At 35.8% G+C, this 144,179-nt stretch overlaps 3 protein-coding genes and 1 pseudogene across 3 annotated transcripts; 3 read left to right on the top strand and 1 right to left on the bottom strand.

Moving 5' to 3' along the window:
* The first annotated feature begins 77,131 nt into the window (after positions 1-77,131).
* On the top strand, positions 77,132-80,576 carry LOC131628284 (dnaJ protein ERDJ3B-like). The gene is made up of 9 exons (XM_058899135.1): positions 77,132-77,416; positions 77,503-77,780; positions 77,883-78,031; positions 78,327-78,453; positions 78,819-78,947; positions 79,048-79,107; positions 79,975-80,008; positions 80,207-80,305; positions 80,435-80,576. The coding sequence occupies exons 2-8, from the start codon at positions 77,710-77,712 to the stop codon at positions 80,216-80,218; spliced, it is 582 nt and encodes a 193-aa protein (XP_058755118.1). The 5' UTR covers positions 77,132-77,416; positions 77,503-77,709; the 3' UTR covers positions 80,219-80,305; positions 80,435-80,576.
* Positions 80,577-88,752: 8,176 nt separating this feature from the next.
* LOC131628305 (uncharacterized) lies at positions 88,753-90,968 on the top strand. The gene is made up of 5 exons (XM_058899157.1): positions 88,753-89,258; positions 89,356-89,542; positions 89,639-90,124; positions 90,317-90,541; positions 90,891-90,968. The coding sequence occupies exons 1-5, from the start codon at positions 88,753-88,755 to the stop codon at positions 90,966-90,968; spliced, it is 1,482 nt and encodes a 493-aa protein (XP_058755140.1).
* A 541-nt stretch (positions 90,969-91,509) lies between these two features.
* Positions 91,510-91,923, bottom strand: LOC131628304 (uncharacterized mitochondrial protein AtMg00810-like). Its single transcript, XM_058899156.1, has one exon. It carries the CDS (start codon positions 91,921-91,923, stop codon positions 91,510-91,512), a length of 414 nt encoding a protein of 137 aa, XP_058755139.1.
* A 3,715-nt stretch (positions 91,924-95,638) lies between these two features.
* Positions 95,639-98,304, top strand: LOC131628283 (pentatricopeptide repeat-containing protein At5g67570, chloroplastic-like; annotated as a pseudogene).
* Positions 98,305-144,179: the final 45,875 nt, after the last annotated feature.

The raw sequence follows: 144,179 nt of genomic DNA, 5'->3' as shown, positions 1-144,179 counted from the left end.
GAGAAAAGAAAAGAAAAGAAAAGATATGTAAAAGAAAAGGAAATAGAAAAGCAAAAAAGAAAGAAAAGATATTCTATACAAAAAAAGGAAGCTTTAATTCCAAAAAAGAAGAATGAAAGTGTGTGAAAAGACTTTAGGATCTCTCATAAATGAAACATGCATTCATACTATCATGCATTTCATGGTTCTTTCAGAGACTTATGGGACCATTTCTATCCAGATTTCAAGATCAACAACAGATTTGACTTCTCACTGCCACAACTCCAAGATCAACTATGGAACAACTCCGTGAGGAAATGGATGAGATGAGGGAACAAATGGGTCATCTTATGTTGGAAATGCAAGAATTGGTCCATAATCAGGGTGCACTAAAAGAGGAAAACAGTCAGTTGAAGACTCAAGTGAGTTTGGTCATGGAAGTTCTGAAAAAGGTACTAAGAAAGGAAGGGGATGTTGTTCCTACTGCTGCAACAGAAGTTGTTGATCCCTTCTCTTCAGTAGGATCCTTTCCCACTCATGGAATACCTCAGGAAGTTCCTCCTCAACTCCATGTGCCATTACCTCCATGCCAATCTGTTCTTCAAGGAGGCCAAATATGTGGGAAAAAGCCTAAGATACCTCGGAGAATTCTCAATCCTATCCCGATGCCTTACGCTCAGTTACTTCCCCGTTTGCTGGAGCTTCAGTTGGTTGAGCTACGAGAATTGGCTACGCCTGAGAAGCTTCCCCCCACCTTTGATGCCAATGCCCGATGTGAGTTCCATTCTGGGGCACCTGGTCATGATATTGAGAATTGTAGGGCGCTGAAGCAGCAAATTCAAGATCTCATTGATTCAAAAGTGATTTTGTTCACCCCCGAGGGTATGTTTGTTCGAGGAAATGGGGTTCCAACTGCGGTGGAAGAAAAGGTTGATTCATACTTCTATGTCAGATCTACTTCAAATCAGAAGCATAATGCACCGTCTTGGGTTCCAGGTTTCCCACCTCATCAGTCTCCATTTGTTTCTCAGCCAAATCAAAAGAGGAAGACACCTGAACAGAATGGGTACTGGAATCATTGCCATCAGCAGGGTCCACAAATGCCAAGGAGACCACCAAGAAGGATTGACCCAATTCCTATGACCTATAGTCAGCTGCTTTCTCGTTTGCTCAAGGATTCTTTGGTCCAACTAAGGGAGTTTAAGCCCCCTCCAATACCAATTCCTCAAGGATATGACTTAAATGCATGGTGTGAGTACCATTCTGGGACATCTGGACATTCAACTGAGGATTGTAATATTTTGAAACACAAAGTCCAAGATCTCATTGACTCCAAAGTAATGTCATTCACTCCGAACGGCCTGCGCATAAAACGAAGAGTTCATGCATAAGTGAATGCCCGCATTCCAGAAAGTGTTCAGAAAAAAAAAAGAATAAGCCCAAATGGAGTCAAGGCTCCTCAACATTGGCAATCATCATTTCATTTCCGTATTTTGTTGAAGGCTACTTCCTTGTCTGAGTTGGTTGGTATGATAATAATAAAAGCACCACAAATTCTCGAGCAACTTCGTCATAATCTTTTCCCAAAAAAAAAAAGAGGATCAAGATGTTATGTAGAAGCATCTCTCATTCTCAAGGTTCTTGTGCTCAGTTGTATCCGTTGAGGGTTGGTGTTTCAGTTGGTGTTTTGGTCTTTCCTTACAACAGATGGCTTCTCCAAGTTTGATGACCATGCAAGGTTCTTCCATTTAGGATGGCAATTACTACTCTAACGACTATGCTTGGGGCTCCCGCACGAGGGATAAGCAAGACGTACTCTTATCTTGAGCATTGCGCCATTTGCATTGCTCGAATCCCTAAAAGCATTTCAAATTCCTATGTGACTTCGTCAGAATCTTCTTCCGTGCGGTAATCGGGAGTGTTCTTCATAATGCTTCTCATCCTCAAGGTTCTACTTCATATCTCGGTTGCTTTTTCTCATGATTTCCCTCTCAGTGGCCCTTGCTTGTTAACAGAGAGAAAAATAATGTGAGAAACAAATTGATGTGATTCTATTGCCTTGTGCCCAGTTGCTTCCTCGTTTGTCAGAATTTCAATTGGTTTAAGATTCGTGTTTTGGGTCTTCTTCACCACAAGTAGCTCTCTTGAGTTTGATGACCATACCAGATTCTTTCCATTTATGATGGCGATTACTACTCTAGCAACTATGCTTGGGGCTCCCGCACGAGGGATAAGCAAGACATACTCTTATCTTGAGCATTGCATCCCTCGCATTGCTCGAATCCCTAAAGCAAGGCAAAAGTTTACAACTCATGGGTGACTTTGTTGGAGTTCTCTTTTGAAGTAATCTGAAGTGTTTGGAAGGAACTGCAGAAAGTATTCAAGCTCAACAAGTCCAGACGGAGTCAAGTCTCCTCAACAACGACACCCATTTAGTTCCTTACTGCATTCTCATTGTAATTTTTCATTTGTGTGTTTAAGCATCAATAACATGTAAAAACTTGCTAATTTCTGAATGAAAATCATAATACATTGTCTATGTTTGTCTTGAAGTAATCCATTCGTTATCACTCATAAAATGTTTTGGCATTACGATACCAACTTTACTAATTGCTTGCTTATGCAAAAAGCTGAGGGAGAATGATGAAAGATAAAAATGAAAAATCTCTAATCATGTGTTTTCGAATAAAAACCCTACTGAGGATGTACAGGCATTGTTTCAAATCCCCAAACACCGGAGATATAAGGGAGATAGACCCTCGTTAACCCTTTTGAGCCTTGAAGAAGGAGTTTCTTTTCTAATCATAAAAAACCCTTATTTTAACCTTGGGGCAGGGTAGTGTTCATTTAACTTGATCGAGTGTTCAGAACTCACCAAAAAGGTATGAATCTAAGGATACAACAAGGGTTATCCTCCAAAGGTTGAGGAATGTCAAAACCGCAATGATTATCCTTATTCCATCAAGAGGTCAAAAGAGGACGATGCCTCAATGGTTATCCCTCATCAATCAGAGAATGAGGCAGTCACAATATTTCAAACAAATCGAGAGCAACGCAAGATCACACGACTTGTTCAAAAAGTGAATAAAAAAAAGAAAGCCCGCTAAGTCAAAAACTTGAAATAAGTGACTTAGGCAAAAGTTAGGGCATCCCGCTGGACTCCAAAATAAAATTCAAGAGAATTTGTCCAGGCAAAAGTTAGGGAAAGCAGAAGCGAAAAATAAGGATTACAAAATAAAAATCCTTATCAAAAGAACAAAGTCGTGTGATCAGACACCAAAAATGCAAGATGAAGTGACTGCCATGTCCAAAAAACCTCATTGACTCCTCAACCATTCCAAATTCCTTGTGAGGAATGAACACTCATGTCGAGTTAATTGAACCTAGGAATGGAGAACATCACGAAGGGGGTGGGTACCAAATAATTTTGAGCCTAAAATCCTTTGTTTTCTGAAAACCGTGAACCCGGCCAAGTTACAACCCTTAAAAGTCCTAATTGAAGTAGGGTTTATTTCGAAAGCACACTCCGATGAGATAGCGTTTAACTGACTCCCAATGAAGCGAGACTCATTTCCATGTCGGTATCGTATGCTTGCTTTATCTTCTATATGCAAAAATCGAGGTTGTGTCAACTAGTGATCCAGTCACAAGAGGTCGCAACCTCTTTTCATAAAAAGTTTTAAAACTTCAAGACTAACATAGGCTTTGCATTAGAATCATCGTTCTTAGAATTAACATTCTTTTGCATACAAATATGTGCTTAACATCAAGGAAATTTCAGGATGAGAATCAGTGAGTAACTTGATCATGTCAAAGTACGAGAGACTTGAGAACTCCGAGGAGTAAAAGCTAATCATTCCAAATGTTGACTATCAAGGGGCAGGTTCTCTAAAGAAACCCGTTGGGCTTGAATAGTTGATGCGTTCTTCGATTACTCCGAGGGGAAGAGTTTGAAGACTCCGTTGAGCGTGGTAAAGTTGTTTCCATGTTTGTTTGACTTCAAAACAAAGAAAGCTTGGGGATTCTAGTAAGATGTACTTAATCAGGGGCAATTAAGTCGAGGAATCTCTCAAATTTGACCAATCTGGGGCAGTTACGTCGAGATTCGACAAATCTCTCCAAGGATCCTTTGGGGCAAATTCCTCCATAAGTCACGAAGCTTGGGGCACAATTCTGAGTTTTTGTCGCTCCATGACCATAGGAGTTTATTTCTCCTAGAATCTTGGTCTCTCCCCAAACACGGAGTTAATTTCACCCGAGAGTTTGTTCCATTCCTCAAGCACAGGAGTTTATTTCTCCTAGGAGCTGTTCTACTTCCCTAATCAAGGTTCCTTACTTGGACCTCTCATCCCTGACATGGTAAGTCGAGGGGATCTCCTCAAGTTCAAAATCCTCCAAGCAGTGGCACATGGTGAGAAGTCAAAAATTATTCTTCAAGTCAAAGAAGGTGCATCTTACGAATCAAAGTCCAATGTCTGTTGGCACCTCCACATGGTCCTTAACACTAAGGGGATTCTCCCTGGTGCCTACCTCACTAATGCCTTTATTTGGCATCCTGCATATAGTGTTCACGGCATATAACATTGCATCCTCAAAAGCGTAGCATATCCATCAAAATGGAGCATTACGCCATAAAAATAAAAAATCCAAACATGCATAACAAAGCATAAGCCAGATAATACAAATCCGCACCCAGTCAAGACAATAATACATCCCCACACAAAAGGTTGTCCTTACAAATTCTGATTGATATCTGTTACTACATTTCAAATCTCTTCTAACCACGGTGCCGAGGCGAGGTATCTTCAATCTCTGATGAGTGTCTGACACAATGTCTTCTTTTCTCCTGATGTTGAGTCGATGTTGAGTCATAGATCGTAAAAGATCATATTCTTTCAGTCCTGAAGATCGTACGAGATCCTCTCCTGATGTTGAGTCGATGTTGAGTCATAGATCGTAAAAGATCATATTCTTTCAGTCCTGAAGATCGTACGAGATCCTCTCCTGATGTTGAGTCGATGTTGAGTCATAGATCGTAAAAGATCATATTCTTTCAGTCCTGAAGATCATGCTTAGGTCTTCTCCTGATGTTGAGTCGATGTTGAGTCATAGATCGTAATAGATCTTATTCTTTTCTCCTGATGTTGAGTCGATGTTGAGTCATAGATCGTAAAAGATCATATTCTTTCAGTCCTGAAGATCGTACGAGATCCTCTCCTGATGTTGAGTCGATGTTGAGTCATAGATCGTAAAAGATCATATTCTTTCAGTCCTGAAGATCGTACGAGATCCTCTCCTGATGTTGAGTCGATGTTGAGTCATAGATCGTAAAAGATCATATTCTTTCAGTCCTGAAGATCGTACGAGATCCTCTCCTGATGTCGAGTCGATGTTGAGTCATAGATCGTAAAAGATCATATTCTTTCAGTCCTGAAGATCGTACGAGATCCTCTCCTGATGTCGAGTCGATGTTGAGTCATAGATCGTAATAGATCTTATTCTTTCAGTCCTGAAGATCGTGCTTAGGTCTTCTCTTGGTGTCGAGTCGATGTTGAGTCATAGATCGTAATAGATCTTATTCTTTCAGTCCTGAAGATCATGCTTAGGTCTTCTCCTGATGTTGAGTCGATGTTGAGTCATAGATCGTAATAGATCTTATTCTTTCAGTCCTGAAGATCATGCTTAGGTCTTCTCCTGATGTTGAGTCGATGTTGAGTCATAGATCGTAAGAGATCTTATTCTTTCAGTCCTGAAGATCATGCTTAGGTTTTCTCCTGGTGTCGAGTCGATGTCGAGTCATAGATCGTAAGAGATCTCATTCTTTCAGTCCTGAAGATCATGCTTAGGTCTTCTCCTGGTGTCGAGTCGATGTTGAGTCATAGATCGTAAGAGATCTTATTCTTTCAGTCCTGACGTTGAGTCGTAAATCGCACGAGGTCTTTTTCTTTCGATCATTGTTTCATACAACCATTCTCTTTGAAAACCCCGTGTCGGCACCGCTACCACGTTATAAGCTATCTCCATCCAAATCCATTGTTCACTGTAAATATTGCCACCAAAAAAAAATAAATAAATTTCTCTTTCCCCAGCAGATATCAAAACAAATACAAAAATAAGGATAACACTTACGCCATCTTCTCTTTAGGACAAATTTCTGGTACTCTGATATTTAATCTTCTTCTACCTCGAATGTTCGAAAGGCTAACGCCAATCTCACATTCAGGTTTAAGACGATTAAATAGGGGCAGCTGTCATACCCCAAATTTGTCCTACCCTTATGTATATGGCTTGCCGCTCATGAACATACATCCATTTAGGTCATACCATTGCATGCATCCATATCATTGGTCCTTGATCAGAAGAAGAGATTTGAAGCCTAATATGGGGTGTCATCATCTTGCCCAAGATCCTTTGAAATCAGGGTTTTCACACAGTTCATGGCATTAGTGAGGAGGTACAAATTCAATAGACATTTGGTTGCCCAAGTCATCATTAGGGTTTCTTGACCAAAGTCAACCAGTTGACTTTTTGGTCAACATCTAATCAGGAGTGGATTCCATGAGGGAGAAGCTCTCATGCTGACTATGTGGATGTGTTTGTTCGACTGGATTTGACTGGAAAAGATTTAACCGAGAATTTCATCAATAGTCGGAAAAATCAGAACAATTGACTTTTGGGTCAAAATCAGAAGAATTGTTCAAATATTGACTTGTGGTGGAAAATCGGTCAAGAAAAGTCAATAGAAGAAAATAGAGTCAAGAGAATCTCAAAGTCGCCAAATTGGGAAAGTTTGTTGAAATATAAAATCTCCAAAAGTGGAAGTTTCTACACTTAGAAAAATTCTTGAAAGGTTGAAGATTTGGTTGACTAGCTCACTTCATGTCAATATTGCACGCATCTCAAGGCATTGTTTCAAGAAAGTCTCAACATGAAAGTTTCTCAAATCATGGCCCTCTGCAATTCTCTAGTTGGAAGTTTTCTCATTTGAGGCCTGGTTAGAGAGATAAAAAGATGGAAAGTTGGAAGAAACACACTGATTCTATATTCCATACTTAGAAAATTTTGAGAATTTGAAAATAGTCAAACAGCTGACTTTGAGCCCAGTTTACAAGTGTTTCTAAGCCTCATTTCAAAACAAGATCAACACCAAAAATGTTCATCTCATAGCCCTCTACAATGTTGTAGTTGGGAGTTTTTTCATATGACATATGGATTGAGAGTTATTGAAGGGAGAAGTTGGCAAAATCTCACTGTACACGAGGCAAAAAGCTGGGCAAGTTTTCTGGGCAGCGTGACGCATTTGATCAAACACATGGCGTGCCATTTTCCAATTGAGTCCCAATGAATTCTGAATATTGTTCGAAGGCGTACTTTATGCCTTTCAATTATTTGCCATGCCCTCTACCCATAGAAACAAGAATTGAGCAAATTGGGTGTCTATTGAGCCATTTACGACGCCTTAAAGTCGTGACCTCACTGAGTCACATTTTGGCCAAGGCATGGGCACCAATACAAAGCAAACGCAAGGCATTTTGGCGAACATGTGGCAGGCTGAATTCAAAGCTAGTTTGAGAGAATTATAAGCGTCTTATGAACTCCACACCGATACCAAACTATTCTCCTCCATGTTTTCTCTCAATCGACACCAATATCATGGCATTCGGACGTACGGTTAGAAAATAGCAAAGCTGCAAAGTCATGCATCCAGGCGATTGAAGTTAAGGCATTCCCAGGCACAAGTCAAGCCACACGCGTGCACATCCTCGGCAATGGTGGTATTACATGTTCATGACTATTTTTACTATACTTCAAGTCACTATTCCAAATACTTTTCAACACCAAAGTTCTTCTACTCCATGCCCCCTTCACAATGACCCCAAGTTTGAAGCAAATGGTGTACCATAGCAAGAGATGTATGGACTTGAAGTAAGCATCATGGCAACAAAGTCTTACAACCAAACATGTATCACTCACCAACCTACTTCCATAAAAAACCATGCACACCTCTGTTCACGTGAAAATAAAAGGGAGAGAGAGCCACAATGCAACACTCCACACCATATGTACCATGTACCTTCACTTTCATATATAAACCAAACTCTTCACAACTCACATCCCTCTCATTTTTTCACTTTCATAACCCCCTCTTCAATTCTTCTCTATCATTCCCTCTCTTCTCTTTCTCTTCTCTCATCCTCCAAAGAGTTTGTTACATCTATAACAAACTTCTCAACCACCATAACCAACCTTCATCTTCCTCACTCTTCTTCAACCACCACCACCTTCACTCCTCTTCAACCACCACCACCCTCACTCTCCTTCAACGTCTCCACCATAGCAACAACCTCTCACCACCGTAACAAACTGCCGGAAACCATAAACGCTTTCGTTCTCCTCTAATCATCATCATCACGCATCACTCATCACCTTCTCAAGTCTTAGATTCAGAGTATCATCGCTATCACTCCAAGCCTCAAACTTTGAACATCACCATCATCATCACGTGAGAGAATCAGGACTGGGAGCCTCATCATCATATCTCTTTCTTTTGCAAGAGTTCAAACACGGAAGTTTAAGTGCGGCTTTCAAAGCTTCATACTCGTTCCATATCTCTTCATCACTATCTCCAATACGTGAAGAAGCGGCGTGAAGTCTCCTTCCTTCTTGAATCAAGATTCGGCCAGGTAAACGCTTCTAAATCTTCTCAGCATGTTAATGGTATGCGTAGGGCATGTGTGCTTGCTGCAATTGTTGTTGAACGCGATACGTGTTTAGTCTCTTTTGTTCTTGATCCATAGTTCAGTTCGCATGAGGCCATGGCCTTTCCAATGCCTGATACGCGTGTTTAAATTTGACAAGACGTGGGGATTGGTGTGGTGCGGAAATCTTTACTTTCATGGAAGTTTTTGTGTAAATTGAAGATTATGATCCACTTCGGTTAGGATGTTAGAGGTGTTATCCATGAGAACCAATTGCATTTTCGGAATCAGAGAGAAATTTTGAGGGAGGAGGTGGTCTTGATTTTTGCTGTCGAAGTTTGGCGGTCGCCGGCGCCGCCATGGATGGCGGTCTGGTCCGTCGGAGAAGAAGATGAATGTTGCATCACTGTTCACGTGAGTTCATGGCATGCATGCTTTCACGTTTTGTCTCATTCATGTTATTGAAGTGATAGGTGGCATGGCATGGTTGGTGTGTGGTTCATTTTGTCTTATATGATTTAAGTTCCAAGCTGACCCATTGATACATGTTCACATGAATTTCCATGTCACATTTTGCATGATAAAATCATAGTCTAAATTACACTCACATGCTGACTCTAAGTGAAATAAAATTGAATGTGGAGTGAGTATTGGGCCTCGCGCGCTGGGCTTAGATTTTTCTGAAATTGCACCTACAAGTTGCTAACACACCGTGTATTTTCTAACTGGGCCTGATTACTACTGATCTTGCCACCCCCTGTTTGGGCCCGGTTTGCCTTTTAACATAGAATTTAGTTCACTTAGAAAACTACTAATACACCCCCAGGCTGTCTAACTTCCTTTTTTTAAATTTTGTTTTCTTTTGCCTTTTAACTCATAATTCATTTTGACTCAAATATAAAATACATGAAAAAATTGTTTTAGAGATTTTAGGTTATGTGAATAATTGACTTGATTTTTGTTTTTCCTTAATTGTTTTAGTCCTTTTAATAAAACTTTTTCTTTGCATTTTCTTGTAGAAAACTTGCTAATAGACTTAGGGATTAATTTTTTAGTCTCGTTTTTTGTATAGAATTAATAGATGTATGTGTGCTTGTGAATATTGTTTGTTTGTTATAGTTCTCAATTTTATTTGTCGCATATTGATTTTCTTTTACCTATCCCATGTATAGTTTTTTGTTGTTAATAAATTGTATAGTTTATCATTTTAATTCCCTTGTATAGACAACTTAGACTAGAATTTAGGAATAGTTCCCTCACCATCCCCTTTTTCTTTTCAACTTTTAAAATACTTAATAAATATCGATGAAGATCATACCGTTACTATATTCCATAGTAGGAAGGAAATGATTGGGGTGTAGGCCCCGATGTACGTTCTTTCCTACTTAGCGGAGAAGAAATGATTGAGGTGTGAAGCCTCGATGTATTTCTTAACCGTTGTTTAGAGAAACGATCGTGGTGTAGGCCTCGATGTGCATTCTCTAAATATTCACAAAAAAAAACTCTTTTTGTATCTCCTTTACTTAGCGGAGAAGAAATGATTGAGGTGTGAAACCTCGATGTATTTCTTAACCGTTGTTTAGAGAAACGATTGTGGCGTAGGCCTCGATGTGCGTTCTCTAAATATGCAAAACAAAACTCTTTTGGTATGATCTAAGTCACAAATTAAATCCCCTTAAAAAACACCAACCAAAAACACTTCAAAAAACCTAATAAATGTTCAGACTTAAAACAAAAGTGAGGAAGTGATGCGAGACCTTGTAGTGGGTTCTCGTCATCAGGGAATCACCCTTAAAAGATACAAACCAATCTCTTTTTCTCTTTTCTTAAGGGCAAGTTATCTCCGCTCCATTGCATCCTAGGCGGTCCCTTATGCAAGAGCGTGAGCGTTAACGCCGCCCAACTAAAAAACACAAAAACAAACAGAAAATCTTTAGCCGAGCTACGGTAACTCTGATTCCTGAAAAGGATACGTAGGCAGCGGGGTAGGGCCCGTGCGAGTACAATTCTTTATTTTCCCTACATTTTGCATTCATTCGCATTTAGACATAGACATAGCATACACCCTTTAGATAAAAACAGACATAGGTGGATACCATCGAGTACGATGGGCGTGAGGGGTGCTAGCACCTTCCCCTTGCGTAACCGACTCCCGTACCTTGATTCTCTGGTCGCAAGACCCTGTTCCTTCCTTTGTTAGGTTTTCTGATATTCCTTTCCCTTATGGGATAAATATATTGGTGGCGACTCTGTTCATTTTTTCGCGAGCGTGCGACAGAGATTTTTATTAAATAGAATCCCAACTAGAGATCAATTGGTGAGAAGGGGTGTAATGGAGGAAGGAAGTGAAGCGGTTTGTGCCTTGTGTTCAAAGGAGGAGGAAACCTTATCTCATCTTTTTTTCTTGTGTAATATTACGATCCGAGTTTGGAGAAGGGTGTTTATGTGGCTTGATATATCCGAAGAATTGTCCATCGATGAGTTTGGCGATTTCTTCCATTTCTTCGGGAAGATTCTTTGTTTAAACAAGCGTATGATTGTGGGTACCGTTTGGCTCGCTACGGTTTGGGTGATTTGGTTAAAGCGCAATGCGGTGATCTTTGAGAAGGAAGGCTTTAGCTTTACCGAATGTATGTCGGAAATTGTTTCTCTTTCTTGGAGGTGGTTGTGTGCCTCTCATAGGAGAGTCAATCTTTGTAGCTTTTATTATTGGAACTTTCTACCTCTTCTTTGTTTTGAACGGTAGTTTTCTTTGTTGTATTGGGGCGGAGCATCCCTTTTGCTCCCTTTAATTCCATCACTTATTTAAAAAAAAAAGTAACCAATCTCTTCCTCTTCTACTTTCTCTCCGTGCAATATCATTCAATACATTATTTCTCACCGTTAAACTCTCTCTCTCTCTCTCTTATTTTTAGCTCTTGACTCAGTTAACAGAATTTTCCGATTATTTCTCTATTATTAATTCTCCTATTAAAAGAAAAAAAAATTAATTATATTTAGCTCTTGAGTCAGTTAATAAAATTTACCTACACCCTTCAATACTTTATTAGTATTTGTTGTTCCAATAAAACTAATTATTTCCAATGCCAATTTGTGGAAAAGCCACCTTACTGGTTGAAGGTGTGATACGTACAATGGGATAGTGGAAAAGCCAGCACGAAAGAGGTATTTGGCTCTTTCAAATGTGTTGAGAAATATTCGGTTTTGCATAAGAAATATTCTCCGTGTTATTCTGGCACAGGGCATACTGGTTCAAAACCCTAGCCTAACGGGACATAAAATTGATGCAATATCAATGGTTTCTCTAGACGGCATAATCTTGATTTTCGATGGATTCTTGCTTTTTTCTTTGTTGGATCACTAATCCATTACCAAAATTAGTTGCAATTTATTAAAAACCATCCGATTTGTTGATTTCTGTATTTAGTATTGTCATGTTTTCTGGTGTGTGAGGTTGAATATCTTATTTGCTTATTATGATTATTTTGATCAACAATCATTTAACTTGCATCTTATGATCGTATTGATACCGACCATAAGAATGCTTGCTAATGTAAATACAGGAGGATGGTTATTCAGCTGGCATATTATAATGAGAATAAAAGCTCACAAGGATGGTTATGCATGCATTCAATTGAAGGCTCGGTGAGTTTTATATATATATATATATATATATATATATATATATATATATATATATATATATATATATATATATATATATATATGTGTGTGTTTTTTCTTTAATTTGTTGATCATATGATAACAAGAATAGAAAGTATAAAAAATTATTTCTTTATCAATAATTAAAAGAATCATGAATTATAATATAAATATTTTGGACTTTGTAAAAAATAAACAAGAATAACACTGAACCATAAAGTTTAGAAAAGTTTCGCAGTTGTCGGTAACAGTTTATTTTTGCATATTTTTACTTTATGATCCACGTAGAAGTTCATGTAAAATTATTTAATCTTTAAAAAATTTGTAGAGCTCATTAATGTTATTTTAAATTTAAGTATGATACCTCATTAATTGTTATAATATGATGAAAGTGGAGAAAATGAAATCCACATTTTTAAGAATAAAAAGACTATTAATTTGATTAGTGTTTATAGTTTTAACTGTTTTCTACGTGCGTTGTGGTTGTGTCGATTTTTTTTCTATAAATCCTTTTTGCTATTTAATATAGCCAACATCGGAATTATTATCCACTAGTTGCACCTTTTCAAGTTTTTTTCTGCAATTGTAAAAATGGACTCATTGAAGTTTTTTCCATTTTCGGTTGGGAGAAAACTTGGAAAGCTCCGTATAGATGAATAATGATGGTGACATTTGGTTATATAGAGTAAACCTAAATGATTATAGAAATCGAAATTAACACAACCACACAACATGTAGAAAGTAGTTGCTACTATTACACTAATCAAAATAGTAGTCTTCACTTGTTTTTATTTTCTCTAACTTCATGATAACATAACAAACATTTGAGTATCAAACTTTAACTTAAGAAAATATTAATGTGAGTTTCACAAGTTTTTTAATATAAGTTTCAACTATGTTTGTTTTGGATACTCTGTTAACTCTCACAACAAAAATTCAAAACATTCCCTAAGTCGCCCCTTTGTGTTATTGGTGGTCTTGTGGTTTTGTATCTTAACCCTTAATTTATATTATCTTCCCCCAAATGTAGTGTGCTGTATAAGTCTGTGATTATTTCAATAAATGTTATGGTTGGGAAGAATCCTTCTCGATCTCTTGTTGATTATTCCTAATAAAACTCGGTAGTTCTCAGTTTCTTACATTTTCTTTTATGTTCACGTATGTATAAATAAGGGTTAAATACATTTCACCCGAGTTTCGGTTTTCCCCCTTATTAAAAAAAAATTTAGCCTGTGATTGGAAAAACAACAATTTTCATAACTTGCAAAACCAAGTCTTGAACCCTTGTCATAAGGGTGAATGAAGTGCTACCCTACCATCAAACCATCAATGTTATATGATTAGTGAGCCCAAGGTAATGTATATATTTGGATGTTCAGTTTTCAATTAATTAACTAATGGTAATGTATATATTTATATATTACTTTATTGATTTATTTATTTATTAATATATGTTTATATATGTATTTTAATATACTTTATTTATTAATATAATGTTAATAATATTATTTACGTAATATAATGTTAATAATATTAATATCAGTTATTTATTTATTTATTTATTATTAATATTTATATATTACTTTATTTATTTATTTATTTTATATAATTACGTATTTAAATTTATAAACATATATATAAACGTAATTATAAAGTGTTAATTAAAAAACTAAATAAAATTATGGTTTATTATAAAAAAAACATATATATAAACAATAAATATAAAGTGTTATTAAAAACATTTTTGTTTTTTATAAAAAAACTGTATATATTAGAATCATTATAAAAAAATATATAAAAATGATTTATATTTAATATATAGATAATGCAATAATTAAAAAAACTGAGCAAATTCCTTACAAATATTTAAAAAGTTAATTAAAAAATTAAATAAAATTATTTAAGAAAAACGTTAATTATAAAAATTATTAAAAGAACATTTAAATAAAATTATTAAAAAAAACGTTGATATAAATTAAAAAACTGAAAAAAAACGTTAATTAAAAAAAATTAAATAAAACTATTAAAAAATGTTTATATAAATTACTAAATAATATATTTATATAATTATAAAAAAAACGTTAATTAAAAAAATTTAAATAAAATTATTTAAAAAAAAATGTTTTTATAAAATATTAAAACTGAATAAAAACGTTAATGAAAAACTTTTATCAAAAAAAAGTTAATAAAATAAAAACATTAATACAATAAAAACATTAATAAAATAAAAACGTTAATAAAATAAAAACGTTAATAAAAAACGTGAATATTTACTGAGCAATAAAAAAAGGTGAATAATTTTTTTAATATGTATATTACATAAAACAAACAAAATTATAAATTAATATGTATATATGTTTTATAAAATAATTTATACTCAACGTTATAAATTATACAGTATATATGTTTTAAATAGTTTACATAATTTATGTTTTATATAGAATTTCTTTGCATTTATAAACATCTAAACATGCATAGTTTGGTGGTAATGTTGTAGTATTGTTGCCTTTCAGACCTGGGTTCGAATCTTGAGTGTGATAAAAATTTTAATTGTGTTTTGCTTAATAAAATATTATACAATAAGTCCAGTCAGCCAAACAAGGAAATCAAATGCCGGTTAGCAAGATACGCCCAGTCAGCCAAATACGGGGTGTCTAGACTAAATTTTTTTTTAATAAGGGGGAAAACCGAATCTCGCTAATTTGGCAGGGGGTAAATAGTATTTAACCCTATAAATAATATGTATGATTAATGAGTTTAGGGTATGTTTAGATGGAGGATATGAAAGTTATTTTTTAGGTTAAGGAGGCTGTAAAATGTTCAAATTAAGTTTGAATGAAATAAATATGATCACCGACTTATTCCTCAAAAACTCTTTTGATTATTACGGACAATTGGGTTGGCTTCATCTCTATATACATTCTCACAAAATGTGAAATATGTAAACTTGGACAATCGTGATGGTAAGATACAGAAACAGAATGTTATAATATGTTTCAGTTTTTCAAAAATTCCAGTCCTCTTCTCATTTTGAGTTGTGGACATCCTATGGCTGATACTTGATGATATACTAATATTGTATTCCCATTGAAATTGCAAATAGGTATATGTTGGAACATACAAATCAAATTAAGGTTTCTTTAATGGGGAAAATGATCAATTGAAGAAGATGAAGATTAAGGAATGAATAGAAAATAAGAGAGAGAGAGTAATTGAGGGTGAGATAGTGAATTGGCATTAACCACAACATAGGAGTAGTGAGCTCCTTATATAGTACAAGTTACAAAATGATTGGAATGCAAATAAAGCACCCTAAAACAAACAGAAAAATAGTTGGGCTTCAGTGTAACCGGTTACGGCAAACAGCGTAACCGGTTACGCAAACGCAACATCTACAGTGAATCTGTTTCACGGGTTCGTAACCGGTTACGGTAACAGGCGTAACCAGTTACGCCAACTGAAGTGCTAAAAACAGCAGTTTCAACACACCACCTCACTTCAGTTGGTCCAAGTCCACCATGCTCAGCTTCATTCTCAGCCTCTTGAACATCTCATTGGTCACACCCTTGGTCAATAAGTCAGCTACTTGATCTTCGCTTCGACAATACCCCAATCGTAACTTTCCATCGCTCACTAACTGCCTTAAGTAATGAAACCGCATCTCTATGTGCTTGCTTCTTCCGTGTGCAATCGGATTCTTCGCAAGGTTGATCGCGGAGACATTGTCAACAAGGAGAGTAATAGCCTCACCCTCACTACTATTAAGCTCCTTCAATAGATTCATAAGCCACATGGCTTGGCAAGCACACAACGATGCCGCAATATACTCGGCCTCACAAGATGAGAGTGCTACCACCGGTTCCTTTTTCGAACACCAAGAGATTGGAGTTCTACCTAGCATAAAGATGTATCCAGCTGTTGACTTTCTATCATCCTTATCACCACACCAATTGGAATCGGTGAAACCAAGTAAATCACACTTTCGGCCCGTATCCGATGCCGGAAAGAGAATTCCACAACCAAGAGTCCCTTTAATGTATATAAGGATCCTCTTGACAGCTGCCATATGAGATACCTTTGGTCTCTCCATGAATCTACTCGCAATACCGACACTAAATGCCAAGTCCGGTCGCGTATTTCACAAATACCGCAATGATCCAATCAATCTTCGATATTGAGTTGGATCAACATCTTGCTCATCCTCACTTTTGGATAGCTGTAGCCTTGCCTCACATGGTGTAATGGCAACATTGCAATGTTCAATTTCACACCTCTTCAAGATCTCAAGTGCATACCTCCTTTGGTGCATGAGCAGTCCCGTTTTTGACCTTTGGAACTCTATGCCAAGGAAGTATTTCATGATTCCAAGGTCCGTCATCTCAAACTCACTCATGAGCTCCTTCTTGAACCTTGAGATACTCTCCTCACAGCTGCCGGTAATCAAGAGATCGTCCACATATAAGCAAAGAATTATCACTCCATTCTTAGCATTCGATCTCACATATACACCATGTTCGGACACACACCGCTTGAAGTCAATGTCAACAAGGAAGCCATCTATGCGTTTTTTCCAAGCTCTTGGAGCTTGTTTCAAACCATACAAGGCTTTATGCAACTTGTAGTATCTCATCTCTTGATTCTTTACTTCAAAATCGGGGGGCTGTCCAACATAAACATCCTCATCAAGTGGACCATTCAAAAACGCAGATTTGACGTCCATTTGATAAACGCTCCAATTGTTGTTGTTTGCAATACCAACAACCAATCGGATGGTCTCAAGCCTAGCCACAGGAGCAAACACCTCCTCAAAGTCTATTCCTTCACGTTGCAAAAACCCTTTCGCTACTAATCGAGCCTTATACTTGATTATCTCGCCCTTCAGATTTGCTTTCACTTTATAGACCCAACGGACACCAATTGGCTTCTTACCATGAGGTAGATCAACTAACTCCCAAGTACCATTTTTCTCGATTGATTCCAGTTCCTCTTTCATTGCACAAATCCATTTTGGATCCCTTAGAGCCTCCTCCGTATTCACCGGTTCGGATTTGGCCATAAGCGCAAAATGAACGAAATGACCTTCATTATTAACTTCGTTATCTTGGAATCTCTCGCATTCTTGGAGTCTAGAAGGCAACACCCTTTGCCTTGTTGATCTTCTACGGTGTTCTCCAGTTTGAACATCATCCGGAGGCTGCGGAACTGTTTCGGGACTGACTGGATCATCAAAAAATACAGTAGCTGGAATTATGTTCTGCTCGTAACCGGTTACGCCTGTATGTACTGGCTGGCCATAACCGGTTACGCTGTTCTCTGCATAATTCTGACTCTGTTTTTCCTGTCTGTAACCGGTTACGCCAGTTTGTACTAGCTGGCCGTAACCGGTTATGCTGAGACTGCTGCTGTTATTTTCTTCAAAAATAACATCTCGACTAATTTGAATCTTCCGATTTCTCGCATCGAACAGTTTGTAACCGCCTGTTGAGTGATATCCAACGAATATCATTTCTTCTCCTTTATCGTCCAACTTCTTTCTCAATTGTCCCGGCACATGTTTATAAGCCACCGAACCGAATACACGCAAATGACTTAGATTCGGTTTGAATCCACACCAAGCCTCTTCTGGTGTAAGCTTCTCAAGCTTCTTTGTAGGACAACGATTCAATAAGTATGTGGCTGTAGAGACCGCTTCTCCCCATAGTTCCTTTGGTAGACCTTTACCGCTTAACATGCTTCGAACCATGTTCATAATCGAACGATTTTTCCTCTCGGCAATACCATTTTACTGCGGCGTATAGGGTGGTACAACCTCACGCACTATACCCTCATCATCACAATACTTCCCAAACGCAACCGAGGTATACTCACCTCCACCATCCGTTTTGAGAATTTTCAACTTGCGACCGCATTGCCTCTCCGCCATGGACTTAAACCTCTTGAATACATCAAACACCTCATCCTTTCTCTTGATGACGTAAGTCCACAACTTTCTACTAAAATCGTCAATGAATGTGACAAAATATCGATTGCCACCAAATGTGTCCACTTGCATAGGTCCACAAACATCGGAATACACCACCTCAAGGTGTGCATTGGTTCTATGACCCGCATCCTTGCTAAAACTTCCTTTGTGTTGCTTTCCTTTCACACATTCTTCACACAACTCAGCTGGAACGTTAATGTGTGGCAGCCCGGTAACCATACCTTCTTGTTGCAACGCTTTGAGATTACGAAAATTCAAGTGACCAAGACGATAATGCCATAACCACTCCTCTCTACCTGCAGTTGTAGCTAAGCACCTATGCTCCAATACTTTCAGCTCAACTTTGAAAGTCCTATTGGTAGCCATGGGAGCCTTTAGGATCAACACTCCACTAGCATCAACAACCCGCAAGATCTTATCTTCCAACCGTATATTGTAACCTTTTTCGAGCAATTCACCAATACTCAAAAGATTACAATTAATACCTGGAATATATAGCACATCCTTGATCATAGAATGTCCACCATCCTTTTTCTCGATCAACACATCATCGACACCTTCGGCCATGAGAGTGGAATCGTCCGCAAACATCACTTTGTTTTTCGCCACTTGATTGATTTACACAAACCAATCTCTTCTTCCCGTCATATGCGTTGAACATCCGGAGTCTAAGTACCACTCCTCTTTGCCTTTAGTTCCATCACGAACCGAAATCATCACATTTTGTTCCGAACTCAAAACTGTCGTTTTTTCTGCACTGCTGCAGCTGCTGTCCCGTGACTTGCAGCTGCTGTCCAGCACCTCTGCCATGCCTTCGCACTCATCGGTAATCATCACTAAGAGTGTGGCTTCATCATCAACCTCTTGCCTAGCAACCTTGGCTTCACCCCCTTTAGTTTCAAGCTGTTAAGCACCACACTTTGATTAAAAATGCCCAAGTTTCCTGCATTTCCAGCATTGTATTTTGCTCATGTCTCTTGGTTTTCTACCTCTCGCGTTGCTTCGATCACCATAACCGTTTGAGTTGCTGCTCTCACCCTTTTGTCCCTTCGAATGTTTAGGTTCACCATCGCCTTGCTTCCCTTTCGAAGGCCATTTCCCTTTCGAACCTTTACTCCTTTTATTGAAACGAGCTTGCAAAGCTAATTCCGCCTTTGCCTTATCGCTTCCTCTCTCGTCCATTCTTTGTTCATGTGCTTCTAGGGAACTTTGAAGCTCATCCTTGCTCAGCGATGTAAGGTCCTTCGACTCTTCAATCGCAACCACAATGTTGTCGAATCTTGACATCAACGAACGCAAGATTTTTGACACAACATTTTGTTCTAAGATCGTTTCCCCACACGACTTGATTTGATTCACTGGGCGCGTAATGCGCATCACATAATCGTTGATTGTTTCCTTCTCTTCCATTTGCGTTAACTCGAATTGCCTCTTGTGAGTTTGTAACCTCACAACCTTCGCCTTCGCAGCCCCAGCATATGCTTTCTCAAGAATTAACCAAGCTTGCCTCGCAGACTCGCAATCACCGACCTTTTCGAAGTTATCACCATCGACGCAAGAGTGTATCAAGAAGAGAGCTTTGTAATCTTTCTTCTTCTCTTCCCTGAAAGTGGCTTGATGTGCAGCTGTAGGTTCAGTCCCAAGTGGTGTGACACCATTGTTGACAATATCGAGAACTTCTTGATATCCAAACAAGACTTTCATTTTCTTAAACCACTTGTTGTAATTCTTCGAATCAAGAATCGGTAAATTGGATGGGATTTGATCATTGGTACTCATTGTTGCAGCGGAATCGGATCAGAACCAAGGCTCTTGATGCAAAATGTTGGAACATACAAATCAAATTAAGGTTTCTTTAATGGGGAAAATGATCAATTGAAGAAGATGAAGATTAAGGAATGAATAGAAAATAAGAGAGAGAGAGTAATTGAGGGTGAGATAGTGAATTGGCATTAACCACAACATAGGAGTAGTGAGCTCCTTATATAGTACAAGTTACAAAATGATTGGAATGCAATTAAAGCACCCTAAAACAAACAGAAAAATAGTTGGGCTTCAGTGTAACCGGTTACGGCAAACAGCGTAACCGGTTACGCAAACGCAACATCTACAGTGAATCTGTTTCACGGGTTCGTAACCGGTTACGGTAACAGGCGTAACCGGTTACGCCAACTGAAGTGCTAAAAACAGCAGTTTCAACACACCACCTCACTTCAGTTGGTCCAAGTCCACCATGCTCAGCTTCATTCTCAGCCTCTTGAACATCTCATTGGTCACACCCTTGGTCAATAAGTCAGCTACTTGATCTTCGCTTCGACAATACCCCAATCGTAACTTTCCATCGCTCACTAACTGCCTTAAGTAATGAAACCGCATCTCTATGTGCTTGCTTCTTCCGTGTGCAATCGGATTCTTCGCAAGGTTGATCGCGGAGACATTGTCAACAAGGAGAGTAACAGCCTCACCCTCACTACTATTAAGCTCCTTCAATAGATTCATAAGCCACATGGCTTGGCAAGCACACAACGATGCCGCAATATACTCGGCCTCACAAGATGAGAGTGCTACCACCGGTTCCTTTTTCGAACACCAAGAGATTGGAGTTCTACCTAGCATAAAGATGTATCCAGCTGTTGACTTTCTATCATCCTTATCACCACACCAATTGGAATCGGTGAAACCAAGTAAATCACACTTTCGGCCCGTATCCGATGCCGGAAAGAGAATTCCACAACCAAGAGTCCCTTTAATGTATATAAGGATCCTCTTGACAGCTGCCATATGAGATACCTTTGGTCTCTCCATGAATCTACTCGCAATACCGACACTAAATGCCAAGTCCGGTCGCGTATTTCACAAATACCGCAATGATCCAATCAATCTTCGATATTGAGTTGGATCAACATCTTGCTCATCCTCACTTTTGGATAGTTGTAGCCTTGCCTCACATGGTGTAATGGCAACATTGCAATGTTCCATTTCACACCTCTTCAAGATCTCAAGTGCATACCTCCTTTGGTGCATGAGCAGTCCCGTTTTTGACCTTTGGAACTCTATGCCAAGGAAGTATTTCATGATTCCAAGGTCCGTCATCTCAAACTCACTCATGAGCTCCTTCTTGAACCTTGAGATACTCTCCTCACAGCTGCCGGTAATCAAGAGATCGTCCACATATAAGCAAAGAATTATCACTCCATTCTTAGCATTCGATCTCACATATACACCATGTTCGGACACACACCGCTTGAAGTCAATGTCAACAAGGAAGCCATCTATGCGTTTTTTCCAAGCTCTTGGAGCTTGTTTCAAACCATACAAGGCTTTATGCAACTTGTAGTATCTCATCTCTTGATTCTTTACTTCAAAATCGGGGGGCTGTCCAACATAAACATCCTCATCAAGTGGACCATTCAAAAACGCAGATTTGACGTCCATTTGATAAACGCTCCAATTGTTGTTGTTTGCAATACCAACAACCAATCGGATGGTCTCAAGCCTAGCCACAGGAGCAAACACCTCCTCAAAGTCTATTCCTTCACGTTGCAAAAACCCTTTCGCTACTAATCGAGCCTTATACTTGATTATCTCGCCCTTCAGATTTGCTTTCACTTTATAGACCCAACGGACACCAATTGGCTTCTTACCATGAGGTAGATCAACTAACTCCCAAGTACCATTTTTCTCGATTGATTCCAGTTCCTCTTTCATTGCACAAATCCATTTTGGATCCCTTAGAGCCTCCTCCGTATTCACCGGTTCGGATTTGGCCATAAGCGCAAAATGAACGAAATGACCTTCATTATTAACTTCGTTATCTTGGAATCTCTCGCATTCTTGGAGTCTAGAAGGCAACACCCTTTGCCTTGTTGATCTTCTACGGTGTTCTCCAGTTTGAACATCATCCGGAGGCTGCGGAACTGTTTCGGGACTGACTGGATCATCAAAAAATACAGTAGCTGGAATTCTGTTCTGCTCGTAACCGGTTACGCCTGTATGTACTGGCTGGCCATAACCGGTTACGCTGTTCTCTGCATAATTCTGACTCTGTTTTTCCTGTCTGTAACCGGTTACGCCAGTTTGTACTAGCTGGCCGTAACCGGTTATGCTGAGACTGCTGCTGTTATTTTCTTCAAAAATAACATCTCGACTAATTTGAATCTTCCGATTTCTCGCATCGAACAGTTTGTAACCGCCTGTTGAGTGATATCCAACGAATATCATTTCTTCTCCTTTATCGTCCAACTTCTTTCTCAATTGTCCCGGCACATGTTTATAAGCCACCGAACCGAATACACGCAAATGACTTAGATTCGGTTTGAATCCACACCAAGCCTCTTCTGGTGTAAGCTTCTCAAGCTTCTTTGTAGGACAACGATTCAATAAGTATGTGGCTGTAGAGACCGCTTCTCCCCATAGTTCCTTTGGTAGACCTTTACCGCTTAACATGCTTCGAACCATGTTCATAATCGAACGATTTTTCCTCTCGGCAATACCATTTTACTGCGGCGTATAGGGTGGTACAACCTCACGCACTATACCCTCATCATCACAATACTTCCCAAACGCAACCGAGGTATACTCACCTCCACCATCCGTTTTGAGAATTTTCAACTTGCGACCGCATTGCCTCTCCGCCATGGACTTAAACCTCTTGAATACATCAAACACCTCATCCTTTCTCTTGATGACGTAAGTCCACAACTTTCTACTAAAATCGTCAATGAATGTGACAAAATATCGATTGCCACCAAATGTGTCCACTTGCATAGGTCCACAAACATCGGAATACACCACCTCAAGGTGTGCATTGGTTCTATGACCCGCATCCTTGCTAAAACTTCCTTTGTGTTGCTTTCCTTTCACACATTCTTCACACAACTCAGCTGGAACGTTAATGTGTGGCAGCCCGGTAACCATACCTTCTTGTTGCAACGCTTTGAGATTACGAAAATTCAAGTGACCAAGACGATAATGCCATAACCACTCCTCTCTACCTGCAGTTGTAGCTAAGCACCTATGCTCCAATACTTTCAGCTCAACTTTGAAAGTCCTATTGGTAGCCATGGGAGCCTTTAGGATCAACACTCCACTAGCATCAACAACCCGCAAGATCTTATCTTCCAACCGTATATTGTAACCTTTTTCGAGCAATTCACCAATACTCAAAAGATTACAATTAATACCTGGAATATATAGCACATCCTTGATCATAGAATGTCCACCATCCTTTTTCTCGATCAACACATCATCGACACCTTCGGCCATGAGAGTGGAATCGTCCGCAAACATCACTTTGTTTTTTGCCACTTGATTGATTTACACAAACCAATCTCTTCTTCCCGTCATATGCGTTGAACATCCGGAGTCTAAGTACCACTCCTCTTTGCCTTGAGTTCCATCACGAACCGAAATCATCACATTTTGTTCCGAACTCAAAACTGTCGTTTTTTCTGCACTGCTGCAGCTGCTGTCCCGTGACTTGCAGCTGCTGTCCAGCACCTCTGCCATGCCTTCGCACTCATCGGTAATCATCACTAAGAGTGTGGCTTCATCATCAACCTCTTGCCTAGCAACCTTGGCTTCACCCCCTTTAGTTTCAAGCTGTTAAGCACCACACTTTGATTAAAAATGCCCAAGTTTCCTGCATTTCCAGCATTGTATTTTGCTCATGTCTCTTGGTTTTCTACCTCTCGCGTTGCTTCGATCACCATAACCGTTTGAGTTGCTGCTCTCACCCTTTTGTCCCTTCGAATGTTTAGGTTCACCATCGCCTTGCTTCCCTTTCGAAGGCCATTTCCCTTTCGAACCTTTACTCCTTTCATTGAAACGAGCTTGCAAAGCTAATTCCGCCTTTGCCTTATCGCTTCCTCTCTCGTCCATTCTTTGTTCATGTGCTTCTAGGGAACTTTGAAGCTCATCCTTGCTCAGCGATGTAAGGTCCTTCGACTCTTCAATCGCAACCACAATGTTGTCGAATCTTGACATCAACGAACGCAAGATTTTTGACACAACATTTTGTTCTAAGATCGTTTCCCCACACGACTTGATTTGATTCACTAGGCGCGTAATGCGCATCACATAATCGTTGATTGTTTCCTTCTCTTCCATTTGCGTTAACTCGAATTGCCTCTTGTGAGTTTGTAACCTCACAACCTTCGCCTTCGCAGCCCCAGCATATGCTTTCTCAAGAATTAACCAAGCTTGCCTCGCAGACTCGCAATCACCGACCTTTTCGAAGTTATCACCATCGACGCAAAAGTGTATCAAGAAGAGAGCTTTGTAATCTTTCTTCTTCTCTTCCCTGAAAGTGGCTTGATGTGCAGCTGTAGGTTCAGTCCCAAGTGGTGTGACACCATTGTTGACAATATCGAGAACTTCTTGATATCCAAACAAGACTTTCATTTTCTTAAACCACTTGTTGTAATTCTTCGAATCAAGAATCGGTAAATTGGATGGGATTTGATCATTGGTACTCATTGTTGCAGCGGAATCGGATCAGAACCAAGGCTCTTGATGCAAAATGTTGGAACATACAAATCAAATTAAGGTTTCTTTAATGGGGAAAATGATCAATTGAAGAAGATGAAGATTAAGGAATGAATAGAAAATAAGAGAGAGAGAGAGTAATTGAGGGTGAGATAGTGAATTGGCATTAACCACAACATAGGAGTAGTGAGCTCCTTATATAGTACAAGTTACAAAATGATTGGAATGCAATTAAAGCACCCTAAAACAAACAGAAAAACAGTTGGGCTTTAGTGTAACCGGTTACGGCAAACAGCGTAACCGGTTACGCAAACGCAACATCTACAGTGAATCTGTTTCACGGATTCGTAACCGGTTACGGTAACAGGCGTAACCGGTTACGCCAACTGAAGTGCTAAAAATAGCAGTTTCAACAGTATACACATTTCTAGAACCAAGTGTATTATATTATATATTTATCTAGTTTCTTTTGGAAGAACTTCGAGCTCTAGATGTTTTGCTTCTCCATGTCAATAATTAATAATTTTATTGACGTATCGATTGATTCAACTTTTGCGTATTACCTTCATTTCTATCATAAACATGATGTACCCTTTATCTTTATATTCACGTCGCTTGGCGGATGTTTTTAATGATTATATCATGTAGATTTTCAAGTAACAACTAAGGTTTCCCCCACTAAAGATGCAATGTGACTAGAAAAAGGATTTCAATGTGATTTTTTTTTAATAGGAAATTGAATTCAATTAGAGCAAAAGGGTTGCTCTACCCAAATACAGACCAAAGCGGAAGAACCGATAAACAAAACAACATAGCGGTTTAATGTGCCAAGTATTAAAATTACAAAGCGGAGCACACTTAAGGCTCGATTCCAACCACATCCAAGATCGGAAAACCAACTCCGTCATGCACTCCGAAAAACTAAAACTAGCATTGTTGAAAATTATGTTGTTCCGACCCATCCAAATGGACCAACACGAAGCTAACGAAATGGCTCCCACTATCCTTCTTTCGGTTATATTTCTCACCTTGTCGTAGAAGAAAGGGAAAAACAAAAAATCTTCCAAAGACAAAGCAAGATGGTCACCGAACCACACAAGAACCTGCTGCCAAATACCCTTCAAAACCTTACAGCCTCCAAGAAGATGAGCTAAATTCTCCTCCGCCGATGAACAGAATCCACAGAGTAGATCGATAGCTTCTAAAACCCCTCTTTTATGCAGATGATCTTTGGTTGCAATCCTATTGTGAACAATTTTCAAGCCAAAGAAAAGGTATTTAGATGGAGCATTTACCTTCCACAAGAAAGTTGCTGCCTTTGTCACCGAAATAGAAGTTAGTTCCCCGAACTACATTAAGCTCTGACTTCCACTAGGGATATGTAGGCATGAGGTTCACAAGGAATCTCAGCGAGCTAATAAAATACCAAAAATAGCCAGTTTGTCTATCTATCTGTCTTTCTTTAATCAATTCAATTCCTTCTCCTAACACAAAGGAGAAACTTTCCCAATCATTAGCAATAAACACAATCACAAATGACACAGAGAAGGTTCCTGTAGAGTACTACAGATATGTAGGGTGTTTAAACACTTCCCTATGTATAACCGACCCCCCGGACTCCAGAATTTCTAGTCTAGGTGAAATCCCCACACTTAGCAAACTCTTAGGGTTTAGTTGAGATCTTTTTTTCCCTTTCCTACTCGTACGACAATAAGAAAGTTCGTGTGATATCGTAGGAAGAACTGAAACAAAATTCATCCCACCACGGGCGCATTCTCCTTCCAAATTCCGCGTGAAGGGTCTAGCGTGCCGTCCTCCCAAGTGAAACGGGGAGGTAAAGAAAAACGACCACCACAGAAAAATGGCGACTCTGTTGGGGATATAAGTGTTAAAAACCTTGGTTTTTCATCCAAACCAATGGTTGACCTGTTGCTGGTCCAGCCACAATGAGGAATTAGGGATGCCAAATTCCCCCTCAAACAAGAGAGGTCCTGCCTAACCTCTATGTCATATCATGTGTTTGTTGCATTTATATTTGTTTATTTTGTTTATTCTGTATCGGGAAAGGGTTCGATTCCCCCTTGTGGTGAGAAATCCTATACCCGGATTTGAGTGCAACATAAGATAGGATGGAGGATGTCTTCCCGGTGAAAACCCTCTAATCTTGGTTTCCAAGTCTACTCTTGGGATTTGCCTGGCTGGTTGTGATTAACTGCGCCAATGCATTCCGAGACTGATTTGTACCAGGAGGACCTAGAAACACATTAACCCCACTTAAAGCCTTTTTTAGGACGTAGAGCGGTGATTACGAAAGTAATTGTCACGCAGATACTACACTCAGAGAAAACTCTCTTATAGATACCAGTCAACGTATCTTTAAGGTTGAGCAAAAACTCTGAGACCCCTAGAACCCGTTCTACAGGTACAAAAATCCTTATCCTTAGTTTACCATTGGGGCGAGGTTTGCGTTTTGACTTCATGACCACTATACCCTTCAACGCCATGTTTGTTTAAAACTCTTGTGTGTGCATTCATGCATTCATGCATCATTCATTAATAACAACTAAAAGCAAAAAAGAGTCTTTTTCGAGTCGTTTTTCAAGGAAACTAAATAACGAATGTTTTGAACTTCATAGAAAGAGAGAAACGGAGAAAGGACTTAAGGATCTATACCATTGATTACGGAAGAAAAAGAGCTAGGAAATACACCTTCAAGATTCCCCAGGTCGAGGAACTGGGAAAGCTCGGAAAACTGGTGGTCAACCCCCAGGCTTTCAAGGAGAAGTATGGAAAACTTCTGCCTTTGCTCAATACCAACATTGTGGATGGGATCCTTCCCACCTTGGTACAGTTTTACGATCCAACGTATCACTACTTCACCTTTCCAGATTATCAGCTCATGCCTACGTTGGAGGAGTACTCTCGTCTGATTGGAATACCCGTGTACGCGCAAGATCCGTACTCCGGTTTGGAAAAGAATCCTGACGACATTATCATTGCTGCAACTACTCCTTTGAACGTAGTCGACATCAGACCTCATATGGTGAGTAGAGGAGGAATTCAAGGATTGCCCTCCAAATTCCTGCTTGATCAAGCTCGGTACTTCGTCAGCATCCAAGATATGAGCGCTTTTGAGGAAATCTTGGCTTTGCTTATCTACGGATCATTTTTGTTCCCTAACATTAACGATTTCGACGACATCAACGCAATTAAGATCTTCTTAATTGGAAATCCAGTTCCAACCTTGCTTGCGGATGCTTATCACTCTGTGCATTCAAGAAACCTGCAGCGAGGAGGAATAATCACATGCTGCGTACGGTTGTTATATGAATGGTTCGTTTCGCACCTGCCGAAGTTTAGCACTTTCTGGAATATGAGGGATGGCCTTTACTGGTCACAGAAAATCACGTCCCTCACTCATACAGACATTGAGTGGTGTAGTCCTGACAACGACGAAACCAAGATCATCTTCAGTTGCGGAAGTTTTCCCAACGTACCCCTTATTGGAACTAAGGGAGGAATCAGTTACAATCCAGCTTTAGCCCGTCGTCAATACGGCTATCCTATGAAAAACATTCCAAGTAACATCCAATTGGAGGGTCTGTTCTTCAAGAACATCGACGATCATGGCAACATGCTGAAGAAGGAAATTGTCCAAGCCTGGCGTCTTGTACACAGCAAAGGGAGAAGATTGTTAGGAAAACATCTTTGCATCTCCCTGGATCCTTACCTTCAATGGGTACGCGTCAGAACATTCAAGCTCAGGATGCCATATCAACATCAAGAACCTATTCCCCTAAGGGAACCAATTTACCTTTTCTCCACCGATGTTGAAAAACTGCAAGAGGCATTAAACAAGGTATGCCAAGAAAGGAATGCTTGGAGGAACAAGTATCGAATCGTCAACACGGAAAATGTTGAGATTCAAAACATCCTAAGAAGGAAGGATGAGTTACTTGAAATACTTAATCGACAAGTGACACAATCGTCACTTTCTCATCATATCCCTCCTACTTCCTGGATCATCGATCAGCTCACGTCAGAGGACGCTCAGCTCAAGAAACAGAAAAAGATGTTAGAACGTGAAGTCGGCTCTTCGTCAAAGTTTTAGAGTCCTTTCTCTCAGTTTCTCTGTATTTCCCTTTTCAAAGTGTGTAAAAACGGCGTTTTCGCTTAATTAATAAAAGTTTGATGTTTCATAACGTAATTATGGTGTTTCCTTGAAAAATATTAACTTAATTGCATATCATACATCGCTTTAGTCGTACGCACTGACACGAGAATTGTCGCGGACCTAATAGTCACTTTCCTTTCTCTAGAAAGAGAGGAGGAGAAGGAGGTGAACCAAGACTTTCAAGTTGTCTCATCAATACAACACTCGTTCAAGTCGCAAGAAAAGAATGGAAGACTTTGAGCAAGAGAATGAAGAACTCAGAGAAGAGATTAATACTCTCAAAGGTACTGTTGAAAGACTCAATAGTATGGTAGAAACCCTGGTAGTTGCGCAGAATCGACCAACGCCAGAAGAACCGCAAAGGATTGTGGTTTCCGAGATTGTTTCTACTCCTATTCCTCAGTATACCATGCCGCCTGATCGACCTTGGGGCATGCCGTATAACTTTATTCCAGAAGGGTACATACCTCCAGCTTCTGAAGCTCCAAAAGTCACCATGGATATGCGTCCACCGGAGGGTTACAAACCTCTGGAAATTGAAGTTCCAAGAGCAACGGCAATGGGTTTCGCACAACAGAATGCTGAGATTCCAAGATCTGCTGTCATGGCCTCTCCACGACCGATTATGCATACTTTTCCTCCACAAGGTGGACAAATATATCATCACGCTCCAAGTGAGGATGCTGGCGTGTATGAAAGATTGGACGAGTTCCAGGAACAGTTTCTGCAAATGCAGAAGGAACTCAAGACTCTTCGAGGACAAGATCTATTTGGAAAGAATGCTGCAGACCTCTGTCTGGTTCCAAATGTCATGATTCCTCACAAATTCAAAGTACCAGATTTCGAGAAGTACAAAGGGAATTCATGCCCACAAAGTCATCTCGTAATGTACGCTCGAAGAATGTCAACTCAGACTGATAATCAACAATTGCTCATTCATTATTTTCAAGGCAGCCTGACTGGTGCTGCACTCAAATGGTACATGAACTTGGACAGTTCAGAGATTCGTACTTTTCGAGACCTCGGAGAGGCCTTCGTCAAACAGTACAAGTACAATCTGGATATGGCTCCCGACAGAGATCAACTCCGGGCCATGACTCAAAAGGATAGAGAAAGCTTCAAGGAATACGCTCAGAGATGGCGTGAAGTTGCTACTCAAATTTGTCCACCACTTGAAGAGAAAGAAATTACAAAAATCTATCTTAAAACTTTGAGTCCATTTTACTACGGACGAATGGTTGCAAGTGCACCAAGTGACTTTATCGAGATGGTAAACATGGGTGTACGTTTAGAAGAAGCAGTTCGGGAAGGACGCTTGAACAAAGAACCAGAATCTTCTATTGGTCCAAGGAAGTATGGAAGTTCTTTCCAGAAGAAAAAGGATCAAGATGTCAGCAATGTCTTGCACAAAATCAAGAAGAAATTCCAACCTCAAGTTGCAGCAATAACTCCGGTTGTTAACTCAGCGCCAGCTTATCAACCTCAGGTCCCGCAACAACAAATTCAACAAAGGTCGCAGCAACCTCAGCAGCAGGTTCGACCTCCAAAATTACAACAATCGGATTCCAAGGTATCCTGCCTTTGACCCCGTACCAATGCCGTATGCGGAATTGTTTCCAACATTACTGGCAAAAGGACTCATTCAGACAAGAAGTCCTCCAAATCCTACAAACAACTCCTCACCATGGTATAAGGCTGACCAATCTTGTCCCTATCATCAGGGGGCACCAAGTCACAATATTGAGAACTGTTTCCCTTTCAAGATTGACGTCCAACGATTAGTGAAGAGCGGAATGCTATCCTTCAAAGATACTAGTCCAAACGTCCAAGCAAATCCTTTGCCACAGCGTAAAGAAGCTTCAGTGAATTGGATAGATCAACACCCTAACGTCATTCAAATCTACGACATTCGTCAAATAGGGGAAAATCTTGTCAACATGCACGCTAGACAAGCTGGATACATCCATGTACCACCTCACAACTACTTCACATACGATATTTGTCCAAAGAATAATCAAGGATGTGTCGTAGTTCAAGCTGCATTACAAGAACAAATGGACTTAGGATGGATTCAACATATCCGAGTCAGAACTAAACATGACATCAACATGGTTCAAGGATGTCCAGGAGAATACAAAATCTACAAAGTTGAAGATCTTGAAGGATCGGTAGTCAGGTTCCGTAAAACTTTAAATGGACTTGCCTACTTTGGAACAGATTTCCACGCTTACAGTAGATGTGAAATCTGTCGAAGAAATTCACAAGGATGTTTGCGTGTTTGCAACGACATTCAAAAGCTGATGGATGACAATACCATTACTGTTCTTGCCAACAGAGAAGATGATGAAGTCTTTATCGTATCTCCTCAAGTTAATCAAGTTGAACCAATGCAAGTTAAGTATGATAGCAGGAAGACAGCAGTTGCTCCACTAGTCATCTACTTACCAGGTCCGGTACAGTATGAGTCCAGCAAGGCTATTCCATACAAGTACAATGCTACATACATTGAAAATGGTAAGGAAATACCATTACCTTCTGTTGTCAACATTGTTGATGTTAGTCGAGTCACCAGAAGTGGACGAGTCTTCAACAGAACAACAGAAAATGTGGAGAAACCTTCGGAGGAAGTACCACATAGGCAAGACAATCATCCGACCAATGCTGTTCAAGAGAAAGAAAATGATGAGATCTTGAAGTTAATCAGAGGAGTGAATACAACATTGTAGATCAATTACTACATACTCCATCTAGGATTTCTGTTCTTTCCCTGCTATGGAGTTCTGAAGCTCATAGGGAAGCTCTACAGAAAGTTTTGGAACAAGCTTTTGTAGAACCTAGCGTCACAATAAGCCAATTCAACAACATCGTTGCCAACATCTCCGCCGGAACTAACCTAAGTTTCTGTGACGAATATCTTCCTGAAGAAGGAGTGGACCACAATCTTCCACTTCACATCCCAGTTGGCTGCATGGGTGATGTTCTTACAAGAGTCCTAATAGACAATGGATCCTCTCTCAACGTCATGCCGAAATCAACATTGTCAAGATTATCCTTCGAAGATTACCCTCTAAGAAAAAGGCATGTCATCGTCAAAGCATTTGATGGATCAAGGAAGTCAGTTTTTGGAGAAGTGGATCTTCCCATAACTATTGGACCTCAGACGTTCAAAATCACTTTCCAAGTTATGGACATTCTAGCACAATACAGTTGTTTGCTAGGTCGCCCATGGATTCATGAGGCTGGAGCAATTACTTCCACACTTCATCAGAAACTGAAGTTCATAAGAAATGACAAATTGGTAACCGTATGTGGAGAACGAGCTCTGATCGTCAGCAACTTGTCATCATTCTCCGACATAGAACCTAAAGAAGTTGTTGGAACTAAATTCCAAGCACTTTCCTTGGACATAGGAAAGGAGAAAGCAGCGTCTATCTCTTCATACAAAGATGCAATCCAAGTTGTAAAGGATGGCACTACTAGTGGTTGGGGGCACATTAATATTCCTACCAACAACAAGAACAGAACAGGAGGTGGATTCTTTCCGACATCATCAAAAGCTATCCCAAGGATTGAGGTAGTTCTCCCAATTCAAGAAACTTTCTGCAGTGGAGGTTTTCTTCAACCTGTCCAGCAAACAGTCAATACCGTCGGTACGGAAGACATCGATGAGAATTTTGAAGTGGAGTGTATGTCCTACCTTCTCGAGGAAGGATACATAGCCTTATCAGAGTCTGATTCACCTTGTTGTTATCCGACTAAAGGATCTAAAAGTAAGACTCAACCAAGCAGTGATGAAGTTACTAACAGCTTCACCACCAGAAGTCATGGTTCATCAGAAGAAGTTCCTCCTATCCCCGAAGATACTTGGGATACATTAGGAGAACCAAGCGGAAAATTCGTCTACATGGTGAAATACTCCGCTCCTGAAAGTTCAAGAATCTCTCTTGAAGATATTGTTCCAACTGGATGGAACTGTGATTTTGAGTACCTCTCTCAGCCAAAAGAGATGTATAACCCTTGCTATTCATCATCATCAACTGGTGAAATCATTATTGAGGATTATATCCCCAAGTCACCTTCTGAGGCTACGGATCTAGAGTTCACATATCTAGTCAATGCCATCTTGGGAGAAGAGCAAGACCAAAATACAGAAGAGGATGATCTCGAAAGTGTCTCCGACAACGAGTCTCTCCATTCAGAAGATTGGAAGTTTCCTCAAAAGAAAAACCGACATACTCCACTTGGAAATGGGTATGCTCACACCGCTTAGTCTGCTGAAGTAGAAGAAGATGGTCTGAGTGTTGCAAGGACAGTGGTTGGTAAATTAAGACCTACCATAAGCCAGCTTAAGCCTAAGGTTCCAGATTACTTAGTGCACAATGGGGTTCTCCACTATTGGACAGCTGTTGAAGTTTCAACTGTTGTTCGCACTCCTAAGTAGGGACTTTCACCGTTATTTTGTCCTCTCACCATAGCCCAGGGTGAAGAGATGTTTCATAGGGCTTTGCATTTTACCATTTCTTAGGAAAATGTCCCTCTTTGCTTCGCCCAAAGCAATAGAGTTTTGTTTTATAGGGTCTTTGTTTCAAGAAATGACTGTTCATAAATAAAAATGTCATTCTGTTCCTTCGTTTAGTTTTTCCTTTTCTTCTTTTTTCGGAAATTGGTAATCCTAAAAAACACCCCAAAAAAACATCAAAATATTCCATTAACTGCATACACCGAGTCTTCCCTCGTTGTCTAAATAAAACTTATCACACATATGCAGATTAATCATAAAATACCCCGTTGAAACGAACGACCGTATGACTTCTCCAAGCTTTGAGTTTCCTGTATTCGAGGCAGAGGAAGAAGAAGACGAAGAAATATCAAAGGAAATTTCACGATTACCTCAACAAAAGGAAGAGGCCATTCAGCCATACAATGAGCCTCTAGAGATAATTAACCTTGGTTTCGATGGAAACAAAAAAGAGGTTAAGATTGGAGCTTCGCTCAGTTCAGAGATCAGAGAGAGTTTGATACAGCTGCTCAGAGAGTTCTCAGATGTCTTCGCTTGGTCTTATCAAGATATGCCAGGGTTGGATACCAGTATAGTGGAGCATCACTTGCCATTACAAGCAGAATGCCCTCCGGTCAAGCAAAAATTAAGAAGAACTCATTCGGAGATGGCCATGAAAATCAAAGAGGAAGTTTAAAAGCAGATCAACGCAGGTTTCCTCGTCACTTCAGAATACCCTCAGTGGTTAGCTAACATTGTTCCTGTTCCTAAGAAAGACGGAAAAGTCCGCATCTGCGTCGACTACAGAGGTTTGAACAAAGCTAGCCCTAAGGATGATTTTCCTTTACCACATATTGATATGTTGGTAGACAATACAGCAAAATCCAAAGTTTTTTTGTTCATGGACGGATTTTCAGGATACAACCAAATCAAAATGGCACCTGAAGACATGGAGAAAACAGCTTTCATCACCCCCTAGGGCACGTTCTGCTATCGTGTTATGCCTTTTGGACTAAAAAACGCAGGGGCAACTTATCAAAGAGCCATGACTACGCTTTTCCACGACATGATGCATAAAGAAGTGGAAGTCTATGTGGACGACATGATTGCCAAATCAGAAAATGAAGAAGATCACATACAAGATTTGACGAAGTTATTTCAACGCTTACGGAAGTTTCAGCTTCGCCTGAACCCCAACAAGTGCACCTTTGGTGTCTACTCAGGAAAACTCCTTGGTTTCATTGTCAGCAAACGAGGAATTGAAGTAGATCCAGACAAAGTCAAGGCAATTCAAGAAATGCCTTCACCCAGAACCGAGAAACAAGTTAGAGGATTTCTTGGACGTCTGAATTACATCTCGAGACTCATATATCTCATGTCTACAACTTGCGCTCCTATTTTCAAACTTCTACGGAAAAATCAAAGTTGCGTCTGGACAGACGATTGTCAGAAAGCGTTCGACAGCATTAAAGAATATCTGCTCGAACCACCCATCTTGTCTCCTCCAGTGGAAGGAAGACCTTTGATAATGTACTTAACCGTCTTAGAAGATTCCATGGGTTATGTCCTTGGACAGCAAGACGAGACAAAGAGAAAAGAGCATGCCATCTATTACCTGAGCAAGAAATTCACTGACTGTGAATCCCGCTACTCCATGCTCGAGAAGACGTGTTGTGCTTTGGCCTGGGCTGCCAAGCGTCTCCGCCAGTACATGATTCGACATACTACTTGTTTGATCTCTCATATGGATTTAATAAAGTACATCTTTGAGAAGCCTGCTTTAATTGGGAGAATTGCCCGTTGGCAGATGTTGTTATCAGAATATGACATTGAGTATCACGCACAGAAAGCCGTGAAAGGAAGCATTCTAGCTGAGCACCTGGCTCACCACCCACTCAATGGTCATGAATCAACCAGTTTCGACTTTCCGGACGAGGATGTCATGTACCTCAAGATGAAAGATTACGACGAGCCACTACCAGACGAAGGACCTGAGATAGGATCCCAGTGGGGCTTAATCTTTGACGGAGCTGTCAATGCTTATGGACGAGGAATTGGGGAAATCATTGTTACACCTCAGGGTACCCATATTCCATTTACTGCCAGATTAGCTTTCAAGTGCACAAACAATGAGGCCGAATATGAAGCTTGCATCATGGGTCTCGAAGAAGTCGTGGATCTAAGAATCAAACACTTGGATGTATACGGGGATTCTGCTTTGGTCATCAATCAAATTAAAGGAGAATGGGAAACACGCCAACCAGGGCTAATTCCTTACAAAGACTACGCGAGGAGATTGTTACCATTCTTCGACAGGGTAGATTTTCATCACATTCCTCGCGAAGAAAACAACTTGGCTGATGCATTAGCCACAATCTCTTCCATGATTAGGATAAATCATTGGAATGACATTCCTCGGATCGATGTTATGCGCCTGGATAGGCCCACTCATGTTTTCATAGTAGAAGCAATCATCAACGACAAACCATGGTATCACGACATCAAGAACTTTCTTCAAAAGCAAGAGTACCCTCTTGGGGCATCAAAGAAAGATAGAAAGACTTTGAGAAGGTTAGCTTGTAGATTCTTCCTGAATGAAGATGTTCTGTACAAGAGAAACTTCGACATGGTTCTGCTCAGATGCGTTGACAGAAAAGAAGCAGAAATACTCATGAGAGAAATACATGAAGGTTCCTTTGGTACTCACACCAATGGACATACCATGACAAGGAAAATACTGAGAGCAGGATATTATTGGCTGACGATGGAGTCAGATTGCTACCAGTACGCAAAGAGGTGTCACAAATGTCAGATCTACGCCGATAGAATTCATGTGCCACCATCTCTTCTCAACATACTCTCTTCCCCTTGGCCTTTCTCCATGTGGGGAATCGACATGATTGGAATGATCGAGCCAGAAGCGTCCAACGGACATCGCTTCATCTTGGTAGCCATGGACTATTTCACCAAATGGGTTGAAGCAGCTTCATATGCAAACGTTACAAGACAGGTTTATCAAGAATCACATCATCTGTCGCTACGGCGTTCCTAGCAAGATAATCACTGACAATGGGTCAAATTTGAATAACAAAATGATAAAGGAACTTTGTGAAGAATTCAAGATTGAACATCAGAACTCATCTCCTTACAGACCAAAGATGAATGGAGCTGTAGAAGCAGCTAACAAAAACATCAAGAAAATTGTTCAGAAGATGGTCATCACTTACAAAGATTGGCATGAAATGCTCCCGTATGCTCTTCATGGTTTCCGTACATCAGTACGTACTTCGACCGGAGCAACTCCTTTCTCCCTTGTATATGGCGTGGAAGCAGTCCTACCTATAGAGGTTGAAATCCCATCATTGAGAGTCTTGATGGAGGCAAAATTAACAGAAGCCGAGTGGTGTCAAAGCAGATTCGATGAATTGAACTTAATCGAAGAAAAGCGCATGACAGCTTTATGCCACGGTCAGATATATCAACAAAGAATGAAGAAAGCTTTCGACAAAAAGGTTCGACCTCGCACAATCAAAGAAGGCGACCTTGTACTCAAAAAGATTCAATCTTTTCTCACAGATTCAAGAGGGAAATGGACTCCCAATTATGACGGCCCCTACGTGGTCAAGAGAGCTTTCTCAGGAGGAGCCTTAATACTCACGACTATGGATGGAGAAAAATTCACCTGTCCTGTGAACATCGACGCAGTCAAGAAATACTTCGCCTAAATAATAAAAAAGGAACAGCTCGCTAAGTTGAAAACTCGCAAAGAGCGGCTTAGGCAAAAAAGAGCGTCTCGGTGAATCGAAAACCCGAAAGGGCGATTCAGGCAAAAGATAGAGACATAAAATAATAAATGATCAATCCCGGTAGACTTAAAACCCGAAAGGGGTAGTTTACGCAAAAGTTAGGGATATATGGCAAGTAACTGTGTTCAGGACAAACTTGATTATTCAAAATCCATGGCGGAGTGTTCATCATCAGTAGGTCATCTTCTACGAAGCACGAATACAGCGCAACTCGGAGTGGAAGGGAAAGATAACGGTCGTCACGTTTCATCGTAGCCCTTTTTCCCGAAAAATTACCAATTTCCAACTTTGTAAATACTCCATGGAATCAAGCATTTGGCTGATTACCATTCCATAAATAATAATTTGAGCCTTGTGCCTTTTCTTTGCAATCTAGTCTTATTCAGTTTCTTGAAATGCATTTTAAGTTTAAACAGTCATTTTTCTTGAAACAAATGTTTTCATAAAACAAAATGAATTTACTTGCAAAAATAAAGGTGAAATTTCTTTCTGAGGTTTACAAACAATAGGAAGAATGCAAACAGTTGCTCCGAGAACGGTTGAGACTCCGGGAACCTAGATTTCCCCATGAGGTCGCTTTGCGAACATCTCCCGATGACGGATCTTCACTTCAATTCATATTACTCACTTCGGACAGCGGACAACTGATAACCAAGTATTCCCAACAGAGTTCAAACTACAAGAAGAGGACATCTTCTGAACCACAAGAATTCAGGTCGTATCATAGGATTTTACATCCGCGACAATTCTATTCACATTCACTTTACATTTTATATTTGTCATAATATTCATGCATACATTGCAACTGCATGGTCGAGTCAGGCTTTGATCATATGAATGCCCGAGTCATTGAGGCATAAACTCAAGTTTCCCCTGCAAGTTCTGGAGAAACTTTTTCCTTCGAGACTACAGTTCATACACAAGGATCTCCCCAAGCAAGTCAACAAATGGTAGTCTCCCTTAAAGAGATAGTTTGTTCACTTTTGGAGTTCCCCAGCCAAGATTCTCCGAACAGATCGACAAATGATCCTCAACGGAGTCGGTGAATGGCAGTCTTTCCCCAAGGAAAGACAGTTTGTCTATTAAATACTCAAGAAATCGGTGAATGGCAGTTTTTCCCCAAGGAAGGACAATTTGTTATTGTTTCCTCAAAGTCGACGAATGGCAGTTTTCCTCTTAGGAAAACAGTTTGTTGATTCCCCGGCATCAGTCGACGGATGGTGGTTTTCATCCCGAAAACAGTTCGTCCGCCTTCAAACAAAGTCATTAGCCCCTCAAAAGGAGCATGAGGCCATATGACATTCTTTCAAAGACGTCAAGTCAAAAGGGAAGATGGTCAAGTTTCTTTATTTACCATCAAATGGTATCTTACCTCCAAGTGCTGGTAAGAAGTTTGATGAGGAAACAAACCTTTGAAGTTTCTTTATTTACCGTCAAATGGTATCTTACCTCCAAGTGCTGGTAAGAAGTTTGATGAGGAAACAAACCTTTGAAGTTTCTTTATTTACCGTCAAATGGTATCTTACCTCCAAGTGCTGGTAAGAAGTTTGATGAGGAAACGAACCTTTGAAGTTTCTCTATTTACCGTCAAATGGTATCTTACCTCCAAGTGCTGGTAAGAAGTTTGATGAGGAAACAAACCCTTGAAGTTTCTTTATTTACCATCAAATGGTATCTTACCTCCAAGTGCTGGTAAGAAGTTTGATGAGGAAACAAACCTTTGAAGTTTCTTTATTTACCGTCAAATGGTATCTTACCTCCAAGTGCTGGTAAGAAGTTTGATGAGGAAACAAACGTTTGAAGTTTCTTTATTTACCATCAAATGGTATCTCATCTCCAAGTGCTGATGAGAAGTTTGATGAGGAAACAGACCTTTGGAAATTTTCTCTTTATCTGAGATATTGTCCAAACGCAACTAAGACCAGTTTCGAGATATGGACATCCGAAACAAGGGGGAGGTTGTTTGCCTTTTTCTAAGTGTCAACACTTAGTTAAAGAAGATGGATTGCGCATCCGACACTGCCATCCATTCGCCAGAATCCACATCAAGTATTTCTACAGGAGTTTGTCTCCTCATCCCCTGCCAAGTGCGACAACGGGATCAAGTCATGCAAAGATTTTATCAATTACAACATCTCAGGAGCGCCCAAAATTCGGGCATTCTTTGATATTTAAGTCTCTTTTACGCAGGAGAGATCGAGATATCAATCTCTCTCCCTCCAGATAAAAGAAACTTAAATAGGGGCATCTGTCATACCCTAATTTTTGACCCCCCTGAGATGACATACCTTCAGGATTTTTATCAGGTCAAAGCAAGTACCCAGAGCAGCCTGGCATTCAATCAAGGATGTTCAAAGACAAGAAAACTCAGGCAAAGGATCAATCAATAGAAGGATTAGTCTCTAATAAAATCATAAGACTCAAGGGATTCATTCTTTTTCACCTATGATTGATTAGACACCCAGTCATCTGAGTACAGGTTTACTCAGATCACCAGACTAGGGTTTTGAGCCTATCAAGGACTAAAATCAGGGATCACCTTTGGGAAACCCTAAAAAGCCCCAGGGGATCATTCAAAGACATAAATCATTTTCAAATAGCTCATATTACAAGATCTACTAGACATCACACCTCAATTCAAAGTCTACAGCCATCATTTTCATCTGGTCGACAATTAGGGTTTTTGACCTAATTCACCAGAATAGTTGACTTTTAATCAGGGGCATGGATCCAAAACTCAAGACATGATTCAAGAACCTCTACTACCTCCATATAATCCATTTACATCACTCATTTGAGGAGGAGATCTTGTTTCTACACAAAAGTCCAAATTTTCATTTTACTTGGAAAAAGTCAGCTGTATGGGATCACCTTTGACTTTTAAGATTTCTGGTCAAACCATGACTTTCAAAGATCAATATCATCAATATATGGATATTAAAGTCATTTGACCAAATAAATTCAAAGAAATTCATCAAGGAGCGAAAAGTCAGGAATTAGGGTTTTTTGAAGGCATGGTGAGAACTCAAAATTTCACCTACACAACTCAAAAAACTCCCAACATGAAAGTTGTAGATCTTGCAAAATAAAACAACATCTCACAATGGAACTTTTTTCAAAAGATCAATTATTTAAGAGTTTTGGAAATTTGGGAGTTTTAGGTCATAAACACTTAGAAAATTTTCTAAGTGTTTTAACCTAGTTTTCTTCCAACTTTGGCCTCATTTTTCACAAATTTGCCAAAGGATTATGAAGAAACACCAAACTAATGATTTGAAGTATATGTTTAGGGATTTCCAAATTGTGTTCAACCTTCTCCAAATTCATTTTGAGCTAAGAGTTATGCTTGTTCAAAGTTGGCCTCATGAAGTGAAATTATAGGTCATGTACATTTTTGAACTTTGCAATTTTGAGCACATGACCTCAAATATGGATGCAACACGACCCATAACACATCTGAAAACATGCCATGCATTCATTTTCACCATGCCATGATAATTGAGGAAGATTCCTAAAACAAGAACATGTGATTATGTAATGACTACAATTGTGAATTTATGGCAAATTGATGAATCACCCAAGGAATCTTCTCACCAACCAATTAGAGCTCACTTTGCATCTGAAATGTTCCCTAAGATCAGATAGAATCAATGGATGGGGAGCTGGCTCGAAAATGCAATGATCACACTTGGATATTCTTTGAAATTTCTTCATGGCTAAGAAACCAAATTCACTTCACTAAGCAAGCTCACTCTCTCAATCTATACTGAATGATTTGCCTATAAATAGAGAGCTCTTCCTCATTCCGAAACACACCAAAGCAACTATAATCCTTGCTTTCTCTTTCTCTTCTCATGCTTATGGTTTTTCAAAGTTCTTTGGCAAGAAGAATCGATTTCTTCAAACCAGAGCTTATCTTTGGAAAGTAAGCATTCTAACATCTCAAAGGGGATCATTTGAGGTGATCCAAACACCTGGATCACTTCTGAACGTGGAGAATCATCATCTTCACTTCCTACTTGGAGCTGTTGCAGTTGGAGGTCTATGGAGTAATTCAGAAGGTGTCAAGCAAACCTAAGTGTTCAAACACGTTCCTTAGGGTGTGGTGAAGCTATCCAGATGGCTGCAGCTCATCTGTAACTCAAGATTCAACACTCTCCATGTCTACTTGAAGCTCAAATTGAGGGAGGTCCATAGAGCAATTCAGGAGAATTGAAGTTATAACAAGCATTCAGTTAGCATCACTGAGTCCCAAGGAAGCTTTTGGAATCATTCATACAAGCCCAGGTGCTTTCTATCATCCTCACGACCTCCATTTTCAGAGGTAAGTTCTTGAACTCCATCTCTTTAATTCAAGTACTCTTTGTGATAAAGCTCGATTCTATCTTGTTCAACATCATCAGAGGATTGAAAACCCTCTATCATCATTCATTTATCTTTCAGTATAGTCATTTAATTTGATTTTCAAATTTTAGGGTTCTTCACGTTTTTTAGTAAATTAGTTAGATGTAGTTAATATAAATTTATGTTAGTTACATATTCAGAATCGTGAGTGAATTTAGAACAAGTTTCATGTTTACATCGTTGCAAATGGTTGAGAGTTGAGAGAATTCAGATTTTCAAAAATTCAAAGCTAGAGGTTGAAGATGACAATGGTGGTGGCGCGCAAATTTCAAATTCAGGGTTGAGTTTATTTTATTTTGAATGATACCTGTTTCATTAACGACTAAATCGTTATAGCCCAGTGGTAAGGAGTGTTTGTGTGTTGCGCGTGCCCAAGGTCTGGGGTTCAAATCCCCCTCGCCCCAGACCTTTTGATTTTATTTTCTTTTTTGCTTCTATACACTTGAATAACATATGAATTGCAAAGGAGTCAGTTTACTATCACCATACGCGCGCTGGCTCAGTGGTGTTGGTTTTGGGTGTGTGACCTAAAGGGCGTGTGTTCAAACCTTGGAGGAGACAAAATCATTTTTTTACCACTAAATTCCTTCATTTTTTCTCATAACTTCACACAATTAATTCATCTATCAAATTAATTTATTTTCACTTCATTTTTCACACACTTGTCATTTAATATATCTATTTTGTGAATAATAAAAAAAAATCATAAAAATATTATTTATTTCATATATTTTTATTAGGTTTAAAATAGTATGCTTTAAGTGTTTTCTTAAATACTTTAAATATATATATTCATTTTGTTTTAACCTAATTATTTTGTGAATAATTTTATGATAAAACCCTAATTGTTTAGGTCTTAATTAGGCATAGATCTTTATCTTTACCTTAATTAAGTTGACTTTTGTCAATTTTCAAAACTGTTATCAGTCTCCGATTAAACGGATGATTAAGGTTTTCAAACAACAAAACCTTATATCATTTCAATTCATTTTCAAATTGCTTTATAGCCAGTACTGTAAAGTACTGGGCCTCTATTAGAGTGTAAGACCCAACACCTTCTTTCTTTTCATAGTTTGTTTTCAAAAACTGTATTTTCAAAATCTTCTTTCTGTTTTCAAAACATTCTTCGGATATTTGAAGGGCATTATTCTCGGTGAAACTCTTCAGATACCTATGTGACCTTTGTCCATCTTCACTTCTTCTGTTTTCAAAACCCTTAATTGTTTATCATAAATATTCAACTGTTACCAAAACAACAAAAAAATTGCTGGTAAGGCTTTGTACATACTTCTTCAATGGCCTCCACTCCATCCAGGTTAGGCTTTACAAGCTTTCAATTTACAGTCTTTATTTAAATTACTGTCAAATATAAACTGTACATATATTTGTTTAGAACTACGTTTGAGTGTAAACCCTAGGACAGTTAAACTATATATATATATATATATATATATTATAGGAATATGGCCTAGGATTGAGAATGTCTTCCCGGTGAAGGCTCTTTCCTAATTAGAGATCTGTAGTTCAAACCACCAAGATGAATTATTCCCGGTGAAACATCTTGGCAAAAACCTTAGAACCCAAAATAGGACACATCCACCCAAAGAGGAATTATTCCCGGTGAAACCTCTTACCCATTTGCTTAGAGCCAAAATAAGTTCAAAACTACATAGCTTTCTCTTGTGCTATAACAAGGACCCTCGATTAGCCTCCTCTTGGGCTTTGTACAAGGACCCACAGGCTTCCTAAAAGCATTTCCAGCTTCCTCTTGAGCTTGTATACAAGGACCCATCAGGTTTCTTATAAACATAGGAACAGGTCTTTAGTTACCTTTTAGCCTACCTTGGTGAGTTTCTTCCAATTTAAACCAGACTTTCAACAAGCTAAGTTTGTCTCAATTTTACATTGAGTACATTTTTGGAATGAGAGACATGGACAGTCTCTGTCACCCTTATCTTCATCAATATTCCTTAGCAGAGTCTAGGATCTATGTTTGATTATCCTCAGCAAGTGTCAGCCTTCATCTTGGGCTTTAAACAAGAAGTCTCCACTAGATAATCTTTCTGCCTATCATTTTAACAAAAATCCCTGGAAAGGGTTAGCCTCTAAAATCATTCTATCATTTTAACAAAAACCCCTGGAAAGGGTTAGCCTCCAAAATCATTCTATCATTTTAACAAAAACCCCTGGAAAGGGTTAGCCTCCAAAATCATTCTTTCATTTTAATCAAAACCCCTGGAAAGGGCCAGCCTCCAAAATCAGTCCTTTAAAAAACAAAAGATTCATTCTCTTAGGAGATAATTTCCTCCAGCTGAGTCAAAATCCCTGGAAAGGGTTAGCTTCCCAAAAAACAGTCTTTTAACAAATAAAATCTCCAGTAGAGTCAAAACCAACAAAAACAGTTAGCCTCAACCTTGGGCTTCATACAAGGCCCCAAACAATAAAACTCCCCTGTCAAGAGTCAGCCTCAACCTTGGGCATTGTAAAAGGCACATAATAGAGTCTCCCTAGTGAGTTCTTCATCATTCAATAGCCACAACCTTGGGCTTTGTACAAGGCAGATTAAACCATATTTTCATGTGTCAAAGATTCCTAACACCTAGGATCTTTTCCCCATAAGAGTCATCCATACTCAGTTTATTTAAGAGTCAGCCACAACCTTGGGCTTTGTACAAGGCAGAAAATAATGTTTTCCCTAGCTAGAGTCAGCCTCAATTCTGGGCTTTGTACAGAACACCAAATAAAAATCCATCAAATAAACACTCTCCAAATAGAGTCAGCCTCAATTCTGGGCTTTGTACAGAACACAAAAATACCCTGTAATTAATCCCCAGTGGAGTCATCTCCCAGAGTTAATAAATAATAATTAACCAATCAAAAAAAGCCTCAAGCTTGGGCCTCATGCAAGCCAGCTAAAGTCAAATCTTTCATACAGTAGATAGACATAGCTTATCTCTATAGATAGATGTTTTTACTACTATACCACATTCAAACAAACATTACATTTTATTTCAATTTCAATCAAGTCTCCCATTTAGGATTTTGAAAGGCATGAGCTAGTAGTAAAACCCAGACATATGGTAACTTTCCCTAATTTGGATGAGCATCTTTCTTTCATTTAAGAGGCATTTGACTGGTATACTTGCACATACACAAGTAAGGTCCCCCTCTTGAATGAAATGAATTCAGTTATTCTGTCACTCCTTTTAATGTTTGTGGTAGAATAGTAGAAATACCTCTCTGTAAAGATGATTTCATGTCTCTTTACTGTAAACAGAGATTCAATTCAAGCTTCAACCTTGAGCTTCAAGCAAGGAACCAAAAATCATTAATTTCCCTAGTTAGTTCCCCGAACTACATTAAGCTCTGACTTCCACTAGGGATATGTAGGCATGAGGTTCACAAGGAATCTCAGCGAGCTAATAAAATACCAAAAATAGCCAGTTTGTCTATCTGTCTGTCTGTCTTTCTTTAATCAATTCATTTCCTTCTCCTAACACAAAGGAGAAACTTTCCCAATCGTTAGCAATAAACACAATCACAAATGACACAGAGAAGGTTCCTGTAGAGTACTGCAGATATGTAGGGTGTTTAAACACTTCCCTATGTATAACCGACCCCCCGGACTCCAGAATTTCTAGTCTAGGTGAAATCCCCACACTTAGCAAACTCTTAGGGTTTAGTTGAGATCTTTTTTTCCCTTTCCTACTCGTACGACAATAAGAAAGTTCGTGTGATATCGTAGGAAGAACTGAAACAAAATTCATCCCACCACGGGCGCATTCTCCTTCCAAATTTCGCGTGAAGGGTCTAGCGTGCCGTCCTCCCAAGTGAAACGGGGAGGTAAAGAAAAACGACCACCACACTATGTTTCTACCCGGTATGAAAGTCGTTTGGTTAAAAGACACCAACTTCGCTACCACTCCTCTTAATCTTCTTGCTAGAAGTTTTGCCAAAATTTTGTATAAACTTCCAACAAGAGAAATCGATCTATATTCCAAAAGAGATTGAGGGTTTCTAACTTTTGGAATTAATGCCAAAAACTAAGATGTGCATCCTTTGGTAAGTCTTGCTTTTTAAAAAAAGTCCTCCACGAATCTTATGATATCACTTTTCAGCGTTTCCCAACAAAGTTCAAAAAACTCAAGAATAAAACCATCCGGTCCCGGGCTCTTGTTGTTGTCGCAATCCCACACCGCCTCCTTTATCTCTTCCTCCGAAGGCTCCCTCTCCAACCAGTTCCTATCTTCCTCGCTTAAGCAATTAAGGGACAAACCCTCCGGCACCGCCCTATTAAAATCTTCTTCTTTAAAGAAGTTCTCGAAATGATGATTAACCTCCGCTTTCACCTCCTCAACACCTTCCACCCTCCCATCTCTTCCCTCCAAATTAGAAGTAGAGTTCTTGCGATTCCTACTCTTGATGGAATTATGAAAGAAACAGGTGTTTTTGTCTCCGTCCTTGAGCCACAATTGTCTAGATTTGAGCCTAAGCATACTTTCTTTCAAGTTTAAAGTTTTCCACAAGTTACTAATAGAATTACTTCTCTTCTCAACAATCTCCTCAAAGTTGCACCTAAGATTTTCCGCCAAGTATCCGTCCGCCTCATTGATGGAGTCCACCTCTTTTTCCACTTTTAAATCAGTCCATCCGAAAACCTCCCGGTTCCAAACCTTTAGGCTCTCTTTCAATCTTCTTAGCTTTTTGAATAACACAAAATCCCCCCGACCTTTGATAGATAATTTAGACCATTCCACGTGAACGAAATCTTTGAAGTCTTCATGCTTGAACCACGCATTGTTGAATTTGAAAGGTTTTGGGCCCCAATCTATAACACCGGATAATAAAAGAATATGCGCATGATCTGAAATGTCCCTCTTGCCTATCCGTTGATCCACCACATTCCACACATCTATCAAATTGTTCGAGACCAAAAACCTGTCGAGTCTACTCATTGCCTTTCCATTATCTTTGAACCAAGTGAATTTTCCTCCCACACACGGAATATCAACAACCTCCATGAGACCGATGAATTTCCGAAACTCGTCCATGCCTTTCCTACTGAAATGATTCCCACACCATATTCTTTCAACCCTGCTCAGCCTCTCATTAATGTCGCCACCAAGGCACCATTTCGAATTAGGATTTCTGTCTCTGATTTCTAACAGAGCCTTCCACAAGACTCTCCTAGCTGCTCCAGTGCAGGGAGCATAGATATTTACGAAGTTGATATTCAGACCCTTCCAGTCAACATTTATGCCAACGTAACCATTTCCAACGAAACTATAAGAAACATCTAGTAATCCCTTCTTCCATAAGATAACAGTGCCACTCGCTGCACCTGTTGCGTTTCCAGCCGTCCAATCTAGATCAGTACCACCCCAAAAAGACCTAGCCAAATTATCACTAAACAGAGACAATTTTGTTTCCTGATTGGTTTTATTGTTTCGCGAAAACAATAATCAAGTCGATGCATATATAATATATCCAAGTAGAGTGACCCTGAAGATGCAATTGGGAGGTTCAATGGTTAATATATTTGAATTAGTAAGTTAGCTTTGTATTTTTAGTACAGGACTGAGAAAGTTGTTGATGCATTGAGCGACAATATATTTCTTTTTGTATAAAATTCATTAATATTTTTTTTAATTTAAATATGATACTCAACTAATTGGTGTTTATAGTTATTATAGTTTTCTACCTACATTGTGGTTGTGTCGATTTTGTTTTCAATAAATCCTTTCTGGCTACTTAATATATCCCACTGTTGGCATTATTATCCAACTAGTTGTATCTTTTCAAGTTTTTGAAAAAATGGACTCATTGAAGTATTTTCCATTTTTGGTTAGAAGAAAACTTGGAAAGCTCCAGCTAGATGAATAATGATGGTCACCAATTGTTTATATAGAATTGACAGATAGGATTATATCGAAACTAACACTGCCACATAGCATGTAGAAAACTGTTGTAATTATAGCACCAATCAAAATAATAGTTTTCACGACTGTTTTTATTATTTTCTCCTGCTTTATACTAATTACAGCAAAGCGTGTAAAGTATTTTTCATTCCAATCTTAATGACAAAGACTTCCGTAGCCTTTATCAATCCGCTCCAACCCTTAGAAGATCAATGATCTTTATTTAAACTTTAACCCTTTGAAAATTTAGCTTTACAAGGCTTCAACCTTCCGAATGGAGAGCTTCACTTAGGCTTCTAACCTTTTATTTAGAGTTTTAGACTGCCTTTTAGCTAACTATTTAAACGATGAGTTTTGCCTAAGCTTCAACCATTTAATGAGTTTGTTTAACTTAACCGATTAACTACTTTTTTATTAAATCTCTTAATAATTTGTACCATGCTTGGATTAGAATTGGAAAAACAGTGGACATGTGTTTGGACCAGAATCTACAATTGTTTGGATTAACTTCTCTTTTTCATGGTGGGGCATTTCTCAAACATGTGATTGGCTTTACAAACGCGTATATAAACATACGCTTGGTTGTATACTATTTTTATGGTTTATATTTTCGCTTGCCTTAAAGCAGTTTTTATGTGACATAGGTGTTTCGTCCGTTATTATCAAATCAGTTGCTTCTGATGATAACTGTGAATCTCGATATTCTTGTCAATGTAGCAAGTAGAGAGTCAAGTATTGGCACAAATGTTTTGAACTTTGAGTGGATTGTTCGTCCACCTGACAACAATAACAAAGCTATCAGAAGCAACTGGAAAACTCATCGAATCAAAAACAATGAAGTCGCCATCGAACATCTATTTATCCTACAATAAGGATATGTTAAAGGGAGAACAAAGAGTTCTCCAACCTGATTGCACGGATAAAACAAGACAAACCCAACAAAAATGAGAAATTACTATCCAATGGAAGAACTAATGATGTGTTGTGTCACTCATTGTGCAACGAAGGGAGTATTATTTAAAAAATAAATTAATATTATTATTTATTATTAAAAACTGTTGTCAAAGCTAAACCAACCGAAAAATATGTAAGTGAAAAATGAATGATTATTATTATTATTTACTACATCGGTTACTTTTTATTAATATTTTTTGGTCTGTTTATAAATTAGATATATTGATTATTCAATGAACCTGAAAAGTGAATTGTCCTTATTAAAAGAACGGATATAATATTAGTTAAAAAGAACACTTTAATTGCTATGTTACTGTTTTTTCATTCATAGTGGTCATCTCTTCAAGCGAAGGCTCGGTGAGTTTTATATATGTGTTTTTCCTTTAATTGGTCGATCATATGATTAACAAGAATATAAAAAGAATAAAAGAAATTGCCTTTATCATTTAAATAACATAACATATATATTTTTTTAATATAGTGTTTTTAAAATATATTTCTTAATATGATCTACTCAGTGAGTAGTTGATGAAATTTCTTCTTAAGATTTTTTTTTCTGAGACTTCCAAATAATATATCTTAATTATTTTAAAATATATTTATTTTTAAACAGGTTAAAAATAAATAATAATTTTAAGCTAATAATTATTTACTTAGAGTGTAAAAATGGTGTTAAGGTTCTGTCTTGTGAAAAAATGATTGGTATAATAAATATATTTATTTTATTAAAAAAAAGCCTTTAAAAATAGAAAAAATTTCAATAACAACCTTTTAAAAGAAACAAAAAAAAAAACCATATTTTAGAAATTTATTAAAGTGTTTAAGTTTGGTAGGCCCCTTGGAGTACGAGCCATACCAAATGGCTCCTATGTTTATATTTTAAGGTGTGGGCACCATTTCAAATGGCGCCAATGTGTAATCCTAATTAGGGTAATCATTTGAAATAACACCTATGTATATATATATATATATATATATATATATATATATATATATATATATATATATATATATATATATATATATATATATATATATATATATATATAAACATACTTGTAGAAGACCCGTGCGTTCGCAAGGGTGCCTTGATAAACAATTAATTCGCTCGGGGCGAAGAAATTTGCTTTGGTCGACAATGAATTAATCTCTTATGTGAAGTCCGATCACTATAGGCGAAGGGATTTGACCGTGGTTTGCTATTAGGTGACTCGCCTTGGTTGCCCAAATGCCCACGTACCTCCTTAATGGAGGATCAGAGTCAACGTAGTTCGTGGGTCAATTGAAAAAAAAAAAGTTATCCTTATTATAATTAATTCGCTCGAGGCGAAGAAATTCTACTTAAATCATTTACCACATTTTTAGTGATGGCGTTTGATTATTGCTCTAGGAATAAACCAATTTGCATGAATTTAAATCGTGTTTTGAGTAATTGATTGGTGTGACATTGGGAGTCGACCAATTTAAAGATGTGGTGAAATGTGAAATCCACCCATCGCAAGTATAGTATGAATTGCCAGAAGTTGATATGAATCAATTTTTGAAATATTTGTCATGATTAAATCTAGAGTTATGAATTTTTTGATATTGTTGTATAGCACAGCCGGTCAAAGTTTTATAGCACAGATTAATAATGTCTGAAATCCTTGAAAATTGAGTGAAATAATATTTCTCTAAGAAGACAATGTTGGACAGAAACATAACTTAGAAGCAGGAGCAATGAATATTTACAATTACATAGTTCACTTAGAAATATGTGAAACATCTATTGTTCATCAGTGTCACTATTTTTTATAAAAGAATTTGCTTTGTAAGCTAATCCCATTGGATGTATAGTGTCGACAATCATAACCTTAAAAAGATTGCATATGGATGATGTGAAAGGCTTTTTGTTATCCTTGCTTCTACATAACAGATGAATTTTTCTTTTTAGCTGGTGACTCGAAGCTTCCTCTTCGTTTCATCTTAAACTATCTTAGTTTAATTTACTCTAGAGGTTCTAAAGGATATTATTAACTTTCACCTTTAATCTTTTTATAGAAGTCTCTTTGTGAATTTACTTGATGATGAAGTATGCTATATTTACCTTAATTTAAGTTTTTATCAAGTTGGAGAAAAGTTTTTTGATTACATAAAAGTCTGCTATTTAAAAAACTTAGTAAATACTTGAATTCTAGCTTGATTTATCATATCTAAGAATAGAATTTGAATCCCAAAGAATAGGTGTAGTTCTTTTAATATCACAAACTGTAGGTAGATGTCTTTATATTAATCTTAATGTGGAGCAAGGTTGTCAAGATCGAGATCTTACCTAAGATCGGGAGAGAATAGCAAGATCGTGAAATATAAAATCGTAGTTAAGATCGGAAGATCCTACTCAATTATGTTTTTAAGATCGAGAGGGGGTAACAAGATCACAAAACATAAGATCGCAACAAAAATCGTAAGATTCTACTAAAGTGAAAAAATAATAGTATATAGTTAAAGTATTTTTACATAATATACGTTAGTAGACAAGTGTATTTGTGAGAAAATGACTCTTTCATATTTCTTAGACATTTATGATTGAGGTTTTATTGAACATTTGTTAATGTTTAGACATTAGGGACATATTTGGTCAATAACTAGGATTATCATAAGTGAAATAGTTAAAACAAACCCTTATAAACCCTAAATCTAAAACTTCATTGCAAAGATCGCACAAAGTCAATGATTTTACGGGGTCTTTTCACAACTTGACTACAACACGTGATTCTACTTAAGATCCGGATCGTTGGACGTGAATGAGATCGTAAAATCTTAAGATTTTAAGATCTAGATCGAGATCTTGACAACCATGATGTGGAGCTTTTATTTGGTTTTAATTTTATTTGAGTTTGTAAAGAAAAATATTGTTATGATTTGGAAATTTTGTTGTAGTGATTTACTAATGCTCATGCATTCTAATATCTTTATTTCCAATTAATATATTAATATTAGCTTTTTTCTTATTGGGTTTAGAAAATATTAATAGAAAAAGATTAGGTACCTCTTTAGGTTTCCATTCTAGATTCAACAGTGAATATGCAACTGTTTGAGAACGATACACTTCAATGTTATGAATTTAGCATAATGGCATGTGTAAAATAATCAATAGAGCATCAATGAAAAATCATCTTTAAATAGTAAAACAAATATTAATATATAATATTAATATATAAGATTAAGAATTATCTCACATTCCAATTAGGGGAAACAACATTTCTTATGGCAGTATATAAAGAACTTATATTCTTACACTCCACGTTGCTTCAATGAAGTAATGTCTATCTAATGTCACTACTTTTCACGATGCAAGTTACATATCATATGCCTAATCTCAAGTTCCTATTGTAAAGCATAATAAATGGGGATAGGTTGTAATAATTTAATAGGGAACTTATTTAAGGAAGATGTAAAATGTTCAAATTAAGTTTGATTTAAATTGAAATAAATATGATTACCAAAGTATAGACTTATTCCTCCAAAACTCTTTTGATTCTATGAGATATTGGATCAAACTCTAGTAGTCGAAGGGTAGCTTCTTGGTTCGACAGTTCGACATGGTTAAAGCATGACGTCGAAGGTTGCTCACATGCTGGTGTCGAAGTGTATGCTGTAGTCGAAGATGGGTCGAGCATACAGATGTCGAAGATGCTAGGTTGTTAGCATGTTAAATTAGGTTTTAGTGTTTAAACCCTAATTTGTTAAGTTAGCTTGTTTATTAAGTTGGCTTGTGTAATGGGCCTTGTGGAAAAAGCCCATTAGTTAGTATGTTAGGTTTTATTATAAATTGCATACTAGTCTCTCATCATTGCTAAGCTGCAAATCCTACTTTAGGGTGAGAGAGGTTATTTGTTATTCTTGTAAACTTGTAATCTTGTTTTAAGAGAAAGCGAAAGAATAGCAGTTATAACCAATTCTTGTGTTCTTCTTCTTCCTTGTCCTTTATTCTTCTTTGGTTTATACTTTGTTCTTGGCATTGAATTCACAACGAATTGGTGCGGTGAGCGTGGAGAAGATGCCTTCAACAAAGTATGAGATTGAAAAGTTCACCGGAGTGAATGACTTTGGTCTGTGGCGCTTGAAGATGAAAGCCCTACTGGTTCAGCAGGGTTGTTTGGAAGCATTGAAGGGAAAGGCAGCCATGAATGCTGCATTAACGGCGGCGGAGAAGACAAACATGATCGAGAAAGCACACAGCGCAATTTTGTTGAGCCTTGGTGATAAGGTTCTTCGGCAGGTATCAAAAGAGACGACGGCATCAGGGTTATGGGTGAAACTTGAAAGTTTGTATATGACCAAATCGCTGGTAAATCGACTCTACCTGAAGCAGGCTTTGTATTCATTCAAGATGGTTGAAGACAAAGTGTTGGCTGAGCAGTTGGATATGTTCAACAAGCTGATTCTTGATCTTGAAAATATCGATGTAAAGATCGATGATGAAGATCAAGCGCTGTTACTATTGTGCGCTTTGCCTCGATCACATGCTCACTTCAAAGAAACTCTCTTGTATGGAAGGGAGTCCCTGACGTTTGAAGAAGTTCAATCAGCCTTGTACTCTAAGGACTTGAATAAACGTAAGGAGCATAAACCTTCGACTGTTGGCGAAGGTTTGGCCGTTAAAGGAAAACTCTTACGAAAGGATGGTAAGTTCAACAAGAAGAAAGGAAAAAGCCAGTCGAAGTCTTACAGTGGCGAAGCATCTGGCATTCGATGCTACCATTGTAAGAAGGAGGGTCACACAAGAAAGGTGTGCCCTGAACGCCTGAAATATCATGGAGGGAAGGATAATGGCAACGCTGCCATTGTTCAAGATGATTTCGAATCATCTGATGTTCTTGTGGTTTCAAGCAGTGACTCTAAGAAGGAGTGGATTATGGATTCAGGTTGCACTTGGCACATGACTCCAAACAAAGACTTGTTCGAGGAATTATGTGATCAAGATGGTGGATCAGTATTGCTGGGAAACAATTAGGCTTGCAAGATTGCAGGTATTGGATCTGTTAGATTCAAGCTCCATGATGAGTCAATAAGGTTGTTGACTGAAGTCAGGTATGTTCCTGATTTGAAGAGAAATCTGCTTTCTCTTGGTGAATTCGACAAGAAAGGATATGTTTTCCAAGGAGAGAAAAGTATCCTAAGAGTCATGAAGGGTTCGAAGGAAGTCTTGAGAGGCGTGAAGAAACAAGGCTTGTATACCCTTGAGGCTGAAGTTGTAAGTGGTTCGACAAATGTTGCATCCACGAAACCTTTGTCGAAAACAGAAATCTGGCACATGAGATTGGGCCATGTCAGTGAAAGGGGTCTGGTCGAATTAGGGAAACAAAATCTGCTTGGTGGAGACAAAGTCGAAAAGCTGAAGTTTTGTGAACCCTGTGTACTTGAAAAATCCTGCAGAGTGAAGTTCAACAAAGGCAAACAAAGAACACATGGATCCCTTGATTACATCCATGCTGATCTTTGGGGGCCTGCAAGGTGTCCATCACATTCAGGAGCAAGGTATTTTCTATCCATAGTAGATGATTATTCCAGAAAATTATGGGTATTCATCCAGAAGACTAAGGATGAAACTTTTGAGAATTTTAAAAGTTGGAAGACTCTGGTTGAAAATCAGACTGGCAGAAAGGTCAAGAGGTTGAGAACTGACAATGGCCTTGAATTTTGCAATGAGGCATTCGACAGTTTTTGTGCTGCCTCTGGTATTGCAAGGCATAGAACTACTACAGGTACTCCACAGCAAAATGGTTTGGCTGAAAGGTTTAATCGAACTATTTTGGAAAGAGTCAGATGCATGTTGACTAGTGCCGGTTTAAAGAAGGTGTTCTGGGCTGAGGCTGTTTCGACAGCAACATATCTGATAAACAGATGTCCTTCGACAGCGTTAGATATGAAGACACCTGAAGAGGTTTGGTCAGGACATCCACCAGATCTCGACAAACTGAGAGTATTTGGCTGCATAGCCTATGCTCACATTATGCAAGACAAGGTCGAACCTAGAGCTCTGAAATGCATGTTCATGGGATACCCTGAAGGAGTCAAAGCGTATAGGCTATGGTGCCTAGAGCCAGGTCACAGGAGGTGTATCACCAGTCGAGATGTTGTTTTCAATGAAGCTGAAATGGCTTTTAAGAAAACTGATGATGTTGGTCGAAGTACAGAAACATCTGACGAAGAGCTGGAACAGGTAGAGATTCCTGTTGAGGTGGAGCATGTTGATACTGAATTGCATATCCCTGATGAAGTCGAAGAAGAAGCAGAAGATGCTGAGGAAGTTGAGGAAACTGACGATGACTACCTATTGTCAAGAGATAGGTCGAGAAGAGTCATAAAGGCACCTCAGAGGCTTGGGTATGCAGATCTTATAGCTTATGCCTTAATCTCTGCAAGTGAGGTTCTAGACGAAGAACCTAGAGACTACAAGGAAGTTATGAGGAGTCGAAATAAGACTGAATGGCTGAAGGCCATGGATGATGAGATGAAATCTCTTCATGATAATCATACTTGGGAACTGATCAAGAAACCTGCTGGGGCAAGGTTAGTCAGCTGTAAATGGATTTTCAAAGTTAAAGAAGGAATTGAAGGAGTGACGTCGAAAAGATACAAGGCAAGGTTAGTTGCAAGGGGTTTCACTCAGAAAGAAGGTGTCGACTTCAATGATGTGTTCTCTTCTGTTGTGAAGCATAGGTCCATTCGAATGTTACTTGCCATGGTAGCACAGTTCGATCTTGAACTGGAACAGATGGATGTGAAGACTGCGTTCTTGTATGGCGACCTAGATGAAACGATCCTGATGAGACAACCTGAAGGGTATGTCGAAAAGGGGAAGGAAGATTATGTGTGCAAGTTAAAGAGATCTTTGTATGGGCTGAAACAATCTCCTCGACAGTGGAATAGGAGATTCGACAAGTTCATGGCACGCATAAGTTTCATTAGAAGTCAGTTCGACCACTGTGTTTACTTCAGATTTCGACCTGGTAATTCATTTGTTATTTTGTTGCTTTATGTGGATGATATTCTCATAGCAAGCAACAATGTTGAAGATGTGACGAGGGTAAAGGATGAACTCAATAAGGAGTTCGATATGAAGGATCTGGGAGCTGCTTCCAGGATTCTTGGAATTAACATTCGAAGAGATAGAAAGAAGTCGAAGTTATGCCTATCTCAAGAGGCATATCTACGGAAGATTCTTGAAAAGTTTGGTATGTCAAATTCGAAGCCAGTTGTGACTCCAACAAACCCTCAATTTAAGTTGAGTATTGATCAGTGTCCCAATACTGATGTCGAAAGAGCCTATATGAATAGCATCCCATATGCTAATATAGTTGGTTCTTTGATGTATGCTATGGTCTGTACTAGACCCGACATAGCATATGCAGTAAGTCTTGTAAGCAGGTACATGGCGAATCCTGGAAAGGCTCACTGGCAAGCATTGAAGTGGATTTAAGGTACATAAATGGGTCTCTGAATAGAGTCCTAATTTATGGTGGAGCCTTAGGTGAAGATAGTAAATCATTAATCGAAGGATATGTCGACTCTAATTATGCAGGTTGTATGGATTCCAGAAAATCTATTTCTGGATATGTTTTCACTATGTTTGGCACAACAATTAGTTGGAAAGCAACACTTCAGAAGGTTGTTGCTCTATCAACCACTGAAGCGGAGTATATTGCCTTAACTGAAGCTGTGAAAGAAGCATTGTGGCTTGAAGGTTTTGCAAAGGAGCTGAAACTTCAAGGTCGAAGTATCACTGTTAAATGTGATAGTCAGAGTGCAATACACCTGTCGAAGAATTCAGCCTATCATGAGCGAACTAAGCACATTGATGTGAGGCTGCATTTCGTCAGAGGAGTAATCGAGCGTGGAGAAGTCCAAGTGCTGAAGGTTTCGACTGAAGACAATGCTGCTGATATGATCACCAAGACATTGCCGAGTTGCAAGTTTTTCCACTGTATGCAGTTGATAAAGCTGCATGAAGAAAGCTAGTTGTTCCCTTGACGTTGTAGAGTTAGGTCCAAGGTGGAGATTTGTGAGATATTGGATCGAACTCTATTAGTCGAAGGGTAGCTTCTTGGTTCGACAGTTCGACATGGTTAAAGCATGACGTCGAAGGTTGCTCACATGCTGGTGTCGAAGTGTATGCTGTAGTCGAAGATGGGTCGAGCATACAGATGTCGAAGATGCTAGGTTGTTAGCATGTTAAATTAGGTTTTAGTGTTTAAACCCTAATTTGTTAAGTTAGCTTGTTTATTAAGTTGGCTTGTGTAATGGGCCTTGTGGAAAAAGCCCATTAGTTAGTATGTTATGTTTTATTATAAATAGCATACTAGTCTCTCATCATTGCTAAGCTGCAAATCCTACTTTAGGGTGAGAGAGGTTATTTGTTATTCTTGTAAACTTGTAATCTTGTTTTAAGAGAAAGCGAAAGAATAGCAGTTATAACCAATTCTTGTGTTCTTCTTCTTCCTTGTCCTTTATTCTTCTTTGGTTTATACTTTGTTCTTGGCATTGAATTCACAACAGATTCTTACGGGCAATTGGTTTAGTTTCCTCTCTATATACATTCTCACAAAATGTGAAATATGTAAACTAAGAAAATCGTGATGGTAAGCTACAGAAACAGAATGTTAAAATATGTTTCAACTTTTCAAGAATTTCAGTCCTCTTTTCCATTTGAGTTGTGGACATCCTATGGCTGATACTTGATGATATATTAATATTGTAGTCCCAATAAAATTGCAGATAGGTAGACACATTTCTAGACGTGTATATACCTATTACTCTAATATATTCCCTATCACTTAAAAAAAACCTTTACCTTTCACTATTAGAAGAGATCATTATGTATTCCTTCAAATTAGCGGTATTTGAAAATTCCGCAGAAGATGACCCTACATGATTATCCTTCCCTTTCTCCCACCTTTCACCTTACGCTTCATACATAGCCACGGAGGTAGGTTATAAATCATAAGAATCACAGGCCAGGTGTTATGCGAGATACTTTGAATACCATGCGGGTTCATTGCATCAGTAGACAATGACAAGCGAAGGTTTCTTGCTTCTCTTCCAAATTCAGGATAATCACTATCAACTTTCATCCATTGTGGTGAGTCTGCCGGATGTCGCAACTTTCCATCAATAATTCTGTCATCTGCATGCCAAGTCAAGTGTCTTGAATTGGTTTCACTACGATACATGCGTCTAAATCTCGGAATTATAGGAAAATACCATAAGACTTTGGCCGGAGACAACTTCTTCTTATATCGAGGGGCACCGCATTTAGGACACTCATTCAACGTTTGGACATGCATGTATCTTATCATAGCTCATGCCAATAGAGGACAACATCTTTTTGGCCTCATACGTTCGATTGGGAAGAACATTATCCTCTAGTAGCATATCTTTCATAAGGGCTAATAACTCTGTGAAACTTTTATCCGACCATTAATTGTCTACCTTTAAGTTGTACAACTTTAACACCGCAGACAATCTTGTGAATTTTGTACAACCATCATACAACGGTATCTCTGCATCGCTTACCAACCTCTCGAACATTTTGGGATAATCCTCAATATCTTCTTCAAGCGCTTCTGCAATCTCTTCGACTCGATCATAATCGTATGTGTCTGTGCAATCGTCGTTTGAAGCATACGTCGTATTACACCTCGACTCAACATTCCCGTTACTTTTCTTACCATGCATTGTCCAACATGTATAACTTCTATCAATTCCAAACCATAGTAAATGCGATGCCAACTGATTCTCGTCAACCTTACCCCCATAACAGCAACCCAAGCAAGGACACGCCATTCGAATCGGGTCTTCGGCATGCGCAACCGCTAACTTAATGAATTCTCATACCCCTCTCTCGCACTCTTTTGACAATCGGTTTGAATTCATCCATGTCTTATCCATGTCTTAATTAAGCTAAACAAAAACGATCAAACTTTCACTCTTCACAAGTAACCCCTATAGCGAATTCACAAAGTTAGTAAGTTCATCACTTAACGATTAACGAAATTGACATCAAGAATATTCCACATGTCGGAATAATGTGCAAAGCTCTTGAGCCTCTTTCATTTCTTCTTTGAAAAGTAGATAACATGACTATAGTTTTTGATAAAAATCATAAGCCAAGAAATTGATAGTGCATGAAAAAGAGAAGAGAAAGTTATTATCTTGGAATTTTGTATCCTATATTAACTCTCTAAACACATAAAACTAATGAGCTATCAAGGAGCTTCGCTTATGTTTGTAGTTTACCATTAAACATAATATTAAAATAAAGTGGTTAAAAAAGTAGGTGCATGTGATCATATTATAACACATCATAATGTCAATATAATGCGTTTCTCTCAAAACGCAAAGTATAAACGGAATGAATCCGGAGCAATAAAACGCAACATATATAATCACAAAATTTCAGACAAATTCATCATAATACCAGTAATTTGAGAAAGAAACTTACCTCGGATGTTACCGAACTCAAGAAAATGCCAAACGTCGAATTAGGCTGGGAAACGATCAAACTTTCACTGTACACAAGTTACCCCTATAGCAAATTCACAAAGTTAGTAACCACCAAGACAAAATCGATTGAAAGAAATTTAAAATACTAACTTTCCTTTTAATTTGCAATCACAGCTATACAAATTTTTTGTAGCCTATCTAAAATTCCGATAAATGCGTGAGATTCTCAACTGTTTAAATTTAAAACGGGGGCAGAAACTATGCATGGCCGATTAACTTTCCAACATCCCACCCCATGGCCGATTAACTTTCCAACTCCTACTTTCGGCTTAACTTTTCTACTTGTATTTTCGGCTTTAACGTCCATTACCACCTAGCTATATTTATGTAGTAATTTTTTAGTTTGTTATAAATTGCTAACTATACTTTTATAGAAACATCACCGGAAATAGAATTCTAAACTTAGCTAAAACAATCATTCAACAAAGTTTTATTTACTTCCTACATCAACTCAAATGGCATTGAATTCTAAATAATCAATCAGGGACAAATATTAGCTGATGACTTTAGAGTACCAACTTTATTAAGATATCAATTTTGACATCTCTTGCACTCTTAAAAAAGGATTATATTTTGAAAGACGGAGTTCTTTTTTAGAGCATGTTGCTCCCAATGAGATCTCTTCACAAATATCTCAACATACGAAAGCAAATAGTAATTACATCTAATAAAGGATCTCAATCATACATATTACATACCATTCATTTTCTTTCAACATAAAAATAGTGTATATTTTCTCACATGATCATTTGTTTAATTTCCTAAAATGCTTATTGCAATTTTATTTTATATTTGGAGAAAAATTCATAAACCCAATTCTAATACTGGTTCTAATACTGATAATTTATATCAGTTCTAACTTCCAATAACTAAAATTCTAAATTATCAAATAAACTCAGTTCATAACAGTTTCTAAAATCTAATACTGGTTCAAAGTTCCAAGAACAGAAATTTTAAAGCACCCAATTTCCCTTCATTCAAAACTCAGCGCCCTACTCATTCCCTATTTATCTTTTCTTTGAATTTCCTCCTTAGTTTTTAACACCATAAAGAAGCTACTCTTTAAGATTGCAGAGGGAAAAACAAATAGCACAAAGTGAATCCAGTACAAGTTCAAAGTACCAAATTATCAATTCCTATAGACTTCAAATATCATGTCATACAACTGAAATTATAACAACTAAATTCAACCTAGGGTTTCGTTAGATTCTTAGTTAGCAAGGATAGCGTGAGAAAGTGTTAAAGAGTGAATAAAATTGAATCTGAGTAACAATAAGCAGAGAGAGTGGAAGCTTACAAGAATGAGGGACGATAGTGAGAGGGACACGGAGAGAGGGACGATCGGTGCTGGGGACGGCGCAGAGAGGGTGAGCGAAATAGAGGGACGGCGGAGAGAATGTGAGCGAAACAGAGGGGCACCGGAGAAGAGAGAGTTCGTACTACTGTAATTAGGGATTTGAGATGAAAAATAGAATAATGAATCTGTCTGAAGCATTTTTTATTTTTTTTGTTTTAATTAAATATGCTTAGACAGCGCTTTGGGTAAAAGCGCTCTCGTACCCCCCCTTTACCAGCGCTTTTAACAAAGCGCTTTCATTACCCCCCCCCCCCCTTTACCAACGCTTTTAACAAAGCGTTTTCATACCCCCCCTATAGCAGCCCTTGCTAAAAGCGTCCTCGTACCCATCTCCCTTTACCAGCGCTTTTGTTAAAGAGCTTTCATAAATCCCCCTGTAGCAGCGCTTTTTGAAAGCGCTTTCATAAACCCCCCCCCCCTTTACCAACGCTTTTTTTCAGTGTTTTTTTATTTTGTTTTTAGCGAAGCCTATAGCAGCGCTTTTCCTAAAAGCGCTTTCGTAGGGGTGCTGCCAAAACTCAATTTTGACGTAGTGCCTTGAGGCCCAAGCTCCACCGCTAGACCAACCCTCTCGGATTTTGGACGTCGAATGTGATATCACTCATAAATTGATGACCAATTATTTTAATATCTTTTAAGTTGTTTTCTAAAATTTTATTTGTTATTAATAATAGATGTCACAATATTATGTACCACTATTTCGTGCTCTCTAGTATGGCTAAATATATTTTTAGCTTCTATAAATAGGGTAATATTCAATTTTATTTCCTCAAAAAAATTCTTTCAAATAATAGTTCTTGTAATTTTTTCCGTCGAAACATTTTGTCCCTCGAGTTAATTTCCACAAACAGAGACTTACGTGGAACTTGTTTCATTTGTCAACGTGGATTATATTTTGAATTATATACCAACGTGGATCAATGGAACGAGTTTAGTGAAGAAGAAGAACGAAACGAGTTGCCTTGAAGAACAAACGAGTTGGGAAAAATGAATGGAAGTAGTCAATAGTTAAGTCATTTTAACCGAAGGGACCAATACTATATATGGAAAAGTTTATTAGGGTTATTATTTAAAAGAAAATTTGACAACAATAGTTAGGGTTATTACCATTGATACAGTATATTTAAATTTATTTTATAAATTACTGAAATTTATAATATACTAATATTTATTATTGATTCTCAATATATATTAAAAAAAATTACTTATACATTATACCTTCAAAAAAAATTAATTGGCATCAGCACCCGTGGGATGAAATACTAATTGTTACCAAATGTAGTAACCAATCTCTTCCTCTTCTACTTTCTCTCCGTGCAATATCACTCAACATTCAACAAAATTTTAGCTCTTGACTCAGTTAATAAAATTTTCCTATTATTTCTCTCTTATTAATTCTCCTATTATAAGCAAAAAAAATTAATTATATTTAGCTCTTGACTCATTAATAAAATTTACCTACATTGCCCTTCAATATTTTATTAGTATTTGTTGTTCCAACAAAACTAATTATTTACAATGCCAATTCGTGGAAAAGCCACCTTACTGGTAGTAGGTATGATTCGTACAATGGGATAGTGGAAAAGCCAGCACGAAAGAGGTAATTGGCTCTTTCAAATGTGTTGAGATATATGCGGTTTTGCATAGGAAATCATGGCTCAAAACAGTTTCAAACTGCCTCAATCTTCTCCGTGTTATTCTGGCACAGGGCATACTGGTTCAAAGCCCTAGCCTAACGGGATATATAAATGATGCAATATCAATGGTTTCTCTAGACGGCATAATCTTTATTTTCAATGGATTCTTGCTTTTTCTTTGTTGGATCACTAATCCATTACCAAAACTTAGTTGCAATTTATTAAAAACCATCCGATTTGTTGATTTCTGTATTCAGTATTGTCATGTTTTCGGGTGTGTGAGGTTGAATATCTTATTTGCTTATTATGATTATTTTGATCAACAATCATTTAACTTGCATCTTATGATCGTATTGATACCGGCCATAAGAATGTTTGCTAATGTAAATACAGGAGGATGGTTACTCAGTTGGCATATTATAACGAGAATAAAAGCTCCGAAGGATGGTTATGCATGCATTCAATTGAAGGCTCGGTGAGTTTTATATATATATATGTTTTTTCTTTAATTTGTTGATCATATGATAACAAGAATAGAAGTATAAAAAATTATGTCTTTATGAATAATTAAAATAAATATATATATATATATATATATATATATATATATATATATATATATATATATATATATATATATATATATATATATATTTATAGTGTGTTTTAAAATATATTTCTTATATGATCTGAGTCAATATGACTTGATAAAATTTCTTCTTAAAATTTGTTATTCTAAGACTTTCAAACAATATATCTTAATCTATTTTAAAATATATTAAATTAATTCTTAATATTTTAAGAAAACATAATTAATGCTTTTCTATACATAAAGTTAAGTTGTTAAACCCCATTCTTAAATAGACAAGCTTCAACCATATACAAGTAAACTTATGAATCCTATTTTAAAAGAATCATGAATTATAATATAAATATTTTGGACTTTGTAAAAAATAAACAAGAATAACACTGAACCATAAAGTTTAGAAAAGTTTCGCAGTTGTCGGTAACAGTTTATTTTTGCATATTTTTACTTTATGATCCACGTAGAAGTTCATGTAAAATTATTTAATCTTTAAAAAATTTGTAGAGCTCATTAATGTTATTTTAAATTTAAGTATGATACCTCATTAATTGTTATAATATGATTAAAAATGTAGTGTGCTGTATAAGTCTGTGATTATTTCAATAAATGTTATGGTTGGGAAGAATCCTTCTCGATCTCTTGTTGATTATGTTCTAGTTTCTGTGCATGTTCCTAATAAAACTCGGTAGTTCTCAGTTTCTTACATTTTCTTTTATGTTCACGTATGTATAAATAATATGTATGATTAATGAGTTTAGGGTATGTTTAGATGGAGGATATGAAAGTTATTTTTTAGGTTAAGGAGGCTGAAAAATGTTCAAATTAAGTTTGAATGAAATAAATATGATCACCTAAGTATAGACTTATTCCTCCAAAACTCTTTTGATTATTACGGACAATTGGGTTGGCTTCCTCTCTATATACATTCTCACAAAATGTGAAATATGTAAACTTGGACAATCGTGATGGTAAGATACAGAAACAGAATGTTATAATATGTTTCAGTTTTTCAAAAAATTCCAGTCCTCTTCTCAATTTGAGTTGTGGACATCCTATGGCTGATACTTGATGATATACTAATATTGTATTCCCATTGAAATTGCAGATAGGTATACGTATTTCTAGAACCAAGTGTATTATATTATATATTTATCTAGTTTCTTTTGGAAGAACTTTGAGCTCTGGATGTTTTGCTTCTCCATGTCAATAATTAATAATTTTATAAACGTATCGATTGATTCAACTTTTGCGTATTACGTTCATTTCTATCATAAACATGATGTACTGTTTATCTTTTTATTCACGTCGCTTGGCGTATTTTTTAATGATTATATCTTGTAGAATTTCAAGTAACAACTAATGTTTCCCCCACTAAAGATGCAATGTGACTGGATACAGGATTTCAATGTGATAGCCAGGTTACTTTGCTCCTAATTGGTTTTATTGTTTTGCAAAAACAATAATCAAGTCGATGCATATATAATATATCCAAGTAGAATGACCCTTAAGATGCAATTGGGAGATTCAATGGTTAATATATTTGAATCAGTAAGTTAGCTTTGTATTTTTAGTACAGGACTGAGAAAGTTGTTGATGCATTGAGAGACAAGATATGAAGAAAAAGTGCATGAATATATAACCTTTGTATTGGATTAGTTTTGGCGGCTATTTCTATCTTGTTGGATTTGACTGTAAATTGTCACAGTTTATGTCTATAGAGATGTCATACTCATGAATATTTACATGAATATTTTGGAAGTTGTTAATGTTTAAATTTGTAATTTTAGGATGCATTAGTATTAAACAGAGGCAGTCATAATGCTCTTAAGTTTGTACCAAATTTGTTTTACTATGTTATTTAGTGTAATTTCAGTTTTGAGAAATTTATTTAGGTGACATTGTTTTGGTGTTTTTATGTATTTGTTTGGTTTGAGATGTTTACAAGCGCTTAGTTTTTCAGTATAAATGAAATTTTCTTTTATAATTTTAGTTGGTGTGATAAGAATAATATATATTCGCAAATTATTACTCCCTCTGTCCCACAATAAATTATTTATTTGGAATAAAATTATATCCCAAAATAAATAACATATTTCAATTTTCAATATATTTTTTCCATACTTAAAGTGGAGAAATTTTTATTTACACCGAGTTATGTGGATGGAAATGAGATACAAACTATTCATGATGAAACTAAGTTACAAAGTGGAAACACATCTAACACACAAAGTGGAGAAATATCTATTTCCATGACATTTTTTTAATAACCATGTATGTAGTTATTGTAAAAAACTGACTGCTACTTCTTCTACACTGCAGTTGTAACAATTTTGGACATTTTTAACACTATATTTCCACTGATAGAAAATATGCTTTAAAACTGCACTGGACAGTTTTTTCACTATATTCCACTGGTGGATATCTTACTTTAAAACTGCACTTTTTACTTTCTTATTTTAAAATGAGAATACAAACAAGTCTTTATATTGACCCAAGGTTTTGCTATTTTAGGAATTAAAATGCAACTAAGTTCTTATTAATAGACCACTAACCTCTTGGCCTTTCCACTACAATTCCACTACAAGAACTCTTGGTCTTTCAACTGACTTCTAAATTAAACTTACTTAACATAACATTTAAGGTTTATTCAACAAAACTCCCCTGTAAACTTAAATGTTTCTACCATCCATCATGCCTATAAATTTCTTGCCTCTGTCGAAATCTTTTTTCGATAATGGTTTTGTGAAAATATATGCTGCTTGATCCTTGCTTGCTACATGCCTCGATTCGACACTTCCTTCCTATACATGTTCTCGAATAAAGTGGAAGCGAACGTCAATGTGTTTGCTTCTTTCATGATTCACTGGATTCTTTGCTAACTCAAGTGCTGACTTGTTATCCACTTGAATTATTGTTGCACCTACCTGCTTTAGCTCCATTTTGCTTAACAATCTTCTAAGCCATATTGCATGACAAACGCACCAAGATGCTGCCACATATTCAGCTTCACATGTCAAAAGTGTTACTATCGGTTGCTTCTTAGAAAGTCAGGTGAATGCAGTGTTTCACATAAAGAACACATATCCTGAGGTGCTTTTTCGGTCGTCTACATCTCCGCACTAATCGCTTTCGGAATAACCAATCAACTTATAATCTTCTGTTCTTGAGTAGAACATTCCAAGTGACACAGTTTCTTGCATGTATCGAAGAATTCTTTTCAATTCCTTCCAATGTGTATAGGTTGGTTCCTCCATGAAACGACTTACAATTCCGACACTAAGCGAAAGATTTGGCCTTGTACATGTGAGATATCAAAGACTTCCTACCAAACTTCGATATTTTCTTGCTTCGATGCGTTCTCCTCCATCAAATTTTGACAACTTTGCCCTTGGTTCCATTGACGTCGAAATCGGATTATAGTTTTCCATCTTATATTTCTTCAAGATTTCTTTTGCATATTTCTCTTGTGAAATGAAATTTCCAATTTCTTCTTGTCGGACCCCCAGACCAAGAAAGAATCTCATCAGACCTATGTCTGTCATCTTGGATTCACGTGTCATTGTACCCTTGAAATCTTCTATCATTTGACTATTGCTACTTAAGAAAATTAGATCACCGACATAAAGTGCAACAAGTAACATATTACCACCATTCTTCTTTACATACAGATCATGTTCGTAAGAACATTGCTTGAAACTATTCTCTTTGAACTATATACAAAATGGAAAACTTCCTCACGTTTATGGGTAAAAGAGGGGGAACTAATGTTATTCAAATCATGAGCAAGTTATGTAAAAAGAATGAATGATATGAAAATTGTACAAATGAAAAGTCTCCTAAACATGTTATGCTATAGAATGATAAACGAGTACCTTGCTACGTACAACTTTGAATAATATCATTACCACACAATTGGCATGTTGAATCTATCAAAATCGGAGAATTACCAAATTCGACTCCAAGTAATCAGGCAAAAATTTAAGTCTAAACACAAACAAAAGAATTAAAAGTAAAACTATAAAATATCATACTATAAGTCTTTGGTGTAAGTGGGAAAAAGGCTAGCCAAGTGAACCATTAAAAAGAGTTTACTGTCCAAAAGTTACAAGGCGCGTGACGCGCGACTTAGTGAACGAAGCGCGCTATACCAGTTGCAGAAAAGCCACAACAGCAACAAGCAGTCCTATATCAACCTTGACTCATCACCTACACATCTCATTAACAGAAAAAACACAAAATTTACAACCATTGGGGTGCCTCCCAACAAGCGCTTCTTTGACATCGTTATCTCGACGCCTTTACAAAAGTATACAAGTATCAATATATACGATATTTACAAAACTTAAAAACAAAGAAACTATTACGATGCAATCCAATAGAAAAACCAATCCTCAGCAAAGACGCCATTTTGTTGAAGCGGTAAAGCGGCAAGGAACATGAAATTCTTGTGAGGCATGCCCAGATGTCCTATAGGATGTCGAGACATCCGGTATGTCATGAAATAACACAGGCAACATAAAACCAGTTTCACACAATATTGAAAGGTAAAGAACACAAGTGATTGTTTACCCAGTTCGGTGACAAATACACCTACTCTGGAGGATACCAAATCAGGAAGGAAGTCCACTATCAGCAGTATTAATTCAGAGCTAAACAACCTTCGATTTATACCTCTTCACTTAATCCATACCCAATGACCCTTCTACCTAGATACTCTCTAGATATAAGAAACCCATCTCACTCCCAACCATCACAATAGTGTCTAGAAGTCAACACTCAGCCACTACTTCGACCTCTTATTCACCTCATGAAGATCCCAGTCCATGATAATTCTAATTCACACAAAAAAACATCTACAGGAAGACACACTTCCATGACAATACCTAGCCAAGACTCTTAACAAAGAACAATCATTTAGAGTTTCTTCAATGCTTCCTCCAAGAACAATACACCTCTTGCCTACAGTCTTCAAGGTGGACACTACTTCTCCTTCTTCACAGCTTCGAGAAGAACAGGGTGATCTTTCCACAACCCGGGAGATTCACCGAGACAAACCCTAGACTTCTACATCATGAACCGTACAAAACTAGGTTATAAATCCTTGTATTTATATCCTATACTCAACTGGATTTGGGCTTCTAAACACAACATACATGTTGTTACAAATCTGCAGTTACTTCTGCTACAAGAAAGTTCTTCAATCATTTATTTCCTAAATAATATCTTTATTTATAAACGGTATATTCTTCAATGTTACTGACTTGGTTCTTCAGACCTTTAATCCTTTAAATCCGCGCCTACTAAGATTGAACCATATCTCTGAATGTATCTGTGATCATAACAAATTTAAGTTATATATCAACTTTAGTTCAGGAAGGATGTCGTATGCTGTTATATAAGACATCTCATACAACATGTCATTCCAGATGTTGAGACATCTCAACACAACACGTCTAACCATCAGATAGTAGTGATATCTTTTAAGCAAATGTCATATTTTTAGTAGTGATATTTTACTTATGTCAATGTCAACTCTGATGATGTTTCCACTGCTTAAAAACGAGTTGAATTTTCAGACATGTCTATGTTACTTAATAACTAATATCACCAAATTGAATAGTATTTTTGAAACAATCTATATTTATTTATTAATTTATTGTAATTTATAGCAATATCTCTTTTAATTATTGAATTTTAATTTCTTCGATAATTAAATTACTATCTCTTTTAATTATTAAATTATTATCTCTTTAATAATTAAATAACTAATTAATAATTTTATATCTATATTAGGTAATGTTTTTTCCTTTCGTGCCGACTAATCCACCCGAAAGGAGCTTTTTAAGCTCCCCTACGTAGCCTCCGAAAATTGACTTCGGGCTCCTTCGAACTCAAGACCTCAAGAGAAGCACGCCCTTGAGGCCCAAGCTCCACCGCTAGACCAACCCTCTCGGGTTTTGGACGTTGAATGTGATATCACACATAAATTGATGACCAATTATTTTAATATTTTTAAAGTTGTTTTCTAAAATTATATTTGTTTTTAATAATAGATGTCACAATATTATGTACCACTATTTCGTGCTTTCGCACTTGCAAACATCTAGTATTGCTAAATATATTTTTAGCCTCTATAAATAGGATAATATTAAATTTTATTTCCTCAAAAAAATTCCTTCAAATAATAGCTCTTGTAATATTTTCCGTGGAAACATTTTGTCCCTCGAGTTAATTTCCACAAACAGAGACTTATGTGGAACTTGTTTCATTTGTCAACGTGGATTATATTTTGAATTATATACCAATGTGGATTAATGGAACGAGTTTAGTGAAGAAGAAGAATGAAACGAGTTGCCGTGAAGAACAAACGAGTTGGGAAAAAGGAATTGGAAGTAGCCAATAGTTAAGTCATTTTAACAGAAGGGACCAATACTATATATGGAAAAGTTTATCAGGGTTATTATTTAAAAGAAAATTTGACAACAATAGTTAGGGTTATTACCATTAATACAGTATATTTAAATTTATTTTATAAATTACTTAAATTTATAATATACTAATATTTATTATTGATTCCCAAAATATATTAAAAAAAATTACTTATACATTATACATTCAATAAAAATTAATTGGCATGAGCACCCATGGAATGAAATACTAATTGTTACAAAATGTCATTTAATAGTAACCAATCTCTTCCTCTTCTACTTTCTCTCCGTGGAATATCATTCAACATTCAACATTATATCTCTCTCTCTCTCTCTCTCATATTTTTAGCTCTTGACTCAGTTAATAAAATTTTCCTGTTATTTCTCTCTTATTAATTCTCCTATTATAAGCAAAAAAAATTAATTATTTTTAGCTCCTGACTCAGTTAATTAGTCTTTATTATTCCAATAAAACTAATTATTTACAATGCCAATATGTGGAAAAGCCAGCACGAAAGAGGTAATTGGCTCTCTCAAATGTGTAGAGAAATATATCGTGGCTCAAAACAGTTTCAAACTGCCTCAATCTTCTCCGTGTTATTCTGTCACTGGGCATACTGGTTCAAAGCCCTAGCCTAACGGGATATATAAATGATGCAATATCAATGGTTCCTCTGGACTGGCATAATCTTGATTTTCAATTGATTCTTGCTTTTTCTTTGTTGGATCACTAATCCATTACCAAAACTTAGATGCAATTTATTAAAAACCATCCGATTTGTTGATTTCTGTATTCAGTATTGTCATGTTTTCAGGTGTGTGAGGTTGAATATCTTATTTGCTTATTATGATTATTTTGATCAACAATCATTTAACTTGCATCTTATGATCATATTGATACCGACCATAAGAATGCTTGCTAATGTAAATACAGGAGGATGGTTATTCAGCTGGCATATTTTAATGAGAATGAATGCTCTGAAGGATGGTTATGCATGCATTCAATTTAAGGCTCGGTGAGTTTTATATGATAACAAGATAGAAAGTATAAAAAATTATGCCTTTTATAGTGTGTTTTAAAATATATTTTTTGATATGATGAAGTCAATATGAGTTGATAAAATTTCTTCTTAAAATTTGTTATTCCAAGACTTCCAAACAATATATCTTAATCTATTTTAAAATATATTTAATAAACAACATGTTTAAAATAAATAAATTATTTTAATCTAAGAATTATTTACTTAGAGTATTAAAATGGTATTAAAGTTTTGGCTATGAAAAAGTAATTGGTAAAATAAAATGTTTAATATGTTAAAAAACATCCTTTAAGAATAAGTTATTTATTTAAACAGAATATTCTTTTATGATTTTGCTACATACCCATTTTTAACTAGTATTAAATTAATTCTTAATATTTTAAGAAAACATAATTAATGCTTTTCTATACATAAAGTTAAGTTGTTAAACCCCATTCTTAAATAGACAAGCTTCAATCATATACAAGTAAACTTATGAATCCTATTTTAAAAGAATCATGAATAATAATATAAATATTTTTGACTTTGTAAAAAAAAATAAAACAACAATAACACTGAAGTTTAGAAAAGTTTCGCAGTTGTCGGTAACATTTATTTATGCATATTTTTACTTTATGATCCACGTAGAAGTTCATGTAAAATTATTTAATCTTAAAAAAATTTGTAGAACTCATTAATGTTATTTTAAATTCAAGTATAATATCTTATTAATTGTTATAATATGATATAACTGTTTTCTACGTACGTTGGAGTTGTGTCGATTTTTTTTCTATAAATCCTTTTTGGCTACTTAATATAGCCAACAGTGGAATTATTATCCACTAGTTGCACCTTTTCAAGTTTTTTCCACAATTGTAAAAATGGAATCATTGAAGTTTTTTCCATTTTCGGTTGGGAGAAAACTTGGAAAGCTCCATACAGATGAATAATGATGGTGACATTTGGTTATATAGTGTAAACATAAATGATTATAGAAATTGAAATTGACATAACCACATAACATTGAAAGCAGTTGCTACTATAACACTAATCAAAATATTAATGAATAATTACCTTTCGAAGGATGTTTACAAAACACACGACGTTAACTACGCTTCTAAGTATAACAAGTGCCGTTGTTAGTTTCCATTTGATAAGAATACACTTATCATCCCGTAGAAACTAAATGAGAAAAAAAGGTTTTAAAATTAAATAAAAGATAAAAACTCATACTCCATTCATAGAGATCACATATACAAATAGTGAATCTACAAAAATTGATGTTAGCCAAAATATGGCGAAAACTGTATTGCGCAGTTATAAGAGTTATGAACTCTAACACTAGAGTTTTTATAACATTGAAATACAGTTTTTGCCATATTTTGAATGGCACCAATTTTTATAGATCCATTATTTTTATATGTGATTTCTGTGAATGTAGTATAATTTTTTATCTTTTATTTAATTTTAAAAACTTACAACATTATTAATCTATACATTGTGAAAAAAATAAAATTATTTTTTCTCATTTACTTTCAGGAAGTAAGTATATTCCTATCAATTGGAAACTAACAACAGCACTTGATTGATGTATAAATATTAACAGCACCCACAATGCAGAGAAAAATTCTCAGAACATTACAAAAGCATAAGAATGCCCAGCCAAGAAGAACACGAAACAATCAACCTACAAATATGCTAAGGGACATTGAAACCATTCAAAGAAATCACAATTAACCTTCTTTTTCTCCCTATTGCTAGCCACCACCAAGAGTACATTTTTACATTGTGGATAATTTCTTCTACGTCGCATACGCCGTTGTTGAATACGATTTCGTTGCGGTGTTTCCAGATACACCAGCACACAGTCTCCCAGATACGCTGTTTTTAGAAGCGTAGTTGACGTCGTGTGTTTTGTAAACATCGTTCTAAAGGTAATTATTCATTAACCTCTTTATGAATTTTTTTTATAAAGTAAATAACTCTAATAAGTTAGTGTTTTTTCTTTTTAAGTGATCATCTTGACTATGTCTAAGTTGTTAAATTTTGAAGTGACATTTAATGTGGACCTTCTTTCTTTTTGGATATGATTTTCCTTCTAAATGTAAATTGATTTATTATTAATTTTAACTAGGTGAAAATTTGGATCAGTGTGTTTAGAGTATGCAACTGTCCTAAATGGACTTAACTTACTTTTCAAAAATATATTACTACTTATTATTAAACCATTTTGAATGACCTCACATAGATAAGATCTTGAATTGCATTAAAAGTGCAAAAGTGTATCCCAATTTGGTTCCCTTTTAGAAATGTATCTCAACTTATTATACTTAACCTTGATTAGTTTACCTCAATTTGATTTAAATTTAAGCTTCAACCGTTTGATGAGTAGTCTTACATAGGATTGAACCATTTGATGAGAAGTTGTACACAGGTTTTAATCCACACTTAAGATTCAGCCACTACAACATTTTTATCTTACGGCAACAACGTCTAGTCTAATTTTAGAGAAGTAAACAGTCTGTTTTTGTTGAGTGTAATAAATAACTAATTTTATATTTCATTGGGGTATGGTATATTTTTTCTGCAAATTTTACACAACAACTTGATATCGTACTTGTAGATGAAATAGAGAACGGTTTTTTATCTCATCGGATAAAAATATAAAACTAGAAAATACAATTGTTCTTATCAACCAAAAACCCTCAATCAGAATTTCAACTTTCATTGCATGTGCATATGAGCTAACCTAAACTTCTTCTCTTGTGTATGACCTCTCCTTCAACATTCGGTTTTTCTCTGGATCGTAGTGTTCTCTTATTTCTCTAGTTTACAGAGGCATAAATATTAATCTAAATTCTGTGGTATTTTAGAGTGACTCCCGCGGTCGAGTGTGGTGTCCTCCAGGGGCAAAGCTAGGTAGATTTCAGGGGATGCAACTGCACCCCTCGCTTTTCTATTTTCCATTAACTTTTTTAGATAATAAGGAGTTTGAACCCCCTCAAATATTGAGTTTGCACATGCCTTTTTTTCCCTCCCTCTTCCATGCGAGTTAAGCTAGCCTTTTTCACACTTTTTTTTCCTCTCTCGTCCAAATGGATTATGCCACGTTTGTTCTATCTACTTCTTATAAGTGGATTAAGCCGAATATCATGGATAAAAAGTAACATGTTGCCCACGAAGCCATCAAATAAGTTACATTTTATTATTGAACAATATTAAAATTAATATATACAATTTATAATTTATAATAGATAAAAAATATAAGTTATATTTTATTTTTTTCTTTAGAAAGCAAATGACATTAACGGAAGAACTAGGGGTTCTTCAACCCAATTACAAAAGCCGGAAATAGCCGACCAAAGAAAATTACCAACCAAATAACAATTATGAGATGAAGAACAAAGGATCCTTAATAAACTCATAAAAAGAGTATTTGGAATGGGTAATATTCCCACAAAAAGACCACCTCCATATGAGCAACTTAATATTCCAAACGGCGTTATTAACGCTCCACTTTTCATTCCTAAAACACACCCCATTCCTTAAGAGCCACAAATGCCACGTTGTCGCTAGCCACACTACACCCTCCTTTCTATGCCTCACCTTCATACTATCGAAAAAATCGTGCCATTCCATAAAATTGGCTAAAACATCTTCCTCCCTATTATCCTCTTTACCAACCCAAAAAGCAACCTCCCTCCAAATTCTTTTCACCACCGGGCACCCAAAAAAGAGATGATTTCTATCCTCCAAACAACTACCACAAAAAGAGCATAATAAATTATCAATAGAGAAAGCCAAACCTCTAGAAGCCAAAAGATCCTTTGTTGGAAGTTTGTTGAGAAAAAGTCTCCAACCAAAAGCTTTTATTTTAAAAGGAGCTTCCAATTTCCATAACAACCCAAAGACATCATCATACTTATTTTTCGGGCCAAACGGAATAAGCATATATTCAAGGAAATTATAGCAAGAAGCAACCGAAAAAACCAAACTAGGATTGGCAATCCAAGCGACTTCATCCTTTCCTTCCGACCATCCCCCAAAAGACTCCAACCGCTCCTTTAAATCACAAAAATTCTCCCTTAACCCGCTACTTTCTAAGAAATCCATCGATATACCAAGATTACTCCAATGCCAACTACCATCTATCCACCCTCCCATCGCCGCCACCGATACATCTTTCAAACAAGAAGCCTTGAATAACTCCGGAAAAAACTCTTTCAAAACCAAATCCTCCAACCACCTAGCATCCCAAAAAGAAGTTGTATAACCATCATGAATGGAAAACTTACAATTCTCAACCAAAGGATCCAACAAAAAACAACTACCAATCTTTACTAAATCCTTCCACCAATAAGAACAAGATGAGGGAATTTTAACACTTTTATCAACACAAAAGACCTTGGTAGAAATATCTCCATACCGCGATTTCAAAATGTTATACCATAGAGAATTTTGTCCTTGAATAATTCTCCATCTCCATTTATTAAGGAGAGCTAAATTAAATAAAGCAATATTTTTCATTCCAAGCCCCCCTTTCTCCAAAGGTAAATTAACATCCTCCCACCTCACCCAATGAATTGTTCTCTTTTCCTTTACTCCCCCCCACAAAAACTTGTTTTGAATGCTCGTGAATTTTTTCACTATTTTGCTAGGAGCTTTATAAAAGGATAGAGTGAAAATTGTTAAAGAACTAAGCACGGACTTCAAAAGAGTGATCCTACCTCCCAAATTCAAAAATCGATTTGTCCACCCTTCCAAGCGCTTCTTCATCTTAAGAACAAGGGGATTCCAAGTGGATTCCTTCCTTGGATTGAAACCAACGGGAATGCCAAGAAATTAGAAATTGCTCTCTTCCCTCCTACAAGAAAACAAGTGAGAAACCGCCTCCAAAAAAAAGGTATTAGAGTTAATTCCAATCAACTTGCTTTTGTGATAATTAATGCCTAGGCCCGATACAATTTCGAAAGCCCGGAGCACCGCTTTTATCGCCCACACATGCCTCCAACTCCCATCCCCCACAATTAAAGTATCATCCGCAAATTGGAGCAAATCCACCTTACAAGAACCACCAATCCCAAAGCTTTGGAATTCCCCAATATCAATGGACTTCCTCACAAGGCCCGCCAAACCTTCCGCCACTAAAACAAAAAGAAAGGGAGAAAGAGGGTCACCTTGCCTCAAACCACGGGAAACCAAAAATTAATATATTAAAATTAATATATATAATTTATAATTTATAATGGATAAAAAATATATAATAAAATTTGTTAAGTATAGAACTTTTATTTAAGTACACATTATTATTAATATTTTAATTATATAAATAACTAAATCTTAATTTCTACACAATTATAATTAACAATTAATTATTATTTAAAACTGTTTGCAAAACTGTTTTGCATTTTTGGATGTTTTGTGTAGGTTAACTACAAATTAACTATTACAAAATAAACAGAGGTATTTTTAAATCACGATTTAACTATTATAATATTTTTTTAGCCCTTAGTTTAACCCTTGTTTAATCGTAAAAAAAAAAAAAAAAACTTTGTTCGATAGAACGCCTTGCATGCTCTCAAAGATGGTCTGAATTGTTTGCACCCTCTGACTCAAGGTCCTGGCTCCGCCACTGGTGTCCTCCCGTAATAGCACTCTCTACAAAACACTATTGTAGTACACTATTTTTTTTATGTACACAAAATCATATTTTTTATGTGCAAATATCAAAAAGCTACATCCAATTCAATACAAATAACCCTTTAAGTTATTCATTGCATACATATATTATCCAACAATACCAAATAACATTTTAAACCAAAACCAATTGTTTACAAATATCAAAACATATATAGAGGATATTCAGTGTACTAAAGAAAAGAGGGTCTCTTAAGTCTAAACAAATAAATATGCTCGGGAACATAGATATGAAATGAAATGCTGACAGATTATGAAAATATGATTGATAAACTAACCCTTCACATTACGATGATAAAATTGCTGGAATAATAGTAGTAATCAGAAATTTCACATACAAGTCGGCGGGTCTCCTCAAGCTTTGGAGTAAAATCATCTCTTCACATGCAATTGCTTAACTAAAGGAAGAACATATTTCATAATGGGAGGGTTAACATTTTCTAATTGTTTCAAAGTCATCTCCGCCTGCAAGTGTTTCATGAATCTGAGATTTGTCACGTAAAGAAGTAAAATAAATACTGTGCAAAGTAGTATAAGTACTTGTTAATTGTTAGTGCTAGAAAAAAATATCTGAATGAACAACAAATTTTCTCCTACTATATGATCAAATGAAAAGACCACCCATATTGTTTCCAGTGCTGTAACTGACTCTTACTGCCCCGACCTTCCCAGCCACGAAACATTGTTAATTTCTTTCACGCAATTTTTGTATTGGTTAATTTGCACTTGAGGGAAATTATAGTCAGCTATACTGAGACATGGTCACATGATAAAGACTCACGTTTTTGACATAGCACTTGACTCTTAGTCTTTAATATCATATAACAACAACCCCCCTTATGAAACTCCTACACTAGTGCAAAAGGTTTAATATAATTTTAAAATTTACACCCAATATATTAAAAACGGGTGTAATTGAAAAATGTGATGGCAATTTCGTAAATAAAGTGTCATTTCAAGCATTATCAGATGACAATATACACCCTATTTTTTAAAAACGGGTTTAAATTAAAAATATTATTATAATCAAATCTCAATTACTCCCTTTAAACTAAAAATCGGGTGTAAATTTATATATTAAAAAAATTATTTAATTTAATTTTATAACTCAAAATATACCTATAATGATATGACATATTAACAAATAATTTAAATATTATTAAGAAATTATTGATTAAATATTAATGGGTCTAAATTATTGTTAATAAATTTATTAGATACAAATATTAATGGCATAGTAACAAAACTCTAATTTCATAGTATTGAACAAAACTTTCGTTCTAAACTCAGTATTTAACAAATTTTACCAAAACCCTCCTATCGAACAGAACTCTTTGCACCTTCTCCATCTTCCATCTTCTTCCTCGCTCGCTCGCATTTTCTTCCATCCACAACCTATTTCCTATGCTTCACACTTCCACTTCATTTTTTCCCTTCAAACCTTCTCACCCTTCTTCTTCATTCGCATTACACATGGAGCAAACTCCTCTCTTATCTTTCAAGTTAAAGCAGTCTAACCAACCCCGCATCACTTCTCAAGCATCATCAAACAAGCACGAAGCTAATGCACATTCTCCAAGGTTCAATTTTGCATTTGTATTCACGCTTTTGTTTACACTTATCACAAATTAATGCAATGTTTACAATCTTAATGTTGTGTGTGTAGAAATGAAGAATCAGTTGTTCATGGACTATCTGAAACGATTGTTGGAGTTTCGGGTAGAAATGAAGCTCCGTCGTAACTGAAGAAGCGATTCCACAACACATTCATACGCCAAACGCGACATAACACATTTCATTTTTCATCACAAACCCTAATTCACATTGAGATCCGAACGAGTATAGTAGAGTTTCGGAGAGATCCGAATCTTCAATGGCACATCGAAGAGCGAAATTTCTGTTCCTTCTATGCGCTCTTTGTTATGCACTCAATTCCTTTGCCGCGTAATTTTCCTGCTTTCGGTTTTTTCATTTCCGTTTCTCTGTTTGCGATTTCTTTGGAAAATTCTGATTCTGTATTTGTTTGTTTGATGTTTTCGTATGCAGAAAGAGCTATTACGATATACTGCAAGTGTCGAATAGTGCGGAGGATGATCAGATTAAGAGAGTGTATAGGAAACTGGCATTGAAGTATCATCCTGATAAGAATCCGTGGAATGAAGAAGCTAATAAGAAATTCGCGGAGATTAACAATGGTAGTATATATGTATACATGTATCGTTGCTTTTGTTTGTTTTTATTTGGTATTTTCATGATGTAGTTTGTGAAAATAAGATTTTTAATGTGCTATAAACTATTTTCAGAAGCTATCATTGAGAGCTTATGAAAATAAGCTGAAAATAGGTTATGATTATGTCATAAGTGGTTTGTATAAGCATTCCAAAAAAGTCTCACAAATGTGTATGTCTGTGGATAAGTTCAATTAAGTTAATTTAAATGGGCTCTTATTTTGGTTATTAATGGGTGCTTTTTCGTTGTTGTCTCTGCCAGCATATGAAGTGTTGTCCGATAGCGAGAAGAGATATATTTATGATAAGTTCGGTGAAGAGGGTTTGAAGCAGCATGCGGCTGGTGGAGGAAGAGGTGGTGGGATGAACATGCAGGATATTTTTAACTCGTAAGATTCATCACTCTGGCTTTTTGTATATTAGTTCTTAACCTATCAATTATCACTATTATGTTTAAGATATGTATTCTCGGAGTAATTACTATATCTTCACTTGACCTTTTTTTTACTTGCATTGATATATGGAAACAAAAAATCGCATGATACATGTTTATGTACAAGAGAAACAATTATACATGTTTATGTACAAGAGAAACAAAAAATAGCATTTGAAATTGAACACGTCAATGTTTATGTACAAGCAATGTTGTTATTCATGGTTTTTTCACCGTTGTGTTCCTTTCACTTTTGGCTGCTATAGAAAACCATCCTTCTGTTGCGTTTGTGTTTGTTCACTTAGCTGATTTGGATCATAGGACAGGGAAGCTTCGAGAATCCATGTCGAGGAACTTCTGCTGTATTCCCACGAGGAACTTCTGCTGTATCATACACCGAGTTAAACTTTTTCTGAGGACTAGATACAAGATACGCGCAGCCTTATTCATGTAAGCTATCTATTCTTGTAGTAGATGCAAAGCTTTCATGCTTACAACTTTGAAGTGAGACAGCATTTTCTTAGTTAATTTTAAAATTATGACTCAACAGGTTTCTTGGGCTTCCTGTTGAGTTTGAAGTTGAGATCCCGGGGCGTGTTCCCAGTGCTAGGTACATTCTACTTTTTCTTTTTCTTTTTCTTTTTCTTTTTTGTTGTTGTGGGAACTTAGTTGGTTTTGTTAGATTTTAAATGGGTCTGATAAAAATTTGATTTTTTTTCTTATGGGAAGAGTTTTGGTGTTGATGGGTGGGTTTCTATTTGTGAATGATGATGAGTTTTGTTTATGGATTAAAAATGGTATGAAAACAATATGGTACATGGACTCCCTCTTTCCTAACCTATAGAAAGAAATGACATTGTGGGATGAAAATGAAATTTTACATCATGTATGAGTGAAGAAACTTCTGTGAATGTACAAAGAGAGCACAATTTTGCAGATTTATCATGTAGGCACAACCCCCTCAGAATTAGGCACTAACTTTGACACAAGCCAAAGAATCAACATTAAAAACATGATGAGCTGAAAGAAAAAGTAACATGTCAGCTTGCATAATCTGCTCTGAATCATAAAAGTCTCCTCTGTTCTGTTTGTCATTATTGGATCCTCATTACTTGCCACTTCAAGCTTATTTGGAATCTGCACTTTATTGTTATACATTGTTTCTTGTTTTTCTATTAAAGCTGATGCAACCTTCAACTTCTGCATCGTGTTTTTGATGGTCATGTATTTGACCTCGGCTTCGATCTTTTCCTGAAAAAGACTTTCAAACTCAGACTCCAGCTCTTTAAATTTTTCATCTAATAAACATATGGTGTAACTAGAAGAATTGCGGGGTGAGCTCTTTAAATTTCACTTTGATGTCAAAAAAGCACCCAAAACGTGAATTAATTGAAGATAAGGTTCTTTCACTTTCCACCAATCCAACACTTGGTTAATTTCTCATGTTATTTTATCTTAATGTTTAATTTCTTTTCAGGTTTTTTGGATTACTGGTGCCAGCCGTGGAATTGGTAGAAAAATAACTATACCCTTTTTTTTTATCAAATTAATTATGCTATACCATCAAATTTTAGTTTTGGAATCTACTGTTTATTACTATTTTATTTGGTTTTAGGGTTTTTTTTTTGTGCTTAAGCTTAGTAAAGTAAGAATCTTTTCCATATTTGTTGTTTTGATCGCGTGATTGATTTTGATGAATCTATATGAAGGGGAAGTTCTAGCTCAACAGCTTGCAAGTTTAGGGGCCAAGTTAATAATCTCAGCAAGGAATGAAGCTGACCTAAACCAAGTAAAGTTGCAGCTGAAAGGTACAATGATGTAACTCATAGTATATGTTTACATGTAATGTAAGGTATAAAGTAGTCCCTCATGTTTGTGTACTGATAATGATACAGAGGCTTGTCAAACTCGTTAATATGTGATTTGCATACTGCTAGGTAAGCATGCACCTAACGGGATCAAGATTTTACCGTTGGATTTAACGTCAGGAGAAGATTCTCTTAGGAAGGTTGTCGATGTAGCAGAATCCCTTTTTCCGGATTCTGGTGTGATTATATGATTCATAATGCTGCGTATGAGCGTCCGGTAACCTAATCTTACCTTTATCTAATTGTTTTATCTCATATGTCAAAACCTAGACATGTCTGTTATTGTTATAGTTATATTAGAAGATTAGTAGATATCCTATTAATGTAAAACAAAAGGGGAAAAGGGACTTCACATGTGATGATTTTGATTGGTGATACTTTGTGAGGATTGATGAAAACTCTGTTTACTAATATGATTAACTATTATTTATTTATCAGATACTTCTTTAATTTAAAGTATTATGAAAATATTTATTTTGTTTTGCAGAATGGTCAGATGATGAGCATGAGTCATGGAATCTTAGATCAACAGAACTTGTTTCAAAAACACTTCTAAACTTGCAACACGGAAAAAGAATCTTTTGAGCCTTACATGTGCATGTTATTTATCTTGTGAAACAGATGTCTGATCCTCTTACAGAAATAGCAGTGAAGAGGAATTGGAGGCCGAATCTCTGAGCGAGATAGAAGAATGCTTCTTAAAACAGTTAGACGAGAATGTGAGTACCAAAGAAATCTCAGAAGAATGTCATTCTTTTGGCATGTGATGCATTTGGTGTGCTACCTCCAGTGAGTAAACTAAACCTCTCACAGAGCATGTACCATTTCATCATTGGATATAATTTCATCCTATCTAATTTTTGGCCTTGAGACACATGGCTTCCCATTAAGTATATTATAGTCTTGTTCTTGCAGTGTGCTTTCTCTCATTCCTTGGTTCTTATCTTAGTTTCAATTTACCACTGTTGTTACTATTGCTTTAGATATACTTTTAATGCTATTTTCAGTCAATGTTGTCAATGGCAGATTGTGGAAAATGCTGACTGCTATGTTCAGTCAATGTTGTCAATGGCAAATTGTGGAAAATGCTGACTGCTATGTTCAGTCAATGTTGTCAATTGCAGATTGTGGAAAATGCTGAGTATAGTATTTAACAAGTGTAAATGCTGACTACTATTCTTTTTTTATGTTCTTAGAAATTATCTATAATTGGAGATATAACAAGTAAGTTTATTTAGGATATTATTATTATTATTATTATTATTATTATTATTATTATTATTATTAAATATCAAGAGAGAGAAAAAGAAATTGAAGAGCAGACCATTGTGGTTACAGTTTTTTTGTTGCTCAACAGCAGTGGATCATCCTCAACGAAGGTAGAAGAAAAACTAGAAGATTGCTTTTAGCTCTATCCTCTCATTAGTCATTCTGGTTATTATTCGCCCTCTATTGTTTTTTTAGTTTATCTATCATAGATTTTAGATAGATATTTTAACGTGTCCTATATTGTTCTTGCAAGTTTATTAGGAGTTGCGTTGTATATGTTGACCATCTTCAGCTTTTATTTTTATCAGAGATCTTACTACTCATACTGTGTAATGTGTACTTAGTTTGGTCTTAGGGAATAATTTGCTCCATACTCTCATCTCATGTGCTGATGTATTCTAGTTTCATAGACACTCCAATTTCGTGACTTAAATATCATGGGATTGAGTAATGAAATATGTTTGGTGTGTGTTTCCTTATGCAACTGCATTTACATTCCAATTGTCATTTTTTTTTGCAGACTGTGAGAGGAAAGTGTTTGAAAAGTGTATCACAAAGCCAAGTTCAAGCCTCAGTGGAGGTGAAAGCTAAGCAGTTGCATCTCGAGGTGTGTAGCCCGATATATCGAGGCTACCGGCATAATTAGCAAAGCGTTATTTAGTGGTCAACAATGAAGTGGACAACCTCGTTGGTAAATCATGAAAGTTGCGCTCAAGTTTTGGGAATCACTTGATGTTTTAGATTGTGTTCTTCTAGAAACAACTATGCATTCTACAATTTCATATGCCCGTGATATTCACAGTTATTTTCAACTCTTTGCTTAATACTTGTACCTTATTATAACTATTTTAAGCTTATGAATTTAGGCCCTGTTAAGGGGAATAATGATCATTCATCATTTACCTTATTCTGCCTTTTAAATTTAATCATTTGCAATATTATGACTGAAAATGAAATATGCTAACTAAATGGTGTATATGAAATAGGGTGTAAATAGATTTAAATATAATATAATTGTTCATTCATAAATGACGTATTTACACACGATTTTTATTAAAATAGAGTGTAATTAAGAAGATATCTACACCCGATTTTAATTAAAACAAGGTGTAATTAAAACGTAATTACGCCCAATTAAACCTGATTTTTATTAAAATAGGGTGTAATTAAAGCGTAGTTACGCCTAATTACACCCGATTTTTATTAAAACAGGGTGTAATTAAAACATAGTTATGCTCAATTACACCCGATTTTTATTAAAACATGGTGTAATTAAAAACGTAACTACGCCCAATTACACGCGATTTTTATTAAAACAGGGTGTAATTAAAAACGTAATTACACCCGATTTTTATTAAAATATTGTGTAATTAAAAACGTAATTACGCCCAATTACACCCGATTTTTGTTAAAATAGGGTGTAACGTAGAACATATTTACACCCGATATTCTTAAAATAGGGAGTAATTACGAACGTATTTACACCCGTTTTACACCTGTTTTAAACGGGTGTAAATGCGTTAGACATTTCTCACCCTGTGGATATACACCCGATTTTTATTAAAAATAATGGGTGTAAATTTAATAAAAAACGGGTGTAAATTAACGTTTTTGTACTAGTGCTAGTTGATTTTATCTTTCTATCAGATGGTACAACTCTGCAATTGAATTTCTTACTCTACCTTTCAAAGGGCTCACTACAAGAAATACACGTTTTAGCTGCAATTTTTTAGTGTCGGCCCCGATTTTGACGCTAATACCGTTGTCAAAGCGTCTCACTAAGCCGACGCTAACTCAGTAAAATCATTTGTTTTGTTTTTATTAGGCCATTAATTAAAGCGTTGGCTTTGACCGACACTAAAGCTAGAGCGGAAAATTTTCATTTTCCCCCACTTTTTTCGTTTGCCTCCTTTTTATCTATTGTTTTAAATAATAATTATTATTTTTTATGTTAGCGACAGTTTAGACCAACGCTAACGCTGGAGCGAAAATTTTCATTTCCCCTCACCGGTTTCGTTTGCCTCCTTTTTATGCTGCATGTGAAGAGGCTGCACGAGCTAATGCGTGTCAGCTGACTTGGACAAGCAATCTGAATCATTTCGGCAACAAGTGTTTAATATGTTTCAGTCTCGCCAGGAGGGTCGTTCAAGTGCTCATTCTAGTGATCATCCTGATTATAATCTTTCGGTACTTTTACTACTCCTTTGACCTGTGTACTGCTCTAGTTGATTCCAGTGATTGCGTGTTAAGATTTATGTTGTGCTCTACATGAGTCAAATAATATAGTTGAAAGATAAAGGAAAAGAACACGGTATTGTAAGGTTGGATTATTGTTGTTGTTTCTCGGTGGTTTCACTTTGTTTGCAATAGGGAAAATTAGGAAACCCTATTATCCTAAAGAAAATTGATTATATTATCTTTTGTTTTAGAATAATTATATGAGGGCGGAGGAATGATAGTTTCTTTGAACATAGTAACCACTTTCATCTGATAGTCATTATAATGCTAGAAAATCGTATTCTTTATTTGAGTCAATAGTACTAGTCTTTGAGTCTGAACTCAATATTCCTTCTGATTCGCCTACTATATGTAATTAATTAGTGGCGATTTACTAAAATTACAAGTTTAAAGCACAATTATAATAAATAATATATCATGGAATGTTATATTAATTTAAAAGATATACAAAATCCTCTTTTCAATATGCTCTTTTGGGTTGTGTTGCTTTGTGAATCGAGTAAGTTAAGATAACTTTTACGTTATTTCTAAAATAGTAGTTTAAAATCCTCTTTTGAATATGCTCTTTTGGGTTATGTTGCTATGTTATTTTTAAGGGTTATTTTTAAAATATTCCTTCTGATTCGCCTACTATATATATAATTAAATATATAATTAATTATGTTGATTTAGTTTTCCCCTTTTCTCATTCAAACTCTTGTAATGAGCCGAATGAGCAGTGTTATCTTCCTCATAAATCCGACAATTGTTCACCAACTCCACAAACCTACGGATCTGCTGATATTCAATCGACAACTTTATCTCTGGACGCAGCCCACTTTCAAGCTTAAAATACTTTAAAAACTCAGCAGTCTCTTCACTATAATGTGGATAGAACTTCACAAGCTCCAAGAAATTAGCATCATACTCGGTAACAGGTGAATTCCCTTGTTTTAATCCAAGGAACTACGTATCTTTCTTTCCCTAGACATCTTTGGGGAAATACTTCCTCAAGAACTCCCTCGTGAAGAAAGCACGAGTAATCACTTCACCAATAGCTTCCAGTCTTTGACAAGTGCCAATCCACCAATCATCAGCTACTCCGGCCAGCATATGAGTATCATTACGTACCTTCTACGGTGCAGAACTATCCACCACTCTAGATATTCTTTCGATCTCCTTAAGCCACTCTTGTGCTCCATCATGATCGTACTTACGCTTGAAGGTAGGAGGATTCTCCCTCTGGAACGTACTCAAGTTCGCGATTTATTAATCAATCCGGCATTAGGCTGGTTCTGCATAGCCTGAGCAACAACCTCTAAGGCAGCTGCAATCGCAACATCTTTCTTCCATCAACACTCTGTTCACACCACAAATTAGCATCAAGGTTAGAATTAATTACCGACAGTATTCAACTGTCACAATGCAGACTCGATAACCTGGTTGGACAGTATTCTGTTTTTGAATTTGAAGAAAAATGTTACCTGAATCAAGGTAACCCGTTACACTATTGTGTTGAAATTTTTGAAAATTGATAACTCTAGTATCAGGTGTCTAGTTTGAGTTTCGTTCAGTGTTAGAAAGCTGTAGTGACGAACTTTATTTTAAAACTGGTTTGAGTACCTGAAAATGAACAGTTAGTTCTATGATGGTGTTGAATCCATTGTATTTTTTATGTCGTGGTGTACTATAATTAGAAATGCATTGTTGTTGCTTGGTATTTTGAATGTTGATGTTGCGGAGTTATTATAGCATGTGTTGGTGCATGGTGGCCAGTATTGGCGGAATAGTTTAACTATGGAGGTGTTGGTCATCGTGTTTGGTTCTATTGTTGCATGTGTAATATTTTACATGCATTCATGATGTTGGATAATGGTCTGTTGTTGATGTGCCTCAATCCCAGGAGGTGGGTATTGGGCACAAGTAATTGATTTTGGAGGTGATGGAATCATTGAAGGTTATCAGAGGTGATGGTAACAAATTGGTGGCCCTGATCCTAAAAGGTGAGGATTGGAGCAGTTCACCTGAGTGTTTACATATTGCTACTGCATGCATTGAGTTGAATGGTTGAGCCTCATTGCATTGGATAAATTGGTTGTGCTATTATAGTGTTGGTGGTGTTTTGTTAATTGTGTGGAATGGGTGATGTGCCTATAATAATATGATATTTGCTTATTCCTCATGCTTTCTTTTATATAATTATAATACCTCACCTTTTTTGTTTGAATGTTGCATTTACATGGAAATCATGCAAATAACTCACCGCAGAGGAGATGATGTGAGTGAAAGATGGAGTCTTCATTTAAATTTTCTAGTGTCAGTGTCTGCTCTGGTGTGTAATAACAGGGATTGAATGTTCTTATGTCTTTTATGTGGCAGGAGATTAATTGAATATCTCTTGAGTTGAGGTTAATATGTTTATTTTAAGAACATGACTATGTTTTGAATTATTATTTGATGATGATGTTTTCGTTGCTTAAATACAAGTTGAATTTTCATACATGTTTATGTCACTTAATAACTTTTGACGCCAAATTGAATGGTGTTTTTGAAATTATCCATATTTATTTATTTATTTATTTACTTATTATAATTTATGTCATTATCTTTTTTAATTATTAAATTATTATTTCTTTGACAATTAAATTATTATCTCTTTAAATTATTAAATTATTATCTCTTTAATAATTAAATTACTAATTAATAATTTTATTTCTGTAATTAATTACCTAATGTAACCTCTCTCCACACTTTTTCATTTAATGATATTTTATTCTTTTTTTTTTTTTGACAAATGATATTTTATACTTAATCATGTAATTAATTTATAAAAACTCATAATTTTGTTATTATTATTAGTATTTTCAAATCACATTTAAGTAACCTACGATGGGTCGTTGTCGTGGCCGGCCGCGAAGACTGGCGGTTATGACTCCACCGGCGAGCGCTCGCGTAATCTCTACCTCGTCGCAGGCTCAGCCAAGTAACACAGGCAAACAGAAAGAGACATCGAGTCCTATTAGCAAGCAAAACACCAACCCTACTCCAGTAATGCCTACAATAGTGGAGGAGAAGTGTGAGGAAGTGGTCACGGAAAAGGTAGTTCAACCGTGGGTGGACATTATCAAAGGTAATCGACTACCCTCAACTCGTAAGAATATTGAATACACCCCCCCTAGGGTTGTGAATGGGGAAATTGAGGTTAGCATAGAAGAGAGTGATGTAGTATCTGAAGTACAATTCTGGGAAAATGGTGTTGTTATGTATGTCATAGGAGCCAACCTATCTATGAATGCTGTTAAATCGTTCATCAGTAATGTATTAAACTTTGCAGCGATGCCGCAGATCTACTATAATGAGGAAGGTTACTTCATCATTAGATTCCAGAGTTATGAGGACAAGGAGATGGTGCTATGTCGAGGACCGTATACGATTCATCGTAAGCCAATGTTCATCCATGACTGGTCTGCAGATTTCACGATGAAGGAGGATATGATACGCATTGTTCCAATGTAAGTAACATTCCCACAATTACCACTGGCGTATTGGGGGGAGAAAGGATTAGGCAAAGTGGCAAGTGCTATTGGAAAGCCTCTGATGCCGGATGAATGCACCAATAAGAAACTTAGGGTTTCTTATGCTAGAATGCTTATTGAGGGGGACATTACAAAAGAACTTAGGGAGAGTATTACAATTCGTGGGCCAACAGGAACTAGCATTACACAAAGGGTGGAGTATAAGTGGAAGCCCCCTTTTTGCAAAAAATGCAATGTAGCAGGGCACCATTGTCAAGAGAAACAGGCTGTGGTGAAGAACATTTGGACTGCTAAAGTGAACCCTGTGCCACAAGTTGAAGAACCTGCAAAGGAGCCTATAGCTCAGGATGCACCCTGGACTGTAGTGGGAAAGAGTATGAAGGGTAAGGAGGTACTCATTGAAGGAACCAGTGCCAGTCAAGAGGACCTTAATATTACTCGCCAAAATGGATTTGATGTGTTAGGGGTAGAGGATGGGAGTGAGAGTTACCCTGTTCCATGATCCTAGCCTGGAATGTGAGGGGCTTGAATAAAACGGCTAGGCATATGGAGATTAAGACCCATCTCCAGCAATTTCAGATGCCTTGCATTGCACTTTTAGAAACAAGAGTGAAGGAAAGTAAAGCTGCTAAAATAAGGGATGTGTTTGGGAACGATTGGTCTTGGGTGGACAACTATGCCTCTCACCCTAATGGAAGGATATGGATCATGTGGATGGCTACAAAACTGCATCTATGTGTAGATTTGGGCACTGATCATCTGATTCATTGTAAAATCCAAAGACCTAATGGTGATATCATTTGGCTAACCACCATTTATGCACAGAATCAACTTAAGCAAAGAATGCTTTTATGGAACGATCTTAGAAGGTTGGCTCAGAATATCCAGGATCCATGGCTTCTGATTGGAGATTTCAACAATGTTCTCACCAATAGTGACAGTATTGGAGGAAACATTGTCAAAGACTCTGAGTTTAAAGACATGGAAGACATGATGGCAGACAGTGGATTACATGCTCATGATACTAGTGGCAATCATTTCACATGGTCAAATGGATTGGTGTATTCCAGAATTGATCATGCCCTGTGTAATGTTAATTGGTTCTTGAAATTCCCTGGGAGTGAAGTACAGATCCTAAATGCCCATATATCAGACCATCATCCTCTGAAAATGGATTTGAAAGATCAGCAAAATGTGACAAGGCCTACACCTAACTTTAAATTTCTGAACCACAGTATAACTAACCCTTTGTTTTTGCACTGTGTAACAGATATTTGGAATGCTAGAAATGGAGGTACTCCTATGTACAATATATGGTGGAAACTCAAAAGGTTGCAGCCCCATATGAGATAGCTTGCTAGACATATGTCTGAAGGAATGAAAGACTTGCAGAATAAAAGAGAACAACTTAAACAAGCTGAAACCCTGCTAGCCACTAATCTCACCAATACACATTATGTAGCAGAGGTAAAAAGATGTAAGGAGGAGATACTGAAGACTATGGAGGCTGAAGAGCAGATTCTGAGTCAGAGGGCCAAAGTGAGTTGGTTGAAACTTGGGGATGGAAATAACTCTTATTTCCATGCCATTATTAAAGGGAAGAACAAAGCTACAGGTATAACTGCTTTGGAAGATCATGCAGGGAAAACTTTGACTGAACCTAAAGATATTGAGGCTGAAGTGTTGAGATTCTATACAGAATTGGTTGGCACTAACAGCAATTCACTCCTCCACATTGACATTGACGCTATGAGGAAAGGACCCCAACTACAATATCACCATGCTGAGGCTTTGACTGCTCCTGTTACAGACCTTGAGATCCTCCAAGCTTTGAAAAGTAATGGGGAGAACAAAGCTCCAGGTATAGATGGGTACACATCTAAGTTTTTTAAAAATGCTTGGCCAGTTATTTGTAGTGATATTAGAGGTGTTGTTCATGAGTTTTTTTTACTGCAATAGAATCTATAGGCATATTAACTGTGCTTTACTTACTCTCATCCCCAAATTTCCTGCTGCAAAACATGTGAAGGACCTTAGGCCTATTGCTTGTTGTACTACCTTGTACAAAGTGATTTCAAAAATTCTGACCAATAGGCTTAGTAAAGTGATAGACACTGTGGTAGACTACAGCCAGCCAGCATTCATCCCTGGCAAAGTAATACAGGACAACATTATCATTGCCCAATAGCTCATCAGAGAATATACTTGAAAGCACATATCCCCTAGGTGTACTATTCAACTTGATATTCAGAAAGCATATGATACCCTAGAATGGCAGGCGCTTGAGGATATCATGAGAGAAATGAGTTTTCCCCCAAAATTCATTAGATGGATTATGCTCCGTGTCATGACTGTATCTTACAGGTACAATATTAATGGGCATTATAGTGATTATCTCCCAGCAAAGAGGGGCCTTAGACAAGGTGACCCAATTTCTCCCTTATTATTTGTGATAGCCATGGAGTATCTCCATAGATGCTTAAGGAAAATGCAGAAAAACCCTGCCTTTAAGTTCCATCCAAAATGTGGCAAGCTAGGTATTGTTAACATTTGTTTTGCTGATGACTTAATGCTCTTTACAAGAGGTGATAAGATTTCTGTTACACTATTGATGGCAACCTTCAAGGACTTCTCTGCAGCCACTGGTCTTAGAGCTAGTCCCACTAAATGTAAAGTATATTTTGGGGGTGTGAGTGAGGATGTTCAGCAGCAAATTCTTGATACTACTGGTTTTGCAGTAGGGACCTAGCCCTTCAAATATCTAGGGGTTCCTCTAGTGAGCAAAAAGTTAACTATTTCTATGTGCAAGCCTGTAATTGATCGCATTGTTTCAAAAATTACTCACTGGACAGCTAGCCTCTTGAGCTATGCAGGTAAACACCAATTAGTGAGGAGTGTTCTATTTGCCATCACTAACTATTGGCTGCAGGTGTTTCCTATGCCTAAGTGTGTTATCAAACACATTGAGGCAGTATGCAGAAGTTTCAAATGGAGTGGTGGAGCCGAGATCACTAGGAAAGCTCCTGTTGCTTGGGACAAGATGTGTGAACCCAAGAATTCAAGAGGTTTGAATATCACTGCACTTAAGGAATGGAATGTGGCTACTATGGGCAAGTTAACATGGAACATTCAGGCAAAGGCAGACAAGCTATGGGTGAAATGGGTCAACATTTACTACCTGAAAAACCAAAATTTTATGACTTGGCAAGCTAGAGTTGGAGATTCAAGCTTGATGAAGAGTTTGTGCATATGCAGGGACTTAATATCATACACTAACCACTGGGCTGAGGCTGTGCAGAGTGGAAGATACAATACCACTAAGATGTACCAATGCCTTAGGGGTGAGAGACAAAAAGTCCCTTGGAGGAAATTATTGTATAAGAACTTGGCAAGGCCTAGAGCTAAATTTCACTTGTGGCTGGCTTTGATGGGAAGAATTAGTACCAAATGTCGCATTCAAAAATTTGGCATTCATACTGATTTACTGTGTGTTTTCTATACAGCACAAGAAACTATTGACCATCTGTACTTTGGCTGCCACTGGACTAGTATGGTTTGGCTGGGTATTCTACAATGGTTAGGGTATCACCGCAAACCTGCACCATGGCATCAGGAGCAAAAGTGGCTAATTTGTGAAGTGTCGAAGAAAGTGTTAAGAAGTGTGGTTAGGCCTAACTCAACCCTACAAAACCGGCTTGTAGGGTGAGGATTGCCCCCACTTATAAGGACATGTTCATGCCATATATTGTCCGATGTGGGACTCTTAACACACCCCCTCACGCCCAGGACTAGACAACTGGAGCGTGGAAACTTAACACACCCCCTCACGCCCAGGACTAGACAACTGGAGCGTGGAAATAAATGGTGGGTGGTAACAAATACTTTAGATAATACGTAGTTCATGTAGTATACGGATACTTGAGTTGTACGCTACGTATGCATGGCATTGTAGTTAGTTAGAGTTTGTTACAACTAACTCTTAGTGAGCTACATATAAAAGCCACTATGTAACAGATTTTAGTTAAGCACTTTGATACAACAAATCAGCTTCATCTTCTTCATTCTCTTTTCTCTCAATCTTCTTCACCATTTTTGCTTCACTAATGGAGCTTTGAGTATTGCTTATATGGTATCAGAGCTATTGTCTTGGTGAAGGCGAATTGAAGCATCCAAAGGAGTGGAAGCAGGCTTGCAGCCACTAAGGCCTGAATCACGTAGAAGCTCCAAGCAATATTTTCTTTGACATAATGTAATGCCCTTGGAAGAACGAGCCACTTCAAGACCAAGAAAGAATTTTAACTGACCCAGGTCCTTAATGTGAAAAGTGCGATCCAATGCATTCTTCAAATCATCAAACACAGTTAAGGATGTACCAGCCAGGATGATGTCGTCGACATAAACAAGAAGAGCTGTGAATGATGTTGAAGTGGACTTGGTAAACAAGGTGTGATCAGCATGAGCAGGAACAAAACCTTGAGAATGCAAAAAAGCAGTGAGTTTTTCAAACCACTGACGACTTGCTTGCTTTAACAACATCCAACTCGTCTTCCTGTGCTATACTGCGACAATCAGAGTGCGTTGCACATCTCAGCCAACCCTGTCTTCCATGAACGCACCAAACACCTTGATATTGATTGTCATTTGGTCAGGGAAAAACTGCAAACTGCAAGCGGAAACCATAGAAGGTGGCCCACCGGATCTTAAACGAGGCTCTTGATACCATGTTAAGAAGTGTGGTTAGGCCTAACTCAACCCTACAAAACCGGCTTGTAGGGTGAGGATTGCCCCCACTTATAAGGACATGTTCATGCCATATATTGTCCGATGTGGGACTCTTAACAGAAAGGTTGGCGAAGGAACATCTTGAAGGTTGCAGCAGCAGAATGCATGTATGCTATTTAGTATCATAGAAACTCTATTATCTTTAGCAAGGAACCAATTGATGATCAGCTTATCAGGATTATTAAATTCATATTCTATACTAGGTGTTCTAGCAATAGATTACTTAGTCCTCATTTTGATGCTAATACTCTTTGCATAGAGTGATGTGTTTTATTTTGATTTCCTGGATCCTATGATCGGATGTAATTCACTGTTTTTGGGATTAATAAAATTTAATATTTGTTCCAAAAAAAAATAATCTAAAATTTTTTGACTAATTTTTATTGCAAGTTGGAATTGACACAGTAGAAGTTGAGCAAATATTTCTTCACTCTAATGAGAAATTAGGATTTTGAAAGCAATATGATACATACATTGATGATCAATTATTTTAATATCTTTTAAGTTGTTTTTTAAAATTATATTTATTACTACATTAAATACATATAATACTTATTTTCCCTTCATTACTTTATTAGTATGTTGTTCCAATAAAATTAATTATTTACAACTTTCAATGCCATTTTGGGGAAAGCCACCTTAGATTTATTAGATCCAATAGTTCTTCATATCTTTTATGAATTTCGAAATTTCATTTTTCGCATCAACTATGATATGATTCTCTATTATTTCAATTAACCACGTGATTTGATAGAGAATACAAAATGGTGCAATATCAATGGTTCCTCTGGGTAGTGTAATCTTGATTTTCGGTAATTCATTATCAAAATTAGTTGCAATTTATTAAAAACCATCCAATTTGTTGATTTCTGTATTCCATCTGTTGTTTCTGTTTCTCCTATTTCATTTGCTGTGTATGTGAATTTTCATTCACAAATAAAGAAGGGACAACAAACTCGAAAATGAAGAGAGCAATATTCGTTGACACAAAGAAATTAGGAACGACGACATTGTGCAAGTATTGCCATGTTTTCAGGTGTGTGGTGTTGAATATCTCTTTTCCTTATTATAAATATTTTGATCAACAATCATTTTATTTGCATCTTTAGGATCATCTTGATACAGATCATAATAAGAATGCTTGTAATGTAAATACAGGATATTATGATTCTTTATTACTTCAATTAACCATGTGATTTGATTGAGAATATAAAATGACTCGGTGAGTTTTATATATGTGTTTTCCCTTTAATTTGTTGATCATATGATAACAAGAATAGAAAAAGAATAAAAAAATTTGTCTATCAATTAATTAACATAAACATATATATTTTTTTAATATAGTGTGTTTTAAAATATATTTCTTGATATGATCTAGTCAATAAGTAGTTGATAAAATTTCTTCATTTGTTATTCTAAGACTTCCGAATAATATATCTTAATTATTTTAAAATATATTTAATTTTAAACAAGTTTAAATTAAATAATGACTTTAATCTAATAATTATTTACGTAAATTAATTCTAATGTAATGATTTTAAAATATCTAAAAATGGTATTAAGGTTTTGGCTTAGAAAAAAAATAATTAGTAAAATTAAATGTTTAATTTGTTAAAAAACAGCCTTTAAAAATAAGTTATTTTTTTAAACATAATTTTTTCTATATATATTGCTAGTGCAAACAAATTCTTAATATTTTAAGAAAACCAATAATAAATATTTTTAAACCCCATTCTTTATCAAATAGACAAGCTTCAATCATATATAAATTAAGTTATGAATCCTTAATTAAAAAAGAGTAATAAAAATATTTTTGACTTTTAAAAAAAATACAAAAATAACACTGAACTTAGACAAATTTCACCGCTGCCGAAACATTTATTTTGCATAAAATTCATTAATATTTTTTTTAATTTAAATATGATATTCAATTAATTGATATGTACTTATGATGAAACCGGAGAACGTAAAATTCACTCGGTTAGAATAAAAAAGACTGTCATTTTGATTGATGTTTATAGTTATAGCAGTTTTCTACGTTGTGGATTTATAGTTATAGCCCACTGTTGGCATTATTATCCAACTAGTTGCATCTTTTTATGTTTTTGAAAAAATGGCCTTATGAAAGTTTTTTCCATTTTCGATTAGGAAAAAACTTGAAAAGCTCCAGCTAGATGAATAATAATGTTCACCATTTGTCTATATGGAATAGAGGATTATATCAAAATTGACAGTTCCGCATAGCATGTAGAAAATTCACTACAAAAAAATGTCAGATTAGCTACCATAATTTAGCTACCAAATATAACAGCAGTTAATCTCAAGTTATTAGGATGAATTTCAACTGAAATAATATTTTTTCAACTTTTTAACAAATTGATCATTATTATTATTAATAATACATAGATACAATGTTTTCTCTAAGTTTTGAAAAACACGTGTAATTTCTCTCTCTCTCCAAGTGTTCAGAAACCATTTATGACACTACTCACAAAACAACTCACATTTTGAATCGCTTTTTGAATAGCTCTCACCAAACACTCGGAAAGAAAAACAAAATCTCTATCTCTTTCGTTTTCCTCAATGGCATCCACCGAAGAAACACTACGCAAAACCCTAGCCGGCAAACTCTCGGCCGTCGAAATCCAAGGTTATACCGTTCGTTCACTCAAGGCTTCATCGGCATCTAAACCCAACATCGAAGCCTCCGTTTAAGCCCTTAACGCTCTTAAACTTGAGAAACCTACAATCGATTAATCGCTTCAATCATTACTCTCTGGCTCTGATTCTCGTGAAGCCTTCCGTCATTCCATTGTTAATACGCTGGAACGACGGTTGTTTTATATTCTGTCATTCAAGATTTATCGCAGTGTTGCTGGTCGATATGATTATGTTCCTCCAGGCTGTGCCATTAAATACAATGTCATATCCTTCTGGCATCAGGTGAATTGTTAATTGTGAATTTATCAAATTAATTTTTATGCAGCAAAGAATGAAATGTGATTAGGAGCTAAATTTTGTTAGATTAGGAGCTGAATTTTGTTAGAATAAGAGTTGTTTGGATTGAATTATTTGAGCTTGTTTTCTTTCATAATCAGTGAGGGGGAATGTTTGAAAAAACCTATAGTAGAAACAATTTAGGATATGTTTGGCTTAATCTATGTTAAGCTTATCTAGTGGCATAAGCAGTTGGTAACTGTTAGCAGTAAGTTAGGAAAACAACTTAGACATGTTCATAATCTGTTTTCATTTTATTTTCGCAAGCTTTTAATCACCTCTTCAATTTTATGTTTGAACTTTGAACTAATAGTGTTTTGAACTATCTATAAGACTGGACCTTCTCAGACTACTTTTTGTTGTGATATATAGACAACAAAGCTATGGGAACTAATATTGTTTCTGCCATGGGAGTTTGTTTGGGCAGCCAAATCAAAGTTGAAGGCACAACTAATTATGGTATTCATATTCTTAAAGATTAAGACCATCTTCTTAATTACCTTGGTCAATCTTACATATGTTTAGTGTAGTACTTAGAGGAAATGTTACGTGCTCGGAAAATGGATGAATTGAAATGGGTTTTTGAGGATGACCTTGAAATTAATAAGGTTTGGGTTGATGAAAGTGGTGATGGAAAAAAGACTAGTAAACGTAGTGAGGTCCAGGTTGTGAGGTTTCTTGTTGATAGGTTTGTTTGTGTTTGGTTTTTGATTTTCTGTGAATCGGTTTGATTGAATTATTTATTTTTTTGCAAGTTATGGAAGTTTTTTTGTTGTTGTAGGTTGTGTGATAGGGAAATTGGAGCTAAGGATTGGAAATTCTCGAGATTGATGAAGTTGTCGGGTTTTCCTTTCACCGAGGGTTCAGTTGTTGATGATTCTTGAAATGCTTGGTGTTAGAGCTTGTTGGAAGCAAGCTCTATCTGTGGTTCAATGGGTGTACGACTGTAAGGATCACAAAAAGTTTCAAAGCAGGTATTATTCGTGATCCGCAATTAACAACAATGTTTGGTGCTAATTTCACATGTCTTAATGATTCACATTTTTTTTTGTTGTTTTACATGCTTAGTGTTTTGCATATTCGGTTCTCTCTTACGATGAAATTAATAATGATTTTGTAGGTTTGTGTACACGCAACTTCTTGCAGTTCTTGGGAAGGCAAAAAGGCCAAAGTAAGCCCTTCAAATTTTCAATTCGATGCGTGTAAGAATCAAGTGCTTAGTTTATTTTTTCCACGTGAGGACTCGTCTTTAATTGTTGTTGTACGTCATTGAATTGATTTTCTCTCAACTTGTTCAGGGAAACATTCATGTATATCCTGATATGGCTGCATATCACAGCATTGTTGTTACACTTGGTCAAGCTGGTCTTCTGGAAGAGTTGCTGGATATTGTGAAATACATGAGGCAGAAACCCGGAACATTTAAATATATGTACCGCAAGAACTGGGATGCAAGTCTTGAACCTGATTTGGTTATATATAATTCTGTAAGAAAGCAACTAACTATATTTCATATAACTTTCTTATGAAGGCTAATTTGCAGATTGACTCAATCTTCAGGTTTCTTCTATTGCTGTTAGGTACTTAATGCTTGTGTTCCATCAAAACAATGGAAAGTCATGTCATGGTTTTTTCAGCAACTGTGGGAAACTGGTCTGAAACATAATGGAGCTACTTACGGACTTGCGATAGAGGTAGTTACAGGATCACAACATCTGACAGCCAGTAACCTATCTTGAAAAAAATAGATACTAAATAACTTGGCTCTTCTTAATTTTCACTACAAGGCTACACAAATAATCAAATTGGTAACTGCTATTCTGAGTTGATAGTTATTATGCTATCATCTTTGTTTATGCCGCTAACAAAAATTAAAGACAGTACAATATAAGCTGTATTGGGAGAACTATTCTTGAAAGATCTATTTGGTTGATTTATTATGGCATTACTTTTTTTGAAAACATGATCCAGTCTTACAGGCGATGCTTGTTATAAGGTACTGTTGCAATCGGGCAACTATGACCTTGTCCATGAGTTATTTCGAAAGATGACGAGGAGTGGGGAAGTTCTAGAAGCCCTTACATATAAAGGTAGTGTTTTACTTCTTTCATATTATTTGCAACTGTTATTGTGATAGCCGGATATATACTTCCTCTCTTAGTGTTGGTGAGAACTTTTTGGAAGGAAGGTAAAGTTGATGAAGCTGAGAAAGTTGTCAGGGACATGGAAAGACGAGGCATTATGGGAACAGCTAGTGTATATTATGAGCTAGCATGTTGCCTTTGCAACTGTGGTAGATGGCATGGCAAGATGCTATTCCAGAGGTGCTTTTAGTTTTTCAATTAAACTCCAAAATTTGTCATTCATATATTAACAAAACCCTGATTAAAGTTTTTTTCTCCTTGAAATATGGCTTGTAGGTTGAGAAAATAAGAAGACTTCCTCATGCTTAACCCGTGGAGGTTACCTTCACCGGCATGATTAAGTCATCAATGGATGGTGGGCACATTGATGATTGTGTATCTATATTTGAATTTATGAAAGATCATTGTGCTCCTAATGTAGGGACCGTAAATACCATGCTGAAAGTTTACAGCCAGAACGACATGTTTTCTAAAGCTAAAGTTTTATTTGAGGAAGTTAAGGTTGCAAACTCAGATTTACGACCCGATGCATACACATATAACTTAATGTTGGAAGCATCTGCTCGTGTGCACCAGTGGGAATACTTTGACCATGTGTACAAAGAAATGATTCTCTCGAGTTATCATTTGGATCAAAATAAACACTTGGCATTACTTCTTAAAGCTTCAAGAGCTGGCAAGGTAGAGAGAATATACTCTTTTTACACGTTTTCTGTTTCTTTTCTAAGCTATAATTTTATTAGTTAATGGAAAAGTAAGAGGGATTTGTTTTATGTCACATCAATCAGTGTTATCCATTTCTATTTTAGGCTGATGTCAATTATCTAGGCCAACTTTCACATCCTCATCTAGTGAAACTGATTGGATACTGCCTTGAAGATAAAAAAAAAATCTTCTGGTCTACGAATTTATGCCTCGTGGTAGCTTGGAAAATCACTTCTGGGAATACTATGATCTTCTTAAATGTGACACTGTATGTTGATAATGTCTAGCCAACTGTTATAATGTATAATATTTTGTTAGGAAGTTTTCAGTGTCTTTTGTTATTATAATATTGATAACTTAAACATTCTATTGTATGCTGGTGGGAAGGGCATTGAGGCAAATGAGTAGGTTACAACCTCTTCTTAATATTAAGTTATCATAAGTTGTAGTTAGTAAATATGTTACTATATCAAAATCACAGTTTTCTGAGTTTCTCTAGCCATGTAGAATTCATCTTGTGTTAAATATGTGGAGTGATATAGTTCCTTATAGTGCTGGAAACTACTTAAAGGTTTTTGGTACTTTCTAAATTATTGATTATATGGAATAGTTATCTAGTTTCATGTTTGGTGTCTTTCACTCTACAATCTTACAAGCGTACGAATTCCATTAATGATTTCTTCTATATAATCACCATAATGTGGATCTCATTGTTTTTTTCTTTATTTTTCACATAATTTCAGGCCAATGACATCTTCTTCAGACTCATGAATGAAGTATTACAATGAGGCGATGAAACTCACTTATGAAGTGAATATTTTAGGCCAATTGCAATCCCTTTTGTCAAAGGTCCCTGTAAAGTGAGTATTCATTTAGTGTTTTACATAAATAATGGCTACTATTATTTGTTGCTTAATTCTTGCTTCTACAACTTAGTTGTTCCACTACTATTATAATTAATGAGTTATTAAGGTAATTTACTTTAACTCCTCATTTTTTTCTACAATATGTTCTGAGTTATAGTTGATGGAAACAGGGGCATTGGGCTAGCAGATATGGCAGACAGAAACTAATATATTATTTGAGAAGCTATATATTTGATGAAGATTCATAGGTAAAGTCTTATATATGATTGGGGCCATATGTAAAGAAATTGTGTAGAAGCACTAGTTAGGATAATGGATTAAGGGTACTGACCATATTTGATGGTGTTATTTGGTAATTGTTGTTTAGAGTCCTATTTTTCTGTCAATATCAACTTTTTGTATGGTTCTTTAATTGGTATATAGATATATGTAACATATTTCATATTCTTTATATTTTATGATTTTAAATGTTTCTCCTTATTATAAGATGATGGTGACTCAATTGTGGAGGACTCGAACATAGGTATTATGTTGCTTGCTTCAAGTTTGTGTATTTTAAAGTTTTTTTGGACTTTTTCTTTATCAATTGTATATTGTATTGTTTCCAATGATTCAAATAGCTGAATATAATTGAACAAAAGTTATATATATATATATATATATATATATATATATATATATATATATATATATATATTGCCAATGAATACTTATGAATTGTCTCTAGAATTGCTTAGAATTTAAGCTCTACTAATTTACAATGAATTTTAAGGAGTGTTTGTCCACATAATCACAAAAAAAAAAAAAAAACTCAACTAGCCTAAATTAGCTTGAGATTTACTGTGATATTATTGAGGCAATATTGAAGTTGTTTAATTAAGAAGCATAACATTTGCTACAATTTAGCTGTGGTTTAGCTAGAGATTTTGAAATATTAGTTTGAATTTTGCTAGGAAACTTTTCCTAGAAGATTAGCCACTCAATCCATGCTAGGGCATATATCGTAGTTAATCCATAATTAATGCCAGGCTAATTTTGTTTGATAGAGATTAGCTTCAAATTAGCTTCGGTTTTCGCCGTAGCTAATAGTAAATTTTCTTGTAGTGATTATTGTAATTATAGCACCAATCAAAATAGTGGTTTTTACGACTGTTTTTATTATTTTCTCCTGCTTTATAATAACATAACAAACATTTGGGTAACTTTAATTTATGAAAATATTAATATGTGAGTTTTATAATTTATTTGTATATCAATGACTTTTATCTAAATTTCTACGAGGGTTATGAAGTAGGAGTATGCCTAAGTAATGTTACCAACAACTGTGAAAGAAGTTGGTCCAAACTTTATGGGTCTTTGTTATGTTTTCTTTTTAAAAAAATTGTTATTTTTGTTTTTTTTATTAAGACCTCCTAACCATATTTATATATAATTGAAACTTCTCTCTTTAGGCAATTTCCAATGAATGTTGATTAAGAATACAGTTTCTCCACTATTTTAAGGATATATAACATATTTATTTGTAAGGTTCCATGTGTCCCATCCAAACCCAAATGAATATCTCTCTCTTCGACTGGCAACAAAATAATGAAACAACGCAATAACTTATAAATAGAAACACACACAGAATGACCAAATGGAGTCCTCAAATCACCTTTTTTTCGAGTGCGAAGTCTCTAAGATAGTGTGGGAGTGGATCTATGCTTGGATTGGTGACAAAGCCCATATTTCTTTGGACGACTTTAAAGACTTCCAAGAAGTTCATAACAAGGTCAAAAGTGCTAATGAAAGAACAAAAATTCAATTCATCTGGTTATCTTTAGTTTGGAGTTTATGGCGTATGCGTAATTCTATGATCTTCGAGCAAGTTCATTTTAGTTTTGAGGTTGTAGTATACAATGTAATGTTTTTCTCTTGGAGTTGGTTGGGTAGAATAAGGGGATCTTTTTGCTTGTCCAGTTTTTATGAGTGGTACAAATATCCTATGGATTGTTTCCACAAGTTGTAATTCGGTGTAAGGGTTGCACCCCTAGTGCGATTTCCTCTTAATCTTATTTGCTTTTAAAAAAAAAAGAAACACACACAGAATGTTTGTATCTACCAGCGACACTGGTTTAAACTCAACATATTAATTGGTATATATTTTGTTTTCAATTTTTTTCAAGTAGTAATTACAGTTGAAAAGAAAAGTATATCTTAATTACTGATGAAATTCATATGATGATAATTCAATTTTTGAATTAGTACTAGTGTATTTGGTGTTTGTATATCGTGAAATTTGGGTGGTCTAGTTGTAACTGAGTTGGACATTACTCGTAATGAATATGATGCTTATTATACCACTTAATTTGGGTATTTATGCCTTGGTCTCATATCATAAGAGGCAATGGAGTATATAAGAGCAGCACAACAAAACGAGGTAGTTTTGCAAACTATGATATTGAAAAAAAAAGGACATAAATTGCCAAATAAAGTTTTATAATCTAGGTTTATTTTTATTGTTTTATGTGTTTTATTTTGTTTTATTTTGTTTTTTTGTTTTGTTTGTAATAAAGTAAATGCTTTTTAAGTTGTTGTGTTTTATTACATATCGATTTATAATTCTAGTATATGAGTTATATATTACATATAATTTAATTTTATAAATATTTTATGAGATTAGATGAATCATCAAGATGAGAAAATCATTTAGTTGAAGATTGATCACATAATAATTTTTGACATTTATCAAAATTTTATTTACACTTTAATATATTTCAGAGTATTTAAAATATTAAATATTTTATTTGTGATTATCTATATTGTTCATGAATTGACAAAAAAAAATTCTTCTAAGTTTGTTATTTATCCTATTATATTTTCTTTTATATCAAGTTTTAAATCATTCACTTTATAATATTTTTGGTATATTCATTTTACTAAAAATTTTAAATTTTAAATTTTAATAATAACTTCACTATACCAAAATTGTCTTTTAGCAGCACCCCTACGAAAGCGCTTTTAGGAAAAAGCGCTGTTATAGGCTTCGCTAAAAACAAAATTAAAAAACACGCTAAAAAAGCGCTCTTATAGGGGGGGGGGGATACGAAAGCGCTTTCTAAAAGCGCTGGTATAAGGGGGGTTACCAAAGCGCTTTTCAGAAGCGCTCTTATAGGGGGGTTATGAAAGCGCTTTCAGAAGCGCTGCTATAGAGGGTGGGCTACAAGAGCACTTTTGCCCCAAAAAGCGTTGGTAAAGGCCTTGCTACGAAGGCGCTTTTCAGAAGCGCTGTCATAGCCTTTTTAAAATTAAAATTTTTAAAAACAAAATTATTCTAACGCGCGTTTCATCATTTCAGACTCCCTAATTCCTAATTCCTCTTTCATTCTCTGCCCAGAAAACCCAGAAAACTCAAACTTTCTACTAATATTTCATTCACGAATTCACGATTTCAAGATCATTCTAGAAAACTCAACCACGAATTCAAAGAAGAATCCGATTTCATTCACGAAGCTGAAGCCACCGTTTTCTTCCTGCACTCCCCTCGCCGTTTCAAACCGCAGAAAAGCGCCGCCGTCTTCTTTCACGGTACCTGCCTTATTTTTATCACATTGTTTTGTAGTTTATCAGATATAATTTAAATAGAAGCTTTTGATTGTGTTAGGATTTTGTATTGTAGTGAGTTTGGTTGTGTTAGGATTTTGTATTGTTGTATTGTAGTGAGTTTGGTTGTGTTAGGGTCCAGAGAGGTAATAATCATTAGCAGAAGATGAATGAGGAGGATGAACAATCTCTTCCTTGCATTCCATTTTCAATGATGATATTGATGATGATGTAGTAGGAGAAAGTGATGAATCCATAATGAACAATCTCTTCCACTAGATATTCAGATTCCTTCTCCCATGTTTGTGAAACTTTTCTGCAAATAAAAATTGCATACATAAATTTTCTAATTGGTGATAATAATAGTCTCTTCATGATGTGTGGCTGATATGATGATGATAATAATGAGGAACAATAATTGATAGGGTCCAATAATTGATAGTAACATGAACTTCAGAATTTCATGTAAAAGGAATGTAAATGACCTTAACTGTCAAAAGGCAAACAAGGAACTATTATTTGTAGCATAATTATGTCTTGGACTTTATGATTTTAATCATATTATTATTCTACTGGAGGTCTATTGATTTGTTTTGGTATATTTTTATTTAATTTTACAGTTACTTTGAAGGCTCTGGTTTCTACTTGTACAAAACGCCGATTCAAACCTACCCATCTCCCACATCAAGTCCAACTCAGGTTACTAGTCCTTTCTTCTTGCTTATAGTTTGTTGTTTTCTGCTTATAGTTTATTGTTTATGGTTCTATTTAATTTCAATTTAGTGTCTCTCAACCAGTTTTTTGGTTTGTGGACTTATATTACCTTGAAATAAGGTAATGTCTTCTTTAAGCAATCGGGGGTAGGCTGAAATAAGGTACTGTCTTCTTTTAGAGACTCAAACAATCGAGACAACTGTAACTTCCTATCTTTAGCTAACTACCAACTTAACCAATATGAAAGCTATAGGATCTCATTAGGTATTGCTTAAGTGTTTCTTATTCATAGCAGTTACATTATATTTCAAGACTTGAGTGGTTTGACAAGATTTATTTCTATTATTCACACTTTATAGGATTTCATTAGGTATTCTGATCAAGACATAATGATGATAGCTATTTCTTATCTTGACAGAATTCCTTAGTACCTGATAGAGAAATCAAGAAGCAAAAGCATTTGTTTAGCTTAATTAAGACATGGATAAAACATGGATGAATTCAAACCGATTGTCGAAAGAGTACGAGAAAGGGGTATGGGAATTCGTTAAGTTTGCGGTTGCGCACTCCAAAGACCCGATTCGAATGCCGTGTCCTTGCTTGGGTTGCTGTTATGGGGGTAAGGTTGACGGGAATAAGTTGGCATCGCATTTACTACGGTTTGGAATTGATAGAAGTTATACACCGTTTATTAATTATTTTTTACATTCTAATTTTAGACTGCTCCTACAAAACCCGCAATTAAGAGTAAAGGGATTTTACAGGAGGAGGAGTCTGTTGCATCACTAAAAGAGGTACATTTAAAGTATTAATATATAACCTGAATCTAAAACTGCATGATTTTATATTTTACCTAACTTATATGATTTTTAGGCATCTGCTCGGGAGTCACAACAAGTGACGCAGCCAGTTCGTAGCGTACCACCCACTGGTCCTCCGAAGCCAGCGGCAAAAAAAGGCGGTGCTTTTGTGCCTCGATACCGGACGACGCTCGGAACAATTGTTGATATGTTCGATATGAAGGATGGAGCTCTCCGTAATATTCACTCATCCGATATATTCTTTAATTAGTCGAACAATTAATTTACACATTTCAATGAAAATAATCTAATGTTTATTATGTGTGGTTATTTAAGGTTGTTGTATGACAGAGTGTTGCGGGAGACTGAATTGTCAAACAGATTCTGTTTCGTGTCTTCCGCCCATTGCAGCGGAATGACAATTGCTTCGGAACCGGAATCAGTTAGACAGCGCTTAGTCGATAGATTCATGTCCACCGGCAATACAGAAAGTCTGCATCTTCGGGCGTATAATATCCGACCAGTAGGGTTAGTTTCTCATTTTTGGTTCATCTAATCTCTGTTTCTTTTGTGTATAGCAAAATTTTCATATAACCTATTGTTTTAATTTATAGAGCACACTGGTTGTTGCTTGCCATCAACCCTATAAGGGAAGTGGTGTATTATCTGAATTCGGTAAATGGTGACTGGACCAATTATCCGGCTATGAAGGAAATCGTTGATTTGTAAGTGAGATCGTTCTAAATATTCGTTTATATTTATATATTTAAGTATTTGTGAGATTGATCTAAACATATGCTTTTATAAATTTGTTAGATCAATACAAGTGTTCCGAAGTCAACGGGACGCACAGGTATCCCGGACTAAATCAAACAACATTACTTGGATCAAAGTGCAGGTACATTATTTTTCACCATTTTGCTTATAATATTCATGCTACTTGATAAAACAAGACAACTATAAAATCTTATTTTTTTTTCTATTTAGTGTCCGCAACAGCGAAACAGTTCAGATTGCGGATACTTTGTGTTGAGGTTTATGAAAGAAATCCTTCAGGCGAATCAATTAGAGATTCCGCTCACGGTATGAATTTATAACTTAAGATAATTTCATATAATTTATTACATTTAACTAAATCATTCATTTTATGTTTTTGTTTGGTAGTACTTGGACGAATTCCGTGCTGCTTCGTACCCGAGACTTAAGTTGGAAGAAATCAAAGAGGATTTGTGTCAATTTTATATTCAGCAACTTTTCATGTAGGATTTGTGTCAATTTGAAGTATAATATTGTTGATGTTACGGATTTAGTTTGTAATTAATGATGTATATATATAATTTTGGATATTATAAGGGTATTATATTAGTATATATATTGTCCTACCTATGGTTGAAAATATATCGTCGAAAATATATTACCAGTCGAAAATATTACAGGTTGAAAACATATTACAGGTCGAAAATATTACAGGTCGACTGGGAGGCTTAAATTACAGGCTGCACATTAAAATACCTCATTTAACAACGACAACGCTTTTATAAAGTGCTCTTAAAGGTCCACCTACGAAAGTGCTTTTTAGTAAAAGCGCTGCCAAAGAATAAAAAAAAAGCATAAAAAAAAACGCAACCTACGAAAGCGCTTTTAGAAAAGCGCTCTTATAAGGGTGGCTACCAGAGCGCTTTTTCCAGAAAAAGCGCTCTCAAAGGGGGGGATACCAGAGCGCTTTTCTGGAAAAAGCGCTCTTATAGGGGGGGCTACCAGAGCGTTTTTTCCAGAAAAGCGCTCTTATGGGGGGTCTACCAGAGCGCTTTTTCCAGAAAAGCGCTCTTATAGGGGGGGTCTACCAGAGCGCTTTCAGAAGCGCTTTTGTTACCTACGCCAGCGCTGGCTTTCACAGCGCTTTTAAGCGCTTTTAAAGCCCAAAATAAGTGCTTTTAAAGCCCACGCGTGTTGTAGTGCTTACTTTATGTATTTTTATTTTGTTAGATGATTCATCGCGATTTAAAAATTGTTATGAGCATATAGTTTCATTAGTGTCGGAGATTAATAATCTTAATAAAGTGTACTCAATTTATTAACATTATGGTAAATTATAACGTTTTAGTCTCTCAATATTAAAAAATTAATTACCAAAAGAATATTTATGAATCATTTATATTTAAAAATTATATCACTTATATAAGATCATAAATATTTATTAATAAAACTCCTTCCCTCCCCTCCTGAACCAAATATATTTTTAATTAAAATCTCACCGATCATCTCCACTCTCTTATTTTGAATCAAACACTTATCTGATTAAAAAAAATTCCTCACCTCCTCTCCCGTCCCCTTTCCTCCATTAAAATCCCTCTCATCTCCTCCCCTCGTTTGGACCAAACAGATCTTTAGGCTTCTAACCTTTGATTTAGAGTTTTACACAAGTTTTAAGCTAACTATTTGAACGACGAGCTTTGCCTAGGCTTCAACCATTTAATGAGTTTTTTAAAATTAACCGATTAACTACATTTTTATGAAATCTCATAATAAATTGTGGCATGTTTAGATTAGCGGTGAAAAAATACTGGACATGTGTTTGGACCAAAAGCTACATTTTTTAACTTCTTTATTTCATGGTGCGACATTTCCCAAACGTGCGATTGGCTTTGTAAAGGCGTATACAAACATGCCCTTGGTTGTACACTATTTGTATGGTTTATAATTTTGCTTTTAAAGTTATAAGTTGAATAGAATTTTTTTAATTTAAGATTACTGAATTGGTACTTAGAATTTTTTATGATTTTATTGTTTTGCATAATCGTCAAGGAAACATGAGTCATTTTATTGATATCGAAGTTCTAAAATTGTCGGAAGCACAAGTACGACAACATGATGAATTTGAGATTTCGTCATTGCAAAGAAAAAAACACATCTAGCAAACGAAGTGTAGATATTTATATTTCTATGAGTTCTTTGCATAAAAATTAAATACAAACTAATCATGATGAAAATGAGATATAAAATGCAGAGATCAGTTAGCTTCGTACTGCGAGGAAAACTCCATTTGTTATACAAAAATTGAACAATTTTGTTCGCTCCGGTTGAACAGGTGGCCAGCAACGATAAGCTTGATCTTTGGTGATGGTTGAAAAAGGGGGGTTGTACCTACAGGACACTCTGATGCCAAAGTAAGTGAAGGAACAACGAAGGTACAACCGAAAGTATGAGATATTAGGTGGAAAAAATGAGTTACATTGCCCTCCAGGATAAAGGGGTATTTATAAATGTTTTCATGGGGTAGATTGGATCTCCTATCCCTATTGGGGTAAGGAGTGGATTGGGCCAATTGAAACAATTGGACAAGTCCATAACATATTTGTTGGCCATATTTTGTTTAGTGGTTGATTCGTTATTTTTCTTCACAAACAATATGAACAATGTATGATTTTTATTTTTTTGTCAAATATAAAACCTTCCAAATATCATTTACTCTAGTTTGTTCCTGTTTCAAATGAAATAAAAAACTTCACATTTTTCTCTTTTGTTTTTTTAGGAAAATTTTTTATTTTCCCTACGATATAACTATAACAAAATCTTAATGACTACTTGTTTGGATATTTTGTTATCTACCACTTGTCAAAATCTAGAACTTGACAAATATGCAGGACTTCTGAAATATAATATAACTAAAGCATAAACTTTAAAATACAAAAAACTATTGGTCACAAACTGTTGGCGATAATAGAGAACCTCATCATCAACGTTGGTGTTCTATGAATGTCTCTATTTGTCTATTAATATATAATGATAAATGTAAAACCAAATCATCTTCTCCCTTTACAAGTTTTTGTACTTGAGGGACCTTGTATTAGTATATTTGTAAAGGGACTATGAAGGGCGATGAAGATGTATGGGATATGGTATCTCTTCAATAGCATCTTTCTAGTCGTCCATTTTCTAGGTCGAGTGCATATTTATTATATGTGTTGCCTTCTTATGGACTAAGTCATCTAATGTGGGAAAAAGGTCAAATGGTGTGTCTCTATTTCGTAATGGTACGGCAGAAGCCATGTGGGATTGAACCATGCTTTACAAAATAATAGTAGATTAACTATTCATACACTCATCCTCTCGATGATGGTTGATATTTCCAATTGGCTTAGAGTCCAAACACAATGCATTATAAGTATTCAAACTTTGAAGTTGAGAAGAATAATCTCATACTCACACAAAAACTACATACATAGAGTTTTTCATCTCTTGTAGGAGCTAGCTATCAACCTTACAACATACTCTAAGGCTATGTTTGGGAGTTTGGAGGGGAGAGGCGGGAAAAGCTTCCGAAAACAAATATTTAAAAGAATATATGAGACAAAAATTTTGTTTGACAAGCAGAATATTGAGGGCGGACAAGCAGGCCCTATACTTCTAAGGGCTAAAAATGCAAAAAATTATGCAATTGTTTGCATCCGAAAAAAAGGGTGGGGCGAACACATTAGAAATCACAGACCTAAACCCTTGACCCACCTCACATTAAAGTGCAGACAAAACGGAAGGCCTAACTAATTTGACCTATTTTACCACCCCTAATCATTAGGGAGTTACATATTGTATTTTTAGAAAGTATAATTAAATAAAAACTAATAAAAAATTAAAGTCTACCAAATAATTTTTTTCACATTTATTTTATAAATTAATTAAATTATAATTTAATATCAATCTAATATTCTAACTAATAAAAGGTCATGCTATGGAAATCACTGGTAACCCTTATTTAATTCATGTTTAAATGCATCTAGTTACAAGGTCAAATTTGTCTAAACACGCTACAACAAAATTAATTAGCTAGACCCATAATGATTATTGATTTTCACCATTTCTTTCAGATTTTACGGGTCTCAATGTATTGTTTACACCAAAGGTCCTATTGAAATTTGAATAATCATTTTTTTCCTTTGCCACTCTACTTTCTTGGACTCAGACTCTCCATTGCTACCACTCACCTCTTTCACTCTCCATTCCCGCACAACCGCAATGCTTCTCCCTCTAAATCTCCATTGATTCACTATTGCAGGAATTTAATTTGATGTATACAAATATGTATCAATAGTAATATTTGAAAAGAATATGTGAATTATAATATTATGTTGAGATGATGAACCATTGTATTAAATTAATACGATGATGTAAATCGAATATGAACTCAATGAGAATAAAAATATGAGTATATTTATTTATCTTTTATTTGATGAAAAGTTGTCACTGGAAAGTTATTCAAACAGACATGAATAATACATATTTTTATAATATTTTCTTTTCATCATTGATAATATTGTCATTTGAAAATCATTCAAACAGACGTGCATAATAAATTCACAAGAGAATTTATTTATGTCTTCATTGAGATAATATTCTCGTTGGAAGTGATGTCGCTTATATGTCTAAGCAGACCTGTATAAACTTAATTTCAGAGACTAAGTTTATTGTTCTATACTTGAGTATATGAGATTGATTGACTTAGAGACGTCTTAGTCAATATTTTTTTGGAAGAAAATCTGTGACTTCCTCATTTGTGTTTAAAGTAGCTACTGAATATTGAGGTAATATCCTCTATTTATATGAAGTCAGATCAAAGTGATCCTAGTCGGTCCTTTGACAAATCCCTAGGACGAAATAAATTTGTGGCACATCGAGGAGAATTGGACTTAAGCCAATTGAAATTAACAAGTGATTGGAACCCAACCTTTATGATTGGAGATCCCATGAAAAAAGTTCATATGGGTAAGAACAAGTCACTTGTTAGTTCTGCTAGCAAAAAATATTATTAGATTAATTTTTGTTTAAGTCTTTTTCTTATGGTGTAAATGAGAAAGTGCTAGACACTGCGTTATTGAGAGGATAAGCTTATGTAGCTTCTAATGAATTTCATATCCCTTATGGGTGGTGTATGATTTGCAGCTTACACTTGATGAAATCACCTATATGAGTGTTGAGTGGGGCCGCTTATATGAGATCTTGGCAAAATCTCTAGAGCACTCATGAAAATAACCAGGCACGCGCATGGCCTACTAGCGCACCACAGCGTCAACAACAAGAATTGTGGGGGTGTGATGTGAGTGGTAGACCTATAACATACACTAAGTGATGTTGGTTCATATAGCTTGCTACACCAATCTCACTGTATGTTAAGTACTATCATTCTAGGACTAGTTCATATAGCTTACTACACTAGTTTGATGCATCACATTCATGATGTGAATCCAGAAAATTTTATTTTTTCTTCTTTTAAACTTTTGAAATATGTGGGGGATTTTTGTAAATTTTAATTATATTTCAAAAGTTTTAAATAAGTTTATTTTTAATTTTTAAATGACAAATATTTTTTAAAGAAAAATATTATTATTAATTTATTTATGATTTATAACCATATTTAATTTGGTTAATGATTATTTTATTCTAATAATAATTTGACTTAGTCAAAGTAATTAAACATTTTTTTCTCTCTTTGCTTATTTAAACGCCTATCCTTCTTTTGGACAGAAGATACAAAATAGAAACAAATAACATAAATTGCAGAGATTTCTTTTCTTCTGGTCACATCTTTCAGCCATCTAAAAGATGATTTCTTGTTGTTCTGTTGCCTCAGAATCTTATTAAGAATCTGAGAAGAACCTGTTGAATCTTGGGGGATTTGCGCTTATGAGGCGGATAAATCCTTAAGGACAGTGTATTTACACGCCTCAGGTTTATGTAATGGCTTATTATTTTGCAGGTCAAAGATTAGCGATTAAAAGAAAATGGAATCAACTGCCTAGATGATCATATTCTACAACAAATTATAGGCTAATATGTTTATTGGGTTGTATGTATAAAGTGGTAACAAGTTGTTGGAGGGACGATTACAGAGGATTTTACATTTGTTAATTTCTCCGTGTCAAAGTGCCATTGTTCTGGGAAGGAAAATACTAGAGGGGGTGTTGGTGGCTACGGAAGTAGTCGATTATGCAAAGAAAGAGCTTTTGACAAAGTCAATTGAAATTTTTTAAGGTAGATTTTTAGGAGGATGGGTTTTGGGGAGATGTGGAGGAAGTGGATGGAGATGTTGGTGTTTAATAGTAATATGTCGATTCTTGTGAATGGGAGTCCCACCAAGGAGTATGGGGTTGGAAAAGGGTTGAGACAAGGAGATCCTCTTTCGCCTTTTCTTTTTGTGTTGGTGGCGGAAGGGCTTTCAAGGTTGGTTAAACAATCTATTGCGGTTGGAGAATTTGAGAATTTCTCTATCCATGGTACTTGTAAAGTGGACATTCTTCAATTTGCGGATGACACTTTGTTGGTTGGGAGAGGTACTTGGAAACACGTGTGGGCGGTTAAAACGGTGTTAAGGGCTTTTGAATTAGTATCGGGTTCGGGAATCAATTATCACAAAAGTAAGTTGATCGGTATTAATATTAAAAATGCTATTTTGGAGGTATTGCTAATAGGCTTCCAACCAAAGATCTTTTGGTCCATAGAGGTATTCTGATGTCTTTAGATATTTTAAAGTGTTCTTTTTGTGATTTTGACCCGGAAAATCGGGATCATTCTTTTTTTTTGCTTGTCATATAGTAAAGAATATATGGACGGATATAGTGTTTTGTATAGGAAAAGTGGGGATAGAGAAAGATGAGTGTTTATCAATTTTTATGGATTTGTATTTATTTTGTAAATCTAAAAAGGTAGATGTGAAGAAATTAGATTTGGTTTGGTTAGCTACGACTTGGTTCATTTGATTGGTTAGGAGTGGTGTATGCTTTAGAGAGGAATGGTGGAATTTGAATCATGTGGTTTGGAATATAAAAATCTTGGTGTGGAGGTGGACTTTTTGTGGAGACATTACACATTCCAATTAATCTTTTTACGAATTTAGCAAAGAGCCTTTGTTTTATTTGTTGTAATTATAATTGGTGGGTAATTTCTTTTGTCGAGCTTTCTAGTTTTCATGTTGTAAACAGGCCGGAGAACTCTTAGTTCTCCTTTATATATAATCACTTGTTTAAAAAAAAGGAAGATCAAAGATAGATTATAAGTTATTTCATCTTGGAAATGTTTTTGCTCATTTACAGTATTCTCGTTGTTTGCAGTTCTATTGGATTTGATTATAAGCTGTCACAATTTATTTCTATTTGAATTTGTAATTTTAGGATACATTAGTTAAGTGACATTGTTTTGGTGTTTTTATGTATTTCGTTAGTTTAAGAGACATTAGTTTTTCCGTATAAATAAAAGTTTCTTTTTTAATTATAGTTGGTGTGATGAGAAATAAATATATTGGCAAATTATTATTATTTAAAAAAGGAATTATTTTTTTTTACAACAACAAACTTAATGACTTTCATTCCTTAAAAAAGGAATTATTACTATTATTATTTGTTATTAAAAAAAATATTTCCAAAACTATACCAACGTGAAAAAGGAATCTTATATATAAAAGTTGTTAAGTCATTTAACTAATTTAACTAACCTTTGGTGCAAAAGTTAAAGGTAATTTTGTAATTTTGTGTGTATGTGTGTGTGCGTGTGTGTGTGTGTGTTTGTTTTTAATCCCTCAAAATATTTTCTTGAAATAATGGTCTTCCAAAAATTGACATTCCAAATGAGGTATGTGAGGAATGTGTGCAGGCGAAGCAGCACAAGAATAGCTTCAGCAAGGATGCAAGAAGTAAGTCGAAGCCTATTCCCGAATTCATATACTCTGATGTATGTGGTCCTATCCAGGTGGATTCGAATGGAGGTAACAAATACTTTGTTACATTCATAGATGATTTCAATCGAAAATTATGGACTTATCTGATCAAGAAGAAAAGTGAAGTGATCGAGGAATTTGTCAAGTTTAAATCGATGGTCGAAAGATAAAATGGTCGAAAGCTCAAAGTTTTGAGAATTATCATGAATATGGTGAGAAGTATGTCGAAAGGCAAGAATATACCTAAGGAGTTTTAGGGTGAAACTGTGTCGACCGCAACATATATTCTGAACAGATGTCCGACGAAGAAGCTAGAAGGAGTTACTCTAGAAGAATGTCGGTCTGGTGTGAAGCCTAGCTTGAGTCATCTGAAGGTATTTGGATCTATATAACATAGACACGTGCCAGATCAGTTGAGAAGAAAACTTGATGACAAGTCGAGTCAGATGATCCTAATAGGATATCATTTGCCTGGAGGTTAAAAGTTGTTCGACCCAGTGAATAAGAAAGTCGTGATCAGCAGAGACATGATCATAGATGAACTTAAAGAATGGGATAGAAAAATGTCAAGAAATAATCAGTGGGAATCTTACTAGAAGAACCAGAAACTCAAGTCGAAAGAGAAGTTCGACAAGAGGAGGTTAGAGATCAACCATATACAAGCAGACCTTAGAGAACTAGACACATGCCTGCAAGGTTGCAAGAATGTGTGATTACATCAGAGTATGTAGTCAATGACGAAGGTGAGTTGGTACATTACGCTTTCTACGCAGATGTCGAACCCGTTAATGCAACTGAGGCATTGAAGAATTCGAAGTGGGTGAAAGCTATGAATGAGGAAGTGAAATCAATCGAAGACAACAATACTTTGTCACTTGTCGAATTGCCTCAAGCAAAAAAGGCAATTGATGTGAAGTGGGTATACAAGGTGAAGTGTAATCCCAAAGGAGAAGTGACTCGACACAAGGCAAGGCTTGTGGCAAAAGTATTTCTTTTGAAAGAAGGAATTGACTTTGATGAAGTTTATGCACTTGTTTCTAGGATCGAAATAATCAGGTTGGTTGTTGGTCTAGCAGAAATAAACAGTTGGCACATATGTCAGATGGACGTGAAGTGTGCATTCCTAAATGGACCCTTAGACGAAGAAGTCTATGTTGCACAACCAGTTGGGTTTGTGAAACATGGCGAAGAGAGAAAGGTGTACAGGCTGCATAAAGCCCTGTATGAACTGAAGCAAGCTCCAAGAGCTTGGAATAAGAAGATCGACGGTTTCCTAAGGGAGAAGGAATTTGTGAAGTGCACAAATGAACATGGAGTATATGTAAGACGAAACAATAGTGAATTCCTTATACTATGTCTCTATATCGATGACTTGCTGATAACAAGTAGCTGCAAGAAAGAGATCAAAGACTTCAAAGGAGATCTTAGCAAGGAGTTCGAAATGTCTGATCTGGGAGGCATTTCATATTTTCTTGGCATCGAATTCTACAAGAGTATTAGAGGTTTGATGATGCACCAGCGAAGATATGCAAGTGAAATTCTCAAGATATTTGAGATGGAAGAATGCAGTTCAACTTTGACACCTACTGAAACAAGATTGCAACTGTCGAAGAACCCAAATGAAGATGATGCTGACCCATCCCAATATAGAAGACTTATTGGATCATTGAGATACCTTTTTCAAGTAGTAATTACAGTTGAAAAGAAAATTATATCTTAATTATTGATGAAATTCATATGATGATAATTCAATTTTTGAATTAGTACTAGTGTATTTGGTGTTTGTATATCGTGAAATTTGGGTGGTCTAAGTTGTAACTGAGTTGGACATTACTCGTAATGAATATGATGCTTATTATACCACTTAATTTGGGTATTTATGCCTTGGTCTCATATCATAAGAGGCAATGGAGTATATAAGAGCAGCACAACAAATCGAGGTAGTTTTGCAAACTATGCTATTGAAAAAAAAAAGGACATAAATTGCCAAATAAAGTTTTATAGTCTAGGTTTATTTTTATTGTTTTATGTGTTTTTTTTGTTTTTTTTTTGTTGTTTTGTTTTGTTTGTAATAAAGTAAATGCTTTTTAAGTTGTTGTGTTGTATTACATATCGATTTATAATTCTAGTATATGAGTTATATATTACATATAATTTAATTTTATAAATATTTTATGAGATTAGATGAATCATCAAGATGAGAAAAATCATTTATTTGAAGATTGATCACATAATAATTTTTTGACATTTATCAAAATTTTATTTACACTTTAATATATTTCAGAGTATTTTAAAATATTAAATATTTTATTTGTGATTGTCTATATTGTTTATGAATTGACAAAAAAAATTTCTTCTAAGTTTGTTATTTATCCTATTATATTTTCTTTTATATCAAGTTTTAAATCATTCACTTTATAATATTTTTAGTATATTCATTTTACTAAAATTTTTAAATTTAAAATTTTCATAATAACTTACTTTATGTATTTTTGTTTTGTTAGATGATTCATCGCGATTTAAAAATTATTTATGATCATATTGTTTCATTAGTGTCGGAGATTAATAATCTTAATAAAGTGTACTCAATTTATTAACATTATGGTAAATTATAACGTTTTAGTCTCTCAATATTAAAAAATTAAATACCAAAAGAATATTTATGAATCTTTTATATTTAAAAATTATATCACTTATATAAGATCATAAATATTTATTAATAAAACTCCTTCCCTCCCCTGCTGAACCAAACATAATTTTAATTAAAATCTCTCCGATCACTCCACTCTCTTATTTTGAATCAAACACTTATCTGATTAAAAAAAACCCCTCACCTCCTCTCCCGTCCCCTTTCCTCCATTAAAATCCCTCTCATCTCCTCCCCTCGTTTGAACCAAACAGATCTTTAGGCTTCTAACCTTTGATTTAGAGTTTTACACAAGTTTTAAGCTAACTATTTGAACGACGAGCTTTGCCTAGGCTTCAACCATTTAATGAGTTTTTTAAAATTAACCGATTAACTACATTTTTATAAAATCTCTTAATAAATTGTGGCATATTTAGATTAGCGGTGAAAAAATACTAGACATGTGTTTGGACCAAAAGCTACATTTTGTAACTTCTTTATTTCATGGTGCGACATTTCCCAAACGTGCGATTGGCTTTGTAAATGCGTATACAAACATGCCCTTGGTTGTACACTATTTTTATGGTTTATAATTTTGCTTTTAAAGTTATAAGTTGAATTGAATTTTTTTAATTTAAAATTACTGAATTGGTACTTAGAATTTTTAATGATTTTATTACTTTGCATAATCGTCAAGGAAACATGAGTCATTTTATTGATATCGAAGTTCTAAAATTGTCGGAAGCAAAAGTACGACAACATGATGAATTTGAGATTTCGTCATTGCAAAGAAAAAAACACATCTAGCAAACGAAGTGTAGAAATTTATATTTCTATGAGTTCTTTGCATAAAAATTAAATACAAACTAATCATGATGAAAATGAGATATAAAATGCAGAGATCAGTTAGCTTCGTACTGCGAGGAAAACTCCATTTGTTATACAAAAATTGAACAATTTTGTTCGCTCCGGTTGAACAGGTGGCCAGCAACGATAAGCTTGATCTTTGGTGATGGTTGAAAAAAGGGGGTTGTACCTACAGGACACTCTAATGCCAAAGTAAGTGAAGGAACAACGAAGGTACAACCGAAAGTATGAGATATTAGGTGGAAAAAATGAATTACATTGTTGTAGCAACCTGCCCTAAAATTAACCTTTTAGAGTCGCCACCTATTCTGAAGGGCGAATAGGAAACCCTACGCAGTTAAGAGATCGGGGTAAGATTATTATAATCAGGTCGAGGGAAGGTGTTAGGCACCCTCAACCCTTTCCTAAGGTTTGCATTCAAGGTTTGTAACGTTGTGAGGTTTATGGCTAAAATAACTAAGGCTAATAGCTAAAGAAGTGAAAAGGGCAAAGATGAGATTTATGGGGAAGGGGACTCGTCTTGGTTATCCAACTGCCTACGTATCTCCTTATGAAGAATCAGAGTTAACATAGTTCGGGCACAGGGTTGTACGCCTTAGAATTGATTATGGAGGTGTTTGAAGGCTTTTTGAATGGCCTATCGTAGTTTTGAAATGCAAATGTTCGCAAGGTATTTTGAATTACCTTGTCGAATTGCCTCAAGCAAAAAAGGCAATTGATGTGAAGTGGGTATACAAGGTGAAGTGTAATCCCAAAGGAGAAGTGACTCGACACAAGGCAAGGCTTGTGGCAAAAGTATTTCTTTTGAAAGAAGGAATTGACTTTGATGAAGTTTATGCACTTGTTTCTAGGATCGAAATAATCAGGTTGGTTGTTGGTCTAGCAGAAATAAACAGTTGGCACATATGTCAGATGGACGTGAAGTGTGCATTCCTAAATGGACCCTTAGACGAAGAAGTCTATGTTGCACAACCAGTTGGGTTTGTGAAACATGGCGAAGAGAGAAAGGTGTACAGGCTGCATAAAGCCCTGTATGAACTGAAGCAAGCTCCAAGAGCTTGGAATAAGAAGATCGACGGTTTCCTAAGGGAGAAGGAATTTGTGAAGTGCACAAATGAACATGGAGTATATGTAAGACGAAACAATAGTGAATTCCTTATACTATGTCTCTATATCGATGACTTGCTGATAACAAGTAGCTGCAAGAAAGAGATCAAAGACTTCAAAGGAGATCTTAGCAAGGAGTTCGAAATGTCTGATCTGGGAGGCATTTCATATTTTCTTGGCATCGAATTCTACAAGAGTATTAGAGGTTTGATGATGCACCAGCGAAGATATGCAAGTGAAATTCTCAAGATATTTGAGATGGAAGAATGCAGTTCAACTTTGACACCTACTGAAACAAGATTGCAACTGTCGAAGAACCCAAATGAAGATGATGCTGACCCATCCCAATATAGAAGACTTATTGGATCATTGAGATACCTTTTTCAAGTAGTAATTACAGTTGAAAAGAAAATTATATCTTAATTATTGATGAAATTCATATGATGATAATTCAATTTTTGAATTAGTACTAGTGTATTTGGTGTTTGTATATCGTGAAATTTGGGTGGTCTAAGTTGTAACTGAGTTGGACATTACTCGTAATGAATATGATGCTTATTATACCACTTAATTTGGGTATTTATGCCTTGGTCTCATATCATAAGAGGCAATGGAGTATATAAGAGCAGCACAACAAATCGAGGTAGTTTTGCAAACTATGCTATTGAAAAAAAAAAGGACATAAATTGCCAAATAAAGTTTTATAGTCTAGGTTTATTTTTATTGTTTTATGTGTTTTTTTTGTTTTTTTTTTGTTGTTTTGTTTTGTTTGTAATAAAGTAAATGCTTTTTAAGTTGTTGTGTTGTATTACATATCGATTTATAATTCTAGTATATGAGTTATATATTACATATAATTTAATTTTATAAATATTTTATGAGATTAGATGAATCATCAAGATGAGAAAAATCATTTATTTGAAGATTGATCACATAATAATTTTTTGACATTTATCAAAATTTTATTTACACTTTAATATATTTCAGAGTATTTTAAAATATTAAATATTTTATTTGTGATTGTCTATATTGTTTATGAATTGACAAAAAAAATTTCTTCTAAGTTTGTTATTTATCCTATTATATTTTCTTTTATATCAAGTTTTAAATCATTCACTTTATAATATTTTTAGTATATTCATTTTACTAAAATTTTTAAATTTTAAATTTTCATAATAACTTACTTTATGTATTTTTGTTTTGTTAGATGATTCATCGCGATTTAAAAATTATTTATGATCATATTGTTTCATTAGTGTCGGAGATTAATAATCTTAATAAAGTGTACTCAATTTATTAACATTATGGTAAATTATAACGTTTTAGTCTCTCAATATTAAAAAATTAAATACCAAAAGAATATTTATGAATCTTTTATATTTAAAAATTATATCACTTATATAAGATCATAAATATTTATTAATAAAACTCCTTCCCTCCCCTGCTGAACCAAACATAATTTTAATTAAAATCTCTCCGATCACTCCACTCTCTTATTTTGAATCAAACACTTATCTGATTAAAAAAAACCCCTCACCTCCTCTCCCGTCCCCTTTCCTCCATTAAAATCCCTCTCATCTCCTCCCCTCGTTTGAACCAAACAGATCTTTAGGCTTCTAACCTTTGATTTAGAGTTTTACACAAGTTTTAAGCTAACTATTTGAACGACGAGCTTTGCCTAGGCTTCAACCATTTAATGAGTTTTTTAAAATTAACCGATTAACTACATTTTTATAAAATCTCTTAATAAATTGTGGCATATTTAGATTAGCGGTGAAAAAATACTAGACATGTGTTTGGACCAAAAGCTACATTTTGTAACTTCTTTATTTCATGGTGCGACATTTCCCAAACGTGCGATTGGCTTTGTAAATGCGTATACAAACATGCCCTTGGTTGTACACTATTTTTATGGTTTATAATTTTGCTTTTAAAGTTATAAGTTGAATTGAATTTTTTTAATTTAAAATTACTGAATTGGTACTTAGAATTTTTAATGATTTTATTACTTTGCATAATCGTCAAGGAAACATGAGTCATTTTATTGATATCGAAGTTCTAAAATTGTCGGAAGCAAAAGTACGACAACATGATGAATTTGAGATTTCGTCATTGCAAAGAAAAAAACACATCTAGCAAACGAAGTGTAGAAATTTATATTTCTATGAGTTCTTTGCATAAAAATTAAATACAAACTAATCATGATGAAAATGAGATATAAAATGCAGAGATCAGTTAGCTTCGTACTGCGAGGAAAACTCCATTTGTTATACAAAAATTGAACAATTTTGTTCGCTCCGGTTGAACAGGTGGCCAGCAACGATAAGCTTGATCTTTGGTGATGGTTGAAAAAAGGGGGTTGTACCTACAGGACACTCTAATGCCAAAGTAAGTGAAGGAACAACGAAGGTACAACCGAAAGTATGAGATATTAGGTGGAAAAAATGAATTACATTGTTGTAGCAACCTGCCCTAAAATTAACCTTTTAGAGTCGCCACCTATTCTGAAGGGCGAATAGGAAACCCTACGCAGTTAAGAGATCGGGGTAAGATTATTATAATCAGGTCGAGGGAAGGTGTTAGGCACCCTCAACCCTTTCCTAAGGTTTGCATTCAAGGTTTGTAACGTTGTGAAGTTTATGGCTAAAATAACTAAGGCTAATAGCTAAAGAAGTGAAAAGGGCAAAGATGAGATTTATGGGGAAGGGGACTCGTCTTGGTTATCCAACTGCCTACGTATCTCCTTATGAAGAATCAGAGTTAACATAGTTCGGGCACAGGGTTGTACGCCTTAGAATTGATTATGGAGGTGTTTGAAGGCTTTTTGAATGGCCTATCGTAGTTTTGAAATGCAAATGTTCGCAAGGTATTTTGAATTACCTTATCGTAGTTTGAACATCGCAGTATTGAAGAGATGAAAATCTGTAGTGTCGTGGTTTGGTGTGTTTTAGATTTGGGCGCACAACCCTGGTTTGATATGTCACCGTTAGATGCGATGATCAATAGATTTGATCATTATAGTTAACAGATTAATGGGGCATTGCTGGTTACTCTGATCGATAGATTCGATCGTCGCAGGCAGCAAATTTTATGTATTTTAAATTTGTAATTAAGTTAAGGATTTTATCATTTTTATCTCTCCTCATTGCGACTAATAGATTTAGTCGGATCGAGGAGAGAATTAGTTGAAAGTTAATTTAATTAGAATAAATAAATTAATTTGATTAAATTTATTTCTCGCCAATGCGACTAATAGGTTTAGTCGGATCGAGGAGAAAATTATATTAATCCTGAATCAATTGAATAAGAATTAATGTTTTTGCCAAATGGCAGTGGGATTGGGCAAACCCTAATGCGTTCATAAACTTCCTAGGGTTTTTTTATGATTTATAATAATTAAATATTAATTAAATTAATTAAGTCGAATAATCGACATAATCGAATAATCGGGATGATCCTATATAATTCTAAACCCTAATCATTAATCCTAACCCTAATTAAATAAACTAATTAAATTAAATAACTAATATCCTAATCTAAACAATTATGGAATAAAGTAAAAAAAAATAAAAAAATATATAATAAAACCTGGATTGAATCCTGTGTTACTGGCCTCTGGGAGCGTATGGTGGACGGATGATGAGAGGACGCGCTGGATCCTTGTGTATTCTCTTACCAGAAAATTGACGAAAAAAATAAAGAGGCGCTGGGGGGAATCGAACACAGGTGCATGCGTATAAGGGTCTTGACACGCCTTCCACTTTCCACCCAACCAATTCTTGTTTGTTGATAACAATACCCACATAAAGAGTAATATACAAATACTGTTAACCCAAAATTTGAAATAAAAAACCACGCGCGCAGGCTTCATCTCCCACCTTGGTAGTTTTCTAAAAGACGAACAGAGCTTTGCCTACCGTTCTATTTGCGTGGCCATAGCTCCTGCGACTTATAAATGACACAACACACAACGAAAATCCCATGTAATGCAACGGTGTGTAGCAACCTGCCCTAAAATTAAAGGTTTAGAGTCGCCACCTATTCTGAAGGGTGAATAGGAAACCCTACGCAAATATGAGATCGGGGTAAGTTATCATAATAAGGTTGAGGGAAGGTGTTAGGCACCCTCAACCCTTTCCTAAAGGTTTGCATTTTAGGGTAAAGGTTTGTGGCTAGAATTATTGAGGTTTATAGCCAAGGAAGTGAATAGGGGAAAAATTGAGATTTTAGGGAAGGGGACTCGCCTTGGTTATCCAAGTGCCTACGTATCTCCTTATGGAGAATCAGAGTCAACGTAGTTCGGGCACAGGGTTGTACGCCTTTGAATCTGATTTGATATGTTTGAAGGCTTTTTGAATGACCTATCGTAGTTTTGGGTTAGGATGAAAATCCGTAGTTTGATTTGAAGTGTTTTGAATGTTTTAAGTGTTAGGCGTACAACCCTGATTTGATTTGGCACCGTTAGATGCGGTGACCAATGGATTTGGTCAGTATAGCTAACGGATTAAAGGCATTGCTGGTTACTCAGATCGATAGATTGATCGTCGTGGGCAGCAAATTAAAATGTATTTTAATTTGTGTATTTTTTATCTCTCGTCTAATGCGACTAATAGGTTTAGTCGGGTCGAGGAGAGAATTTAAATAAAGGATTAATTGAATTATTTTATTGCTTTATTCAGATATTTGATTAGTACGACATAGAGAGTCGACTAATTCGAAGGCGGGATGAAATAGATATTCATCCGCCATTTATCCGTTAAAGGGGAAGTTAGAGTTTATTGTTTTTATTATCTTTATCTCTCGTCTACTGCGACTAATAGCTTTAGTCGGGCCGAGGAGAGAAATAGTAAGAATTAATTAAATTATTATTGATAAATAAATTAATCAAAATTATTTCTCGCCTACTGCGACTAATAGGTATAGTCGGTTCGGGGAGAAAATTAATGTTAAGATTAATGTTTTGCCAAACGGTAATGGGATCGGGCAAACCCTAATATTTTGGTTACACACTCCTAGGGTTTTTATGATTTAATATTAATTAAAATTAATTAGATCAATTAAGTCGAATAATCGACATAATCGAATAATCGGGGGAAAATGTTATACTCCTAACCCCAATCCTATTTAAAATAAATAAATTAAATCAAATATACTTATTTATTATTTAAATCTAAATAGTTAAACAAAATAAATAATTATATGAAATAAAACCTGGGTAGTGATTTGGCGTGTGTGCCACATGATGATCCATGGTGTGCCTTAAGCCTTGTGTACGTTAGATGGGATTATAGGAGATCTGATGGCTAATAGCAGAGAGTGCATGATAGTCCATCTGCAATCTAAATAATAGATAAAAAATGATGTAACCGGCCTGGGCTCGAACCCAGGACCTAGTGGTTACCAATTCTCACGTATAACCAGCCAAGCTGCTACTTTTTGTTGTTTAATAAGCAATCACAAAATAATAAATATATTAAAACATAGTGAATGGAAAGAAGTCAAACGAACTCAAAGTGGGCCCCTGTATATTGGAATAAGCGAATCAGCGCCGGAGAGAGAGAGTTTAAGATTTGACTGGCCAGTGATGTTCATACACGCGTGGTTGCAAGAGAGAACGCGCTGACCACCCTATCCAACGATGCCACGCATGCGAGTCTAAATTTCTTGCACTGTTCATCATCTTCTCCGCAGATACCTGCGGATTTACTTGGATGTTTATCTGCGTTTTCACCTGCAACTTTTCCTTTGAATCCTGCAACAACTCAAAAACCTACAAAACGGTATTATATGAATAATGTGAACGCCCAGATCTACTAAATATCATGCTCTGAATCCATTGATGGGATTCGTTTCCTCTGAAACGTCTTGCATCTTGTAGCCCGAAGCTTAAACATAGCTATGCCCTAGCCATGGTGTCCCATGATTCATGCATCAAAGCTTTGCTATAAAGGTTCATAACTTCTCCATTGATCAACATGAACTCATACGTACCAACAAATCATGTTAAAAACGCAAGAACACATAAAACATAAGAATCAACGTATGAGACAAAGAGAGTGAACTTGTTGCTCGATCCCACACGCAATCAGTTGCTTTTAAATACCTGGATCTACTATGTAGGCACTCAGGAGACGATTAGGATTGATGTTTGAGTCTGAATCTTGTTAAAAACGTCTTTGATCGTGCCCTCCAATTTTTTCTCCTTGGAAGCTTAGAATAGGTTTCTGTTATGCCACAATTTCGCCCCCCCTTTGTTCTCCATCACTTTTAGAATATATATGAGTTTTTTTTAGGGTTTCTCTTTTGGAAAATAATCAAGCAATTATTCACATGGAAATTGAAATAAGATTTTGTATAAAATCTTTCTATTTTAAAACACCATGCTATTCCATGCATTTTTCCATTTAATCTTGGCCCTTGGATCATATTTGGATTTATTTTGAATTAGAAAAAAGAATGACCATGATATAATTATTTTAAAGATTTTATTTGATTTTTATTTGAAAATAAATGAATAAAATCAAATAAAAATAAAAATAAAATAATATTGCAAGAATAATTATATGGGACCAATGGACCTCTCTTGGGCTTATTACCATGTGGACAATTCAAAATTATAGGCCCACTACTAAGAAATTGGATTTTATTCACTTAGGGTTTCAAGCAAATTTCTGATTTTTGCCCAACTTGTGGAAGTTGTAACTCTTTCAATTTTTATCGCAGGGACATGATCTGGGACTTTCTGGAAAGCCCAAAGAGTCCTCTAAATGACCTCTTTAGTTTCACCTCAATTGAAGCTTCCATGCTCAAGTTATGAGCTTTGACCCAAAGGGTGTTTTTATTGACCTTTTAAAAGGACCTGTGATGTTTTTGTCCATATCTCCTAAATGGTGCCTTTCTTGATCTCGGGCACAACATAAAAGTTGTAGAGGATGAAATTTCCTTGAGAATAGGCTTTGGTTGAGGAATTTCTGACAAACCATGTGAGAGATATGACCGGTCAAAGTTGCGTTGACTTTCTCCTTTTAAAAACCCTAATTCGAACCTTTGATTAGAAGAGAGTGACTTGAGTTTAACCATTGAGCCTCGAACCCCTGAAGATGAAATGAGACGGCAAATTTTGGGGTATGACAGCTGCCCCTGTTCAATCTTCTTAAACCTGAAGAGTTAGATAGGCACGTCTGCCTATCGTGATCTAAAGGTAGAAGATTATTGGACACTAAAATGCCCTAAAATTTGCATTGGGAGAAATTCTGTAGGAGATGGGCTTACAGATGCCACCCGAGGTGAATACCATTCTTTCTCTCTCTTCTCTTTTTTTTTTTTGTAAAGCAGACGCTCTTTTTTTTTTGAAGGAGCTACGCATTTAGATCGTAGCGTGGCCTAAAAAGGCAACTTTGACTTTATGCAATGTTTATGATGCATGCGATGCATGATGCAGTGAGCTTCTCAAAATAAATGAGAGCGGTGTATGTATATGCAATATGTATGAATGAGGTGTGTTAGTTGAATGATGCATGATTATTAATTAAAGTATGTTAGTAACTTTGAAAAGAAAAGAAACCTTTGCTTGTTATTGATGGTGTTTTGAAAGATATCACTGCCGAGGGACTAACGTGATAAGAAACCCAATTGAGAGACCCCTTTGTAGATCCTTGTCATAAAATTCTTTGTAAAACCTTGTTTGCCTAGAAAAGCTCCTAGAAAGGATGGAATACGTCTTAAAGAAGACTGTCTGGAAAGGCTCCTGCACCAATAGGGTTATTTGCGAGGGTTATCGCAAACTCACCTGCACCAATAGGATCATTTTCTATGCTTATAGAAACTTCACCTGCACCATTTAGGATAATTTGCTATGCTTATAGCAACTTCACCTGCACCATTTAGGATAATTTGCTATGCTTATAGCAAACTCACCTGCACCATTTAGGATAATTTGCTATGCTTATAGAAACTTCACCTGCACCATTTAGGATAATTTGCTATGCTTATAGAAAACTCACCTGCACCATTTAGGATAATTTGCTATGCTTATAGCAAACTCACCAGCACCAATAGGGTTATTTGCTATGCTTATAGCAAACTCACCTGCACCATTAGGATTATTTGCTATGCTTATAGCAAACTCACCTGCACCATTAGGATTTTTTCTATGCTTATAGCAAACTCACCTGCACCATTAGGATTATTTGCTATGCTTATAGCAAACTCACCTGCACCAAAGGAATTGCCTGCCATGGTTCAGACAAGTGTACCTGCATAAGAGGAATCATTTACTATAGTTCTAGCAAACTTACCTGCGTGAAAGAATTCACTTGTTTGGAGACTCACGACTCGAGGGTCGAAGAATGCACCTTTCGCAACATGAGGGTTGGAAACTGGGCTGTTGTAACAGTCTGACGGGAGGTGACTACCAAACGAGAATTGGATTTTCATGCACCAGTCAGACGGGAACTGACTACCAAACGAGAATTGGATTTTCATGCACCAGTCAGACGGGAACTGACTACCAAATGAGAATTGGATTTTCATGCACCAGTCAGACGGGAACTGACTTTGAAAATGATTTGGATGGCCAATAAAAATTGGGCTTTTTTATGATATGTGAATGCACTAGATGATATGCATATGCTAGTGCGTATGTATGTATGCTGATGCGTGAAATGAACAGCAAGGTTGCTATCATCGGTAAGGTTACCGGAAAACATCAATCAGGTGGTTGGAAAATAAATCTCAGTAAGGTTACTGGCATCGGTAAGGTTACCGGGAAGCGGATGGATAGCATAGCTTAGCACCAGAGTTTTGAATTGGATGTTTGGGATAATGTTTATGCTTATGTGTATGTTTGGTTGATGTAATGAGTGGAACGAAGTAATGTCTTCTGTAAGACTACCTGAAAAGGTTTTTTTTGGAATGGATGTGAATGTTTGTCTTAAAGAAGACTACCTGCAAAGATTTTTAGAAATGACGATGCTCGTCTTAGAAAATACTACCTAGAAAGGTTCTTAGAAAAAATCTGTCTTTAAGAAGACTACCTAAAGAGGTTCCTGAAAAGGATGCCAAATTATTTTGAAAAAGACTACCTGAAAAGGTACTTAGAACAAGAATGTATCGAAGAAGACTACCTGAAAAGGTACTTAGAAACAGAATGTCTTAAAGAAGACTACCTCAAAAGGTACTTAGAAAAGGAATGTCTTGAAGAAGACTACCTGAAAAGGTACTTAGAAACAGAATGTCTTGAAGAAGACTACCTCAAAAGGTACTTAGAAAAGGAATGTCTTGAAGAAGACTACCTGAAAAGGTACTTAGAAAAAGAATGTCTTGAAGAAGACTACCTCAAAAGGTACTTAAAAAAGGAATGTCTTGAAGAAGACTACCTGAAAAGGTTCTTAGAAAAAGAATGTCGTGAAGAAGACTACCTCAAGAGGTACTTAGAAAAGGAATGTCTTGAAGAAGACTACCTGAAAAGGTACTTAGAAAAAGAAATGTCTTGAAGAAGACTACCTGAAAAGGTTCTTGGAAATGACGATGATCGTCTTAAAGAAGACTCCCTGCAAAGGTTCTTAGCAAAGGATGAGGAATGTCTTAAAGAAGACTACCTGAAAAAGTTGAGAGATGTCTTACTGAAGACTACCTAGAAAAGGTTCTTAGAAAGGAATATGTCTTAGAGAAGACTATCTGAAAAGATTTCTGAAGACGACGAGAGACACCTGGAAAGGTTTGTAGAAGGAACGAGAGGATGTGTCTTAAAGAAGACTATCTGAAAAAGGACTCCTAGAAAGGATAATAGATATTTGAGCATGTCTTAAGGAAGACTGTCTGAAAAGATTAAGAGACGTTTTAAAGAAAACTGCCTAAAAAGATTCCTAGAAAGGATGTGAGAATAGTATTAACTTCATCTTATATTGAGTGACCTTTGCAAAGTGCCCCCAGGTAATGGATTTGCCCCATGGGCTATTCAGAGTCCTTGAGATTCCATGGATCTTGATTAGATTGCCCCAGATAAATAGGATGACAACGGGCTATGCCTTATGTATACACTAGCCATCCGAGTTAGGCGTAAGAGATATTTCTTCTTTGATACGCTTTTAAAGCTATTTCGACTGTCGGTAGGATTTTTTTTTTGCCATTAGTCATGCCCCATGCAACTTCTCCCTGATGTTAAAACATTTGAGTCCATATAGACAAGTGTTCTTTATAATGAAATTCATAAGATGCGAATGCATACGTCTGTCTTGAAAGTTTAAAAACATTTTTGAGTAAAACAGAGTTTTTTTTTTGTAAGAAAGTAATATCAACTCAAGAGTTATAGTAGACCTTAAGGAGTCGGGATACCTTTTTGGTAACGGCATGCTTTCGAACTAACCATGCTTCAGTTAGGACTTTTAAGGGTTGTAACGTGGCCTGGTTCACGGTTTTAAAAAACAAAGATAATGCCTAAAAATTTATTTAACCCACCCCTTTCTTCGTGATGTTCTCCAGTCCTATGCTCAGTTAACTATGCATTTAAGCTCCAAAAGACTTTGAATATTGTAATACTGACATTCATGATGGTTCAAAAACCGAAGGTTTATCTGCAAAGGCAGTCATTCTCCTTTTTTGTAATATCTTCCTTTTGTCGAGGGTATGTGGTGACCTCTTTTTTTTGACTTTATTATCCCTAATTTTTGCCTGAACTGTTTATTTAAAATTACAGTCAGCGGGATGCCCCAATTTTGTCTAAGTCTCCTTAATAGGTTTTGACTTAGGCCCTTGCATTGCTTTTTTCTTTTTTCTTTACGGACATTGACTGCCAGGTTTAATTATGACGGAGAACCATCAGTGATTATGTTCGGAGGAACAATTTGGGATAATCAAGTTAACTGAACAGCTACCCTACCCCAGGTTATATTTTGAGGGTTTTTATTTTGTACATGAAGGAAAAACTCCTACTTCTTAGGCTCAAAGGGGTTGACGAGGGATTAACATCCTTATATCTCCACTGTATTGGGATTGAAACAATGCCTGTACATCGTCAACATGGTCTATTCGAAAGCGTACTGTATGAGATTGTGGTATCGTTTTCGTCATTCTCCCTCCAAAGGCTTACAGTTTTAACGAGAGTCGAACATCACAAAAGAAGAAAACCAAGTAAAAACCAGTTTTAAATATAGTGAAAACACTAGGAATAATCCAAGACACACGTAAGAAATGCATTAATGATTATTGTAAAGTACATAGCGTCTGTCATACGACAAATGTTTAAACAAACAGAAAAGAGATTGCGAATGCAAATGAAACTAATGATCTAAGAATCCCTCCTTCTAGACATCTATAGCGTTAGACTTGTGCGGCTCTTTAGGATGGCCGGACTCAATGACCCCTTCTTCAATTAAATCTTGCTTCCCCTCCACCATGCATATGCATCCTTGTTCAAGATATTGCCCCCAGTTGGACTAATCTTTGCCCCACAAACCGTTGTAAGGTGTTCTCGCAAGCTTCTTTGCGTTCTAAGATGAACCCCTTTATAAGTAGATACCCCTTAAGTGCATCTATGGGGGATCTTCTTTGTTGAACCAACTCCTGCTCTGTAACGACCTCTATTGCATCGACTGCCCCAACATGATGAGGCATAGGCGCGGGCGTAGGCGTAAGTACGTAGTTTGTATAATGAAGGGCAACCTCTTCTCCTTGTAGGACCAAGCTCTTTTGAACATTCAATGGTTGATCCTCCTCTCTCCACATTTTAGGGCTCTTCTTGAGTTCATTTATGAGTCTCAGGAAATCAGCTAGCGTAGTTGTTGATTAGATAAGGGTGAAGACAAAAATGCAAATGTAGATGTAAATGTATGACAGCATGAAAATGCGAATGCATGCGTATGCGAGAGACTCCTTGTATTATAACTCCGTGCATGCAATGCATATGTGTGACGTATTATCCTAGGGATAGCCTTAGAGGCGACATTAGACCCTTGTGAAATCTTTGCAAGATAGAAGTTATGACACACCAATGGAAATCCCTTAGATTAGGGAGTATGCAGAAGGAAGCGGCTGGTGACCGTTCAAGACAGTCACCAAGTCTCATGGCCATCGAGAGGCTAATCAACGTGTACCAATGAAGTTGTCCTTGGTGGGAAGGTTCTCTGTGTGGAACACAACTTATCTAAGGACGATACCGGTTGAAGAGAAATCCCTACAGGCTAGGGATGAAAGACGTAGAGATGGGAATCCAAACCCTACAAGTTAGAGGGTGCGCGGGAAAAAGCATGGAGTGACCGTTCAGGACAGTCACTAGATCTCATAGCCATCGAGAGGCCAATCAAACGCATGCTAATGAAGTTGTCCTCCGGGGAAGGACGCGTCGTTGTGAAAACACATGGATGTAAAAGAAAATCCCTATAGGCTACGGAGTTCGTAGGAGCAAGCACGGGGTGACCGTTCAAGACAGTCACTAGATCGCATGGCCATCGAGAGGCCAATCGACGTGCGTTAATGAGGATGTCCTTCGTACGAAGGATGCGATTTTAGAAATAGAGTCCCTACAGGCTAGGGACTGCGTAGACGCAAGCACGGGGTGACTGTTCATGACAGTCACTAAGTCTCATGGCCATCGAGAGGCCAATCAATGTGCATAAGTGGAAGTGTCCTTCGTTGGAAGGATATGGTCTTAGAAATGGGGTCCCTGCAGGCCAGGGGACGCGTAGGAATACCTGCAAAAAATAAAAATGCAAGGCATTCACAGTATATAAATTGCACATATATAATAAGCACGTAAGCACATAAGCCCTAGGTTCAAAGGTTCGACGTAACGGCTTAGGGTGCCTACCCTTCCCATTGGTATGTTCTAGAAGGTCTCATGGAGTCGTTCGTAGCCGCCGAGACTTTTTGTCTCTTTGGATTTTAGAACAACTCATTTTATCCATGAGGTTCGAATTTTAGGGGTAGGTTCCCAGAGAGATCAGCCAAATACCAAGTCCAGCCCTCAACAAGGTCGAGCCTCGTATCAGACCTTTCCGGATATTCAACCCACTCTGAGTGGAATTATAATAAGACTCGTAGGCGATGTAATTCACCTCTGGTCATTATTATAATTCCCACGCTTAGGCTTAACAACAATTTATATACAACCCAAAAATGCAATAAAAATAAAAAATATTCAAATAATCAAATATTTAATTAAAATTTCTATAAACAAATTAAATTGTAAATAAATAAATAAAATTAAACAATTTAAATATTTATATAAAAACTATAAACCATGGAAATTGCAAATAAATATCTAAATAAAAATTTAAATATTAAATATAAAAGGAAAGAAATAAAACCTAAATCCTAATCCAAAACCCTAATTTTGGCAAGCTAGCCAAAACCCTAAAAAATGTTCGCCAAAACCTGAAAAGTTCCGCAAAAAAACCTAAACCCTGCCAAAACCTATAGGAGCATAATAATTCACCATTTTAAGTTTTCCCCAACAGAGTCGCCAGCTGTAGCAACCTGCCCTAAAATTAAAGGTTTAGAGTCGCCACCTATTCTGAAGGGTGAATAGGAAACCCTACGCAGATATGAGATCGGGGTAAGTTATTATAATCAGGTTGAGGGAAGGTGTTAGGCACCCTCAACCCTTTCCTAAAGGTTTGCATTTTAGGGTAAAGGTTTGTGGCTAGAATTATTGAGGTTTATAGCTAAGGAAGTGAATAGGGGAAAAATTGAGATTTTAGGGAAGGGGACTCGCCTTGGTTATCCAAGTGCCTACGTATCTCCTTATGGAGAATCAGAGTCAACGTAGTTCGGGCACAGGGTTGTACGCCTTTGAATTTGATTTGATATGTTTGAAGGCTTTTTGAATGACCTATCGTAGTTTTGGGTTAGGATGAAAATCCGTAGTTTGATTTGAAGTGTTTTGAATATTTTAAGTGTTGGGCGTACAACCCTGATTTGATTTGGCACCGTTAGATGCGGTGACCAATGGATTTGGTCAGTATAGCTAACGGATTAAAGGCATTGCTGGTTACTCAGATCGATAGATTGATCGTCGCGGGCAGCAAATTAAAATGTATTTTAATTTATGTATTTTTTATCTCTCGTCTAATGCGACTAATAGGTTTAGTCGGGTCGAGGAGAGAATTTAAATAAAGGATTAATTGAATTATTTTATTGCTTTATTCAGATATTTGATCAGTACGACATAGAGAGTCGACTAATTCGAAGGCGGGATGAAATAGATATTCATCCGCCATTTATCCGTTAAAGGGGAAGTTAGAGTTTATTGTTTTTATTATCTTTATCTCTCGTCTACTGCGACTAATAGCTTTAGTCGGGCCGAGGAGAGAATTAGTAAGAATTAATTAAATTATTATTGATAAATAAATTAATCAAAATTATTTCTCGCCTACTGCGACTAATAGGTATAGTCGGTTCGGGGAGAAAATTAATGTTAAGATTAATGTTTTGCCAAACGGTAATGGGATCGGGCAAACCCTAATATTTTGGTTACACACTCCTAGGGTTTTTATGATTTAATATTAATTAAAATTAATTAGATCAGTTAAGTCGAATAATCGACATAATCGAATAATCGGGGGAAAATGTTATACTCCTAACCCCAATCCTAATTAAAATAAATAAATTAAATCAAATATACTTATTTATTATTTAAATCTAAATAGTTAAACAAAATAAATAATTATATTAAATAAAACCTGGGTAGTGATTTGGTGTGTGTGCCACATGATGATCCATGGTGTGCCTTAAGCCTTGTGTGTAACCGGCCTGGGCTCGAACCCAGGACCTAGTGGTTACCAATTCTCACGTATAACCAGCCAAGCTGCTACTTTTTGTTGTTTAATAAGCAATCACAAAATAATAAATATATTAAAACATAGTGAATGGAAAGAAGTCAAACGAACTCAAAGTGGGCCCCTGTATATTGGAATAAGAGAATCAGCGCCGGAGAGAGAGAGTTTAAGATTTGACTGGCCAGTGATGTTCATACACGCGTGGTTGCAAGAGAGAACGCGCTGACCACCCTATCCAACGATGCCACGCGTGCGAGTCTAAATTTCTTGCACTGTTCATCATCTTCTCCGCAGATACCTGCGGATTTACTTGGAAGTTTATCTGCGTTTTCACCTGCAACTTTTCCTTTGAATCCTGCAACAACTCAAAAACCTACAAAACGGTATTATATGAATAATGTGAACGCCCAGATCTACTAAATATCATGCTCTGAATCCATTGATGGGATTCGTTTCCTTTGAAACGTCTTGCATCTTGTAGCCCGAAGCTTAAACATAGTTATGCCCTAGCCATGGTGTCCCATGATTCATGCATCAAAGCTTTGCTATAAAGGTTCATAACTTCTCCATTGATCAACATGAACTCATACGTACCAACGAATCATGTTAAAAACGCAAGAACACATAAAACATGAGAATCAACGTATGAGACAAAGAGAGTGAACCTGTTGCTCGATCCCACACGCAATCAGTTGCTTTTAAATACCTGGATCTACTATGTAGGCACTCAGGAGACGATTAGGATTGATGTTTGAGTCTGAATCTTGTTAAAAACGTCTTTGATCGTGCCCTCCAATTTTTTCTCCTTGGAAGCTTAGAATAGGTTTCTGTTAGGCCACAATTTCGCCCCCCCCCCCCCTTTGTTCTCCATCACTTTTAGAATATATATGAGTTTTTTTTTAGGGTTTCTCTTTTGGAAAATAATCAAGCAATTATTCACATGGAAATTGAAATAAGATTTTGTATAAAATCTTTCTATTTTAAAACACCATGCTATTCCATGCATTTTTCCATTTAATCTTGGCCCTTGGATCATATTTGGATTTATTTTGAATTAGAAAAAAGAATGACCATGATATAATTTTTAAAGATTTTATTTGATTTTTATTTGAAAATAAATGAATAAAATCAAATGAAAATAAAAATAAAATAATATTGCAAGAATATTTATATGGGACCAATGGACCTCTCTTGGGCTTATTACCATGTGGACAATTCAAAATTATAGGCCCACTACTAAGAAATTGGATTTTATTCACTTAGGGTTTCAAGCAAATTTCTGATTTTTGCCCAACTTGTGGAAGTTGTAACTCTTTCAATTTTTATCGCATGGACATGATCTGGGACTTTCTGGAAAGCCCAAAGAGTCCTCTAAGTGACCTCTTTAGTTTCACCTCAATTGAAGCTTCCATGCTCAAGTTATGAGCTTTGACCCAAAAGGTGTTTTTATTGACCTTTTAAAAGGACATGTGATATTTTTGTCCATATCTCCTAAATGATGCCTTTCTTGATCTCAAGCCCAACATAAAAGTTGTAGAGGATGAAATTTCCTTGAGAATAGGCTTTGGTTGAGGAATTTCTGACAAACCATGCGAGAGTTATGACCGGTCAAAGTTGCGTTGACTTTCTCCTTTTAAAAACCCTAATTCGAACCTTTGATTAGAAGAGAGTGACTTGAGTTTAACCATTGAGCCTCGAACCCCTGAAGATGAAATGAGACGGCAAATTTTGGGGTATGACACGGTGGCCTTTATTTGATCTGATTCTTCCTGCATCAAAAAACCCCTAAAACAGAACCCTAAGCACCATCAATGGCATATCCCGAGATAAACACGAATCAATCCAATTAAGTCCCCAGAAACATTCGAAACACCACCATGAACATTTATATACAATCAAAAATTGTTTATGATACTCGAATCAATGCAATCGAAACAATTTCGGAAAGAGCAAATTGTGGCTTATTATGAATGATTCTCGGAGTTTTCAAGCTTACTGGCGATAGGAATAACTTCAGGGTTGCTCAAGGAACGTGCCTGAATCTTCAAAACCCCTTGAATCGATCTGCTTCTTCAAATTCGAATTTGGTTTCTTTCTCTAAATTTTTGCACTCAGTTCTGTTTATTGGAGGCCAGCCAAACGAACCCCTTTAGCAACTGTTATCCTTCTCATATATAGTCTAACAAATTAGGTTTTGACAATTGATTCTTGATTGAATCATATAAATGGTGATTGAGATTTATTGCCATATTTGTTTTTTGATATCTCTGTTCTTGCAAATCCAATCTCTTCTTTCCATGAAACATGAACAAACTTGTTTTATTTTTTTATTTTTATTTTTACAACCTAATAATAATAATAATAATTAATAATAATAATAGTAAATAATTAATGAGAATAGTAAGGGTAATGAACTAATAATTCTGTTAACGATTAATAGTGATCTAATTATTTAAAAAAATATTATATTATAGACCAAAAGATTAATAATCAACAATAATTTCCACCATTAGTAGTACGCTAAAATAGCCATTATTAATAATCAAAATAAATAACAATATATAGTTACTACTTTTTACTAATTTTTGAAATATATATACATGATTAATTAAAAGCCTATGCATCTATTATTTATAAAAATAGAAGGACAAGAAAACACCATTAATGGGCAAATTTGATTGGGTCAAAAATAACTGTTAATTACACCCCATTTTTTTTCAAAAGGATTTTATAAGAGGTTGGGTTTAACAATAGGTATGTTAAACCACATGACTCCTAATTTCAATACCCTTAAATAATTTAATAGGTGTGAATCATATTGGGCAAATTTTGGATTATGACAATTGCCCTCCAAGATAAAGGGGTATTTATAAATGTTTTCATGGGGTAGATTGGATCTCCTATCCCTTTTGGCTTAGGCGTGATTTCCGGCCCAGAATATAGGGGACCTTTGATTAGGTCTTGACCAATCGTGCTCGGGGGAACTAGCCGTTATCGAGGACGGAGCCTCAGCATGCTCGGCTGAACACTGATTGTGCCTGGAGGAAGGGGAGGTCGTTTTCTTGCAAGGAGTGTGTGTTTGGGCAATGCTTATTGGGTCAAAGAGTGGATTGGGCCAATTGAAACAATTGGACAAGTCCATAACATATTTGTTGGCCATATTTTGTTTAGTGGTTGATTCGTTATTTTTCTTCACAAACAATATGAACAATGTATGATTTTTATTTTTTTTGTCAAATATAAAACCTTCCAAATATCATTTACTCTAGTTTGTTCCTGTTTCAAATGAAATAAAAAACTTCACATTTTTCTCTTTTGTTTTTTTAGGAAAATTTTTTATTTTCCCTACGATATCACTATAACAAAATCTTAATGACTACTTGTTTGGATATTTTGTTATCTACCACTTGTCAAAATCTAGAACTTGACAAATATGCAGAACTTCTGAAATATAATATAACTAAAGCATAAACTTTAAAATACAAAAAACTATTGGTCACAAACTGTTGGCGATAATAGAGAACCTCATCATCAACGTTGGTGTTCTATGAATGTCTCTATTTGTCTATTAATATATAATGATAAATGTAAAACCAAATCATCTTCTCCCTTTACAAGTTTTTGTACTTGAGGGACCTTGTATTAGTATATTTGTAAAGGGACTATGAAGGGCGATGAAGATGTATGGGATATGGTATCTCTTCAATAGCATCTTTCTTGTCGTCCATTTTCTAGGTCGAGTGCATATTTATTATATGTGTTGCCTTCTTATGGACTAAGTCATCTAATGTGGGAAAAAGGTCAAATGGTGTGTCTCTATTTCGTAATGGTACGGCAGAAGCCATGTGGGATTGAACCATGCTTTACAAAATAATAGTAGATTAACTATTCATACACTCATCCTCTCGATGATGGTTGATATTTCCAATTGGCTTAGAGTCCAAACACAATGCATTATAAGTATTCAAACTTTGAAGTTGAGAAGAATAATCTCATACTCACACAAAAACTACATACATAGAGTTTTTCATCTCTTGTAGGAGCTAGCTATCAACCTTACAACATACTCTAAGGCTATGTTTGGGAGTTTGGAGGGGAGAGGCGGGAAAAGCTTCCGAAAACAAATATTTTAAAGAATATATGAGACAAAAATTTTGTTTGACAAGCAGAATATTGAGGGCGGACAAGCAGGCCCTATACTTCTTAGGGCTAAAAATGCAAAAAAATTATGCAATTGTTTGTATCCGAAAAAAAAGGGTGGGGTGAACACATTAGAAATCGCAGACCTAAACCCTTGACCCACCTCACATTAAAGTGCAGACAAAACGGAAGGCCTAACTAATTTGACCTATTTTACCACCCCTAATCATTAGGGAGTTACATATTGTATTTTTAGAAAGTATAATTAAATAAAAACTAATAAAACATTAAAGTCTACCAAATAATTTTTTTCACATTTATTTTATAAATTAATTAAATTATAATTTAATATCAATCTAATATTCTAACTAATAAAAGGTTATGCTATGGAAATCAGTGGTAACCCTTATTTAATTCATGTTTAAATGCATCTAGTTACAAGGTTAAATTTGTCTAAACACGCTACAACAAAATTAATTAGCTAGACCCATAATGATTATTGATTTTCACCATTTCTTTCAGATTTTACGGGTCTCAATGTATTCTTTACACCAAAGGTCCTATTGAAATTTGAATAATCATTTTTTTCCTTTGCCACTCTACTTTCTTGGACTCAGACTCTCCATTGCTACCACTCACCTCTTTCACTCTCCATTCCCGCACAACCGCAATGCTTCTCCCTCTAAATCTCCATTGATTCACTGTTATCAACCTTTCGCACCGCTGCACACCTTCAGAACACCAAATCGAGAAAGATCTGGACTGCCGCACACCCTAAAAACTTCGCATAATATGTGGTTGGCTTCAGGGATAATGAAGCTAAACGTAAGAACTTTTGTTGTATTATTAATCCACTTGAATTTTGTAAGTATTGCAGGTTTTTTGTGATAGAAAACTATTTAAAATGTCAATGTAGGAACCTGTCTCTGCATCTACTGATTATGATCCTACTATTGACAGCCTAGGCATAACTCCGTCAAAACATTATAAGGTTGATACCATAGGCAAAGCCAATGCCTGGCGAGGACGGGAGGCTGTCCGGACTCTTCCTTCCTGTATCTCGGTGGAAGAAGCGATTGTGGTTTGGTTTCTACTCCGTCTAACTCCATTCTTGAAAGCTGCTACCGCTGAATTCACTATCGCCAAGTAGAAGATCCTATCGGTTACAATCTTCTTTCTTCTATATTCTTTGATTACTGTTGTGTGATTGTTGTTCAATTCTGGTTTGTCAATCAGTACCAAATTTTCTAACATATTTATTGTTTTGTACTTGCATGTCAAGTGTTCGATAAAATAACTGAACTAAGTTCTTTTGTTTATCTGTCTTGAAATCTTTTTTGAGTGAACTAAGTTCATACGTTATTGTATAATAAGGCTTGACATTGTTGCAAAATGTCGTGGTCTTGTTATTGCGAAGCGTCGCTGTGTTGTTGTTGTGAAGCGGTTTTGAAATTATTGTGTCGTATGGTGAGATGATAAGAGGCTGAAAGTGTTTGAGGTGGATGCTTTGTTGTTGTTGCAGCAGATTACGTGGTTGTTTTAGAATGTTTTCATGGTGGATTTAACACGGTGTTACGTAGTTGGTTCATGGTAATGTGGTTTTGATGTTGTCGTGGAATGGTGATGCTCATGGTGTTGTTCTTTAATGGTGGAAGAAGATTAACAGTGGTGAGAAAAAGGTTTGTATGGAGGATATGGTTAAGTCTGTGGTGGCGATGGCAACGTAACCGGCTCTGAGGTCAATTTTTGTGGGGCGTTTTGAGTGTATGGTGTAACCTTGAGATATTTGGTGAAGAACTGAGGAAACTGTCGAATCTGGTTATTCTAACGGTGAAATGGAAAACATGAAGCTTATGTTGTGGTTGTTAACTTTTGCGGTTTGGATGTGAATAGCCGGTTTCGACACTAGTCATGTTTGTTGCTGCTAGGTGAGTATGAAAAGTGGTAGCATGTTTTTTTCAAGAAGATTCAATTGTGTAGGGTGAAGTGTAAGTATGGAAAAGTTTGTTCATTATATTGATGAACAGAGAAGAATAAGATGCTTACGAACTTGTTATTGGTTGTTTTTTGTGAAAATGAGGAGAGAAAGTTTGTTCATTATATTGCAATTTCCTAGTCGTTTCTATCATTGTCATGGGCTAATATTAATCATGCCTTTGTTTTTCCTTTCCATTTTACTAATAATGTATCAAATGAGGGTGAGCTACAATGAATCTGATATAATGTCTGATTAATTTGTATAACTGTCTCAAAGTTATGGGTGCGAAGATTCTATTTGATGACTATTTATATATTATATACAATAAATTTGCGGTATGAAAGATCTTAAAAAGGAAAAGTAATATTTCTTTTTACTAATGGATTTTTTAAAAGTTTATCGTCCACCAAACTTATGAAAGATCTTAAAAAGGAAAAATAATATTTCTTTTTACTAATGGATTTTCTAAAAGTTTATCGTCCACCAAGCTTATGAAAGATCTTAAAAAGGAAAAATAATATTTCTATTTACTAATGGATTTTCTAAAAGTTTTCAGTTATGTCCTAGTATGGTGATAATATTTGAACTCTGGTATCACTTTTTTGGTATGTAACTTTATAACTATCCATTAGTGCTTTAGCATGAACATCATAGTTAAGTGCATGAATACTGGATTATTAAAGACAAATTGTGTCTTTTTTTTTTTGAGCAAATAATGAATTTATATATCCAAAAAACAGTTTAGTACATAGAGAGTATAATTAAATGACTACTTAGAGAGTATTAAGGGTGGAAGGGCAGAGGCCTTTGGTGTCCTTTCCACTCTAGAATGAGTAGCTCACACTCACAATGAAAAGACAATATGCTTTTCTCTCGTGTCTTTATTTGATTTAGGGTTCCCTATTCTGGTGTCCTAGGCGTAGAGGAACCACACCACTCCATCCCGAACTTGGTGGTTAAACTCTACTGCGGTGACGATACTGTAGGGGAGGCCCTGCGGAAAAATAACTTGGTGGTTAATCATGCAAAACTTTTAGCACCACATGAGGCAAGTGAAGAATGTGTTTGGTTGAGATCCTTAATCCAACACATACAAAATACTTGCGGTTTGTCTCTTGGAAAAACACATACATCGACCATGTATGAAGATAATATTGCATGCATCACTCAATTTAGAGATGGTTACATTAAAGGAGATCGAACATAACACATCTCTCAAAAGTTCTTTTTCACTCACGATTTCTAGAAGAATGGTGATATAAACATCCAACAAATTTGATTAATCCTTCAAGCTGAGAAGGAGAAATGAATTAATCATAAAAGATATTGTACTCTTTTTCCTTCACTAGATTTTTTCCATTGAGTTTTTTCTAGTAAGGTTTTAACGAGCAGATCCTAAACGAACATCCCATGGAAAGAATTATGAATATTGGATGTGATTCTCTCCCAAATAATTTTCTTCGGTATTTGTAATAATTTGTATTGATTAGTATCGAGGTAGTTCCCTCACTAAGAATGTTGTACTCTTTTTTCTCACTAGGATTTTTTCCATTGAATTTTTCAAATAAAGTTTTAACGAGACATATTCTTAATGGACATCCAAGGGAGAGTGTTATAAATGACATGATTATGAATGTCCATCAATTAAGAGATCTGACATTGATTTTTTATTTATTACATATGTCTTATCAATTAGGAGATCTCACATTGATTTTCTATGTATTACATATCTCTACTCTTATAATATATTGCTTGTGTTAATTTATAACAAAAATGCTCATTTAAATTTAATTGTCTTTAATAAAAAATTTCTATTTATTAAAAGAAAAATTGATATTGTTTTTCTTTTTTAAATTTTGTCTATTTATTAAAAGAAAATTTGGATGTTGAAAACAGTATGACACATACATTTATGATCAATTATTTTAATTTCTTTTAAGTTGTTTTTTAAAATTTATTTATTATTAAAAATATATCTCACAAAACGATGTACTATTATTTCGTGCATTTCAGTGGCGAACATCTAGTATAGTTAATTTTCCTTAAAATAATGACCTTTGTAATTTTCCTTAGAACTTTTTTCATTTGATTTATTGAACGAACAATGGAACGAGTTACAAAAACTAAATAGAATGTGAGAGAACATGTAACAAAAATTCCTATTTGGACCTCCAGGTAACCAACCGTTAAGTAATAAAATTCTCCTATTATTTCTCACCGTTTAACTCTCCCTCTCTCTCTTTTATTGTTAGCTCTTTCAAATGTTTTGAGAAATATGCGGTGTTGAACAAGAAATTATGGCTTTATTCTAGCATAGCGCATACTTGTTCAAAGCCCTAGCCTAACAGGATGTATAAATTGACTACTTCCCCTACTTCTGTTCTAAATTTCATTTTTTCGCATTAACAGTATGATCCTAATATCAATGATTCCTCTCGACGACATAATCGATTTTTGCTTATTCTTTGTGGCAATTTATTAAAAACCATCCAATTTATTGTTTATTGTTTTTGTATTTCCTTTGCTGTGTATGTGAATTTTCATTGACACAGAGAAAGAAGAACAGCAGTATGCAAATTGAAGAGAGTGGTGTTCGTTGATATACAGAAATCAGGAACGACGACATTGTGCAAATATTGCCATATTTTCAGGTGTATGGGGTTTATGATTATTTTAACATCATTTTATTTTGTTTGCATCTTTACTATCAAATTGATTCATACCATAAGAATGCTAGCTAATGTAAATAGATTTATAAAAGTTTTCTATGTACGTTGCAGTTGTGTACATTTTGTTTTTAATAAATCTTTTCTGACTACTTAATTTAACCAAAGTTGACATTATTATCCAACTAATTGCACTTTTCCAAGTTTTCTGTCACCAATCTAGTCTTCAATTGAAAAAATAGAAAAAACTTTTGTAAGTCTATTTTTTTGTTGCGGAATAGATAGGTTGACAGAACACTTGAACTTAGATGAATAATGATAGTGACATTGGTTTTATAAGTAGACATAAATTAATCTAGAAATCGAAATTGACACAACAAAATAGTCTAGAAATCAATAATATGAGTGTTCACTTGTAACATAACAAACATTTGAGTATGAAACTTTAATTTAAGAAAATATTAATGTGAGTTTAAAAAAAATTTAAATATTAATTAATTTTATCTATCAATTTTATGCACCCTTCTGTCAATAAATGCTACACGCCACAATGTTAAAAATAGAAACAATTATACATATTATATAGTCAAATTATTTGGTTATCTATCAATTTCTTTTAGTGTCAGACTAGGAATTTTCATATGGTAGCTATTTACTTTAAATTCTATATATTATGCATGCAGGTGCTTCTAATTTTGGTTGGCTTTGTGTGATTGATGCAATCAGTTTGATGCTTAGATAGAGGCAATAAAAATGAGTTCATATGATGACTGTTTCCATATAGTAGGCACGATTCGTAGGTGGAAGAGTGGTTGAGGGACATTAATATGGAAGATTTTGGAAGAACTTAAGAATCAAAGAAAATATGATTTTTCAAAAGTCTAGATTAAGGTGGCTAAAGGAGGGGGACTCTAATAGTGGTTTTTTTCACAAGATAATTAAAGGTAGAATGGGGATTTATCACATAGGCCCATTTCAATCTTCGAGGGGTGTGATTGATGGGGTGGAGGAGGTTTAGGAAGAGGTGTTTAGGCACTTTTCAAGTAAGTTTGAGGAGACGGACAAGGTTAGATTATTGTTGGATGGGATAAATTTCAACAAAATTAGAGAAGTGGATGTGAATTTTCTTGAAAGGCCTTATCTTGAAGAAAAAATCAAGGAAGCTATTTGGAGTTGTGGTGGATTGAGAAGTCCGGGGCCGGACGATTATTCTTTCCTTTTCTTCAAGAACGGTTGGAATTTTGTTAAAGATGATATGGTGAAGTTTTCAAGAGCTTTTTTGAAGGTGGTGCGTTATCAAAGGTTGTTAGTTCTTCTTTCTTAACGTTGATACCAAAACCTCAAAATCCTTTGTCTTTGGATAATTATAGGCTGATATGTTTATTGGGTTGTATGTATAAAGTGGTAACAAGTTGTTGGAGGGACGATTACAGAGGATTTTACATTTGTTAATTTCTCCGTGTCAAAGCGCCATTGTTCTGGGAAGGCAAATACTAGAGGGGGTGTTGGTGGCTAATGAGGTAGTCGATTATGCAAAGAAAAAGCTTATGACAAAATCAATTGAAATTTTTTCAGGTACCTTTTTAGGAGGATGGGTTTTGGGGAGAGGTGGAGGAAGTGGATGGAGATGTTGGTGTTTAATAGTAATATGTCGATTCTTGTGAATGGGAGTCCCACTAAGGAGTATGGGGTTGGAAAAGGGTTGAGACAAGGCGATCCTCTTTCGCCTTTTCTTTTTGTGTTGGTGGCGGAAGGGCTTTCAAGGTTGGTATTGCGGTTGGAGAATTTGAGAATTTTTCTATCCATGGTACTTGTAAAGTGGACATTCTTCAATTTGCGGATCACACTTTGTTGGTGGGGAGAGGTACTTGGAAACACGTGTGGGCGGTTAAAACGGTGTTAAGGGCTTTTGAATTAGTATCGGGTTCGGGAATCAATTATCACAAAAGTAAGTTGATCGGTATTAATATTAAAAATGCTATTTTGGAGGTATTGCTAATAGGCTTCCAACCAAAGATCTTTTGGTCCATAGAGGTATTCTGATGTCTTTAGATATTTTAAAGTGTTCTTTTTGTGATTTTGACCTAGAAAATCGGGATCATTCTTTTTTTTTTCTTGTCATATAGTAAAGAATATATGGACGGATATAGTGTTTTGTATAGGAAAAGTGGGGATAGAGAAAGATGAGTGTTTACCAATTTTTATGGATTGGTATTTATTTTGTAAATCTAAAAAGGTAGATGTGAAGAAATTAGATTTGGTTTGGTTAGCTACGACTTAGTTCATTTGATTGGTTAGGAGTGGTGTATGCTTTAGAGAGGAATGGTGGTATTTGAATCATGTGGTTTGGAATATAAAAATCTTGGTGTGGAGGTGGACTTTTTGTGGAGACATTACACATTCCAATTAATCTTTTTACGAATTGACATTACTTTTCATGTTGTAAACAGACCGGATAACTCTTAGTTCTCCTTTATATATAATCGATTGTTTAAAAAAAAAAAGGAAGATCAAAGATAGATTATAAGTTGATTTCACTTGGAAATGTTTTTGCTCATTTACAGTATTGTGGTTGTTTGCAGTTCTATTGGATTTGTTTATAAGCTGTCACAATTTATTTCTATTTGAATTTGTAATTTTAGGATGCATTACTTAAGTGACATTGTTTTGGTGTTTTTATGTATTTCGTTAGTTTGAGAGACATTAGTTTTTCCGTATAAATAAAATTTTCTTTTTTAATTATAGTTGGTGTGATGAGAAATAAATATATTGGCAAATTAATATTATTTTAAAAAGGATGCGGGATTCAATCATCAGTTAGGTACAACAAACTTAATGACTTTCATTCCTTAAAAAAGGAATTATTACTATTATTATTTATTATTAAAAAAAAATATTTCCAAAACTATACCAACGTGAAAAAGGAATCTTATATATAAAAGTTGTTAAGTCATTTAACTAATTTAACAAACTTTTGGTGCAAAAGTTAAAGGTAATTTTGTAATTTTGTGTGTGTGTGTGCGTGTGAGTGTGTGTGTGTGTGTTCGTTTTTAATCCCTCAAAATATTTTCTTGAAATAATGGTCTTCCAAAAATCGACATTCCAAATGAGGTATGTGAGGAATGTGTGCAGGCGAAGCAGCACAAGAATAGCTTCAGCAAGGATGCAAGAAGTAAGTCGAAGGCTATTCTCGAAATCATATACTCTGATGTATGTGGTCCTATCCAGGTGGATTCGAATGGAGGTAAAAAATACTTTGTTACATTCATAGATGATTTCAATCGAAAATTATGGACTTATCTGATCAAGAAGAAAAGTGAAGTGATCGAGGAATTTGTCA

This window comes from Vicia villosa, unplaced genomic scaffold, assembly GCF_029867415.1.
Source record: "Vicia villosa cultivar HV-30 ecotype Madison, WI unplaced genomic scaffold, Vvil1.0 ctg.000441F_1_1, whole genome shotgun sequence".
NCBI lineage: Eukaryota > Viridiplantae > Streptophyta > Magnoliopsida > Fabales > Fabaceae > Vicia > Vicia villosa.
This window is presented reverse-complemented; position numbering and strand designations above follow the sequence as displayed.

Coding starts and splice junctions, on each gene's coding strand:
- LOC131628284 (XM_058899135.1), top strand. CDS start 77,710: ATGGCACATCGAAGAGCGAAATTTCTGTTCCTTCTATGCGCTCTTTGT. Junction 77,781..77,882: donor GCACTCAATTCCTTTGCCGC/GTAATTTTCCTG, acceptor TTTCGTATGCAG/AAAGAGCTATTACGATATAC. Junction 78,032..78,326: donor ATTCGCGGAGATTAACAATG/GTAGTATATATG, acceptor TGTCTCTGCCAG/CATATGAAGTGTTGTCCGAT.
- LOC131628305 (XM_058899157.1), top strand. CDS start 88,753: ATGTCTGAAGGAATGAAAGACTTGCAGAATAAAAGAGAACAACTTAAA. Junction 89,259..89,355: donor AAAGCTCCAGGTATAGATGG/GTACACATCTAA, acceptor TAGAATCTATAG/GCATATTAACTGTGCTTTAC. Junction 90,125..90,316: donor TTGATACTACTGGTTTTGCA/GTAGGGACCTAG, acceptor TATTGGCTGCAG/GTGTTTCCTATGCCTAAGTG.
- LOC131628304 (XM_058899156.1), bottom strand. CDS start 91,923: ATGTTGTTAAAGCAAGCAAGTCGTCAGTGGTTTGAAAAACTCACTGCT.